General features: G+C 36.6%; 4 protein-coding genes across 5 annotated transcripts; 2 read left to right on the top strand and 2 right to left on the bottom strand.

Annotated features, from left to right (window-relative positions):
* Positions 1 to 1,130: 1,130 nt before the first annotated feature.
* On the top strand, positions 1,131 to 52,963 carry erbb2 (erb-b2 receptor tyrosine kinase 2). The gene is made up of 27 exons (XM_055175722.2): positions 1,131 to 1,408; positions 22,600 to 22,751; positions 24,641 to 24,830; positions 25,322 to 25,450; positions 25,547 to 25,615; positions 26,431 to 26,546; positions 26,795 to 26,936; positions 27,021 to 27,149; positions 27,458 to 27,584; positions 28,166 to 28,239; positions 28,377 to 28,467; positions 31,118 to 31,320; positions 34,562 to 34,694; positions 34,862 to 34,952; positions 35,359 to 35,513; positions 35,602 to 35,646; positions 37,220 to 37,358; positions 38,045 to 38,167; positions 41,208 to 41,306; positions 41,719 to 41,904; positions 43,752 to 43,907; positions 45,217 to 45,292; positions 45,385 to 45,531; positions 47,369 to 47,466; positions 50,539 to 50,724; positions 50,985 to 51,336; positions 52,147 to 52,963. The coding sequence occupies exons 1-27, from the start codon at positions 1,330 to 1,332 to the stop codon at positions 52,464 to 52,466; spliced, it is 3,807 nt and encodes a 1,268-aa protein (XP_055031697.2). The 5' UTR covers positions 1,131 to 1,329; the 3' UTR covers positions 52,467 to 52,963.
* Positions 52,964 to 58,246: 5,283 nt separating this feature from the next.
* On the bottom strand, positions 58,247 to 76,565 carry kcnh6b (potassium voltage-gated channel, subfamily H (eag-related), member 6b). The gene is made up of 12 exons (XM_073866660.1): positions 76,308 to 76,565; positions 74,400 to 74,578; positions 70,738 to 71,163; positions 70,167 to 70,563; positions 69,678 to 69,877; positions 68,579 to 68,831; positions 68,302 to 68,495; positions 68,034 to 68,130; positions 65,782 to 66,033; positions 63,078 to 63,249; positions 60,775 to 60,976; positions 58,247 to 59,268 (listed from the first exon to the last, which is right to left on the bottom strand). The coding sequence occupies exons 1-12, from the start codon at positions 76,321 to 76,323 to the stop codon at positions 58,999 to 59,001; spliced, it is 2,658 nt and encodes an 885-aa protein (XP_073722761.1). The 5' UTR covers positions 76,324 to 76,565; the 3' UTR covers positions 58,247 to 58,998.
* Positions 76,566 to 79,002: 2,437 nt separating this feature from the next.
* Positions 79,003 to 84,590, bottom strand: taco1 (translational activator of mitochondrially encoded cytochrome c oxidase I). 2 transcript variants are annotated; one of them, XM_055176735.2, is made up of 6 exons: positions 84,360 to 84,590; positions 84,037 to 84,274; positions 83,630 to 83,736; positions 80,302 to 80,432; positions 79,985 to 80,147; positions 79,003 to 79,513 (listed from the first exon to the last, which is right to left on the bottom strand). In XM_055176735.2, exons 2-6 carry the CDS (start codon positions 84,257 to 84,259, stop codon positions 79,304 to 79,306), a joined length of 834 nt encoding a protein of 277 aa, XP_055032710.2. In that variant the 5' UTR covers positions 84,260 to 84,274; positions 84,360 to 84,590; the 3' UTR covers positions 79,003 to 79,303. The 2 variants fall into 2 exon arrangements, with proteins under 2 accessions (XP_055032710.2, XP_073722759.1); XM_073866658.1 differs by having other exon boundaries at positions 84,037 to 84,589.
* Positions 84,591 to 85,119: 529 nt separating this feature from the next.
* pth3r (parathyroid hormone 3 receptor) lies at positions 85,120 to 112,046 on the top strand. The gene is made up of 13 exons (XM_055176876.2): positions 85,120 to 86,113; positions 91,540 to 91,645; positions 96,987 to 97,097; positions 97,296 to 97,417; positions 97,866 to 97,960; positions 99,554 to 99,707; positions 100,399 to 100,552; positions 100,658 to 100,718; positions 102,283 to 102,349; positions 103,675 to 103,769; positions 103,846 to 103,987; positions 108,994 to 109,035; positions 109,657 to 112,046. Exons 1-13 carry the CDS (start codon positions 86,048 to 86,050, stop codon positions 110,080 to 110,082), a joined length of 1,641 nt encoding a protein of 546 aa, XP_055032851.2. The 5' UTR covers positions 85,120 to 86,047; the 3' UTR covers positions 110,083 to 112,046.
* Positions 112,047 to 114,832: the final 2,786 nt, after the last annotated feature.

Here is a 114,832-nt window from a genome sequence, read left to right as displayed (position 1 = left end):
TATTTTTGTAATAGCTGTTGGTATACAAATAGCCTAAATAATACGATCAATGAAATTGTTCTTATTAAGTTATGAGTAATTATGCAGATTGTAGCTAATAGGTTGAGATTCTTAATGTCAAGTTGGGGCAGGTTGTCATTGGTGCATGTATTTTAAATATAAATAACTATAATATTATAAATTACAATTTATGTATGTTTAATCTAATGGTTGCATATTTTGGTGCTAGCTATTTTCACTTGATGTGTTTCATCATTGTTTACTTTTTAAATTTTGTTGTTCAGCTGCTTGCTCAATACAACAAGAACAACAACAACAATACAATGTTTGCTCTACTTAAAGGTGCAGTGTGTAAATTTTAGTGGCATCTAGTAGTGAGGTTGCGAATTGCAACCAATGGCTCAGTCCACTGCTCACCCCTCGCTTTTGAAACGCATAGAGAAGCTACGGTAGCCACCGCCAGACAAACATGTCATCTTCGGAGACAGATTCATAAAAAAGTTTATCCGTTAAGGTCTTCTGTAGAAACATGGCTGCACAAAATGGCGACTTCCATGTTAGGGGACCCTCGGTATGTAGATAAAAATGTCTCATTCTAAGGTAATAAAAACATATGGGTTCATTATAAAAGGTCTTTATACACCTCTGATAATATAGTTTTGTATATTATTTTGCATGTCTGTCAAGAGATCCTTCTAAAAATTACACACTGCACCTTTAAAAAACGTTCTTCAATTGGTAAAAGCTAAAAAAAAAACGTTTTATAGACCTACAATTTCTCTCTTTAAGTGAAAAATTTAAGGTGAATAATCTTTTAAAAAATACTTTTAATGGTAACACCTAAAATATTTAGGCATTTTCAACTTACATGTTTTACCTAAAGTGAAAAAATTTGATATGGGCAAATTAAATGTTACAATTATAATAGTATACTTTTTATACAATTTTTATTGCATTAAAATGAACAAAATCCCTGTGTTAAATAAATCAATACCAATTTTGTTAAGGCATGTGGCAAATACAGAAACTGACCTACAACTCCTGGGAAATATCAGCCCCTCTAAATGTTGCGCGCGTGTGGATCTGCTAAAGTCAATCTGTACTGCCACTCCTCCGCGGGAGCGCGCGTATTATGACACACGCGCACACATACACACACATAATACTGAAGAGTTAGGCGCACTCGTTCCTGCCAGGAAGTTGATAGTTTTCGGGAAAAGGAAAAAGACAAAACAGCCATAGTAAAGGTATCTCGAATCGACTAGTTTGTTGAACGTGAAGGGATCCGGGCAGTAAATGCAGGATTATGGACTAATGGAGGATTAGTCGATGGAGACTCACAGAAGTTTTGGGCTCGTCCGGGTCCTGCTGCTGCTGTCGGGCATTACACGCGCTACGGGCAGAGAAGGTGGGTCATCCTGACACATTCCCAAACTCTTCCCGAACATTCTCTTATTACAGTATTACACGTCTATTATATTGATTCATAGTTAGCTATTTGAAGTGATTTAATGCGTTTGGATACGTTCAGAGAATTCCCGTCGTTGTTTCCACACTGTTGGCGCATTAGCCGTGGGCGAAGTATGTCACGCAAACTTGATCTGCAACTTTTGCTGGACAATAAGCGCTTAAACATGACAACCCGACGGTTTAAATCACTGGGGTTTCATTGTAAAACAACATACCATCAGCTTTACAGATTAATAATAGTCAAATAATTGATGTCAAGAGCGATTTTCCCATGGAAATAAAGCAAACTAGCCTACTCTTTTCAAGAGTCTGATGCATAAATACAGTCTCATTTACATCTATGTTTTGGCGTCTCACAGTGTCGTAATATAAAGTTTACATTTTATCAGTAGCTTATGTGCGTTCCTTGGGGTTCGAACCCATGACCTTTGCGCTGCCAACAACGCATCTATAGGAACTGTAGTACAAGATACGTAAAAGCATGGTATTGTCCAAAACACCACCATGGTATTACAATAGTTTTGGTATTTTTGTTGATACATTTCTGTTATCATATTAGCTACAACCCCAAACATTTGATATGTCAGGAAAGTTGTTTTGATGAGATATAACAGGGCTTAAAATATTGACATTGTCAAAAGCTATTAAGAAAAATCTATATCTATAATATAAGTTGCTGTCTCTGGAGGTTTTATACTAGTTTGTGAATAATTATGCTTTGCACAAAATTGTACAGAAATCTCTTCTTAATGCGTTTTGTGTATGTTGTGAACATGGTGGTGTATAAGTAAAGAGACGTGGTGTTGTAAGGAAATCACTCCTATTGTAACTGCTCACCGAATGCAAGCTATTCCAAAGGTCATGCATAACTGTGTCAGGGTTTCTGATTAAAACTAAACAAACAAACATAACTGCATATGACAGAGTGTTTGTTTGCAAAGATATTTCCAGCGCGTAGCCTCGTGTTTTCACTCGGGATGCTGAGATTGTTGACAACCTGGATGAAACATTTCTTGCTGACAATCTAATAGTGTCACCAGTTTTTGCATTAGTGGCGTGCATCCTTAATCTGTGCTGATCTGTCATACATAAAACTAAGCATGATTGGTTACGCTCAGGCTGTTTTTGTTGTTAGTCACAATATGCACAAATCACTGATACTTCTGATACATCATAAAATGACGTAGGAAGTATTGTGTCTGGTTACTCAACTGTAAGACAAAGTTTAGTGCTTCACTTGACATGCCACTGATTATCTTAAGATGTCTCTGATATGCCTTAACAGTGTTTCTCATACTGTGGATCATTAAGTGATCTGCAAATTGAGTGCGAGATATTTTAGATAGACAGTATATGCAAACCTGGAGGAGGAGATGTATACATCATCTGTAAACTTAAATAAATAAGCTTTCCATTGATGTATGGTTTGTTAGGATAGGACAATATTTGGAGAAAATCTGGAATCTGAGGGTGCAAAATATCGAAAATATCGCTTTTGAAGTTGTACAGTGAAGTCTTTAGGTACACATATTACCAATGATATTTTTTATATGGGTGATTCTCACGGAAACTTGGTTTTAAAAATGTCAAGCATGAAAATGTAAAAATTGCTTAAATTTACTTTTTTCCCACCAGACATTGAAAAACAAAGTCTGGAGTAAATGGGAACATTAATTTAAAAACGTTTACTTATCATTTAACACTTTTTGTAACATAATTTTAAAAATTAGTCCTAAGAAAATCTCATTACCGCAACAGTCAGAAAACATCAACACTGACATATTTTCAAAATGACATGACAAACCTGAAAGAACATAATTTGGAGATTCTGCACATGCATTTAAAATCAAAGTATTATGCTTCTATTAATTAAATTAACATTTAATAAGCATCTGTTGCGGTAATGATAATCAAAATGTCGTGTAAGCATTCTGACAAGACAATATTTCAAATTAACTGTAAAAAAATGATCTTACCTGGTAGCCATCTTGAAGTACCTGGTCCATGTGCTTGGTCACTCAAAATCAAACTTTATTAAAATTCTGTATGTGTGCGTAAACTGTTCTCAAAAAGTGTTGCGGAAGATGAGAACATCAGGCATGGACACATAATTTTCCTAATTTTTCTTAATTATTATTATACATGAATATTCAGTAAATATTTTTCTGTCATCTAAAGTAGTCTAGCAAAACATCCATTTATTTTGTTTCTTAATATTTTTGTGTTAATTTGATTAAATTACAACATAAAGCATTTTCAAACACAGCCGGACACATTGCGGTAATGAGAATTTCAGCAGAAAATGAGATAAAATTTACAATTATAAATTCTTATGTTGAAATCACACATTGTGCAAGGTAGAACACACTATTGTGTTAATTCTGATGCTTTTTAATGTTACTATATTACACATTTTAAAGCTAAAATCATTAGTGCTGTGGTGTTTCAATGGTTTCGTGAGAATCACCCATATATTTACAGTAGGAAATAAAAAAAAATACTTCAAGAATATGATCTTTACTAGTTAATATCCTAATTGCTAACTCAAAATTTGTATAACTTCTAAACGAAGTCATTTCAATACTTAATATATTGCTTAATACGAAATATAAACTTTTAACTTTGGATTAAAGGTAGGGTATCACATTTGATCCTGAAACCTTTTAGTTATGCTGGTTAAAAGTCTCCTCACATCCTGATCACTATGTTAAGTTGTTTAAATGTATTTGTAGAAATTTATGTCATCTGTGAAAGGCATAGGACCAAAACATTTTCAACCAATCATAGATCTCGGTCCGAACGGACGTTGCGTTTTTTGTCTCTCAACCTTAAGCGTAATTTGAATGCCCACCGCGCAGCCTGTTCACACAGACACCATACGTCATCGGCGCGTTCACGTGCGCTCACCTCTTGTCTGTAAACAGCGAGAATGGCAGACTTTTCTGCTAAATTAACAACCTGCACAGGAGGCACAAAACAAAAGACATCTTTTATAACAACAACAGCAAAAACTGCCTGGATCAGCAAAGAACAAAAATCCAAATTAACATTGATAACTTTACTGCTTTACCATGAGATGCAAACAGCTGCAGGAGGCAAAGGGTCTGAAAGGGTCATTGCACTGTTTATTTTGGTAAGGTAGATACAGTACGCAATATGTTTGTATTGAGATGGATTTAGATATTCTACTTTGATAAAACATTGTGTTGCTTATGAAATTTGTGTTTGTTTACGGATTAGCGTAACGATATAGTTACTACATCTACACAACCGAAAGTGTGCTTTAACTAATTCTGATGTAAACCAGTTGTTTATGTTGGTTATTTTGGTAATGTTTTTCACTACTACAAAGTTTTTTCACTGGTGAATGAGACATGAGATGTGACAGTCTGATGATGACCTGTGCATGTTCATGTGCTTTGAAAGAGGCGTGACTTTGGATGGCGATTTGACTGGAGGGTGGGATCATGATTTCATTTCTAGGCGGCTACCATTAGCATTTTTCAAAATGTGATACCCTACCTTTAATTGTAATTTATAAATAATCTTTACTTGGTGAGTTGGTTTACTTGAATCTTTTTAGGTAATCGGTTTCAACAAAAGTTTTGAGTGATTTAAAACTTGTTGGGTTTTACAGTGCATTTTTTTTATCATTTGAGTCCTATCAGCTTTGTATTTATGTGTTGACTAGGACTTTACAGTCTTTTCTGTATAATATAGTCTGTACATATTACTACCCTTTAAAAGAACACAAACATAACATAATATTAAGTGTTTTCTTAAATATGGCTAAATGTGTAATTTATGTACCATTAGCAGCATCAAATGGAATTCCATAAATAATTTGCAAACAGGTTTCCAAAACTCCTCCTATCTGTTATTTGTTTGACACTGTGTCAGTGATTGACATGTTGTTCGGCTCAAACAATGATTTGATTGCAGTCACTGTGTTTACGCTGAAGTCAACCTTGACAAATACCATTTTGTAAGACTGGAGTTTACATTATCAAGCAATATTTCCATCCACAGCTACAGCCAAATGTTACACAACATATTTTGTATGCTGAAACTAAGACTATGCTAAAGTTTTAGATCTTACAAGTTAAGATCCAGTTCATTAGTTCTTGCAGTAGGTTTCAATAGATATCTCTTCATCTCTGTTGTGAGGTATCTAGAGTTCGATAGCTTTCACATACCTGGTACCAGTCAGAGCCGATCCTAGACTTGGGGGCACAAAGCAACTTTGTGAGGGGGACCTGTCGGCCCTTTCATAAAAACACATGCATTATCTCTGCTTAAATGTAGCTATAAAGAAACTGCTAGGGCTGCTACTAATGATTATTTTCATATTTGATTAATCGACTAATCAGATAAAAACATAAATATTTACTCACTTATAAGATTTTTCACTTTTGGCTAAATAAGGCACTAAATTAGGGTATTCACATTTAGAAGTGTACTTTTAAAAGTGCAAAAGCCACACACTATACAGAGGTTAACTAGTATATATTTTTGATTTTCACATGTTTAGCCTTAAATAAAAAAAAGTTTGTGCAGCTTTTAAATAGTAAAGCATATTTAAATGTCAAAATATAAAGGTGCTGAGGACATTTTGCCACAGATTAATAAACTACTTTTATTCTTTAACATTAGACCTTGATAAGAATTAACATTATTCATGATTAACAAAATAAACAAGTCATTATGAAATGAAAGTGATATACATGCGTTGTTACAGTAATAAAAACCTGGATTTCCCCCTTACTTTAAAACAGATTATTAGTTGGTGGTTTATTACTATTTTTATGAAAATACAGCAACAATTAAAAAAAATACAAACTCACTTATATTCAACCTTTATAAACCAGTGTTTTAATCCAAAGAAAAACACCACCCTGCAGAAACAGTTTTAAAAGTAGTCCAATTCACAACTCCGTCGAAAGGCAGAGGACCTGACAACGCTGCCTTGCTTTTAACCAAGCTGGTCGCGTGGTGAGAATAAGCTCTTGATAAATGTGCAGCTCGCGTTGTATTTAGAAAAAGTGCCTGACTTTGAGCAGATAGCACGCGGTGTATAAAGCGGACATGTGTCCGTGCCAGAGGTGGAAAGAGTAATAAAATATTGTACTCAAGTAAAAGTAAAGTTACTTTAATAATATTTTACTTAAGTAAAAGTAAAGTTACTGGTCTAAAAATCTACTCAAGTAAAAGTAAAAAGTAAGTAATTTTTACAGCGTGGAGAGGTTACTCAATTACAGTAACGCAGTGGTTCTCAAACTTTTTCAGCGTGCGACCCCCTTTGTGTAAAGTGCATTCCTTCGCGGCCCCCCCAAAGAAAATTTATGACAAAAAACAGTTCTAAAACTTTACATTTTAATTAAACAAAACATTAAATTATACAAAGTAGTGTATTTTATAAAAATGTCATAAAACTGGGGCCCCCCTGGCACCATCTCGCGGACCCCCCTGGGGGCCCCGGACCCCAGTTTGAGAACCACTGCAGTAACGTGAGTAAATGTAATTCGTTACTTTCCACCTCTGGTCCGTGTTTTCCGAATGTAACGCCACAGACCAACTAATTGATGATAAAATTTGCTAACAACAATTGCTATTATTGATTTTTTTATTGAGATTTTACCAAATATAAAAAAAACCTTTACCCCGGCAGGATTTAAAAATAAGATAAGTAAATTAAATAAAACACATCAATATTAAATAGAATAAAATACACCACATCTTATTATTCTATAATTTCACACATCCAGAGCTTCTTCAATATCTCCATTTCTAACAAAGTCTAGGAACATCCTCTAGATATCAAAAAATTCAGAGGGCTTCTTTGCCATTATCGATTTTTAATGATTTTATCGATTAGTTGTTGCAGCCCTACAAACAGCACTGTTAAAAGTTATGCGCTGGATTTACTTAAAATATATACACACCATTTTTGCATCATGCTTTTTAAGTAAATTCAACTTGATGAGATTTTAAGTCAAAATAACAAGAAAAACTTCATTATTTTTACTTAAATAAATGTCATTTATTATTTACAACAAATTATTAACAAATGTCTCAAATTGTTAAATATTGTTCATTTAACTTGGTGTTCATGTTATAAGAAAGAGTATTAAAAAAGTTAATGGATCACAAAATAAACAGCAAAGTGCATTTTTGATGTGGGACTTCATTATTGTGGAAATATAATGTGTCGAATAGAGTCCATGTTTACAAAAACAAACAATGATCGACTGTACGGTAACTTCACAGAAAACTATCATTTACAACAAAACATCAATAATGCTAAACGGAGCCTTAACATATTTCTACCTCTTATTAAACGACCCATCAGTTCTTATTGTTTTATAATATAAATAATCAAATTTTCAGGTGCTAGGGCTTATGGGTAATCCTCAGCGTGTTTTAACTGATCATTTTAAATTCATTACACTTGAAATTTATGTTATGTTAACTTAATTTTAATTTTATTTAAAACGACTCAGATTTTTCAATTCACTTAATGTATACCTTTAAGTTTTTTGTGTTGCATGAACAATGCATTTTAAGTAAAATGTTGTAAATATGTATGTTTTTAAATAAAAGTTACTTATTATAAGATGTCATAGTTGAGACAACAAATCACTTTTATCATCAGGTTTATACTATACACAAAACTCATCAAACCACACGTGAATGGTTATTTGATATCAGTTATGTATCTTCTTGTGCTTAAATATGTAAATTGCCAATGCATAAAAGCATGTGAAAATGATAAACATTTGTGACAATGCTTTTTTGTTGTTGTGTCTGAACAAGTTGCAGGGGTGACATCATGTCACAGGGTCACTCTCTCTGTTTCTCTACCTACCTTTTGTTGCTCACTCTGGCATGGTGCCCAGATGCATTCTCAGGTGCCAAAATTGAGTACAGATTGATTTATTGTCTGCACAGATTACATACAAACATGTTTCTTTAAGAGACATGAACTTGGACAAATACAGCCATGAACAATTAATCTGTACATTTTCAGATTCTGCCATCATGCCGCTCCATCACGTACATTATTATATGACTGTGTCGATGTTACCCCTGCACGTTCTGTACGTAATTATCAGACGATCTCCGCAAAGACGCGTGACAGAACAATATATGTCAGTAATGAAAAATTTAAGTTTCTGATCTAAAAAAAAGAAGATGCTGCTGCACTCAGTCACTGCATTGCTAAAAGGCATTGCGGAGGACAAACAGCGTAATGTAACGTTTTGTCGTGCTACACCGCTACTTGCTAAAAGTAACTACTGTTAAAGCTACACTGTTTTAAAAGTAACTGAACTACTGTCAAGCTACAGAAAAATATAGTTAAGTTAGTTGTTAAAGTGCACCTATTTCATTGCAAAAAACAACATTATTTTGTGTATTTGGTACAATGTGCTCGAGTTTTCCACATACCGTAAATTTTTGTAGCTCCAGATATATTGCTTTCCTCAAACGCTCTGATTTTGTACAAAACGCATCGATCTGAAAAGCACCGTGTCCCTGATTGGCCAGGTAATCTGTACGTTGTGATTGGCCTGAATACCTCTGACGTCAGCCGGAAAAGTGACACTCCTTACCATGTTTCAAAGATTTGCTCACAATGCAATTCTAACAGGAGTTAATTTACAGGCTGAGAGTCTGAAGCGCGAGGAATTGTGATAATGTCGGTCTCATCACCAATCCTAGGAAGAAAACTGTTGCCTACAATCCGTGTGTTTGTTGTAGTCCAAGAAAAGAGATTTACATTGGAGACGATAACTCGTGTCATCGTTTACTTTGGGGTTTGTACCTTTTTCATATCATTAACATGTACTAATACACACTTACACACCAAAGGAAATGTAAAAATGTGAATCGGACGATAGTTGCTCTTTAAAATGTAGTTAACTACTCCCAAACACTGTTCATTCATCAATATACGTTAGGAGTGTGCATTGGCACTGCCTTCACAATTCGATTCAATTACGATTCACCAGGTAACAATTCAATTCGATTCTACTATGCGTTGCGATGCATCAAAATTCTGTACACGACAAGGCAAATTTTTAATCAGTCAAGTGCAACTATTCTTAACAAAAACGGAAGCTTAGCAGCTTTAAGACATTGACAATTATATACCTGAGATGAGAATTTTACACACAGCGTAAGTCTAGTTTCCCATTAACTTCATAGAATCCGAAATGTGCCCATATGTCCACTTTCCATGGAAAAGGGTGCGTTTTTATTTACCCGTCTATCACGGTCATCTCTCTCCGCCTCAACCGTCTTGATTGTTGTTGTTATGCCCCCGGAATTAATTGAAACGTCACAACTTTATTGTCCACTCGAGGCCAGAAAATAAACAGTGACATAATCAATTACCGATGCTGAATCGTGCATGCCTGCATTGCGATGCATTGCCGAATCGATTATTGTTAACACCCCTAATATACGTGACCCTGGATTACAAAAAAGTTGCACAGGTATATTTGTAGCAATAGCATGCAATACATTGCATTGGGAAATTAAGTAAAGATCATGTTCCCTGTAGATATTTTGTAAATTTCCTACTGTAAATATATCAAAAAAGTGTCTATCATTAGTAATATGTGTTGCGATTTCTCAATATCAAATCTTTTTTCACCCTCAGATTCCAAATTTTCAAATAGTTGTATCTGGGCCAAACAAACCATAAATCAATGGCAAACATATTAATTCAGAAGATGTATAAATCTCAATTTCAAAAAATTGACCCAGGGTCACATATCGTTTAATATATAGATATGAGATTTTCTAAAGGAGTTTACAATAGAAAGAGAAACCAAACAACTGAGCGCTGGTTGCGTCTGTGAATGGTTGCATGTTTACGAAGAAATGGCCACACTTGCATGACAATACTGTTGATTGATAGACGCACACAAAATTCTGCAGAAACCTCAGCAGATTTCTGTTGAATTTAATCACTTGTCATTCATAAACATACTGGTTCCAGTATATGATTGGCTTCAATCGCTGTCTTTTAACTTATTTAAATCCATACTGCAGAATATCCTCAAATCTGCACAAGTCGGATAACAAATGAATCTCAATATTTGTTGAGACCTAAATGTTTTGCAGCTTTATCAATGGCTATAAGGGCGTTTTTGTTGACAAGCGTTTGGTTACCTATAGGATGCCTTCTATATGTATAGTGTGTGCAAGGTCTACTCTTAAGGAATGCCTGCATGTACTGGTTATGGTTCAGTGTATGCGTGCATCCCATCATTATTTTGGTATGCGTGTAGCAGTGTGTCAGAACAGAGTAATACATGCTTCACACGATGGCTCACAAGGTCTGGTCCCGATCCGGTTCTTCTAGTCGGTTGAGTAATTCTTGTTTGTTCTGTGCCTCTGTGCAAGAACAAGAATAGAATGTGTGTGGAAAAAATGTTTTTTCGAAGCCCTGTTGTGTTTGTGCTCGAATCAACATAATGATTATAAAATGATGGCTTTCTACACAATAATGTGCATTCTTATTGGTGAATAATAATTTTGTTTACGGCCTGTGGTCGAATCATTATGTGTAGTCTGCTTAAACGCTTCTTGTAATTGAATACTTTTGTCACTGCTGCTGTGTTACTGAAAGTTTTATTGATTTTGTTTCATTAGCTTGTTGAGTGAATTTGAGGTCAGTACTCAGGAGGACGCAACTAAAATTATAACACATGCAGGGCTCAACAGTAAGTATGGCCCACTTGCTTGGGGCAATTGTGAGATTTGGGCCACTTCAGGGTTGTTACTCAATCTTGCTTTCCATGATCATGTTTATGCTTTGCAAACAATAATTGTTTTTATGTTGATGTATTACTATGTTATTGTGATTGATTTGTTTTTAACAAGTCAGCATATAGCAGATGAGATTTTGTTGTAGGTGCGAAAATGATTTGATGAATCCTTTTTCACAGACAGATTATGGAAAAGACATGGTAATGTGTACAGGGATTTTTCCAGGGTTTTGTGCATTCACACGGAATCTGTACGTGCATTCACACACATCCCATAAAGATCCGGTAAAGACATGTGACGTGTTGCGTGCCTTGTTTTTGGATTTTTTCCGCAGTCTCATGAATTAGCTTACTATCCATTATTTCTCTCTCCAGAAATTCACAAACTAGCGCATGACTGTTTTATTATGCTGGTGAACTAACTCAGTTTTAGCGAAGATAGTGATGAGTTTCCTGATCTCTGCTTCATTCCAGTTTGCAGATATTTTAGTCCTGAATGTTGATCTGCATTTAAAATCTCTGTGTCAAAGAGATGAACAATAACTTCACACAGGACATGTTTGCCAATACTAGGTCCTCTTTACGGGACGATCCCAGAAACAAAGGGATTGTATATTGACCGATTGTGAATTTTATCGATACCGATAACCAGGTTGGTCCGTACTTGCTGTCAACCGATTAATCCATTTCAAATGGATACTGGATAAAAGCACAACACATAACACTCAAAGGGAATTTATTACAAAAGTAGCCTAATAAAACAACAGTACTGAACCATGAAAATGCGCTAAATTAAATAAATGTATTAAGAAAAATATATGAATTATATTGATGTATTGCAGTTAACTTTTATTTGTTGTATAAATTAATGTAGCCAACAGCCTAATATTGTTTGCATAACTTAAAATATGCAGCTTAGTCGGCTAAATTACGGATAAAAGTAACCAGCTGGATATAAACAAATGCAAATGGATGGTAATAATTATGACATTAAACATTTGGGTTGGATTTATTTGTGTGTATTTCTGTGTAACTGTTTGGGGTACTACTAATATTAGCATCCTGTCAGCCTTGACGACAAACAACGGTTCCTGCTGTTGTTTTTCTGCTAATGCAGCATCTAGTAAGCAAATTAATCACTTTATAATGATATGAAGCAATAGGTCTGGGTATTGTTTAAAATCTTTCGATCCGGTGCCAATTTCGATACATCAGTTTCGATACCGTTTCCTAACGATACTTTTTTGGATACCATGTGTTTTAAAATCCATTTAAACATTAACAAAAATACATTAAACACACAACTTTTATTTTTCACCTTATTTCAAACAAATTCTAGTAACACTTCTCACTCATGGGGTAACATTGTTAATAAAACTGTTTGTTCTTTTTGGATAGGGGTGCACCAGCAGACACCCTTATCAGTTTTTTTATGAAAATAAGGAAAGAAATATAAAGAAATTAAGAATATAATTAACACTACTTTATTTTATGAAATGTAAAATGGTATTTAGCTTGGACAAACAGTATTTAAATAAGTGGGTTCATTATAACTGCAACTTTGACAAAAAGTTAAAATATTTAAATGGGTGACTGAGTTTTACTGGGAAGATTTGTATGCATGTTTGTCTTTTGTAAACAATACTCAACTTCATAATTATCAAAATATTAAATACATTTGGGATTTTTAAAATGAGTAGAAAATGCGTTCAATGTCATTTCATTCAAGTGAAATGAGCAAACCAGTAAAATGGAATTTTAGTTTGTTTTAAATAACGAGTCAGGCTTGTAAGACGTGTTGGGCTGCGCGTATGGGTCAAGTTTAAACCATAGACTGTAAAGAAATTGTTTTAAACGCATCATCCATTTTGGGAGATGAGGGCATGAAGTCTTTGCGATGCGGAGAGACAGGCGCGAGTATTTCATAAGCATTGAGAGACACAAGCTGCGCGCGTGGGTCAAGTTTAAACACCTTGTCGAGACTGTTGTGGGAGACGTGCGAGAAAATTTGCCATGCAGAACAAGGCGCGAGTAAAACAAGCAGAGACACAGGCTGCGCGCGTGCTTTAAATTGAAACCCCTCGTCACTTTAGGAAAAGCGCCGTTTTGGTTGACGTGCCTTTCACGGAGACAACACGGCCATACTTGCGCTAACTCTATTGGCAAGACAACTGTCACAAAGCCTTTCTGTTTATTTCTCATATTGCATCCGTTCTACACTTATGTTGGGTGACTGCGAGTTTGACTGGGAGTATTCAGCCAATCGCCGACGCTTTAGGTCCTTACACGCAAGTACAGGCTCACACAGACACAGCCGCTTGGCTTTTGGAATCGAAATTTGGCACTGAAAGATAAATCATTTTTTGATACCCAAAGTATCGGCGTTTTCGATACCATAAAAGTATCAACGTTATGTACCCAGCCCTATGAAGCAATGGACGCAACTCTGTAAAACTATTAGCATGGATTTTTGCTAATAGCCGATTGTTTCACCAATATCGGTTCCGGCACCGATAGTTCATTGGTAAGACTGCAAATCGTTGAGGTCCAATAAAGTCTATTAAATTGAGAAAAATCCTGGAATGTTTTCTTCAAAAAACAAAAAAATTCTTCTTAACTAAACAAAAATGACATGTGGGTGAGTAAATTATCAGGATTTTTTATGAAAGTGGAATTTTACCTTTAAGACAGGTAGTTTTTTGCTCATTACACCGATTTCCCGTTGCACATAAGCCTTACCCAGCTTTTTCGCAGTTTTGTTTATGTGCGCATGTCTCCGCGTTTAAAGGATAAACGTCACCAACAATAGCAAATGTAAAGTAATGCATAAAAAGTCAACTGTCGACAGAGAAACTGCAAAGAAGAGATACAACAGTAGGGTTGGGTAAAAATATCGATTCATCAATGCATTGCAATTATTTGTTTCTAAATTCAGTATCGATTCATCAAATCCTATGAATCGATTCAGCCCACCGGTCAGTGGCGGCGCTGTGGGCAACACTCTAGTGAGAGCGTTCAGCATTGTACAAGACGCGCTTTACCAAAACAGCATTCCCATTTACATTTTTATTTTGCTATTTAAAACGGCATAATTCATTGTAGCGAGCGCTTAAGTACGCCTCCCTCCCTATAGGCGGTGACGTCACTGCCTGCTAAAAACCTGACGAATCGCTGAAACCCGTGTGTATTTTCAACATTTAAAGTGTTCACATATTTTAAGGGTCTGGTTAAAGGCTGCCTCTTTACTCTGAGGGTAGTCTTTCTCTCGTATTATAACTAACGTGAGGATCTGTAAGGCAGCAGATAATCTCTGATCGCTGTTAAAGATCAGATTGTACTCTCTTGTTTGTGTTGTTGTTGTCTGAGCGCTCAGTCTCCGTGACAGCAGCAGTTAACAGAAGTTGGCACTGGCAGCTATGAACCTATTAAACATGCACACGAATGAAGTACACAAAGTACTACCTCTCTGGCTGCACACCAAGAGAGGTGAAACAGGTTTCTTATGGCACAGGTGGAAAGCACTGATTAATATTTAATCTCAGAGTCTCAGAGCTGGTCTCTTGGGTTAGATTATAGACATTTTCTTGAAATTTAACTCTTTACTAATGTGTAATTTGTATGCAAATTGTAGATTTGTCCATTTTATGCAGCGGTGCTTGGGTGTTGTGGTTGCAAAGGTTTTTTCTTTCTTCTTTTCTTTTTAAAATATATACTGTATTTTATAGGGGTGTTACGAGACACTTCACAAGATGAGACGAGATCTAATTGAGTTAATATTTATGTTTTTATCCGATTAGTCAATTAATCGAAAAACAATTGGCCGATTAATCGATTATGAAAATTATCTTTAGTTGCAGTCCACGTCTTTTATTCAACTGAAATCACATAATTTTTAAATGTTTATACTAGGAGTGTCTCTAACAATTATCATGGGAATTGATAAGGGATGCACCGATATGGAAATTTTGGCCGATACCGATAACCGATAACTCTTTATATTTGGGGGCCGATAACCGATATATATATAGGCCGATAAATATTCATATTAATTTAACAATGAAAAACTCCCAGACCGCGGACATCTTGTCTTTGCGCTAGACTAGCATACTCTTCTTGTGGTTAAACAAACCAAAATAATCCATCATTTATGGGCTTTCATTTAACGGCCTAATTTTGCTATCAGACCGATAATATTAAAAAATAAGCAGTTATCGGCCGATAACGATATGTCGGCCGATATATTGTGCATCCCTAGAATTGATAATGAAGTAATTTGATATTTTAATATAATATTTTAAAATAAAATCCTAATTTCCAATTCTAATTTAAATGACTTGTTAAATTCTCCTAAGATGTGTTTAGTGCGAAAAGAGGTCCAACTAAATACTGACTTTTACCTTAAAGAGCCATTTTGTTATGAAAATTATGTTTTTTTTTGTGCACATATTTTCTATTATTTCTGTTTGTATCTTAAAGAGCCATGTTTTCCTTTTCATTATTTGACATTTCTTTTGGTATGTAAGTGTGTGTTAGTACGTTAACAATCTGCAAAGTTACAAATCTACGATGATGTGAGTTAACGTCTCCAACTGAAATCTCTTTTTTTGGTACTTCAATGAATCAAAGGATTGTGGGCATCAGTTTACTTTCCTTGACATGGACATGATGCACATTATCATAATAAACATTATAAAATCATGTGTTTTATGAACCATAAACCACACAAACACATTGCGTTAAACCAAATACACAAAATAACGTTCTTTATTAGCAACGTCATAATAAAGAGAGCGAAATATACATGGATGGTCTGGTCATTAAAACTTTGCTAAAACAACAAAGTGGTTGGTGGCCTTTTGCACAATTCTGTATATAGCCAATATTTTGAATGAAGAAGTATGATAAATGCAAAAAAAGGAAGCATTTTAAGCTGAAACTGTCTGGAGAAACTGACAAAAAGGATAAGACAGAGAGAGAGACTGAGAGCGAGAAGGAGGGGTCCCCAAAGAAAAAAGCTTTGATTTCTTGGATAATTCCAGGGGACCAAAGAATTCAGGGGCCCTTAACAATCACATCAACGTAATATCCATTATAATTAATTCAGCATGTTAATAATACACACCAAAAATGAATCCACAAATCTCACTTTGTTTGTGTGATGCCCAGGATTTCCAACTAAATGGCCCTGCAGAGGAGTAGAGTTTCTCTCCAGGGCCGGAATGAAGTTGTTTTCTATTCAAGGCCACCAGCCGGCTCTACGTACGCACACGCACGCACGCACGCACGCACGCACACACACACACGCGCTCTCTCACGAACGCGTGCGCGCACACGCACGCACACACACACACACACACACACACACACACACACACACACACACACACACACACACACACACACACGTGCAGTCAAGGGAATGCTATAAGGATGAAAAGAGGAGGAAGAGAATCTGGAAAGGAAGTGTGAACTTGGAGAAGCACAGTGACTTATTATTCAATCTAAATCCCATCAGTGTACACACATGACAATTGTGATTACAACAAAAATGGCTTTTCATAAATCTCTCACACTATAGCACATAAAGGTGTTAGCAGGACCAGACATATAAACTCTTTCATCATTTACTGACTCACATGTTATTGAACTTTAAATGTTTCTCCTTCATCCCTGGAACCCAAAAACTCCAAAAATGACATAAAACTATAAGTGCAAAACTGTGAGCTTTATTTCTTGTAAACTTTTGATGTATGAGGATAACACTAGGAATGGGCATTTTCCAGTAATTTAATATTCAAATATATAAGCTCATAAAGAACGAATATTCGAATATTCGTTTATTTAAATTAAGTTAATTAAGACATGTCACAATTTTACAGAAGGCTTATAATTAGGAAATATCCACAACAAACTAAGCTTATATTCTGTATATATTTATGTATGTATTTTTAAGTTGAAAACATTGTTAAAAAATATATTTTTATAATTCTTCTTAAAAAAATAGCTCACAGAAAAATGGTGTTAAAACCCGCACGGAGCGAAGTCTGAGTCAAATAGTTTCAAGTCGGTCGTTAGTACGAATTCAGTACTGTTTGATCTTACAGAAATTAAATTATACCAAATATAATACCCAAACCCAAGTGAAGTTTAAAGTTTGAGGACTTAAAGTACGCTATCAAACAGACTCAAAGCAAGGAAGAACACGGAGCGAACGAAAAAACAGACTACATAACAGACTGCTCGGTCGGCATATGAATATCTTCTCTGTTTAGTTGGACATGTTTTTGTGAAGAAAGACAACCAAATTGAGTCTATCTGCTCCGGTGAAAGCCTGTTCTTCTGACTACAATAATGCCGGGCTGCGGAGAAAACTCTGCTCTGCGGTGGTTATCCGGTAAAAACAACAGACGGATCTAACAAGAATATCTGAATTTAACATTATTTTACAAATAACATAAGCTGGCTCGATACCTTTTTGCTGACTGTGCAAAGTTACGAGCTTAATTTAACAACACAAAGACGGGCTATTATTGTTTGCTTTTAAACAGCCATGTGCAGTTATCTGGTTTATTTTCGAAAGAGCACCACATATAATAAATGTTCTCCTTTTCATTTCGTTGTCTGTTTCTGTCTCGTTATTAACAAAATAAATTAGACTATATAGCAGGAAGTTTACAAATCTCTCATGATGCGCTGATGCGGGCGGCAGAGAAGCACGTCTAAGGGCCTGTTTACACGAGAACGCTTGAGTGTGAAAACGTAAAAATATTTTATCGGATTTGCCTTTCGTTTACACGGCGACAGCATTTTGGGGGCTTAAAAACGCAAAAATGTGAAACCACCCTTCAGAGTGGAAATCTTAAAAACGATCTACCGTCGCGTTCTAAAGAGTAAAAATGCAAAAGTCTGCTCACGGTGGCTCTCGTCGCGTACGCGTTTACGTCACAGGCATGCGCCAGTTCAGGAAAATAACAACAAACATGTCAGATTATTTCCATACGTCGGACCTTGCCATAGCAGCTCTGATAAATATACAAGTCTTTCCAGCAGTTGTACGAATTATTCACAGCAAGTATTACTGATCAGAGAAGGCGCATTAATTACCTCAGTGAAACTGTTGATGCACCAATTCGTCGGAGGCAAACCAGACGGCTTTGGACGAGAGTGAGACCTGGGAGAACCAGGAAGAAGGTTGTACGCAGGCACACGGACTTGGTGTTGTTGTGTGTCAGTGCTTCACATTGCCACCTAGCCACCTGGAGTGCATACTACATCGAATATTACACACTTTTGCGTCACCACATGCATGCAGATTTCCCCCTCAAAATGCTCGTATAAATGCGGAATAAAAAGTGATAACGCAACGCCACTTTTGCGGTTTCTTTTCAGATCGTTTCCATGTAATCGTAGCCTAACTTACACGTGAGCTGGTGGCGGCCAAAACGGAAAACCCGGAGTTAAAACTAAATACTTAAATTCATCTCCAATCTGAATTGCCAAACAATCAGAAATACATACAAATAAATTTACATGTATATTTTACATTAAAGTCTGTAAAAGACAGTATAGATGAAGTAAAAAAGCATTAAATAGGTCGTAACCCTTCGGCGGCACATTAAAAACAAAATTTCGAAAAATTCGAATATTCATGCCCATCCCTAGATAACACCAATTTGCTATTTTCTGAAAATATTTTTCTCTATACCAGTATTTCTCAATCGGGGGCCGGGGCCCAAAACAGTGTTAAGGGGGGGCCTAAACAGATTTTCAAGGGAGCCTTAAGATGACAAAATGATTCAAAATAAGAAAAATCAGGCATTCAGAATACTTTTCTTAATTTGTCTACTCAATTATGTTGTGTTAAAAAATTTACATTTTTTTACAGACCCTGGACACATTTCTCAATAATTAGGTCACTTTTGCAAAACTCTTCACACAGTTCTCCTAACCAACTTTTAGCTTGGCAAAGCAGTTTATTTTACATTCAAAATGCAATACAACAAGTGAGAAAAGAATTCATTAAATTTGAGAGATGTAGTTATTGAATGCATTTTGTGCCAAAGCAATGATAATTCATCCTCAGTTTAGCCCACATAGCCTTTTGTTGTGCTTAACGTCTGTAAAAAAACTGTAAAATGTTATGTCTTCATTTCATTGGGTTTATCTTAACTCTTTTCCCGCCATTGACAAGTTAACTTTTGTCCAAAAGTCCAGAAAAAAACCTGTGCAATACTTTCAGGTCAGTTCACAAGTCTGTGAAAAACTTGATGTCAGCACGTCAAAACATGTATTTGACATGACGCATAGGTTCACATGGCTCATCGAACACATTTTGAATTTGCGCCCTTCGGAAGAGAAGTCACCGGCCACCATTGGCGCTCATTATGATCTCTTTTGTGTGCAAATTGCCCCTCCAAATCCACCAAGTAAATTGACTACGTGTTTAGGTCTGCCGCCTTGTTACACGTCACGCGAGTGACAGTGGAACGTCGCAAATGAGGAAGAGAGAGGAGAGAAACAATGGGGTCTGATTGGCGAATTAATAGGGTTTTGCTTTTACACTGTGTAAGCGTGACCAAGTTTGACATATATAGCATCTAAAGCATCTTTTAAACTGTTTTATCTAAAAGGCTGTTTACACTTGGCATTAACATGTGTTTTCGTCGATCGGATCACAAGTGGACGACGTTAATGCCAGGTGTAAACGGTGTTCAAAACGTTTTGACCTCGTCCACTTTCGACCACTTTCAACCACAAACAGAGGTGGTCGAAACCACTTTCGATCGGATCGCTATGGAGTTGCGGAACGCACATGTGGTTGAATGCGTTCGAACAGCCACACGCGACCGCCTTCTCTCCGCCCATTTATCTAATCTGAGGTATTAAACACAAGTTTTACGTCTTTTTTGACTTCTGGCATGAACATTCGGTGAACAGCGCTATTTTTAGCCTTTCATTGATAAAACTAAGCGGCTGATCTCCGTAGTTTCTTTTTGAAAGCGTGTGAAAGTTGCGCGATCCTATTTCATCAATTGCGCTGAAAATTCAAAGAAAGCTCTTACATACTCATGTACAAAACACTGTGCAGCATGTTTACTTGCTAAACAAGCAGTGCACTCCGACATAATATTAGTTTGCGTCCATATAATCTCATAATTACTCCCGCTCGGGTTTGAATGACAGCAGAGAGACTCGCCCACCGTCTAACAGACCATCCCCTCATAAAGTGGACAAAAGAGACGGATTTAAATACCAGGTGTAAACGTAATGTGTCTCTCTCGTCCACTTGTGATCCGATCGATGAAAACACATCTTAATACCAAGTGTAAACAGCCCCTAAGAAGTAATTTTAAATTTGAGAATTAAATTTACAAATTAATGTTATTGTTTTTTTGACCGTACCTGATGCACATTATCAGAACATGTGATCTTCGGTATTTAAAATCAAAGATGTTGTTTAAATCATCCGAATATGGCTATTGACTGAACTATCAGCTGTCTATACTACTGTTTGAAGAAGAATTCAGACAAAGCTAATCTTATTTAGGCTACCAAACATCAAGCATACCTTGACCCACTTCAAATATGTGGCTTCAGAATTTCACAGAACGCCCAAAGATTGCATTTCTACGAATGCATTGCATATCCTTCTACATTATCAGCTCTGAAAATCAGTGTTGGGCAAGTTACTGAAAATTAGTAATTAGTTACAGTTACTAGTTACTTTTCTAAAAAGTAACTGAATTACTCTCCCCGTTACTGTGTATCAAAAGTAATTAGTTACTAGGGAAAGTAACTTTTAAGTTACTTTTATGTCTGCTTTTTAAATGTAAATATGAACAGTACTGAACAGTCAAACACAACATTTTTAGACTTAGATTTATTGTTATCAACAGGTAGTAAGTCCAGTCTAATACTTAAAACGAAATAACTGTATTTACAACTTATTTTAGTAAAGTTTCTTATTATTAATTTCTAACAAAAATATTCAATGTAAGCTTACTTTTTATGTATATCATTTAGACCATTTAGACAAATATTCTGTATGTTTACATTGAAAATATATAATGTGTTAAAATTGTGTAGTGTCTCTTTAAGAATTTGGGAGCTGTGTGAAGCTAGCAGCTTTTGCGCTCTCTGGAATGCAGTTTTCCACGCATCCGTGATATTTTAGATTTAAGATTATGTTTGTATATGTTTTATGTTTGAATCAAACGAGATACAAGATTAGAGGAAGATATTTAATCAGAAAACGGAGTACGGTGATTGTTTTGTCAGACACGGAGTGAGTGAAACCGAAACCAAAACTGAAACTTGCGCAATTGCGGATTGATCTCTTCCATGAAAGCCGATGTAAACGTCTGAAAACATATCAACATTTCTCAGATTTATTACTTTTGTGGACTACAAATTCAAGTTGATATCAGACCGGATGGACTTATGACTGGCGCACAATTTTTAAACAAAGGTATGTCGTCCGGTTTTGATTTTTCATGTTCATTCTGTACGCACTGTCAGAACTGATGAAGTTTAATGATCCATTGCGCCGCCCACCATGGTCCTGCGACGTTAGATCGGAAATGTCTTGTCTGCAAGTGTTAATTCATCACAAAATAGAGTAACGCGAGTAACGAACTCATTTAAATTTCAGTAATTGTAACTGCGTTACTTGATTTAAAAAAATACTTCGTTACTTGCTCGTTACTGCTAAAAGTAGTGGAATTACAGTTACTTTGTAACGCGTTAGTCCCATCACTGCTGAAAATACATAAATTGTAATTCTGCGTCGTTCAAGGCAACTTTATCTAATCAAAGGGATTTTTCTTATGTTTACACTGCAAAAAATGGATTTTCAAGAAAACAAATTCTTAGTATTTTTGTGTTGTTTTCAGTAAAAATATCAAAAAAAATTCTTAAATTTTGATGCTTTTTCTTTATGAGCAAAACAGCCCAAAAAAATGAGTTTAGTTTTTAGACCAAAAATATCAAATTTAAGTGATTTTGTGCATAAAACAAGCAAAAAAATCTGCCAATGGGGTAAGCAAAAAAATCTTGAACATTTTTCTTCAACACTAAATTCAAGAAAAATTCAAGAAAAATGTTATTACCCCATTGGCAGATTTTTTGCTTGTCTATTTTTAGATATTTTTACTAAAAACAAGACAAAAGTACTAAGATTTTTTTTCTTAAATAATTTTTTGCAGTGTACATGAGTAGTTGTTATATATTTAACTGTTGTCAAGGCTTAAGCTGAAATTTTTGTCAGGTGCAAATTCTTATCAGTGCATATGGTTACCCCTGCATTTGTATATGCTAATGTTGATGCATTTGTGTGTGTGTTTCTGTTTCTCAGTATGTCTCGGGACGGATATGAAGTTGGCATTACCCTTCAGTTATGAGAATCACTATGAGATGCTCAAACTTCTGTACGACGGGTGCCAGGTGGTTCATGGTAACCTGGAGATCACACACCTGCATGGCAACCCAGATCTCTCCTTCCTGCAGGTATGTGCCTGTTGCTTATGTCTTTGTGTGTTTTTACATAGTACTGTGTGCTATAATGGAGATATGGACATTTCTGTGCTGCACATATATAAAATAATGTACCTTATGACAGAACATTGTTGAGGGAAACTTTAATTACATTTTTAAAATTCACAGATTTAACATACACTTTACATGCGCAACCCAGACACATCATCAGTGATGAAACCTGGGGTCATTGGGTGCTTGGGGTCTTTCAACATCATACACCCTCACCCAGGTGACCGCGCCAAGGATAATCAGTCCCCGACTTGGTAGCTTGTATAGTCCACTGATCACCCCTTTTGATCCACAGCCACTTAGATGCCTTTTCAGTGGCCTCCATGATGTTCCTAATGGCCTTTTTCTTGTGCAGTCCCCTGATTCCCATTTCCTTGAGGGCCCTGTAGAGTGACTAGCCTAAAAAACCCTGGAATCCAACCTCGAAAGGGATGTAGTAGGTCTTCCATCCCCTGCTTCGGCATCCACCTGCCAACTCTTCATACCTGGCCCTCTTCCGATCAAACGCCTCTTCCATTCTGTCTTCCCAGGGCATGGTCAATTCCAAAAGGAACACCTGCTTAGATAAGTGTGACATTAAGTGTGGTCATGGTGTTGGTTTCTGTGAATTTTAGCTGCGTTCCCGGGTGACCTTCAACTGCCAGTAACGAGCTGTTGCTAAAAGTTGCTGGATTCCTGCTTCGTGGTGGTTTCTCTCCAGCCTTGACAAAAGGGATCAAGCACTGTGCTGGCTGCTGATGCCTAGTGACAGAGGTCCCTGCACTGATGTCTTCTGCAATGACTCTTAACACCTGGTCGTTGCGCCATTGATAACATCCTTCTCCCAGGGCTTTACAGCAGCAACTTAATACGTGCTCCAGGGATCCTCTTCTTTGGCAAAGGGGTGTCTATCGCCCCCAGGAGAAGATGTTGGATAGACTGAGGAAGACATCGTAGACTGATTGGATAAGGAGCTGCTGGATCCAATATGGCTCTGCTTTGCGCAACTAAAGCCATGAGATCCTTTGGTCCGTCACCTGTTCCCATCAAGTCCATGACCCTTGCTGGATCTCCATCATTTTGCTGATGCGTCTTTTCTCCACCCCTGCTTGGATTTCTTCTTGGACCAGTTGCGTCTGTCCTTTCCCAGGGCCTTGTTGTATTGGGTTCTTGGGATACAGGCAAGCCCTGCACGTCCTGATGCCACTGTCTCCACCAGCACACTGTGCCATAAGTGTGCTTCAGCTTGATCAAACCCGTGGGCCCTCCACTTCCTACCCGTCTTTATCTCTATGCCAGCTGAGAAGACTTTGGTATTAGTGGACTCTCTTTACAACAGCACTTCTCTTGCTCGGGAGACCATAAACTCCTTAGACAGGCTACTAAAGGGGAGTTGTAGCTCAAGGCTATGCTGCTAATGCTGTGAGAGAGGCCCAATTACCTACGCAATGAGTGGCTGATCTTTCTCTCTAAATCCTTGACAGTGGTTAGGGGGACATCGTAAACCAGCAGTGGCCAGAGGAGTCGTGACAAAATGCCATTTTGGTAAATCCAGGATTTTAATTTCTCTGGTAGCTGTGATTTATCCACTGCAGCAATCCAGGCCTCCAATTATTTTCCAGTTTCATGAAGTGTGGGCGTATCCCTGAGTGTGCTGTTAATTACCTTTCCCAGGCTCTTAACTGGCTTCTCAGTAATTGATGGAATTTGGAATCACAAAAATATTTGAGAATAAAAATGTATGTTATCTTTTGAAATCTGCTTCTGTTGGACATGTTTAATTTAAACCTTAAAATATTGGCCATCTGTCACTTAAGAAAGTAGCAGGGTTTTCAAAGTTAATGTTTTATGCATTTTTTGTTGGTCTGTAGGGTATAGTGGAGGTGCAGGGTTATGTGCTGATAGCTCATGTCTCAGTGCCTTTGGTTCCTCTGGACAGTCTACGGATCATTCGAGGAAGTCAGCTCTATAACTCCAGCTACGCTCTCGCGGTGCAAGACAACATTCATCGTAGTCAGACGAATTTGGGTTTGAGAGAACTTCGCCTCAGCAGTTTAACCGGTAAGGGCTTCAGTTTTGTAGGTATGTTGTGCTGGGGTGCTTCCTAATGAAGTTGATACAAATCCTCTATGCCTCTAAGTGATAGTCCAGCCAAAAATCTAAATAATACCATGATTTACTCACCCTCCATTCAAGACTATCATCTTTCAGACAAACACAATCAAAGTTATTTCAGTAAATATCCTTACTGTTCCAAGGTTTATAATGGTAGTAAACCAGGGCCAGGTAACAACTACTGAATTTAAAGGCCAAAAAAGTGCATCCATCCTTCAAAGACATAATCCACTCGGCATCAGTTGGTTAATTCATTTAGTGGTAATATGTTACCAAACCATTTAAAAGTGGTATTATTTTCGTAATGACATGACTGTTCTCATAACTTTATTCTTGTAGTGCTGCAACTTTAGGCTCATTGTTTTGTTATTTTTGCCATAAAATGATGAGACACTGAAACTTAGTCATGTAAAGGACTTCATTGCTGTCCTTCACCGAAATCCTGCTTGGTGGGGTTTATATTTCGCAAAACCCTCAACTTTGCTTCCCTCAGAATATTAACTGGATAGACACTGTTTATAATGGTCAGAGCAAACCACTTCTCCTGCAAAGTCTCCCAAAGCATTGTAAGTGTACAACCTCTGCCTTTATACATCACACCTTATAATACATCAATACATTTATGTGCTGTTATTTTGTTAAATTAAATTTCTCCTTTTCAGGTCCTCGTTGTTCCTCAGCTTGTCTGCCTGGTGGATGTTGGGGAGAAACGGATAAAGACTGCCAAACATGTAAGTATCATTGACATGTTGTCATGTTTGGGTTTGTTAATAAAAATAGCCAATTTTCAATACTGTTTATCTGTAAATGTAGTGTTCCTCTAGCACAGTTAATTTGAGTGTGGCACTAGCAGATGAGTTATAAATAAATTAATCAAATGAATAAAACCTTATAAACACACTGTAAGTCACTGCCGTGTCTAAGGGGCCGGTTACACTTACGTTTAAAACTGAAAACGGGAACGTTTTTAGCATTTTGACTAGGGCTGCATAACAACTAATCGCAACTAATTGTTTGCAGAATAAAAGTTTTTGTTTACATCATAAGGGAGTACTTCGACTCGGCGCAGTAACACCCTCCCTCTCCCATTATGAGAGTGAGAAGGGGAGCGGACTTTTCAGGCGAGTCGAAGTACTCCCAAAAGTGCCATTACGCCATAAAATATAGTTCCTCCTCCAAATCCGCCCAGAAAAGCGCCACGCTTCACCCTGTACCACCAAACTTGCTCATACAACCACTCGTCCCAAACAGGAAAAACGTTGATGTGCTTGGTCACCTCTAACCTCATCTCCGTTTGGCACCATTGAATGAATGGGGCTAAGCTAAATGCTATCGAAGCGTCGCAGCGCGCTCCAGCGCTTACGTGCACGCACACAGATGATAGAGGGATGTATCAACAATTCTTAGTTAAGGTAATAACATATTTTAATATTGAAAATGAGTAGACTATTCCTTTAAGATGTCTTTTAAATGTAAAATTGCTTGCTGGGAACCTTAGACGTCACACTTTTATTAAACCTGTCTCTTTATTTCTGTCTGTCTCTAGTGACCTTTGTTAATTGTTCATCTGGCTGTTTGCGCTGTAAGGGTCAGAAGCCCAGTGATTGCTGTCATGGGCAGTGTGCTGCTGGGTGCACGGGGCCAAAAGACTCTGACTGTCTGGTAAATGAACACAGACACACATCAGAAATGTCACATTTAACATTTTTCAGTTAAAGGACATATCATGTCTATTTTTCAAGATGTAAAATAAGTCAAAATACCCCACATATCATTTATTATAGCATGTCCAAAATGCCCCTATTTGGGTGGGAGCAAAAAAAACCCCCACTTTTCATTTGTGTATCTTTAAATGCAAATGAGCTCCAGCTCCTCACTCTTTTAATGCCGTTTTGTTTTTGAATCTGCAGGCCTGTCGACACTTTAATGACAGTGGGATATGTAAAGAAAATTGCCCACTACCCACCATCTACGACCCGATCACTTTCCAGTCCAAACCTAACAAGGACAAAAGGTTCAGCTTTGGAGCCTCATGTGTAAAACAGTGCCCACGTACGTCAGACCCCTTATTAACCACTTTAATATCTTGAATTTAAAATGTCGTCGTATAAACATTCTGTACCTTCTCCGATTTAGGTAACTACTTGGCCATGGAGGTGGCGTGTACCATGGTTTGTCCCAAAGCTAATCAGGAGGTCATCACTGTCCAACCAGACGGTCAAGAAACACAGAAATGTGAAAAGTGTGAAGGAGAGTGTCCTAAAGGTCTGTCTGCGTGTATTTGTATGTTTCAGACCTAAAACTCTTCACAAGTATTTAAATGCAAAAAAGCAAGCTTTATACAGATTCGTTTTGTTCTTAAATCGGTCAGGAACGTGACATTAAGGTAGCTCTATCAAAAACTTGTGTACTGAGATTCATCACAGCCAATTGCAGTGTTTGCCATGTGCTGGCCATGCATTGGCATCTGCATACTTGTGTACAGTATACTTATGATCAAACCTTGTACGTGTTAAGACTGAATTATGTATAAATGTGATTGGATTAATCGTAGCATGTCTGTATGTGTGCAGTGTGTTATGGTCTAGGCATGGGAGACCTGCAGAACGTTTCAGTGGTGAACGTCACCAACATTGACGTTTTCAGTGGCTGTAAGAAGATCTATGGCAGTTTGGTTTTTCTCGCAGATTCCTTTAAAGTGTAAGTATGCACAGTTAGGGTAGGGGAAAGCAGGGAAGCCCTACAGTAGCCCTAAACGGACAAACGCGCGTGTTTCATCACTACGTTGTCTCAGACGACGACATGTTTGTCCTGTGATGGCTACCGTAGCTTCACTATGCATTTCGATAGGCGGGGTGAGCTGTGTACTGAGCGGTTGGTTGCAATTCGCAATCTTACAGCTAGATGACGGTAAACACACAGCAACTTTTAAAGCAACACCAAAGAGTTTTTTTTACCGTAAAATAACGTTTCTAAAAAGTTTCAGTCGTTCATCTACTCGAAACAGGGTGAACGGCACTTTCACATTCGCTTTGCAGCCCTCTATCCGCCAAAACCGCACTAAAGAAGTTTCCAACCGTCGGGTCGCGCTCCTGTAGTTCGAGTGAAAACTACAAAAACTTGCTTTACGGCAGACCTACAATCCAAATTATTTAGGACAGTGGTAATGGACAATTCCGCATCCGATCTCTAGGGGGAGCAAAGAGCAAAAACTCTTTAGTGTTGCTTTAAGTTGTTCATGATGGTGGTATATTAAGACATCTGTTGTCATGTCCATGTAGGAATCCTGTAACCAATTCATCCGGACTGCAGCAGAGTGACCTGGAACGTTTGAAGACGATAGAAGAGATCACAGGTTGCAATCAGTTATCATCAGATGCATCACAAATAAAGATCCAAGATCAGTGAATGAGTGTATCATAACAATGCCACATATGAAGCAGTGATCATTATTATAAGATGCATTTCAGTAACATTATATTTAAATTTTAGGTTATCTGTACATTGACGCCTGGCCTGAATATTTGCCTGATCTGAGTGTTTTTGAGAACTTAAGGGTGATCAGAGGAAAGATGCTTTACAAGTATGTATTTGTGTGACACTCCTTCTGTCTTTTTAAATTTTCTGAAATCGCTCTTATGTTTTACACTGTCCACAGTTGGTACTGAGTGCTGCAGTAATAATGTTTTTTATAGGCCAACCTGAAATTTAGTATGACACTTGTTCCTTCAATGAATGAAAGCCAATAGGATTTATGTTACATATAAGACTTGATTTCAACAAATCAGCAACTTCTTTATATTTTATGAAAAAACATTTCCAGATTAACCCCTCGACGCGCACTAGCTTGGGGGCGGAAAGACGTCATTTTTTTTTACGCAGCTAACAATATATATATAGCCTATTGTCTACAAACATTAATAATATTAACATTACTATACATTGTTTAAAAGGTCTACGGGTTTAGCATCAGTGTATGGTCCCTGTTTTGAGATACAGATGCTCTAGCATCATAAATATAATATTTTGTTACAGAATTCCAGATGACAACATGCAAAATATAAACGGGACTTCTTACCTTTGTGTTGATATAACGATCGCAAATCGAATCCAGTCTGTTTCAGATGTGTGAATAACCCATAAAAACTCTCCAATAAAATACATCCAATGACCATTTTTGTCCACAAATGCGTATAATCCGTGAAATATAGATAAATTGTCTGTTGTTTACATCAGATTTCACATGAACGTCTTGTAATAGATTTTAATATACAATCTGAGGACTATTTACATCGTAACACTTGTATATAAGATTACACTCACGTTCAAAACCAGCGGTCAAACTTGTTTCTAAAAGTAGGCGGGAGTATAATACATAATATCCAAACAGTGCTGTCAAATATCGTGACGTCATCTGACTTGCTTGTTCCTCCAATGACTTCATGAAAAATAATGATAGACAAAACGTGTAGCCAATTAGATAACGAATCCAACAATCTTTGTGTGACGTTTTATTTCCTGGTGTGGAAACGGCATTTTATACGCTTACATAAGGATAAATAATAATAAGAACGAACGTGCATGCATGTTAACAAAAGACTTTTATTTTGGGGCTGACTGGCACTTAGAAAAGGAACTAGTCTTACAAAAACTCTTGCAAGAACCTCATTTTTGGGCCTGTTGACCTCAAACATGAAATATAACTTCTTTAGACTTGTGGCTTTGGCATCATTGCATTTTTTTAGGTTCCACACACATATTTTTCATTAAGATTTTTAGTATAAAAAAATATGTTATGCAAAAAAAATTGTATTCCAATGTACTTTAATTTTTATCTTAAAATAATTTTGAAACCTGGAAAATGAAGCTCAAAGTGTGTTCTTTCTAATGATACCACAGTTATGCTTATACTCTAAATGGTTTAGTAAAAACAGCCCTTTTAGTGAAATTAGGTCTTTTCATGGTTTGGGCGAGAGTGGGGGTGCTTTTCAAGAGGTTAAGATTTATCTCCATCCAGTTTTTCTGGAAAAATCTCCCAGTGTTGCTTTATGTTTGAGATTTGTATTCATGATTATGTTTAATGTCACAGAGAACATCTGTAGACCCATCTAGCAACTTGTTGGCAATGGCCTTTAAAAATGATGAGTGTGTTTCATGTCATAGATCTTAAGCTTGTGTTAACCACCGACCTTTTATGCATTTAAGCAAAAACCCATTGGGAGTGAGAAGTGCTAAAATGCTAACTTGTTTCCGGGTTTTGGCCTACGCAACAACATCATGACTGCAGCACTCGATTGAGTTTTCACACACATTTTATGTGCTAGACTGTTTACACACCTTACGGCTCGTCTGGCTGCTAGCTGCACTTATCAGACCTTCAGTTTTCTGTTAGTTATAAAGGTTAATGATTATCTTCTACACCTGCTGTGTGATTCAAACATTTCTTCCTCTTGCTGTTAGTCTTTTAAGTCAGTTTTAGCCAAACAGTCCGTAAAACTAGTTTATTAGTTAATACGTAAACTTTTTCCGTACAGGGCTTATCCTAGTCCCAGACTAAAATGCATGTTTGATCTGCCTTAACTTAAAAACATCTTGCATTGACACGTCTTATCATATATCAGTGCCAATGTTCCTAGGTTGCTCACCAGTATTGTTTTTTGTAAGGTATGTTTGTTAAAACAACTTAAATGTCCTAATATACAGTAACTAAGGCCTAGTCCTGGATTAATCTAAAACTTTTCCGGGAAACCACACCTAAGTGTCGATAATTTTTATTTAACCATCAAAAAAACAGAAACAGATGTTGTCTGATATATAAGGCCGTTATGCAGATATACATGATACTTTGTGTTGCGGTATTACTTTAACCTGGTTAGGGTTAGGTAAAAAAAACTCTTAATTTATAGTTAAGGAAGAACCCAGGTCATATCTAGAGATCCGCACATTTGAGAGAGTGCTCTTTTGACTTTTTGTAAAAAATGTAGCAACGTCCTAGCAACCTCTTGAAAAACCTAGCAACATATTAGCAACCAGTAGCAACACCCTAGCAACTTTCTCACTACATCTTAGCAACCGCATACCTGGACCACCTTAACAGCAGTCACCACACCATAGGAAGTGCCAAGAAACACTGTTTCAATCATCCAGAACATTGAATAAATTGCTTTTAAATGTCCTAGAAACCACACACAGCATCATCGTCTTTGCTCATTGCACTTTTTGTCTCTTTTTAGGGGTGTTCTGTCTTTGGGAATTCAATCGTTGCAGATCGAGTCTCTCGGGCTGCGTTCCCTGCGCAGCGTCAGCGGAGGTTTAGTTCTGATTCATAATAACTCCAGACTGTGCTACAACTCCTCCAAGGCCTTGTCCTCGCTGCTCGTTCCAACACAGGAACCCAATTTCATCATTAACAACAACCGAGACCTAGAAGCATGTGGTAAGAGACCAGTTTTATTTTTTGGTGTTTGCATGTTGTTACTGTAGATGTAATGTGCCGTGAACTGACTATATTTACAATGTTGCACAATATTGCTTTAAAAATACTTAATGTTACTACAGTATAAAAGCATTAAGACAGTCAATATTATCTTTATTGGGAAGGATGGGCTTGCTTTGCATTAAACAGCAAATTTTGTTTTGGTTTGATGGAAGAAAGGCAAACTTATTGCATTGTCCAGTTGTTTTGATTTGTTTGCTGTCATTGCGGAAAATGATTCCTCACATATATAGATTGTATTTTCTGCACTGAGTTTATTTATTACATCACACATCTTACCGTCAGCTGCAGGTCAAATGAACTTTGTGATGAGGTTTTACCCTGTGCTATGCAAAGAGCTGCCAAAAATGAAGCATTGTGAGTTTTTCTGGAATTGTAAGCTTATTCAAGTCTTTTGTTAGTTGTAGTCATCCTTCACGTGCAGGAAATATTTTGTTTTATCAATACATTTTTTTATCAGTTGTTTTAAAGTGCGTTTCATAGATAACAAGACTGCTTGTGTTCCCTGTCTCTGCTTTCAGCATCTATTTGAATTCCATGTAGCTTTCATAATATTTTTGTATTTTTATTTTATTTGTATGGGATTATCCACATCACTTTATCTATTCTAAACTTGGTTTTGAAAATGATTTTTTTTACGTTAGTTTGGTTCATCTCAGTTCCAGATTTAATTTGTAATTAAGTATACAGTATATGTATGCATATTTCAGAAAAACCTTTTAGCAACAATGTAGGGATGTTAAAAAGTCGCTCAATAGCTGCGTTTACATGGACATTTGTAATCCGTTTAAATGATCAATCTGAATAAAAATGCTCCATGTAAACACCTCAATCGGACTAAAAAGTGCCAATCTGATTAAAAATCTAATCCGCTTGTTAGGGGTGGTTTATACCTTTTGTAATCCGCTCATAAGGACATGTATACACTTGATCGGATGGATAACTGAAACTGGGATGCTCTGCGCATGTGCTATCTTTTTTTTTTTTAATGGCATTTGGCAAACCCACTGAAAGGCGCATTTCCGCCACCTACAGGACGGGAGTGTGGAGCATATGCACACGTGCAATGACGTAGAATTGCCGTAATGACATGTGACGCAAATAACTCGAGTTTGTTTTGTTGAAGGAAGTCACAAGAAGTGATTGTCTTGTTAATCTTGTTCCTATTATCCTTCCAATTCCCCATAAAGTGATACAAGACAGCGTTGTCCGGTCAGTCCATGATTTATTCTTTGATCCACAAACGTGTGCGTTTGGACTCGCTCTCGCGAACGGTCTCTGCAGCACTGCGTGAAGTAAAATACGCTTTTTGGGCACACGTGAATGGGTGTTTTTGCTGCTGCTTTGAGGCACAAAGCAAATCTCAAAACAGCGTGAAACTATATTTGTGCTATGTGCGCATGTCAAATGATCAAATCTGATTTAAATCTTGTGTCATATAAACACGCACATCAATCCGATCACATTATTAAGTGTTCATGTAAACGCTGTGATAGGATTTATTAATCGGAAGGATTTTAATCCGATGGAGGCAAAATGTGTCCATGTAAACGTAGCTATTGTTAAATTTGTACAAAATGTTATTCTATTAAAATTAAAATGACTTTAAAGGGACACTCCACTTTTTTTGAAAATAAGCTCATTTTCCAGCTCCCCTAGAGTAAAACATTTGATTCTTACCGTTTTGGAATCCATTCAGCTGATCTCCGGGTCTGGCGCTAGCACTTTTAGCATAGCTTGGCACAATCCATTTGCTGTGTCCGAAACTGAACCGAATCGCATTCATACTACTAGGATTCATACTATACAGTACCTACTGTTTTAACAGTCAGTAAGTAAGTACTTCATCTAATTTAGTACCTACTGAACAGTATGCAGTTTCGGACGAAGCCATTGAGTCTGATTAGACCATTAGCGTCTTGCTAAAAAAATAACCAAAGACTTTCAATATTTTTTCTATTTAAAACATGACTCTTCTGTAGTTACACTGTGTACTAAGACCGACAGAAAATTAAAAGTTGCGATTTTGTTAGGCAGATATGGCTATGAACTATTGCTGATGTAACATGGCTGCAGCAGGCGCAATGATATTACACACACTGCCCGAAGACAGTCCCCTGCCATTAAAAGTAACCAAGGGGACTATTTTCGGGCAGTGCGTTATATCACTACCCCAGTTTGAGAGTATAGTCCTAATCCTATCTGCCTAGAAAATCGCAGCTTTTAATTTTCTGTCGGTCTTAGTACACAATGTATATACAAAAGAAAGTTTTAAATAGGAAAAATATCCAAACTCTTTGGTTATTTTTTAGCGCAATGCTAATGGTCTAATCAGATTCAATGGATTATGCTAAGCTAAAAGTGGTAGCGCCAGACCCGGAGATCAGCTGAATGAATTCCAAAACGGTAAAAATCAAATGTTTAACTCTAGGGGAGCTGGAAAACGAGCATATTTTCAAAAAAAGAGGAATGTCCCTTTAAAGTGTTGTGGTTGTGTATAGGTTTGGAGGAGTTGCACACCACATGGCACTTGCCTGTTGCTGTAATGATTTTTTCTTGGTTACACTTTATAATAAGAGTCCATGAATCATAATAAACTAAGACATACATTTTTTTTGAATTAATGCTAAGTTAATGCATCATAATCTAATGAAGTACAACATGACATGTTTTTTCGTGTTATTTAATGTATTTATTAACAATAAATTCATGTAGTCATGTAGTAGTTAATGGTGACTTTTCATTAGTTTATGATTAGTACATGACTTAACTCAGCATTTCTTCATTTTAAAGTAAGAATAAATTTAGGTATTAGTTCATTATGGTTTATGGACCCTTATTATAAAGTGTCACAATTTTGTCTTCCAGTGCTTACTCAGTAAACGTAATTATAAATAATTCAAATTAAATTGGAAAATATATATTTTTTATTTATGGATCAATCTTGAATTGTTCTATTTAGTGAAATGATTTTCCCCCACATGCCTGGTAGGATGTAACTTTTTCAGCTGAGCAAAATACTCTTACATATTCACTGTCAAATGCATGATTTTAAGTATTTTCAATGTAATTTCATGTCATACATTACTTGTATTTCAAACATGACTTGTTATATTTTTCTTCCCAGATGTTTGTTTCAGTTTTTAATAGCCTTTAATGAAATTCTTTCGTCTCTGTCTAGTTGTGGAGGGGAATGTGTGTGACCCCCTGTGTGCGGATACAGGCTGCTGGGGTCCGGGACCCAGTCAATGTGTGTCTTGTGTGAACTACAAGCGTGGTACAGAGTGTGTGGAGCAGTGTAACGTCTATCAGGGGTGAGTACTGTATGGATACGCCAATCTTTCATTTCAAATATAGTTGATTTAAATGTTGATTCTTTAGTGTACTGTTGTTTATGGCAAGACTGGATATAATTTCATATGTTGTTATTATAAAGTGTAACTGTAAAAGTCTTACTGTGTAATAAATGCATTTTTCACAGGTCAATGCGGGAGTTCGTGGACGGTACAAACTGTATCTCTTGCCACCCAGAGTGTCGACCAATCAATGGCTCTGACTCCTGTATAGGCCCAGTAAGAAATTCACGCAAAAACCTTTACTAAATAAACCTTTTAATAAACATTTACTACCTTTTCTAAATTTACTTTAAAGGAAGACTTCAACAGTGACAGAATATTTCCTTATGTTGTTCAAATCCATTACGGCTTTATTTCTTTTGTACAACATTTACCGCAATGTTCACGCTGCTACCTTCTTATAATATAATATACAGAAAAAATAATAAAATGTCAGTGAGAAACAAATGGACATTACATTTGTTACACATATAACATGCTGTTACAACAAACACAAGAATGTGCAATAAAGATGAGAATCATTTCAATAAGCAAGTGTGCGAGTACAAAAAAAATCTAAATTTTGGTTTGTTTTGGTTTCTTTTTACATGAAAGTGTACACTGTGTGTATGTGTGTTTCCAGGGTGCGGATCAGTGTAGGGAGTGTGCGCATTATCAGGACGGTGATTTGTGTGTCGAGCGTTGTCCCAGCGGGGTGAAAGAAGACCAGCACACCATCTGGAAATACTTCAACGCCACAAAACACTGTCTTCCCTGTGAAACCAACTGCACCGTCTCGTGAGTCGCTCGCTGTGCTTTTGAACGGTTCCTACTTCATGTCATGTCAACATTTTGTGATTTCATGTCTGTTTTGGGTTTACTGCAGATGTCCACTGGATGAACGGGGCTGTCCCATCCAACAAAAAGCTGGGTAAGACTTAGACCTGAAATGTGCATATGAGAAACATCTATTTCCTACATATTAAAGGACAAGTTTGGTATTTTACACTTAAACCCCTTTTGTCAGATTGTTTATGATGAAATAGAACGGTTTTGATTGAAATTTCGACATATGCGGCTGCCCTGAGAATTTTTGGGTGTTTGTGTTTCACCTCACACCTCTACAATGGGTTTATAGGTGCACTGGAACAATCCTTCCTAAAATGCATTCAACTTTCGTTTACAAAGACGTGAAACTCATCGAGTGGCCAGGGGTGTTCACTGATATGCTCACACAAAAATCGCTGCAAAATACGCTTTCCAACAGCTGTTTTAGCTTTGTTGTTAACTTGTGGACCTATTTTTCCAAACGCCTCACACCGGTACATTCTTCCGCTTAGAGCTTGAATAATAGACACTCCAGCCCAGGTGGTGGCGCTAATCCGCCATTGCCAATTGCAAGAATAGAAACAAAGTTCCCGGCGGCGGAGTAATACTGTACCTCACAGCACATCTAATACAAGTCAATGGAGTTGGACAAAAACTACGATAAAACCTGTTGGAATGCGTATTTTGCAGCGATTTTTGTGTGAGCATATCAGTGAAACACCCCTGACCACTCGGTGAGTTTCACGAAAGTTTAATGCATTTTAGGAAGGATTGTTCCAGTGCACCATTAAACCCATTGTAAAGGTGGGAGGTGAAACACAAACACCCGAAAATTCTTGGGGCAGCCGCATATGTCGAAATTTCAGTCAAAACAGTTCTACTTCATCACAAACAATCTGAAAACAGGGCTTCAAGTGCAAAACACCGAACTTGTCCTTTAAATGTTTGTGTTTGGATCAACTGTTTGTGCTACAGATGCTGTAAATGTAAAAATATGTGACCCTGTTTGTGAAATCCAGTCTCACATCTAATGATGAGATTTGGGGAATCAAAGTTTGATTTCACCCTTTGGTTTTAATCTTTAACATGATCTTACTCTGTCAATGTTAAAAACATCAAGGTTATATTTTCACAGAATGTTCGTTACATTATAACCCCATTCACACAGCACTTTGATCCCAGAAAAGTTTTGTAAAATTGGCAGAGAGCAATCTGTGTGTCCCGTAAGTGGGACCTAGTAACATTGCCGTAACATTTACGGAAAGCGTCCTGTGTGAACAAAAGGCAGATACAATGGCATAAGAGGCGGGCTGTAGTGAGGATGCAAGTGTCATCGCAATGAGAAGTTATGGTTAAGCTCTTTGACACAGGATTTAAATGCAGATCAGCATTCACGACGAGAAATGTCTGCAAACTGCACTATCCGTGCTGAAGCTGAGATTATTTACCAGCATAATAGAACAGAGCGTCCTCTATGATCTTATAATAAACGAAAAGGCACGTGTGTGGTTTCTCGAGAGATATATCACAGATAATTTGCAAATTTTAGACGCTGCGGAATAAAACTACCCAGAGCAGGACTTTAAATACGTCACATCATTGGCAGTGTGAATGAACCAAAATCATAAAATAGGATGATTTAATGTAGAAATGTTAATGTTATGGAATCCCTGCAGGCCTGGAACAACAATTGCCATCACCATCGGTGGATTGTTTCTCTTCTTTATTCTGGTGGCGCTGCTTGTGTTTTACCTGCGACGGCAGAAACAGCAGAAGAGGAAAGAAACAATGAGGAGAATTCTGCAGGAGCACGAGGTGAGATGTTTTACTCTCTCGTCTTTGTGTAGTTTGGTTTTCAGAGTTCATATTTCGGGAACGGAAATTTTCTTCGAACTTTGGATTTGATTTCACTCCACATCTCGGCCACAGCTCCTCATCAGTTCATTTCAATACAGTTTAATGATAACATGACATGCCAATGACACAATACTTTGTACAAAATATTGTTATCTAATATATTATGAATATATTTAGCATTTTTATTCCTTTAGTTTGCCACAATGCATTGTGGGATTGCCTTCTCCACCAGAAAAAAATTCAGTCCTGACTTTGAATCTGGCCAAAAGTAGAATGTTAGAAGGCAGCATAATTTGGAAATCTGTTTAAAGGGCACTTATTATGTTTTACAAGATGTAATATAAGTCTCAGGTGTGCCCAGAATGCATCCGTGAAGCTTCAGCTAATTTATTACAGATCATTTATTATAGCACCAAAGTGCCCTTGTTTGGGTGGGAGCAAAAACGCGCCGAGGGAAACTATGGTAATGCAGGACTGTCAGTCAGTGGCCGTGGGCGGGGCTTTATCAGTGTGATGTCACATTAACAACACACACTGCCAACACACATTTATATCCATATGGATTTTCATGATATATGCCCTTATGTTTGACAACATCACACGCTGGTTATTGTAGCGTAATGGCTTTTCAATGTTCCCTGTAGCTGGTGGAGCCACTGACCCCGAGTGGAGCGATGCCCAATCAGGCTCAGATGCGCATCCTTAAAGAAACAGAACTGAAAAAACTCAGAGTGCTGGGATCTGGAGCCTTCGGCACGGTCTACAAGGTTATACACTACACGCACAACATTCACAACACATTCATCTGTCCATTGCCCCTTTGAAATAGACGGTTTGAATGCTGGCATCTTTGCTAATGGGCCACTTACTTCCACACAAAATGAAGATTTTTACAGCCAGTGCACTGAGCTGTATGTGTCATGTGACTGATCACTGTTTAGACTGCAGTTTTTTGCCTAACGAGAACATGCACACACCTTTACTAGTAGTGACTATCCTGAGCTGTCATATGCTTTTACACTTTTAAAGGGATAGTTCACCCGAAAAGAAAAAATCTGTCATAATTTCTCACTTTGATGTTGTTTCAAATGTGAATGAGTTTCTTTATTTTGTTGAACACAAAAGGTGATGTTTTGATCATAGATAGCAGAGCCGGCGCCAGACCATAACTATCAGGGGGGCACTCGGCTTCCAACGGGGGGCACGCAATAGCAACAATTACTTGCGAAAACAAGACATTAAAACAACAAATACAGCAAGCACACACTCATACAACTAGTACAGACTGTCAGCTCATTTCCCGTATAAAGTGCAAAAGACCACAAACTATGCGCAAAACTATTGAACTTCGACCGCGGCATGAGCGCAAGCTGAGCTCCGCTGCGCTCGCGCTTGGCTCGACGCAACAACAAACCACCCTCGCGCGGCGCAAGCCATTGAAATGAATGGGTTTCATAGGGCAGCGCACACCACGTCCTAGCTTTAAAAAAGCCGCTTTACCATAATCACGTCGTAATAGTGTTGGGCGATATGCCCTATTTTCAGATCGTCCTATCGTCAGCCTGTGAGATCGGCGATACACGATATTATCGGGGGGGCGGGGCAGTAGTTTACTCTTTTTTTTATTTGTTAATTTTTTACTCATTATAACAAGTCACTTGATGGGTGGACAAAAAAAACAAGAGCAACATCGTCATGACCGCAACCTTCTTAAACCTGATGCCATTAATGCGAGCGCGTCATTAAAACCCTATCATGATTACTTAATAACTGTAAAAACATGCATCTGCGCACGCACACACACGTGCGCGCACATACAAACAATTCCGTGCATTTGTTTAGTGCTGTTGCAGAAGGCTACATGTGTCAAGCAGTGGTGCTCTCAGAGGAGCCTTTTTAAACGCATCGGTCCAGCGGAACGCGATCATATTTTAAACACAATCATATATTAAACACGAGGGACGTGTTTCTACAACTCCTTGAAATGCATATCATAAACAGGATTAATACCTAGTGATCTGACTTCGGACCGAGCACAGCTCTCTGCAAGTCCGCGAGAGTGAGAGAGGCGCCAATATGCAGCGGGTCATATTTTAAACAAAAAGTAAAGTTTGCCTCAGCTCGCATGAAACGCATTAAACTGAACAAATAAGGATTACTACTTTAGTTTATGTTTAGACTTCGGACAGACGCGAGAGCGCGTGCACGTGACACAGAGAGAAGCGCAGCTGCTCATGACGCGGCGCGCTGGATTTAGTGGTAGAAGGAGACCAAGACGCGCGCATTAAGTCCAGGTACGTGCAAGAAGGAATTCTCTCTTTACAAGCTCTCCGCGTAAAGTGAAGCCCACAAACCCTCATGTGAGGAAAAGCATGCATTGTGGATGTTAATGTAAAACTATGATGATAATAATAATAATAATAACCATTCGCCAACTATCGTCATAACTATCGCCATGAAAGCCTGCCATTGGCGATATGTCTGAAGATCGTCGATACACGATACTATCGTCTATCGGCACAACCCTACGTCGTAATGCTGTTAACGTTCTATAGCCACACTTCACATTTAAACTTACGTAATTTAAAACAACGCTAACTTACCTTTAAAATAGCTGAAGACGGCGTGTAAGAACATTAAACTTCCTTAAAACAGTGTCCTGTAGATTTGTAAATTCCATCTCAACCTCTAATCTCTGAGTTTGAGCCAGTCTGTGTTTGCATGAAGATGAAGCAGGCGGTGCTGGTTCGTTCTAAATGTTCTAATATCTATTTTACACGATCCATAAAATGCCGTGAAAAAACACGCTGCTAGTATCAAGTCACAAATATGCTAAAGACGTGAGACGGGGCAATACATCCAATCAAAGAAACTGGTCTATTTTAATTAAAGAAAACATATATCAACTATATTTTCCTCATTTGATTACATTACAAGTCATGAAACATTCAATGTTTAATTTATTTTAATTATTTTTGATATATATTAAAGTAATAAAAAACTTTGTAGGGGGGGCACAACAACCTGTTCGGGAGGGCACTCCCCGCGAATGCCCCCCCTTGACGCCGGCGCTGATAGATAGTAAGCACACATTTGAGGGTACCCATTGACTTCCATAGTATTTTTTCCTACGTCAATGAGTACCATCAACTATGTGATTACCATCACTTATCAAAATATCTTCTTTTGTGTTCAACATTATAAAGAACAGGTTTTAAACAACATTAGAGTGAGTAAATTATGAAATGTTCATTTTTGGGGAGATCTCTATGAAAATGGTACATAAAGTTGTTTTTTAATCAATATGTGTATTCTATGGGATTTTAACACAGGACCTTGATAGCAAGCAACTGATTAAATCTAAAGGTCACAAACTTGACAATCACTTTCACTTTCATTTATGAGTGTGTTTATACCCTATAACCCACATTACTGGAACAACAACACTTAATGTTTTGGTAGTCTATGTGAGGAAAAATCATTGTTATTAAAGCTGTTTGGGAATCATTTAAAATGCATTTAATTATTATTATTGTGATTTGGACCTCAATCATATATCAGTGTCATGTCGTGTAATATATAGCATTGCGCTATTAATAATAAAAGCATGATTAATATTTTGATTGTAGTTTATATTATTGATGTTATATCAGCAATAAGTTGTGTAATCTAGAAAGTTCAACTGTGTGTTTAAGTGTTCAACTATGTTCATCATGTTTAAAAACTATTTTTGTAACAGAAATGTCATTTTACTACATTATTATCTTAAATTAAATTTATTCATAGAGTTTTTCTAATTTTTAACAGGGCATCTGGGCTCCTGATGGGGAGAATGTAAAGATCCCCGTGGCCATTAAAGTTTTGCGCGAGAACACGTCGCCCAAAGCCAACAAAGAAATCCTGGACGTGAGTGTTGAATTATTTTATTTCTTTTAGTAACATCATTGGGAAGCATCAATAATCACATTTATTACAGGGTACATGCATTATGTCATTCTTGATCTCTATCATACATGAACACACTTAAATTTGTTTTTACATTTTCTGCATGCGTTAAATTGCAGTTCAGTATAGGTGTTAAAATGCTTAAGCGCACTTTTACACCAGAGGTTATGATGGGCACCCAAGTTTATTCGATATCAGAGATGTCACCATGTAGATAGAAACGCATTTTAGCGTTCCGGCTCTGTCTCGGTCTGGTTTAAAAAAAAAAGCGTCTTCATGCAAAATATAATTTCCAAAAATGTATGTGTTCAGCTATTTATTTTGTTCGTCTAAAGTGCACATCGATATGAATATGAACATTTTGTGTCCACAGGAGGCGTATGTGATGGCAGGTGTTGCCAGCCCGCATGTGTGCCGTTTGTTGGGTATCTGTCTCACCTCGACGGTTCAGCTGGTTACTCAGCTCATGCCATACGGATGCTTGCTGGATTACGTCAGAGAGAACAAAGACCACATTGGCTCTCAGTATCTCCTCAACTGGTGTGTTCAGATTGCTAAGGTAAGACATCTACAGCATCACATCAGTACAAATTATACAAGTCCCTGTATGTAAAAATTGAGACTAAAATCTCATAATCTGATTATGGGCAGGCATCAAAGTTTGATTTCACATTGATTATTGACTCACATATATTTTCACATATTTTCTTTATCAGTCCTTCCAGAAAAATGGAAGCTTAATAAAAAATTGAATTTTTGTGATCGTTGTGGGCAAAAATACTTGATCTTGCGGCATGTTTTCTTAAAAAATGCGATGGAATATGCAGAATATTTATGCAATGAAACTGCTGGAACTGCAAAAACTGAGGTTGGGGTTTGCAGTTTTTCAATGATCACTTCACTTCATAACATTCCCATAGCAACAGGGGGCATGGCTGCGATTGTGTAAAGTAAATGCAACATTTTCAACTCTCTGCTAAGATATATGTGACTTTTTGCTACAAAAATGCGGGGATTATGAGGGTGATTCTCACGAAAACTTGGTTTTAAAAATGTCAAGCATGAAAATGTAAAAATTGCTTAAATTTACTTTTTTTCCCACCAGACATTGAAAAACAAAGTCTGGAGTAAATGGGAACATTAATTTAAAAAATTTTACTTATCATTTAACACTTTTTGTAACATAATTTAAAAAATTAGTCCTAAAAATCTCATTACCCCAACAGTCAGAAAACATCAACACTGACATATTTTCAAAATGACATGACAAACCTGAAAGAACATAATTTGGAGATTTGCATTTAAAATCAAAGTATTATGCTTCTATTAATTAAATTACTTTTAATAAGCATCTGTTGCGGTAATGATAATCAAAATGTCGTGTAAGCATTCTGACAAGACAATATTTCAAATTAACTGTAAAAAAATGATCTTACCTGGTAGCCATCTTGAAGTAACTGGTCCATGTGCTTGGTCACTCAAAATCAAACTTTATTAAAATTCTGTATGTGTGCTTAAACTGTTCTCAAAAAGTGTTGCGGAGGATGAGAACATCAGGCATGGACACATCATTTTCCTAATTTTTCTTCATTATTATTATACATGAATATTCAGTAAATATTTTTTCTGTCATCTAAAGTAGTCTAGCAAAACATCCATTTATTTTTTTTCTTAATATTTTTGTGTTAATTTGATTAAATTACAACATAACGCATGTTCAAACACAGCCGGACACATTGCGGTAATGAGAATTTCAGCAGAAAATGAGATAAAATTTACAATTATAAATTCTTATGTTGAAATCACACATTGTGCAAGGTAGAACACAGTATTGTGTTAATTCTGATGCTTTTTAATGTTACTATATTACACATTTTAAAGCTAAAATCATTAGTGCCGTGGTGTTTCAATGGTTTCGTGAGAATCACCCATGAAATCATGGAAATTTGCTATTTATGCGGCAAAAGTGCGGTGTATTTGAAAAAATGTACGCCCCCGCATAAATATGCGGACTTTGGCTGATTATGCCAATGTTGAAAAAATATTTTATGTTGAAAAAAGTAAATCACAAAACTGACTTTAACTATGACTATGTCACTTATCTCAGAATAGTGAATATTCTTTCATCATGTACTGTATTTTTCCAGATCCGTTAAACTTTTTTTCTTCTGTGGCACACAAAAGGGGATATTTAACAGGAGGTTTATATTGCTCTTTTAAAAGTATGCTGTGACCAGGAGCTTTCTGGTTCCAAAAAAATAAAAAACATAGTTTGAATAGTCTAAATAGTTTACTTTGTGTGAGACCGGTCAAAAATAATGAACTCACAATCTGCCGACATCTCCTTTCAAATCCATTGTGTGAACCGTGATATCTGACATGTCATGTCTGTGTTTGTGTACTCAGGGCATGAGTTACCTTGAAGATGTGAGGCTGGTGCACCGAGACCTTGCAGCTCGAAATGTTCTTGTAAAAAACCCAAACCATGTGAAGATTACAGACTTTGGTTTGGCCAGACTGCTAGACATAGATGAGACGGAATACCACGCGGACGGGGGAAAGGTGTGTGTTTGATGTTGAAATGCCATACTGAGTCTATTTGTCTAGTGTCTAGGCAGCTTTTTAATTTATTTGCATCTTTTTAACACTATTCACAATTTACATTTATTCTCAACAAAACGAACAGTGTCAGTAAATCTAATATTCTATTTTTTTTTAATATACAGTGAGATAATGCTTAATTCATAATATTCATAAAATTATAAGCTAAAGTGTTGAGTGTTTAGTGTGACCTGCCCCTTTAGGGGGTTGCACACAGGAAGCGCAGCTCAGCGCTGCGCCGTTCTAAAAATCGAACACATTGTTTTCTATGAGTATACGCACACCGGCGCCAACAGGTGGTGCCTGTCCGCGCCGCCCAGCTTTGACTCAGGAAGTTGCTCAAATCCCTGTCGTGCCACACAGCGCCACTCACATAGTTTAACATTAAATAACATCATATTTGTCCCTAATCATTAACGATTAACAGTGGCTGCTAATGTAGAGTTTGCATTTTGAAGTAGACGCTAACTGACGAAGCTCACGCTATTTAATGTGAACTTCCGGTTTACGATACCTCCGAGTTGTCCTAGACGCTGAGCTGCGCGGCCGGTGTGCGACCCCTTTTACACTTGACCGATAGCAAGAACTTACAGGAACTCTTAAAGTGAAATGAAATCCAAATTTTTTAATTCTTATCGAATGACTTTAGGGCTTTAGTGACCTTAAAAGAGTTCAAGATGTGTTTAATGCATGGGTCTTCAACAGGAGGTCCGTGGTGGGATTACTGGAGGTCCTCCAAATATTGTTTAAAATCAAAATATTTTATTTTTGAAAAATGAAATTAAGCATAAAAGAAAAATGCATTACTAAGGCCAATAAAAAAAAATAAACTTGACTAAAATGAAGAGCATAACATTCCCACCATAAAATATATTTAGTTAATTTGCATATATATATTTTTTTTTAATTAACATAAATTGTTATGAAGTATGCCAAAATTTTTTATTTTAATATTTTTGTAACGTAATCATTATAAAATTTGTAAATCCAGTCTTAATTTATGTTCTGGAGTCCCTGCTCCTTCTCCCTATCTATTTAAGGGGTTCAAAGTTGAAGAGCTCTGGTTTAATGCCAAAAGAGATCACACTAAAATTGACTTTTACCTGAAAAATTATATTTTGTTCTAAAAATTGTTTTTTATTTTTTACATTTTGTGCACAGTTCCTGTATTTTTAAAAAGAGAGGGAAAATAAACATGGCTGGTTATTAAAACTTTGCTGACATTGAAGCTGGCTTTGGCACAATACTTTATCTGTGTGTTTATGTGTAGGTGCCAATCAAATGGATGGCGCTGGAGTCCATATTACACAGAAAGTTCACTCACCAAAGTGACGTATGGAGTTACGGTTAGTATTAACATGGGGTTACAGTTACTCTCCTGTAATTGTCAATCCTCTGGTTTAAAATAGCTTTTGAGTTGTGACTCTGTTCGTCTCAGGGGTGACTGTATGGGAACTGATGACCTTTGGCATGAAACCATATGACCACATACCGGCACGGGACATTCCAGAACTGCTGGAAGGGGGGGAGAGACTCCCCCAGCCCTTCATCTGTACCATAGATGTCTACATGATCATGGTCAAATGTTAGTGATTTTATGTGATGAAGATTTAACAAAGAGAAATGTGTTTTTATTTGTCAAAATTTTAAGGAATATTCCAGATAGATGGCATCTGTCGATTACCACAAAATTGTTTAATTTTTAGCTTGGAATAACAGACAAAAAGGTGTTTATGTTAATGCAGTTACAATGGAAGTCTATGTAATGGATGGTGTATAGGCAGCCGGTTGTTATCGCAGAAATAAGCCCAAGCAGAGGGTCTTGTATCACACTGAAGGGGCATATTTCGTGATAACAAATGGCTTCTTCTACATTATCTCGCTTATTATGGCTATTTACTTCATAAGTAAGGTAAGAAACATTAAATATTGATTTGAAATGCAGACCTGTAGAGAGGAAAACCCATTTACTTTCGGTTTTAAAGGGACACTCCACTTTTTTTTGAAAATATGCTCATTTTCCAGTTCCTTCAGAGTTAAACAATTATTTTTTACCATTTTGGAATCCATTCAGCCGATCTCCGGGTCTGGTGGTTCTACTTTTAGCATAGCTTAGCATAATCCATTGAATCTGATTGGACCGTTGGCATCGTGCTCGGAGGTGACCAAAGAGTTTTGATATTTTTGCAATGATATTACGTTGTGCCCGCGAATAGTCCCCTGCTATTGAAAGTTAACAAGGGGACTATTTTCGGGCGCTGCGTAATATCATTGCGCCTGCTGCAGCCATGTTACGGAAGCCAAATCCTTGATTATTACGCAAGAATGAGAGTATAGTTACTAGCCATATCTGCCAGATTTCTGTCGGTCTTAGTATACAATGTAACTAGAGAAGAGTCAAGTTTTAAATAAGAAAAATATCGAAACTTTTTGGTCATTTTTGAGCGCGATGCTAACGGTCTTACCAGATTCAATGGATTATGCTAAGCTATGCTAAAAGTGGTAGCGCCAGACCTGAAGATCAGCTGAATGGATTCCAAAATGGTAAAAATCTAATGTTTAACTCTTGGGGAGCTGGAAAATGAGCATATTTTCAAAATAAAGTGGAGTGTCCCTTTAAGATAAGATGTTCAAATGTCAGAAACATACTATTTGATATAATCATTTGTATTTATAATGTCAAATATGTTATTAAAAGACATTTATATCTAATTTTATTGTAATATTAAACTGAAAATGTATTAGATGTCTAACTCATAGCCCAAAAATAATTGAAATAAATAAATCTAATCAAAGACCTTGTAATCACTGATGGAATATCATTAATCTCGCAAGTTATTTTGGCAAAAACTACATGTAACCAAAATACCAAATTCAAGGTTATTTTGGCTAGAAGTGGGTTACTCATATTGGGTTTATATTTAGTAACCTAGACGGTGAACTGACGGCTGTTCCTTGCTGGAAAGGGTTTACAAGCAGAAGGGTTAATGTTGAGTTTATTTTGTAAAGTTGTCTAAATTGTCCTATTGATGTGAGACTAAATTTCTAGGTGGATGAACTTCTGGTTATAAACTGACTAAATGTCATGCAAGTTAAATCAAGCAGGCTTACAAGCTTATACATTTGTTATGACTTCACAAAGACAAGCAATTCTGTTCCTCCATTCTCATACCATGCATAATGTTTAAGCATTATTGGTTTATTATCAAAACTTAATAACATGTATTTATCCCAGAAACATTGTTTCTGTTGCTGTATGGATGCCTTGTACAAGATTCCATTGTAATTACATTACTACACAAACCTTTCGTCTGTGTTAACCGACCACATGTCACAGATGTGTCCATAGAGTTTAACTTTGAACCTGGAGCATTTGTTAAAGCATTACTGTATTTTGGTGACCGTTTAATGATTTTTCCCAGGCTGGATGATTGATCCGGACAGTCGACCACGATTCAAGGAGCTTGTGACCGAGTTCGCCAATATGGCACGTGATCCTCCACGTTACGTCGTCATTCAAGTAAGTGTATGAATTTTCATGGCCTTATGGTCATAACATCTCTAGATCTGAGCTTGTAACCCTAAGTTCACTGGTTCAATTTTCACACTTGTCAGTAAGCAACTAAGACGCCCTTGAGCAAGGCACCTTTCCCCCAGTTGCTCCCACTGCCACTGGATGTGTGTGCTCACTACTTTTTGAGTTTTTGAGTATGACTTACTATTCTTGACAATCACTTTCACAGTTTATTGGTAGAATAATATAGACCATTTCATTGGACACATGTGCATTGTCGCCAGGTACGTAGTGGACATTTTAAAAGTGTGGGGGAAAGGTACTTGTATATGTATACACTCTCAAAAAGGATGTGTTCCTTTTTACACATCTTTTTGTGTTAAGTTTTAAACACATTATGTGTCATTTTGTGTTAAAATAAAACACAAAATGTGTTGTTTCAATAATAACACAGAGATGGGTGAATCAACACTTATGTGTTGTTTTTAACACATTCGTTCTAAGATTGTATAGTAAAGCAAAATAAAGTAAACTGTGGCATATTAGACCAAACAAATTCTTTATATAGTAGTCTACCAGTAAAATTGATAAAAAAATTGGGACCAAAAATTATTTAGACACGTTGACCCGACCAGACCAAGCGGTTTTTTCTTTTTGTAATTTGTTCTTAAAAACGAGTAAATGTTCAGTAATAGAAAACAAAAAACAAAAGAAAATATTATAACAAATTATGAACAATAGCACACATAATTATAAAATAAGAAGCATACAAATAAAGAGTGCTTTTTATGTTTTTCATGTTGGTCTGTAAAAACGTAATCAAATGTAAAAAAATTCTGCATGCATAGTCTTATACTGCATACCCTAAATTCACCATAGATTCGTCCTTCTTGCGGTTTCAAAAGTTAATCAGTCAAGTCAAATAAATGATTTTTTCTTGGTCCGTTGTTATCTGAACATTAGAAACAGCATACTTTCACTTAAAGAATAAGTGCACGCCCATACGGCAAAAAATATATTTTTAAATATACAAAAAAATGGCCAAAAAATATATGTGCTGAAATATATTTTGGAATGTGTTTAGAAAAATACAATTTTCACCAATATATTTATGGCCATTTTTTAAAAATATATTTTAAAAGTAATACATTTTAAAGCTTTAAAAAATGTTTAGCCGTCCATATAGAAAATATATTCACGTCGCATTTGAAGAAAAACTTTGTTACGAACCTGTAAACATAACAGTTTTAAAAAGGTTAAAATTAAATATATTTTCATCTTCAAAAATATACTTTATAAATTCACTTGTATTTAGCATAAATTTAAATATATTTAGGCAAAACATTTTTTTTTTGCCATATGGGATGTAAAATTTGAAATGTATTTGCTTCCCCTTGAAATACATTTTGAAATATATGTTGACATATGAAGGTTAAAACTAAATGTATTTCCAAATTAAAATATATTCAATTGAGCATAACATTCTACAAAATGTATTTAGCATATATTTAAAATATATTAATTGTGCGGATCCAATAGCCTACTATGCGTTTAATTTTTTAACGCTTTTATTCACCTTAAGACATAAGCACTATTCGGACAGGATTAGTTTTCCAAACGACGTTTGAGTTTCAACATGTCCCCCACGACGTCTGTGAATTTATGTACCGATTTGGACGGGATAAAAATTTTCAGGCTATTCCAGAGATGGGAGTGTCTGTTTCATGCATTTGGCCGTTGTAGAAGATCATGTGCTCTGGATACGCGTGTTTGTAATGTTTGATATTTTGCTTTAAATGTAAAATTATTACAGAACATGTAATTTATTAATTTAAAGTTTACCAAATCAAAAGAACTTATACAAATTCTACTAAAGTAGCCTACATATTTTAAATAACTGGCTGCTTATAATAAACCCAAATGAAGAAATAATGATTAATAACAATTTATTATCTTAATTAACATTACCATTTCCCTAGTTAAACAAAATAAGGTTGAGTTTACCTTATACTGATATTACAGTGGCCAGTCTTAACAGTGTTTAATATTCAGCTCGTGTTGATTTAATTATTTTATTTTGCCGAATGGAAAAAAAAACATCCATATCTGAATGAATGGGACTTAGGAAGTACAATATAAGCGCGTTAGTAAGACCTTACGGCAGATCACGTTGGCCAAAACATGACAAGAACCGCATTTTCAAAAGATATTGCGGGCAAACACCGACATTTGCATCCGGTTGGGATTAAATTTCTCAGAGGACCTCTTGAGTCCAGCGAAAAACAGTAGGTAAATTGCTCTGGAATTCTTATGGAGGTCGTCAGAGACAAACACAGACATGCCCGATTCGTACGGGTTTAAAAACACAGAGGACCTCTGAGAAGCACGATTTTCTCAAAGGTCCCCTGTAAAACTAATCCCCGTCCGAATAGGGCTATAGACTGTGTTTACGTAGATAATTACGGCATTTTAGATAGTTTTGTGTAAATATGTACGTTTAAGCGCAAGATAACATGAACTTGGTGTTTGGGCACTGTCTGAAGAATTAAGATGCGGGTGTCAAACAAACAAAAATACATGGGTGGAATGGTGATGGAGTTGAAAACTGCGGGGGATATGTCCTCCGTGCCCCCCTCATGGTTACGCGAAATAAATTGATCTTCCAGTCTGTATTTATTTATTGTTCTGGCTAGTGGTTAGCTGATCTCTGAAACAAATATCTTGTCCAATATGTTTTGGTTTGCTAAAGACGAGGGGAGACGACGAGCATGGATCACAACTGTGTGGAGAGGTTTGGCAGCCAGGCAAGAATTCAGTGATCTGTAGCTAACATTGTATACATTCATTTTACACAGTAACGTTAGCTCAGTGTAATAGTTGATATGCGTAAGATATGATATATGAACAAGAGTTATTTATTAGTCATCTATTTCCCTAAATAAGTACTGTATTGTTATTATTGACTCTTTGTGGAAGTTTACCAGAAGTTGCGTTCGTCTATAATCCTGTTCTCTTTTTTTTCGATGAACACAAACATACCCATGTGATAGAGTTTTACAGTTTTTTTGTGTCTTGCAGAACGACGAGCAAATGAGTTTGTCGAGTCCAGTAGACAGCGCCTTCTTCAGGGCGTTATTGGCAGAAGAGGGGGGGAACGTGAAGGAGTTCCTGGACGCAGAGGAATATCTGGTGCCCCAGCCTGGTCTCTTTAATATACAAGGAGAAAGCAGACCCAATGGACCCAGCAGACGTCAATCACACCGGGTCAGGGAGAGCTTCATTCTTTGTTTGTTAGAGATCAGATTCAGAGCAATGATCAAAACATATAGAGTTTTTACAGTTTTTGGATCAGTGTATGCTTTAGTGTTTTATAAGTTTGATAAGAGCACCACCTAGTGGATAATAGCGTAAATATGGATTGCCGTAAAAACTCGTCAATGGCAGGGAAGCGTTTTCTCTTAATTGACGAGATAACACGTCAATGGCAGGGAATTATTACAAATTGCTTTGTTTATCTTCTTCAGAGTACAGATCAGATCTTAGAGACAGACGGTATGCCAAGCGGCAGGGGTTTGTACTCCTCTGTCAGCACGCTGGGGCAGTACCCGACTCTTCCTATGGGAGCAACGGCCAATGGGATGTGGCCAGGAGCACAGTACCCCGCACTAGTACGGAGCATATCACACCGTTCAGCTGGGGGCCAATCAGACTCTGTGTTTCTGGATGGGGACATAGAGGAAGACGGTCCGCCGTCCAGTCCTGGACGCTACTCTAAAGATCCCACCATGCCCAATGGCATCGACGGAGATGTGGAGTGCGACGGCCCTGTTGATTTCTCATCATACACGCTTCCACGCGGAGCACACACACAACCCGGTGAGTGCAATATATGATCGGATGCAGTTCAGAGTTAACATTAAAAAAAAAAAATTCCAAGTGTAATGAGATTCATTTGATTATGAAAAGTGTGCTTTATATATTAAAATATAGCCAGGTGTAAAATGACGCATGACGTCATAAAAAAAGTCATTTTGGCATATGGTCTAGTGCAGTGGCGGACGGTTTTTCTTTTCAAAATATGTGTTCATATACACTCACCTAAAGGATTATTAGGAACACCTGTTCAATTTCTCATTAATGCAATGGTTGGGGGGATGTTTTCTTGGCACACTTTTGGCCCTTAGTGCCAATCAGGCATTGTTTAAATGCCACGGCCTACCTGAGCATTGTTTCTGACCATGTCCATCCCTTTATGACCACCATGTACCCATCCTCTGATGGCTACTTCCAGCAGGATAATGCACCATGTCACAAAGCTCGAATCATTTCAAATTGGTTTCTTGAACATGACAATGAGTTCACTGTACTAAAATGGTCCCCGCAGTCACCAGATCTCAACCCAATAGAGCATCTTTGGGATGTGGTGGAGCTTTGTGCCCTGGATGTGCATCCCACAAATCTCCATCAACTGCAAGATGCCATCCTATCAATATGGGCCAACATTTCTAAAGAATGCTTTCAGCACCTTGTTGAATCAATGCAATGTAAAATTAAGGCAGTTCTGAAGGCGAAAGGGGGTCAAACACAGTATTAGTATGGTGTTCCTAATAATCCTTTAGGTGAGTGTATGTGTTAAATGCCATTTCACAATGACAATTTTAATGCTAATATTTTTTTTGTTCGCAGAGTATGTGAACCAGGATGTGCCATCAGAGCGTCCCAGCACCCTTCCACGCAAAGCAAGAGAGAGACGGCTTATGAACGGTCTGTGTACAGGGCACAGCGTGGAGAACCCAGAGTATCTGGTGCCTATAAACAACATCACGCCCATGTCGCCAGCCTTCGACAACCCCTACTATCATGATATTGCAGCTAAAGCGGTGACTGGAGCGTCAATAAATGGCGGCACAGCTCACAGGCAGCCCAACGGCTATATGACCCCGACAGCAGAAAACCCAGAATACCTGGGTTTAGCCGAGACTTGGACTCAAATCGATTATGCTTGAGAGGAGTAATACAGAGATGAATGTGTTGAGTGAATGAATGTGACTTTTTTAAATCTCCACAAAACCCATGTAGCATTCTGTTGTATTTTTGAACTTGAAGATGGATGCACTTCCGGTCTTTGCCAAAAGAAAAATCTACGTCGGAAATGTATCTGATGAAAACCATGGTACAGATGATGAACAACACTGGAGCGAACGAAATGTCTCGGATTCTTTTTGTATTTCTATTTTCGGTCATCTCACGAAAACATTGTCACACCTCTTACTGGAGTTTCGATTCTGAGCACGGACCGTACACACGTTGGTTTACAGACGGTTGGACGGAGTGAAAGCAGATCTGTTGTGTGTGTAAAGGCCCTGGGTGAGCAGCTAGGCTTAAATGCCAATTATAGCCACTGGAAATGGTGCATTGTGTGTGCAACTATGAAGATTTAACATTTCTTCTCTGTGATATATATAAATATACATATACTTTGTGTTTTCACACTATAAAATTTCTTACGTTTGATTAATAATAAAAATAAATCATCTTTATGGGCTTTGAAGCAGATGTACAGAAAAATGAACCTACATGTATAGTAAGGGCAAAATTTGCCAAAGAAATGACCTGGTCTTATTTTACCCCAAAATCTTATCATCCTAAAATTATGTTTTTTAATTCATATTGAAAAGGAAATCCCAAAATGTATATTTTGCAAATGGAAAAGAAAACAAAGCCATTTTTGTGTTATTATTTTGTTATTTGTGACATTAGTTTCATTCTCATTTTGCATCAGCTGTTTTACGTTACGTTTTATGTTCTTACCTCAACTTAGACAAATTAATACGTACCTACCTTTTTCAATGCGTGCACTTAATGTCGTAAACGTGTTAGCATTTAGCCTAGCCCCATTCATTCCTTAGGATCCAAACAGGGATGAATTTAGAAGCCACCAAACACTTCCATGTTTTCTTTATTTAAAGATTGTTAGTAGTTACATGAGTAAATATGGTGGCACAAAATAAAACGCGGCGATTCGCAACATTAAAGGTGCAGTATGTAGATTTTAGCGACATCTAACAGTGAGATTGCTCAATCTACTTTTCACTGAAATGCACAAACATGTCGTCTAAGACAAAATACAGTAGTGACAAAACGCGCCCTGTAGAGCAGTTTGTCCTTGTAGGGCTACTGTAGAAACATGGCGGCGCAAAATGCCATAAGAGGACGTAGATAAAAATAGCTCATTTTGAGGTAATAAACGCATAATAGTTCATTATGTGAGGTCTTTATACACCACTAATAATATAGTTATGTATATTATATTGCATTTCTGTTATTAGGTCCTTCTAGAAGTTACACACTGCACCTTTAAGTGAACGCATTGAAAAAAGATAGTTCAGGTAAGAACATAGTAAAATATTGAAAAATGGTGGTGTTTTCCTTTAAAGGAATAGTCTACTCATTTTTAATATTAAAATATGTTTTTACCTTAACTAAAAATTGTTGATACATCCCTCTATCATCTGTGTGCGTGCACGTTAGCGCTGGAGCGCGCTGCGACGCTTCGATAGCATTTAGCTTAGCCCCATTCATTCAATGGTACCATTTAGAGATAAAGTTAGAAGTGACCAAACACATCAACGTTTTTCCTATTTAAGACGAGTAGTTATTCGATACAAAATAAAACGTAGCGCTTTTCTAAGCGGATTTAAAAGAGGAACTATATTTTATGGCGTAATAGCACTTTTGGGAGTACTTCGACTCGCCTGAAAAGTCCGCTTCCCCTTCTCACTCTCATAATGGGAGAGGGAGGGTGTTACTGCGCCGAGTCGAAGTACTCCTAAAAGTGCTATTACGCCATAAAATATAGTTCCTCTTTTAAATCCGCTTAGAAAAGCGATACGTTTTATTTTGTATCGAATAACTACTCGTCTTAAATAGGAAAAACGTTGATGTGTTTGGTCACTTCTAACTTTATCTCTAAATGGTACCATTGAATGAATGGGGCTAAGCTAAATGCTATCGAAGCGTCGCAGCGCGCTCCAGCGCTTACGTGCGCGCGCACAGATGATGGAGGGATGTGTCAACGGTTCTTGGTTGGGGTAGTAACATATTTTGGTGTTGAAAATGAGTAGACTATTCCTTTAAGGAGTGATTTTCTTTAGATTTTCTTACTGATAAAAACAATTTCTACTGTGCAAAAATGTATTGTAATAATTTTTATTCAAATTGGCACAAATTAAAAGCTGTACCAAAAATACTACATCATGTTTAAATACTTGACAGAAATGAGATTTTAATTAAGAATGTAATAAAAATAATGTCACAACCGAGACAGCAGAAAATGTTGGGCCGGATCCGTACCGGATCTGCACCAAAGTCGGCAGCTCAGGTGTGTATTTGGCCTAGAGTCATTTGCTGGGAATGCAAAAATCATATAGCTGTCCAAAAATAGGCTGCTTTTTCTTATTATTTTTATAAGAAATCCGGTTTTGGGGTAAAATACAACCTGGAAATTTCATTTTTTTTAGATTCACCTGACGATGTTATCGCCTCATGTGTTGTATATTTGTATTCTTTATAATGTTAAAAATCTTTCAAGGGAATCTAGAGACGTTTTAGTCTAAGTGGGTTTCTTATTTGCAGTAATGTATACAACATGGTATTAATTGATGTACAGGGGTGCTTTTAGACTAATTTCTAATGTTGCAACAAGGAGGATCAATTTAAACTTTTTTTTTTTTTTGATCATTTACTATGTCTGTTTTTATAATTTAATGAAGCACCTCCTACTTATTTAAATTGTGTCACATATAGGGTGATATGGCATAAACTACCAGTCATTCAGCGCACACTTTTAAAGCAAGTTTTGTAAGAAACAAATCAGCAACATAGCTGCCATGTCTTTGTCCCTTCAAAGTGCATCATTTATGCTGTTTGGAGCGCACTGAGAGACTCCTAAAACTGAAGCCAGTGTTGTGGAGTAAAGACTTCACATTTAAGAATGCGATCTGATTTCCATATATTAGCAGCTGTGGCCTCTGGGTGGATGAACGGCCCTTCAATGCCTCCATTGTTCCAAATTACAACGTGATCTCTTTGTTAACTGCAGCGTCCAGTTAATGTGTCACTTCTTTAAAGCGTGTGTATGTGTTATTTGATACGTCATTACACATGGGGGAATTTTTATACATTATTCAGTCATCATAACAACTAGATTATAGCATCTTGATGTTTTTTTATCCGCATTTTTTTGGTTACACAGCACTAACTTGAATATGAATATTTAAATATTGCATTGAGAATGTTTGAAATTGCGAGTCACTGATGAATGTTAATGAAATTGTGACGTGAAAAAATGAAATGCACGCTAATGGTACTCCAGAGTATTTTGATGTTAGCCCAAACAATGACATGATTGTATTTCACAATAAGGAATGGGGGAAAACTGGGAATTTTTGCTTTGTTGCTATCCATAACCAACCTTTCGAATGTCCATGCTGTTAGTTCAGTTTGATAAATTCATCAGAATGAATAGAAAATCACAGTTTACTTTAAATACAGTGTGTCTTTTCTGTACTGCTTGAGGAATCAAATGAAATTCCAGTTTGTTGGAATGAACTGAGACGCCAACATTGCCTCAAATAGTAGTGTGATTTTGTGATGGGACTTTTAAAACAATCATTATTATTTTAGCAATTTCATTTAGTGATGCAGAAATCTTTGTTACCTGTTTTGGTATGCAATTCTCTGCTCGCAGGAGGTGTAAGATAAATGTTTTTCATAATACTATTTTTGTACTTCAGTTTCAGGACCCAATGTCATAAACCAGTGCAGTGATGCCAGCAGTATCCAATACTAGAAGTCTATGCAAGCACATTGAAGGAATTGTAAAATCTGTCATGACCATGATTTGAACAGTAATTGTACATTTGGAATGTTTTATATGTACTTTTTATATGCAAATTGTCCAGATCTATCATTATATTGTAGACTCGAGTTAATGTAATATTGCTATTCTTCCTGTGAGCCATTAAAGTGTAAATATACTTTATGAAATCTTTATGAATGAATTTTGCGTTGTATTTACAGGATCACATAAATATTGGAGACTTTTGAATACGTTGCTTCTGTATATGGGTGATTCTCACGAAACCATTGAAACACCACGGCACTAATGATTTTAGCTTTAAAATGTGTAATATAGTAACATTAAAAAGCATCAGAATTAACACAATACTGTGTTCTACCTTGCACAATGTGTGATTTCAACATAAGAATTTATAATTGGAAATTTTATCTCATTTTCTGCTGAAATTCTCATTACCGCAATGTGTCCGGCTGTGTTTGAACATGCGTTATGTTGTAATTTAATCAAATTAACACAAAAATATTAAGAAAAAAAAATAAATGGATGTTTTGCTAGACTACTTTAGATGACAGAAAAAATATTTACTGAATATTCATGTATAATAATAATGAAGAAAAATTAGGAAAATGATGTGTCCATGCCTGATGTTCTCATCCTCCGCAACACTTTTTGAGAACAGTTTAAGCACACATACAGAATTTTAATAAAGTTTGATTTTGAGTGACCAAGCACATGGACCAGTTACTTCAAGATGGCTACCAGGTAAGATCATTTTTTTTACAGTTAATTCGAAATATTGTCTTGTCAGAATGCTTACACGACATTTTGATTATCATTACCGCAACATATGCTTATTAAATGTTAATTTAATTAAAAGAAGCATAATACTTTGATTTTAAATGCATGTGCAGAATCTCCAAATTATGTTCTTTCAGGTTTGTCATGTCATTTTGAAAATATGTCAGTGTTGATGTTTTCTGACTGTTGCGGTAATGAGATTTTTTAGGACTAATTTTTTAAATTATGTTACAAAAAGTGTTAAATGATAAGTAAAAGTTTTTAAATTAATGTTCCCATTTACTCCAGACTTTGTTTTTCAATGTCTGGTGGGAAAAAAGTAAATTTAAGCAATTTTTACATTTTCATGCTTGACATTTTTAAAACCAAGTTTTCGTGAGAATCACCCACATCAACCTTTCATTCAGACTAGTGTGAAGAGGTTTGTTTGATCTGTTTTCTATTACTGATTAACTTTTTGCACTTTCCCGTCATCTTGTTGTGAAACTCTTAAAACGGGCCAGCTGGCACAGTTTGTGTTTTCTTTATCTACTGTAGTGCTAGTAAATCAGGATTGTAGGATGTCTGTTATCAATAAGTGCAGATATTTTCATATATTTTCTATTGAGAGACAAATCTGTAACTATGGCAACTGAAAAGTGACCAATCATTACTGACCACATTACTACAGGTGTTCTACCAGCATCATACATTTTGTTTATAAATAATGTGTGGATCACAGGGTAGAGCGCACGTTTCTAAAGCCCTTTTCACACAGATTAGATTTTTTGTTCATTCACACTGCCAATGATTTTACGGAATTTGTGTGTGTGTTCACACACATACCGTAAAGATCCGTAAAGACGTGACATGTCTTGCACCACATGCATGCATTTTAGTTTATGACAAGATCATAAGGAGTGCCTGATGCACTATTTTGTCATGCTGGTGAAGAATCTTGCGTATATCTACTGTAGGTCAATCGAACTGTCGTGGGCCTTGTGGTAAGAGGGGGCATCCCCCATGATTTGTCCTGGGCCCCATAAACTTTTGCCCTGGTTACATTTGCCCTGTTATTATTTAAAGGGCAATCAATCATGAACCTTATCACACTTTAAGTCACAAAACAAATCCTTTTAGGATGCTTTTCACACCTTTATTAATTTTGAATACTTTATAGTGAATACTTCCAAGTAATTTTCTCAATAGACGATACCTTTTAGTCGTGACCACAAAACACTGAACAGTTTTTTGCATACAAAAAATGCAAGTATACTAACATACTTTGTGAATACAGCACATACATCATTCTCACCAGACATTAAACAAGTATTAAATGTCCTGAAGGTTGATGTGCAGAAGTGATCATGAGATCAGCTCTATAGAGTCTTTGCTACGTTTTATCATTTTGACTCTTTTTAAGCATCTGACTTACAGAATAATTTGTTGATGTCCACATACAATGACAAGAGTTTTAAAGGAGCATTTCACCCATAGAAACATTAATCTTTATTGAAAGTGCGTCATATTTGTAGTCGAAATGTAATGTACATCTTCAGGTTAAGATGTCTTCAGTGCATTTGGGGTTTCTAGATCACTAACATGCATGCAAAGAAGCACTTAGATGTCTGGCCATTGGTCTGCTGTTCTTGCTGTAAAACAGATACTGGTCCCACTTTATAGTAGGTGTGTACTATTGCACTATGTCGTACTTACACCTGTATTTGCATGTAATTACACTTTTAATCCCAAAGGCCTAAACCTAAATCTACAGTACCCAGGACAACACATATGTACATAATAAACACAATGTATTAAATGGTTTTATTGTATGTAAGTACACAGCACTTAAAGACACCCAAGTGAGAGTCGGAGGCTTGTAAATGGTTTGTTTGTAGCTTTCAGCTGACTGGAAAAGCAGGATCAGACATGTGTTTTTGAATTTCTCCCGGGTGCAAGAGGTTTAGGCTGCCAGGCAGAGAGGGAAATAATCGAAGGGGTGCACAGAATTGTGGTGCATCAATCAAACTGGGCTGAAGAATTGGGACTGTAATAGGTTTTGTTTCTAGTTTAGCAGGAACACAGTCATCTGATGCCGCACCCATTTGAATACCACTGGACAGAGATCCTTGAGAGTTTGACTTGAATATGGAATCTTGCTGGATCGGACTCTGTGGAAACATAATGATGGTTGCTTTGGTTTATTGTTAAATAAAAAAGACAAAAACAAACATCTCCAGGTATGTTTAAAACTTTGAATGTGTTTAAATGGCCTAGCCAGAAAAATCAGGACTAATCAGGACTCAGAATTTCGAGTTCAAGTGGCTCCCCCTGATGGATCTCAGATGTTACAGCAGAATATTGATATTTTTGACAAGATGTTTAAGGGCGGTTTTCCGGACAGGGATTAGACTAGTCCTAGACTAAAATAAATGCAAGAGCTGTCCAAAATAAAAACAACTTCCACTGACATATCTTAAAATACATCAGTGGTCTTTGTTTTGCCTCAAAATGCAGACAAGTAATGTTTGTTAAAACTAGTTATATTTCCTAATTAATCTAAGGTCTAGTACTGGCTTAAACTAATCCATGTCCGGGAAACGACCCCTAAATGTTTTATCTTTAAAGAATAGTTCAGCTTCATGCATGGCCGTGGAAAGTGGGGGTGCTGCGGGTGCTGCAGCACCCCCTATTGGCGAGAGAGAGATTTTAAATTTTTTAAGTAAAAATATTTTGCACAATTTATATATTACTTATGAATATTTTAGGAAATTATTTTTGACACATGTAGGTTATTACGTGTATTTTGGATTTTAATTTCATTACTGTCTTTGCCTACCCATTTCCGTGGCCTCATCCGAGCGCGCCTTGCGTCTTTTGAAGACATTTCTAAATAAAGCCAATGTTTTCTGTTTTTCAAAAAGAATTTTGGATTCACTGTAAATCTTTGAGTAAAATAAAAAAATAGGAAGAATTTTATTTTACCTGTTGAAGGACTTTAAACGTTTAAAAGTTTTTATTTGAACGTTTTGCTTATTTTATGTATTTATTTATATATAATTTCGGTTTACTCGTTCCTTAAAGCTAGCAAAATTGTTATAGTTGTTCGTTGCGACTGCTATTTTACTTTTAAGAGCAACTACTATCCGCTTCGGACTCACAGTCTGTAAGTTAACTCCTGTTAGCATTGCATTGTGAGCGAATCTTTCAAACATGGTAGGGGGCGTCACATTTTCGGGTGACATCAGAGGTATTCAGGCAGTTTACAACGTACAGATTAGCTGGCGAATCAGGGACACAGAGCTTTTCAGATGGATGAGCTTTGTACAAAATCAATGCATTTGAGGAAGGCAGGATATCTGGAGCTACAAAAATGTACAATATGTGGAAAATAATGTTTTATTATATAAATAATTGTTTTTAGCAATGGAATAGGTGCACTTTAAATTATGTTTTTGCCTTATTGTAATTGCCTGTTAAAGTGCAATAATAAACACAATGGTTCTTGCATATTTAACATAACCAAATGCGACAAACTAGCTAAAATATAAAAGACTGAGAATTGAGAGCTGAGAAGATTTTTTGTTTTTGGATTTAGACCTTTTACTTTGATTCTATTGCTTGATTGGTGCTCAGCAATGATAACATCTTTCCCTCATAACTGTAGGTGTTTTTACCTGAATGGTTTTATTGTCCAGTTGAATATTTGGGGTAGGGTATATGGTGTTAAGTATGGGCGCACTGTTTGTATACAGTGTGGTTGGGTCAGGAGTGCGGGTGTCAGGCAGTACAGTGCTATACGCTGGAGGAACAGAAGCAATCTGTCGCTGAAGAAGCTGAAGAATCACACTGATGTCTGTAATCATTCTTGTCTCAAGCCTGGAAGAAATGCAGTGGAAAGGTGCATTATTGTTATGATCATTTGTGCATGTGAATTAATTAAATAAACACATTTAAAGGAATGTGACCCTGTCTGTGAAAGTGCATTATCTAATGATGAGGATATCAAAGTTTGATTTCACTCATTGATTTTAATCTTTGACATGACCTAAGTCAATATGAACAATATCAAGGTTATATTTGCACAGAATGTTTTTTATTATGTAGTATGAGTTTATGTACAAAACAGTACCGTAAAACCCAAAAACATGGCTTAGTCCGAAACCGCCTACTTCCATACTATATAGTAGGCGAGGCGAGTAGTATGTCCGAATTTATAGACTGTATCAGAATCCAATGTTTGCTTTACTTCCAGACTCCTGACATACCTTCATCGTTTTGTCCCACAATTTTATGTGTGTGTGCAGGCGGGGAATGTGAGGTTGAGCCTGGTCGAGTTCGAAAAAATAAAATGGCGGCCAACAAAGCAGCTGAATCACAAACTAAGGTTAGGTTAGATTTTTTTACTTTTTACACCTGTCAATTGCATTTCTAGTGATACATTTGTATTACAGTTTTCAAATATGTGATTAGTTATCACAAAGCCATTTTCTGTTTTTATTTCAAACAGAATTCCATTACGCTGCCTATGAAGGCTGTCCGAATGTGTTTCCCGAAGCTGCCTTCATGCCGCCGAAGTCATTGCCTCCTGAGGCAGCGAGGCAACAAGTCAGCAGATTCGGACGCAGCCATAATATTCCAAAAACAGTAGACGAAAAGTACCCAGATGGCCATCAACTTCCGGCAAGATCCCGAAGTGTTTATTCAATTAACCCTTTACTACCCCGTGAGCCTTCTGGGAGATGAATTATCCAACGAAGAAGATGGAGGGGCGTTGTTTTATTCAAAAATGTCCAAAAGGGGTAACGTGGCTCTATTCAAATCTAAATATATTAAATCATTGTCCCTTGTGGTTAAATTCCGCTTGTTTAAAGGGGCCATGGCATGAAAGTCAGACTTTTTCCATGTTTAAGTGTTATGATTGGGTCCCCACTGCTTCTATCAACCTAGAAAATATGAAAAAGATCAACTCAATAACTTGGTTTTGGTACACCATTCTCTACAAGCACATAAAAAGATAGGTCGTTGAAATTTGGCTCTCCTTATGTCATAAATACTTATTATAATAATACCACCACTTAATCTGCACTATCCAACCACAGCACTGACATTTAATTCATAGCACAATTGAGTTCAATTGCATCGAACCACCATCATTGCAATCATCAGTTTGAATTTCATCAGCTCATTTGCATTTTAAAGGATACACCCAAAACAGCACATTTTTGCTCACACCTACAAAGTGGCAATTTCTACATGCTATAATAAATGATCTATATGATAGTTTGAGCTAAAACTTCATATATGTGCTCTGGGGGCACCAACGATTTATTTGACATCTTAAAAAAGTGCCATGGCCCCTTTAACGTTATTCCAGGTAAAGACTAACTTGTTGTTAAGATGATGTATGTCACGTGATGTTTTAACATGGCGGATAGTACATCCGAATTCATTCATACTTTTAATATTCATACTATATAGTATCTATGTTTTAATGCTCAATAAGTACTTCATCTTATTCAGTACCTACTTTTACAGTATGCGATTTCGGACACAGTCACATGAAATGAAATATGCTGTCACTTTTTTTACCTCGCAGGCATGTTAATAACTTCAAATCAGGTTCTTGTGTGTCTTGTAACAAAATTTCATACTGTATTTCATCGAGACAGTAGAATAAATGAGATTTGAGGTTTATGTTGCCATATTTAATTTTAGCACTAACATGTATGTGTTTGTTTTAGTTTCAATTTTGCTAAATAAATTCAAAATATAGATTTCTCACAAAACATATAATTTAGCCTGAGAAGACATTTATTAATGCACATGTTTGGATGTGCTTTTTCTACCTTTAACATGTTTTGGACAAAACGTTATGGCAATTCTTAATTTGTGTTCAACTGAAGAACAGAAGTCATATATATCTGTAATGGCATGAGAGTGAGTAAAATATAATTTTTCTTTAAGGGTCATGTCAAACCTGTTAAGCTGGCTCTGCAGGAGCTCCAGTCTGGACTCAACCTCACCATGTTGATCTGCAAACGGTGGTGTTAGGAATGAAACTGGGACAGAAGAGACACGCCGAGACTCTTCAGCGTATGAAGCTGACTGATGATCAGGCCAGAAATGAAACAATCCAGACGCAGAAGGAGCTTGTGTTAGGAAGAAATAATGAATCAGAAGCATTCAACAACTCAAAACATTTACATCAGCAACATTTCAATTAAAACCTGAGATTTTTAAAGGTACAGTATACATATTATTTTCCCATAAAAAATGAAGATTTTTTTAATGTGCTATTAGGCCCTGCATTCTATATTTAAAAGTTGATGCTGTAAAAAAAAATCCGTAGAAATTGCAGCTGGGTTGCCGGTAATTTACCGTAGATTTAAATTTATGTTATTTACTGGCAACAGTTTGTTCAAAGTTAAATGAACATTAAACATTTACACGTCTTTGTCTTTACAGAGTAAAACTAAAAAAACAGCATCAAGCAAAACATTCTGGGAAACAAAATCTGAAGCAAAAAACAGAAAAAGGTTAATGATTGTTTCTGGTTCCCAGAATGCTTTGCATGAGGCTGTTATTGTATAGTTTTATTCTGTAAATATAAAGACTTGTTAATATTTAAAATTTATTTAACTTTGAACAAACTCTTGCCAGTAAATAATATCAATTTAAATCTACGGTAAATTACCGGCAACCCAGCTGCAATAACTTTGTAATTTCTACGGATTTTTTTACAGTGTGTTTTATTTTTGTAAAGCTGTTTGGAACATTACATTGTAAAAAAGCACTATATAAATACATTTGAATAAAATAATGTTTACTCAAATGAAATAACGAATAGGCATTTCACACTATAGCTATAAGCATTGTTCATTTGTTTAAACATTTTTTTTGTGCTATCCTATTTAACACATCATGGGCCAGATTTACTAACAAGTACCGCCTGTGCAAACCAATATTTTGATGTTAAATAATGACAGCATGATTTACTAAAGACGCGCAGTGGATAGTTAGCAATGAAAAGGTGTGGTCTAGTTATTTTTCTGACTGACATTATTGCATATGCATTTGTAGGAGTTTCCTTTTCAGAAGCAAAATTTATAAGAGATAATTTAAATGATTCATGCAACACAATTTGGAAGGTTTGCGCTTGTGATATTACTGGTATTTGAGCCATTATTTAATGCCGAAAAAACATGTCTTAAACAATTTTACCCTTGAAATGGCTGCAATTGCACACAAATCAATATAGAATGTCAGGGTAACATAGTATTCAAAAATATATTTGCCAAGTCACGTTATTTTTATTTTGCTAGGAGAAGTTACACAATACCAGGTGTCAGGCACGTGCACAGGTAGGGCTTAAAGGATTAGTCCATTTTCTTAAAAGAAAAATCCAGACAATCCACTCACCACCATGTCATCCGAAACGCCGATGTCTTTCTTCGCTCAGGCGAGAAGAAACTATGTTTTTCGAGGAAAACATTGCAGGACCCTTCCCACTTCAATGGACTTCAACAGAGCCCAACATCCAACACCCAACTCAACACTCAACAGCCCCCTTCAACGGAGTTTCAAAGGACTACAAACAATCCCAAACGAGGCATAAGTGTCTTATCTAGCAAAACGATTTTCATTTTTGACAATAAAAATAACAAATGTACACTTTGGAGCCACAATTTCTCGTCTAGATCCGGTCGTGATGCGCCAGCGTGACCTCACGCAATACGTCATGACGTCAAGAGGTCACAGAGGACGAACGCGAAACTCCGCCCCAGTGTTTACAAGTGTTGACAAAGAGGACCGTTCCTACATTGTTGTATGTCAACTGATACTAATTAATGTCTTTGTGGCAGTTTATTGTTTAAAATAGTCCGCAAATGTGCGTTTTATATATGTAACACGTGACCTCCCTACGTCACTACGCATTTACGTTAGGTCGCGCTGGACCGGACCTAGACGAAAAGTTGTGGTTTAAAAGAGCAAATTTGTTATTTTTCTTGTCAAAAATGACAATCGTTTCACTAGATAAGACACTTATGCCTCGTTTGGGATAGTTTATAGTCCTTTGAAACTCCATTGAAAAAAACTGTTAAGTGTTGAGTTAAGTATTAAATGTTGGGCTCTATTAAAGTCCATTAAAATGAGAAAAATCCTGCAATGTTTTCCTCAAAAAACATAATTTCTTTTCGACTGAACAAAGAAAGACATCAACATTTTGGATGACATGGTGGTGAGTAAATTATCTGGATTTTTCTTTTAAGAAAACGGACTAATCCATAACCTGTACAGAGCACATGCCCTTTTTGTCCTTACTCGCCAAAGTACCCTTTTCTGGAGGTGTTTTCTTTTTTCTTCAATATATCAATGCTATTGGTCACCTTTTACGTCTGTCTTTCTGTTTACAAATATATTTAGCCTATTAAAAAGCTTTTTGGATCCGCTCAAACTGTCAGTCAAACCTCTTAACTCCACCCCCTGAGTGGAGTGAATAAAGCAAGGCACCATAAAACATGCAAAGTCCCAGCTGTGACATCATGATGACCTGTATGATTGTGGTGTAAAAAAGCATTTCAGAATGTACGTGTTTCCCCTTGAGACGGAGAGGCTACACCTATTGATATAGTTTGTACCTTTAATATTTGCAGAGCTATTGTGAAATAACGTATACCAACCCAAATGTTCCCTTTCCATGACGGATTCTGTGCTGATCCCTGAAGCACCACTTGGTGGTATCAGTCTAACAGCAGGAGAAGGAGAGTCCAGATGTTCTGCTTTGTCGAGGTTTTCGCTGGACTGTGAATTGGAGCTGCCACAGCTGTATGTCTCCTCCCAGTCAATGTGATTGACTGGTAAATGATGATTAACAAGTATCGAACTGATCTCAGATGAGTACATCCTAGATGAGTCATACTGATCCATTCCATCTTAAGTAGTAGGATAGAAAAAAGGTATTTTAAGAAAAAATTGACTTTCGAAGCAAAACATTTGACAGACACTTTTATCTAAAGTGATTAACAGTGCAGGTCAATTTTCAATTTTATTGGTGTGTGTATCAATCCTATGAGTATGGTTTTGCTAATGCAGTGCTATCCCAGTTGAGCCACAGGTGTCCTTTGGTTGTATACGCGCACTAACTTTCCACAATCAGTTTACCTTTGTTTGCTACAGATGTTACAACGTTAGAGATGTTAAACGGACATTCCACTTTTTTTGAAAATATCCTCATTTTCCAGCTCCCCTAGAGTTAAAATTTTGATTCTTACCGTTATGGAATCTATTCAGCTAATCTCCGGGTCTGGCGCTAGCACTATTAGCATAGCTTAGCACAATCCATTGAATCTGATTAGACCATTAGCATCGCGCTAAAAAATAACCAAAGAGAATATTTTTCCTATTTAAAACTTGACTCTTCTGTAGTTACATCGTGTACTAAGACCGACAGAAAATTTAAAGTTGCATTTTTCTAGGCAGATATGTCTAGGAACTATACTGTCATTTTGGTGTAATAATCAAGGACTTTGCTGATGTAACATGGCTGCAGCAGGCGTAGTGATATTACGCACTGCCCGAAAATAGTCTCCAGCTATTGAAAGTAACCAGGCAGCCTGCGGACAGACTTACACTTTGTAACTACAGAAGAGTCAAGTTTTAAATAGGAAAAATATTGAAACTCTTTGGTTATTTTTAGCGCAATGCTAATGGTCTAATCAGATTCAATGGATTGTGCTAAGCTATCCTGGAAGTGCTAGTGCCAGACCCGGAGATCAGCTGTGAATGTGTTAGCATTTAGCCTAGTCCCATTCATTCCTGAATTTAGAAGCCACCAAATATTCCATGTTTTCCCTATTTTCCTAACAGTCTTTAAATAGAGAAAACATGGAAGTGTTTGGTAGCTTCTAAATTTAACCCTGTTTGGATCCTATGAATGGGGCTAGGGTTGTAACGGTATGAGATTTCCACCGTATGATAATCGTCTATCACGGTTTCACGGTTTGGCGGTATTAAAAACTTAATTTTATAATCATTAGCTATAATGACCCTTAAATTAATTAAAAACAGATAGGGGGTTTGGGTTGAACATATGGTTTATTATGTCAAACTTTTTTGAAGAAAAAAAAACACTTTTGAAAAAAAAACTTTGATTCTTAATTTATTACTATTTTGTATTTTTTTTTTAAATAAAATAATAATATACTTATTAAATTATCTCAGAGCTGCTCTGGATATATTCATGTGTTCACATCGTCATATAGTGAGTGAAATAGTGAGCGAGTAAAGTTTTTATTATATATCAACTATAATCAAGTATAATCAACTTAAATTGATATGTAATGTAAATCACTTAAATGCACTTTAGTGCCTCCTTTTGCAGCCACTCTTCGTCCCCATTTCTTGCAAACTGGATATCCATCTTAAAGAACAACCCTGCATTTGTTTTTTGGATACCCAAAGTATTTCCATACTGTAGATTTTAACTTTTTTCTGGTGGAGGATAGAGGTAGTCTCTGGCTCTGACATTTTCTCTGCTGTACATAAAATGAGTCTAGCAGTCAAGCCGAATGAAGTTGCGCGTGTGCAGTAGCGCAGGTGAGATCTGCTTTATTATTTTTACCCAAAACCGTGTATAAGCAAATGTTTATGGTATGATAACCGTGAAAGTTAATATCATGGTATACCGTCATACCGGTATACCGTTACAACCCTAAATGGGGCTAGGCTAAATGCTAACACATTCATGACGCGCTGTACAAAGATTATGTGCATGCTTTGAAAAAAGATAGGTATTTATTATTTATTATAGTGGAGGTAAGGATATAGTAAAATATTGAAAAAAGGTGTTGTTTTCCTTTAAAGTGGTATGCAACATGTTTTATTCCTCCCGTATTGCACTAATATCTTTTGTGTTTGTGAATGCTTTACTCACCTGGTCCGTTGCGTCTGTCCTGCAAGTTTTTGCGGTGTCGTATGCGGTTCGCATGGTAACCACAGGCTGAGTTTTCACTGGGCATAATCTGTTCTGACTGATTATATGAGAGTTAAAATAATAATTATTACACAGCAATCATTCAACAAATGTGGGTGAAATTAAACATGTTAGTTCTGTACTCAATAACAAAGACAAGGTTTAAATAAATTTGACCCTGATGGTGAAGATTTTTTTAGGTGGGTTTATCAAGCAGGGTTTTACGCACATCTCTAAGGTTAAAGGTGATCTGGAGGTTTCTCCAGAACCTCTCGCCAAAGGCTGGATACATATCCAGGACCTCCAGTAGGTCGTCTCTTTGTATACGGTGAAGGTCACAGTAGGTGAGTGCGGTAACATCAGCGTTGCAATGACCAGGATCCGAGTACAGATTAATTGGCTCGCCAAATACATCATTCTTTCCTGTACAAAACAAAACATGTAGTCTGTTATATTTCACCTCAAAACTAAATCAGCTGCAATTAGTGTTGACTTTTTTGTCTCACCCAGTATGGCGAGCACAATGTTATGACGTGACACCTGAATGGTTCCACGTGAGATGAAGTGAAGAGCTTTGATCATATCACCGTGATGATAGAGGGTGTCTCCGGGTGGGGAATGGGTGGTTTTAAAGCGCGTGGCCAGAGCTCTAAGGCACGCTTTACTTGCCCCACGAAACACTTTGCAGTTCTGCAGTAAACTGCGGTTGAGATGCAGGCAAATGTCAGCTTGCAAACATTCAGGAAAACCTCTCATGACCTATATGTACAAAAAAGGGTGTTTTGGATATCATACCGATTCATACTGTAACATATTGTTGAGGATTACATTTTTTATATTAAAGCAGAAATCTGCAGCATTTGCCTCTCTATCGCCATCTCTGTTTGAAACATAAAATTGCAGGCAACTTTATGTATTAAAGAGCACCTATTTCTACACTTACACACCAAAGGAAATGTAAAAACGTGAATTGGACAATAGGTGCTCTTTAAGTTTGTTTAGAAACAGCTGACATTTACCAAAAAAATCTGACCCAACAGTTCAGCTTATTAATCATTATTCTAAGCAGTGGCGGCCAACGACTTCTTTTTTCAGGGCGCTCGATGCGAAGTTCGTCACATGTATGTAGCTCGTCATGTGTTTGATTCATAATTTCAAAATATGTGTTCTGCGTGTCGAGAGATCCTATGTGCATCACGTGTCTAGTCAAAATAAGTGCCTGCTGCAGATGCATCCAAAGGGTTTAGGATAAAAGAGACGCTCACGTTTGCAGATACTCGCATAATCTCATGCATAATAATGTTAAGGAAGTGTCTTCCGTGCATTTTGTGAACGTGGGCGTCTCTTTTATCATAAACGGTTTTGACGCATCTGCAGAAAGCACTTAACAACACATGTGATGCACACAGGATCTGTCGACGCGCAGAACCCATATTTTGAAAAAAGGAATCAAACACATGACTTATTTTGAATTAGCGCCCCTTGGATGAGCAGTCACGAGCCGCCACTGATTATAAGCATATTGTTGTGAATCATGCTAAGGAGGTTACCAATAAAGTTATGAATTGTGGCTTTAAATGCTAATATGTATAAAGTAAAACTTACTGCATTCATATCAATGCCATTGGTGTAAGACCAGGCGCGCTGGAAATATTCCTCCAGTTTCTGTCGCAGATCTCCAGGTATCTGGTGGAAGCGGATGAACTCTTTGACTCGCAGCATCTGCGTGTGATAGCGGGCTGTTCCTGAATAAAGCCGCTGGATTATTGCCGACACATTCCCAAATATGCTGGCATACATCAGGGCTAATGTAAGAAAACAATATGAGAGTCAGAAAGTTAAAGTTTTACGCACTGTAGAATTAAGAAAGAAAAGGACTGCATTATCATTTTATAAATGTGGGCATTAAATAAATATTACTTTAAGCTACACTGTCAGAAAAAATGGTAAAACAAGAGCGGCACCACTGCACCTAAAGAGAACATAGTAATACCTCAGAGGTACATACTGTATTGGAAACACCAAATATAATGGACCTGCATGCCCTGGGACCATTTTTTCTGACAGTGTGCATCCATGATTATCTTCACTTACAGCCAATGAGCATGACGCAGATGGAGAAGATCTTTTCAGAGTTGGTGTTTGGTGAAACGTTCCCAAAGCCGACACTGGTAAGACTACTGAAGGTGAAATAGAGCGCAGTGATGTATTTATCCTGAGTTGAGGGTCCTGAGCTGGCATCACTGTCATTATAGTGCTTTCCCAGCTGATCGGCCAAATTATCCAGCCAGCCGGTCTTCATGTAAGGCCTCTCCACGTGACCAATGGCATACCAGATACAAGCCAGCCAATGAGCAATAAGCACAAAGGTACACATGAGCAAGAATAAAACTGCAGCTCCGTACTCAGAGTATCGATCCAATTTTCTGGCCACGCGGACCAGTCGCAGCAGCCGGGCCGTCTTTAGCAAGCCAATGAGAGTGGCTGTCGTCTACAGAACGGATGATGGGAAGACAAAACCAAAATGAGATCATTCTAAGAAACAGGTGCTTAACTTATTTGATGAGTTGAGTTTAAAAGTATATGTTCAAGTTTTTATAATAAATGCAATGTCAAATTAATGATCTACTATAAATATTTATATCCATTAGAAAACCTTGAGTACCTCATCTGATCCAGACCCGAAGATGAGCAGATCAAAGGGAACAGCGGCCACAATGTCAATGAGAAACCAACCTTTCAGATAGTGGACAGCGATACGCTTGGGCTGAGTTACGACTTCATCATTGTGATTTACGTACGTCGTTCTGAAATTAATTACAATGTCTATGATGAACAGAACGTCCACTATCACGTCCACTAAATTTAAAGGGTTACAGGTGTAACCGCAGGGCGGTCTCCTCTCCTCCTCCAGCTCATTTAGGAGAAAGGCGGCTGAATACGGTGTGAAGATGGCTGTGTAGAGCACTAACAGAAGAATGATCCAATCCCACATGGCTTTAAAGGGACTGTAATGCAACATGATCCACTTATGAATGTCTGGAGCTTGGAGCTTATACTCGGGCAAAACATCTGCACCTAAAGAAAGCACCTGTGTATGGAACGGGTCGAAACAATGAAAATCAGATTAAAAGACACATGGTCGATGTTAAGTCAGATCCTAATAATGCTGTGTTTTTAACAAATCAACGTCTGAATTCTTCAAAAGAGAAAGATTATTATATCTAAAAATGTAACTCTTAAAGTATACTTTGTATTTTTGCCATGTTTTCCAAGAAAAATGTCTAAAACTTCAAGACACATTAACTTATACTAAACGTATATTAAAGGGGACATTTCACAAAATTTTTTCAAGATGTAAAATAAATCTTTGGTGTCCCCTGAGTACGTATGTGAAGTTTTAACTGAAAATACCCCAAAATTGCCAGTTGGTGACCGTGAGCAAAAATTTGCCGTTTTGGGTGTGTTCATTTTAAATGCAAATGAGCTGCTCCCTGCACTAAATGGCAATGCTGTGGTTGGATAGTGTAGATTAAGGGGCGGTATTATTATAATAAGATCCCCTTCTGACATCTCAAGGAGAGCCAAATTTTAATGACCTATTTTTTCCACATGCTTGCAGAAAATGGTTTAGAAAAAAGTTTATCTTTTTCACATTTTCTAGATTGATAGAAGCACTGGGGCATATGGAAAAAGTCAGATTTTTATGATATGCCCCCTTTAAAAAAATCAAGTGAGTTTATGTTTAAAACAAGAAAGAAATCAGCTAATTGGGTAAGAAAACCTTAGAGCTAAGTAAAATATAATTCAACTAGATAAAACTTGTTAAAGGCGAGGTGCATGATCTATGAAAGCCAATGTTGATATTTGAAATCACCTAAAGAAACACGCCCATAGCCCAATAGAATCTAGATCAGGGGTCACCAACGTGGTGCCCGCGGGCACCAGGTAGCCCGCACAGAGTCTGTGAGTTGCCCGCCAAAGCACATTCTATTAATAGTCTCAACTGTAATATTTATTCATTATATATTTTTCTATATTAGCTTGGCTTGGTTTACGTATGTTAAAATTTTAAACAATACTAAAACATATAAACAGGTCAAATAAAATAAAATAAACAAGTAAAACAAAAACGTTTTAAGTAGACTATATCAAAAAGTAGCCCTCCAGATTGTTTTATCATTTGTGGTAGCCCTTGCTCATAAAAAGGTTGGAGACCCCTGATCTAGATCTTCTTGTACTCGGCCCGATGTTTTTCAAAAATCATGCACCCTGCCTTTAACACTAGGTAACACAAGTCTATTTTTCTTACATTATCTGCAGATTTGTTTCTTGTTTTAGCATAAACTTAATTTTTTTAGAAAACGAGAATATTTAATACTTATATAGATATTTGTTCTTTTAAACATGATGACAAGTAAGAAATCAATTTGTTTACAATTTATGTAAGCACACATTGGGAATTATAAACTGAAAAGTATCAAAGATACTATGAAAACAAATACACTCACTTAAGGATTATTAGGAACACCTGTTCAATTTCTCATTAATGCAATTATCTAATCAACCAATCACATGGCAGTTGCAATGCATTTAGGGGTGTGGTCCTGGTCAAGACAATCTCCTGAACTCCAAACTGAATGTCAGAATGGGAAAGAAAGCTGATTTAAGCCATTTTGAGTGTGGCATGGTTGTTGGTGCCAGACGGGCCGGTGAGTATTTCACAATCTGCTCAGTTAATGGGATTTTCATGCACAACCATTTCTAGGGTTAACAAAGAATGTGAAAAGGGAAAAACATCCAGTATGCGGCAGTCCTGTGGGCGAAAATGCTTTGTTGATGCTAGAGGTCAGACTGATTCAAGCTGATAGAAGAGCAACTTTGACTGAAACAACCACTCGTTACAACTGAGGTATGCAGCAAAGCATTTGTGAAGCCACAACACGCACAACCTTGTAGTAGACGTGATAGTGGACATTCTGTTCATCATAGACATTGAGCATTGTTTCTGAGCATGTCCATCCCTTTATGACCACCATGTACCCATCCTCTAATGGCTACTTCCAGCAGGATAATGCACAAAGCTTGAATTATTTCAAATTGGTTTTTTGAACATGACAATGAGTTCACTGTACTAAAATGGCCCCCACAGTCACCAGATCTCACCCCAATAGAGCATCTTTGGGATGTGGTGGAACAGCAGCCTTGTGCTCTAGATGTGCATCCCACAAATCTCCATCAACTGCAAGATGCTAACCTATCAATATGGGCCAACATTTCTAAAGAATGCTTTCAGCACCTTGTTGAATCAATGCCATGTAGAATTATAGCAGTTCTAAAGGGCGAAAGGGGGTCAAAAACAGTATTAGTATGGTGTTCCTAATAATCCTTTAGGTGAGTGTATATCCCATTTATCTTAAAACCAAATGATCGGAGTTATGCTATTTGCATATTATTTTTAGCTCCATACTATTACTCTGTGCCAGGGGTTTTTAAATGTTTTTTGTCAGCCGAACCCCCTTGACCTAAATTATTTACTTGCAGTACCCCCTGAGATTTTAAGTAAATATTTCAATACTTTAAAAAGATTGAACATTTTTCCATCCGTTTTGAATTTTCAGTAGTATCACTCCTGATCAATGCAGACAACTGGTCTCTCCATACAAGAGGCGTCTAGAAGCTGTAATCACCAACAAACCCTTTTCTACAGTAAAGTATTAAATAAAGTGTATTCAATACTTATTCCCTGTGTCATTTTACTTTATTTACCATGACTCAACCTGTATACTCAAATGTTCTGACTTCCCTGTATGAATTCAATATTTGGCTTGATGGTGTGTCCCATATGTCAGTGGACATCAGATAAAAGAGAAAACCAACGGGTCATCTGAGTGTTTCCCTTTAAAACCAAGAAAACAAGACTTGTGATTTGTGACTATAACACAACACAATGACGCTATTCCAAAGTTAAGGACCATAGGCCACAGCGGTTATGGATTTTTCTCTTTCCTAATGATCTTTCCACAAGCAGGTTTTGGCCACATTGTTATCCACGTGCCAGCTACCAAACCAAACCGTGGGGTACTATGCAATGAAAAAGCGCCATTATTTTCCGATTTGGTAACATTTCCTGGATGTGAGCGAGTCTGAGTATTTAGCACACCAGTAGTTTAAGAATTTGCATAAAAATGTACTATGGATCAAATCTAAATGTATGTGTCCCTATAAACTCAATAAAGCAATTGTTAATTAGAGTACAGAAGTTAAACAATGTGATGTACCTTTACTCTGATCATAGATCGGGATGCTCCAGGTATCATACAGTACCTGTGTGACTTTTTCTGTGACATTCTGTGTGCGTTCTTTGACCTTTGGAGTAACAAGCTCAATGTTGTTGGTCGGTGCAGTGTGATTGGAACGTCCAGCTAGATGGATGTTTAGTGATGGGAAACGGTTTATGGCACTGCACTGTATCTGATCAGAATTCCACAGACTGGACTTCAAGTCTTGATGGAAAAAGATAAAATAACATGAATTAATAGAAATAGCTACAGTATTATGTCAAATAAAAAACAAAAGTATTTTTAATTAAAATAAACTTGAATTTGTGACCCAGTTTTGACAACCCAGCTAAAGTCATTTTACTGTTTTCTACATAAAGAACATTTTGTAAAAATATAACCTTGATGTCTTTAACCTTTTAACCGTCACCCCACCCTATTATGTTAAATCTACACTCTTGGAGCTTTCAAACAATATACAGTTTGTCATGATTAGATAAGAATTCATATGCAAACATTGAAGTAAATGTAGTCGTCCTGCTGGTGGGACAGTGACATTTAGCAGAAAATAAATATTTTGAGGCACACTCTCTTCATAAATGAATCAATTACTCTCCCTACATACTTTATTTTATAAAACACTGTTGAAATGTCTATTCTGGAGTCTTAGACCTTTCCAACAATATATAGTTTGTAGTGATAGATTAAAATTTACATCAACAATATTAATGCAAACTTAAGTGTCCCATATTCGGGACGGCGACGGTTAACAGTTTTAATATTAACTGGGTAAGGCCATTTTAAAATCAAACTTTGATGCTCCAAATCTCATTATTACAATTCATAGGATAATGCATTGTACCAGGTTAATAAAAACAGAATTAACTAAGTGTCTGTACTGTTTAGATAACAGGTTTTCAAACTGTGGATCGGGACCCACTTACAGTGGGATAAGGTGAGTTAGCAAAGATGCTTGCGGCTGTAGTCGCTTAAATGACACAATAAAGAGTTTAGTTTAGTCCACCAAGCAGCAATGACATTGATTCTGATATGATATACAATAATGATATTGCAGTTAAACTTCATTAATAAAATGACAAGGAAAAAAACTACTCATTTATAAAAAAGAAAAGAGTGTTCTTCATATTTCTATTTAAAAATATGTTGGTGGGCCCCGGCATAAAATAAACCTTTAGGTGGGTCACACTGTAAAAAATACTTTGCTGCCTTAAAATATTTTGTTGAATCAACTCAGATTTACAAGTCATTTCAACTTACTAGTATTTATCTTGACTAGAGTTGTTATAACTTACAAAAGTAAGTTGACTTTTCGCAACTATATTTTATATGTTGTGACAACTCATCTCTTTTGATATGACTTGTAAATCCGAGTTGATTTAACAAAAAATTTTAAGGCACGAAAGTATTTTTTACAGTGCATGAAATGAAAAGTTTGGGAACCACTGCTTTAGATGATCATGTCTAATTGTTTATCATTGTAAGTGTAGTACAAAAATAGCTGATACAAAACAAATTTGCTGTCTTTTTTGTTTAAAGAGGCACTGTCTTTTGAATACGGACTTTTGTAGCTCAACATTTTGTATTTGACATGACATTTTTCAAAATTCAGCCACATTATTTAAACCACATATAGTTCATGATGTAATAACATCTTTATAGAAACATCTAAACTTAAGAGAGAATTATTTCATATGATCCTCCAGAAAACTCCAAAAACCAATGTTAGAGTCCAACATTAACAGTTTGTTAATATTCTGCAATATTATAAATGTTATCAATAAACACACCTACAGGCCCAATTCATCAGTAAATCCCACAAAAGCCTTTATGTGTGCCTGCTCCATACGTCACTGTTGGGGACTCCATCACTGCTCAGGATCTACTGTACATCTGCCCTTAACCACATGATGTTATATAATAAAAATGCTCTTACCATGGAAGTGTTGCATTTTGTTTCTTCTTGCTAGACCCGTCTGTTACAGACTCAGCTTCATGTGGTACATAATCCAAAAGCTGTTGCCATTTAAACGCACTGCAAATCTCTGATAGGGTTGTCCCCTAGTTACCCTATAATGGGAACATCGACAAACTGACCTCACGTGGCTAAAACCCTGTGTGAATGTGAACCGGTCAACTGTCTGCTTCAGCACTCTGAAACCAATCAATAACATACAAACACATCACAATCAAACACATTCACAAAGGCTAAATGATTTAATGTTACATGCACACAATGCTTTTTTCACCAGAACTCTTAACAGCTCAGAGTTCTGTGAATCTGTAAAAATTAAACTTTTTTTTCCAATGAAGCTACTACACTAAAGGCCCTTGATGGGCTTTACATTTATCTATTGATGGTTCATTACATTTCTATGACAAAAGACAAGAAATTACCTTGATCATTAAAAGATGGCTTTCTGGAAATGAACTGACCTAAAGCTATGACTTTTATATTACAGAGATGCAAAGCATGTTTACCTATTCTTACACAAACACTGAGTGTGTTATATTAAATCTGATATGTGGGTGATTCTCACGAAAACTTGGTTTTAAAAATGTCAAGCATGAAAATGTAAAAATTGCTTAAATTTACTTTTTTTCCCACCAGACATTGAAAAACAAAGTCTGGAGTAAATGGGAACATTAATTTTAAAACTTTTACTTATCATTTAACACATTTTGTAACATAATTTAAAAAATTAGTCCTAAAAAATCTCATTACCGCAACAGTCAGAAAACCTCAACACTGACATACTTTCAAAACGACATGACAAACCTGAAAGAACATAATTTGGAAATTCTGCACATGTATTTAAAATCAAAGTATTATGCTTCTATTAATTAAATTAACATTTAATAAGCATCTGTTGCGATAATGATAATCAAAATGTCGTGTAAGCATTCTGACAAGACAATATTTCAAATTAACTGTAAAAAAATGATCTTACCTGGTAGCCATCTTGAAGTAACTGGTCCATGTGCTTGGTCACTCAAAATCAAACTTTATTAAAATTCTGTATGTGTGCTTAAACTGTTCTCAAAAAGTGTTGCGGAGGATGAGAACATCAGGCATGGACACATCATTTTCCTAATTTTTCTTCATTATTATTATACATGAGTATTCAGTAAATATTTTTTCTGTCATCTAAAGTTGTCTAGCAAAACATCCATTTATTTTTTTTCTTAATATTTTTGTGTTAATTTGATTAAATTACAACATAACGCATGTTCAAACACAGCCGGACACGTTGCGGTAATGAGAATTTCAGCAGAAAATGAGATAAAATTTACAATTATAAATTCTTATGTTGAAATCACACATTGTGCAAGGTAGAACACAGTATTGTGTTAATTCTGATGCTTTTTAATGTTACTATATTACACATTTTAAAGCTAAAATCATTAGTGCCGTGGTGTTTCAATGGTTTCGTGAGAATCACCCATGTTCTGAACTGTGTTCTTTTTAATATACAGTTTAATGGCCCTATTAATTTTACTCCCAGCGCAAAAGGGTACTGCAATCACAAAACTTGTGGCTAAAACTGGTACTGCAATCACACAACTGGTGGCCAATACACAACATGACAACATAAACATCAGTTGAGGGCTGCATCTCCACTTTTTAAATGACAATATCCTGGCCGGCCAACTGTTGTCAGTGATATAAGTATTTGAAATAAAAATAAAAAATTTCTTAATGTCTAGTGACATATCAGGGTCATTTTATGATTAATTGATATAAATTTTTACATACTGTTCCTTTAATATTCCAGACTGAAATAACGACTTTTAAAAAGAACCCAAGCTTTATTTACACAAATAACCATTTCAATAAATAAAACAACACAATTTTCAACATCAATCTTAAACTGGTGTTTTTCTTCCTCTGCTTACAGTTTTTCCGCTTATAAACTCTACCATGTAAATAGGGAATCAGCCTGGTGCAAGCGCAACTTGCTTTTAAAGGGGATGGGAGATGAGATTCTCATTGGTTTATTGCAAAGTACGCCCAAAACACACCCATTACGAGAATAAGAACAACCTTTTTAGACTGTGTGGCAGGCGCACATACCATTTTTCACGTGGTTAAACTAGCAAAAGTGGATTCGGACACACCCCAAGTGCACTTGCGCCATGCGCTTAGATAGTTAAAATAGGTTAAAGATTCCTCTAAAGGTTCTTTCTAGTGTCAGAAAATCTTTTTTATTTACAGGCAATATTTGAGGTCATATTTTAACCATATGCACATGCACAGTGCACCATAAAAAACTAAATACATTGAAATTTTGAATCTGAACAATTATAGCTATGGGTTTGAATAAAGAGAAACAGCCTTCTGCTCACATTTTAAATATCTGGGAGATTTCTTTTCTGATTTCTGATGTGTCCTTTTTTACCTTTTTTGGTTGGTATGAGTTTTTTAATTCTGTTGAACACAAACAAAGATATTTAGATAAATGATGGCAAGCACAGGTGTCGGTTCCCATAGACATAGTATTTGTTTCTCCTACTGTGAAAGTCAATGGGTACCATCAACTGTGTGCTTACCATCATTTATTAAAATATATTTTTGTGTGTTCAACAGAATAAAGAAACTCATACAGGTTTAGAACAACATTGTAAAGGGGTAAAAGGTGACATGTTTTTTATTTTTGTGTTAACTATCTCTTTACTTTTCAATAAACATTCAAGTAGTATTTTCATACACATCTATTAATAAAACTCCATTCAATTCAATATTCGAACTCTGCACATTTTCATATCCATGAGTAAAACGTCTTTCCTGACATGTATATTGTCAAGGTCCAGTGAGACATTATGCATTAAACAAAGACAGTTTCTGATATATTAAGGCTCTTTAAGCAGGTGGATCAATCTATCTGTGAACCCTTCTGTACCGTATATCAATCTCATCTCTTCCTGTGAGTGCTAATTCTGTGCCTGGATGTTATCCCACACTCGAACCACATCAGGGCTGTCATTGAGAGCTTCCAGCAGGGATGATGCTGTCTCCAACTGAGTCTGATTCAAGAGAGATGGCGTGTGAGAAATAAACTCCAGACCAGATGAAAGTGTGCGAACCCCCAGACTTTCTAGAGCGCTCCGAACAGCCTTCATTGACGCCATATCACAAATAAACTGAAAGAAAGATGATAATGATAAACATACTATTATCACTGAGTTAACAAAGTTCACATTATACATTCTATGTGCTAAGAAATTTCAAACAAATATGTCTTTTAATGACATTTATAACATTATACATACAAATGATTAAACCAAATAATGTGTTCTTTGCGAAAGGTCTGCATTTGTTAGAAATGAGCAAATAAAATATTTCCAATCAATATTTAATGTTCCTTACCTTACTTATGAGTTAAATAGGCATGTAATAAGCAGGATAATGTACAATGCACAAAATAAGCCATTTCAGTGTGACACAAGACTGTTGGGGCTATTTCTGTGATAACAACCTGCTGCCTATACATAACCCCTACATATATTTATAGTTGTAGTGAAATTGTAGATTTATAAATACCACTTTTGCCATGTTGTTTGAAGTGTTACCAAACCTACATCAAATAGCCCATTTGTTTCTATTCTACACACCTGTAGTATAGGTCTCTCCTCCTCATCCTCAGTCTCCTGTACATCTTCAGCACCTGCCTCAATGGCCAGCTCTAGAGCTTTCTCAAAAGTGATGTCATCTCTGGATGCTGACACAACACCTTTCCTGTCAAAGTTACGACGTCCTCCTTCACATAGCGCCCCACTGTGGACAAACAGAGAAATACAGCTGATTGAGTTTGTGCCACAACACAGCCTTTGTATACCAATGATTCCCTTCATGGGAATCAACATTCTCTACATTAGAGTGAGTCAATGTATGTGTTTATTTTATCTGCAGAGCGGTCATCAGTACTAACCCATGTTTGTTCATGATACGCTTTATTTCTTGATGGGATCGTGTGTTGTTGTCAGTCAAAATCTCGATAAGTAACGTGCAGCCACCCGGACCTGTGGCCTCATAGAGATGCTGCGTTCCTGGTTTAGACTTCTGTTACAGAAAAAAAAGACAAAAAGAGTGGCATGTTAAATTGATCCTAAATAACAATAATAGTAGCCTCAGTGAAAGAAATACACATTTCTGGAGAATCTTTTAGAAATTTTCTGTTTACCCTACAACGACAGGTTATACTGACTCAAGCTCCACAAAACAATGTTACAATTAGGGCTGTTTTCGACTACGGATTTTCATAGTCGAATCTGATTAGTTAGATTTTGCCATAGTCGACTGATAGTCAAACCTTTTTTTTTTTAGATAGCAAGCTAGGGCTGTCGCGGTGAATGAATTTAAATACAGAAGAGCAGTGTCTAAAATAAATTAAAATTAAGACAGTATTTATGCACCTGTACAGAAGGCAATGAATATTTATTTATGCCATTTTCAATAGTATATTAATAGATAAATTAATGTGTATCTATAAAGTATGAAAACAAATAAATCATTGTTTTGGCTAAATTATGCTGGATAGATCCTTTTTAGTCAGAAAGATTTGTCATCCTTTCAAAACAAGTTAAAATTAACTTACATTACAAAACAACTTACATTATATCCGAGTGTTACTTGGTCAAAAATATGTTATAGCTAAATATAGCCTATGCGAGTAAAAAATTTAAGAACAAAAATGTTTAGCTCACACGGACTGAACGAAAAGCCGTTAATTAAGCGGACTCTCTGCAACGAACATAGTGGACGTGTTGAAACAGTCGAGTCGCAGGTGATTTTCAATGTTTATAATGTTTCACACAGATACTGTTGATGAAAAACTTTCATATCTAAATGTCCAGGTAAGAGTCAAGTGTTCAGTCAGTTAAAGCAGCTCTATGCATTTTCGGCGTTTTTGTCAAACAGCGACCCCTAGAGTCGCTGGAGAATACTTGCAACTGTCGTAATTTCCCACTCTAGTACACCTCCGAAGATAATGACCAGGTAATGTTTCACAATTTCATACAAATATTAGGCTACTGCATAGTCTACTAAACTACAGATGATGATAATAGGATAATAACAAGTTTATTCCAAGTGTAAAATGCATATAATAATAAAGTACCGTGTTTGCTAGCTTATAACGTTTTTACATGACTGCAGCTAAATCACAAGTAAACAGTCTATAGTCTATGTCTACTGTATCATTTCATTTGTGTTCTTGTAAACATTACAAAATGCCATGACAAAGTTAATTGTGTACGTTGCATTATTTCATAACAGTGTTCGTTATAATGTCACTATACATGATTATTGCTATTTATCATAATAGTTTGCAAATTGTGAATGTTTACACTATTTACAACCTCTAGACTTATTTATGTCCTGATAATTATGTGAGATATTGACAACTGTTGTCATGATAATCGCATGACATACTACAAGCAAGCGCTACAACATACAACATAGACCGCAAACAAGTTTACAAGTAAGAGATTTACTTACTAGTCCATCAACAAGATCGACAGATCAGCATCCCATCCAGTGCTGTCTTTTAGCTCACGCCAACGAGTAAAAACCTGACCGAGTGGGACTCTTGTCCGGTTCCTAATGTGGTCAGATTTCTCTTTTCCTTTTCCTACTCTCTTCGAACGCGCTTTCTTTACTTTTAAATCGTTTAGCCTCACGTCTCAAATTCGCGCGTGCAGTTGTTGTTATAGGCTTGATCGACTTCATGCAGCGCTGCAAGAACCGACAGCCGGATGACGTCAAAGTGCCGTCTCGGATCATTCTCGCGGTACTTTGACGTCATCCGGCGGTCGGTTCTTGCAGCGCTGCACGAAGTTGAACAAGCTTAACGTGTGTGACGTCATTGCCGTAAAGCAAGTTGTGATTCTCGCGAGATTTGTCAGGGGCGGTTCTCTCAAGCTTGCATTGCTGGTTTTGCTAGCGGCGTCCTCCCCGAGCTTCAACAGGAGGATGATTCGCCCTACTATGACTTTAACTTTGAAGCTGTTATATTAAGGTAAAATAACTGCATAGTGTGTCTTTAATAATAAAGCCACCGGCGTTTTTGGCTGCAGCTTCGTCATCCACGGAGCGGACGCTTTATACAAAGAAAAAAAACTATAAAGGTTTTTATTTTAAGTGGTTTTAATGCCGGTAAGCAATCAGTTACATTATGGCGCTTTGTATTTGTATTGATCAGTTAAATGAAAGTAATTCAATTTACACTACAGTTATTCTGTCATCTTAGTTTCACTTTTGCATAGTATTAAATTTTGAATAGAAATGTACGAAAAACAAGTTACTCTCTTAACTCTATCTATTTTGCCTTTATTGTATATGATGTGAAAAATAAGAAGGGCATAGCTATAAATGAATTTAACGTGAAAAGCGCAGTTGTTGCGGTTACTTGTCATCCATGCGGTTAAGCTTCTCAGTGCTGCTGCTCATTGGTTACATAACACTTCCCTACTATTCGACTATGATTCGAATCAGACCTCTCCAAATCGAATCGTCGAATCCTCGACTATAAGAAGTCAGCCCTAGTTACAATAATGTATAATTATACAACTATATTGCTGTGATCATTATGAACTGCGGTTGTATGGAAAGGAGATACATGAAAAGTCCTACTAAATAATTGGTGTTTATAACTGTGTACTTACATAAGAAAAAGAATAATTGATGACGGGCCGTTGAATTATACGTAAATAATGCACACCCAAGGTGGCAATGCTATGCGGGTGTGTATTATTTTCAATTATACCACGTTTCTGTTGAATGCTTTATTTTGATTGGCTAAGAAATGTTCCATGGGTATTAATTATTTATCTGTAAAACGCACACCTAACTTGTCAAATGTCTTAAAATAGGCAACAGAGCGATGTTTGTGGTAACCGTGGTATAAGCCGAATAATTGACTTCGGTCCTTTGGATTGCGTGTGCATTACTTTCGAATAAATCAACGGCCTGTCGTTAATTATTCCTTACTTAGTATATTGCTCGTGTACTTGTTGTGTACATGCATATTGTTACATTGTATAACATTATATTTGTTACATTATATTTTCTAATGCAAGCAGCATATAGCAGATCAAGAGCATTTCTTCTAAAAATAATCAGTGTCCATCAGAAAAAATGGAGTGTAGTGTGACTTGACTGCGAATCAAAAATGGCAGAATTTTTTTATTTTTGGGGAACTAGACTTTTGCATGTAAATGTTTTTGATTTTTTTAAACGCTTTAATTTATTTTTCTTACAGCTCCTTTTATTGCTCCTTCTACAGTGGCTTTCGGTAGATTCTTGTTCCGGCACTGTTCCAAAAGCTGTGCCAAGCCAATGTTAAATTCTGGATTGGGTCCTCCCTCTGAAAACATAAGAAAATAAGGTAATCTCCGCATATGCCTACCAGCCCTCTTGATTTTGCCAAATGTCCTCAAGGCAACATCATGTTGACTCTGGGACAACATTTTAACCAACCAATCAGATTTCAGAATTAAGTTACGTTTGTTTCACTTATCATTTCCCTCTCATTTTAGGGTTCAGTTATGGTTAGGGTACCCCAAGAAACTTCACAGTATGTCATGTTTTACCATGGTACAAATGTACTTTAATTTGCCAAATGATCTGGGTCAATATTTACACCATAATCTCAGTGATATTTTACCTCTGACTGCGATCCGAATCATCATGGTGTACTTGGCGATCATCCGGGCTCGAGCAGCATCTTTAGGTATTTTAATGTCCTTTACTTTGGACCATTTGTTATGTCCAGCCCAGAGCGCATGGTCCGTGTGCAGCCATCTGGATGAATGTAGGACTGGACACTGCAGAGCTGAAGAAAATCTCACTGCCTGTGTGAAAGCTCTCTGCATTATTCCTCCTAACATTGTCCTTCAGTCACTAAACAGACAAACAACACATAAATGCACGCGAATATCCTGAGCAAATGACTTTGGTCAAACATCAAAAAGTCATGCTGTCTTCCCTCAAGCCTCATTCAGGGCTGTAACAAGGTCGTTAAAAGGCTTTAAAGCAACGATACGACCATAATTAGTTTCATCTGTGAGCATTTTTTACGAAATTAAAGTGAATGTTAATGTCAAACTCAACAAAGTTTTTATTATTTGGTTTAGTGGCAATTCGTCACCATAGTTTTTGAAACTTAACGCTGATTTATCTCGCACGAACCAAAATGACAGCGACACCATCACCGTCACTTCCTGTGAAGACCGATGCCAAAATAAAAGTTCTATAATCACTTACCGTTGGATCGTAGTGGGGTTTATTTTCATTTTCGTCTTTTTTTCTACAACAGCCACTACATTTTACAAAATGTAAAAATCGAAATAAAATAAAGTAATAATCAAACAGAAAAAAACACAGCATTAAAGATTGCCCAGACATTATTAGACATTCCATTTTCCAATTTTCCTATAAAAATGTTACTTAAAGCATTTATATAAATGTCAGAAAAGCTCTAAACAATTTGACCATTTAATAATTTTATCAACTACAGGGTTACCACTGCTTTAAACAGATTATAAAGTCTGAACTATTAAGTCTGTTCCAGAGAAAAGTGTTATCCGTGTGAATAATTAAACAGCAATCCAGACTTTTGTTCACCAATGGGTAAATGTGACCACAATTTAACATTCAATTTGTTGACGCTTTTATCCAAGCAACTGACAAATGAGAGAGCATTTAATGTTCAAGTTGTTGTTTTAAAAGGCAACAATTAACACAGTCTACAGAACCAGTTTACACAGAGGTATAAGAGTGGATCGAGTCTACAGAGAGTTGTTTTAACAATGTTAAAAATATTTAACAAAGTTAAACTAAGTTAAACAGTGGAAGGTTAGAGATTAGTCAAGTAAATTAATAATTTGTGTAAACTACAAGTATGGGTATAGGGTATAGTTATACAACAGTTAATTCTCCTATTGAACTATCTTGGAGGTTGTGATGGTCTCACACGATTGGATGGAGATTCAAAACTCATTTCACCTGAAAGGAACAGAAAGACTCAAGACTGTGGAAAGGACTAATTAATTAATATCATACTAAAATATTTGACCTCAGTCGACCATCATGTTATTTGAGAGAGAAATGCAATAAATGTGCATGGATGTGGGAGAGGTTTAAAGAATAGACATTGGGTGACAATGAAGGGTTAACATTCCTAGACCATTCCTAGTCCTAAGGTCCATCCCACATGATAAACAGTGGTGAAGCTCCACAGCCGAGGGCCAGAGATGACCTAATCCAGCAGAGCAGACCCACAGTCCACTTATACTGACACCGCTGGAGTATGACCGCAGTGAAGACTGTGCCTAACAGATCTCCAGATGATTGACAAAGCCTCATCTTCAATCAACTTTGAATGTCAACCATCAGCAATGGAAGATTATTATCTGTGATGGACAAAAACCATTCAGTGGTCATCTTTCACCTTTCCAGAGAATGTTATTTATCTACATATGGAATCATAATTGCATCTAGGTCCTCCAGAAATGAACTGATCACTGCTGGACACTACATCAAGACTGAACAACGATGGCTTTACATTTATCTTCTCTGCTTTATAATGAGACGACTGTGATCTGAGGAGAGCTTTAGAAAGTGGAGCTCTTTAGTGATCTGAAATTCTGGAAAAGGTCAAAGGTCTTGGGTTAAGCATGGTGTCAGTGGAGGTCTCTGTGGCTTTGGTGTTGTGCAGTGTGCTGATGAAAGCCAGGGCTCTGGTGAGTAGCCTACTTCACAAATAACTAACACCTTGGTTACCTGGATTATTTACAGCGTAAACATTAATATAAATAGTGCAGTGGAACCTTTCACATGTTTTTACAATAGCTATGAAAAATTTTTTTTTTGGCTTTTGAGATTTTAAAAATCCAACTGAAAGCAATAGTATTAACATTGAAATCTTTCAATTTTTTTAGAAAAGCAAACTGTATAATCTTTTCTTGCCTCTCTGAACAACCTTTGAACAAACATAATACATATCATATATACAGCAAAAAACATAATATGCACATTACGGTATTATGAGAAATGGGTTTATCAGGTATTGTGACAAAAAATATAACACCAAATTAAGTTCAACATTTATGTGAATTTGTGTAGTTAACGCAATAAATAAAATGGAATAAATTGTTTTCGATTCCCAGTTATGTGGTAAAAAATACGTCAATGTTTAGATACGAAACCATGGTCATTCAGTTGTCAACTGCTACCCAAAATAATATATTTATATTAAAATAACAAGTAAATACTCCACTTTTTATTATAGTAAAGTGTAGTGATTATTATTTGTATAAGAATACCGGTAGTTTTATTATAAAAAATATGGTTACTAGTGAGAAGTTTGCAAAGATTAAATCTGAAAAAATATTGAATTTGCTCAATTGTTTTAAGGAAAGTGGTTGCAAGCAATTCAATTATCTCAATTTTAGATATATGCATTTAGTTGAACTTACTCAATTGTTTTTAGGTCTCTTAGCACAATTACATTGAGTTGATCTGAGAAAAAATAGTTAAATTCAGCAATGCTACTATAACCTATAACTAATATTAGCTTAAATTTAGAAATATAAAGTTATTATGCAACAACACACATTAGCAAGCTAAAAATGCTGAACTCTACCAAAAAATTATGTCCACACAACATATGAGAACATTGTGTATATGCTTTACATTTTAGATTTATTAATGGATGTATTTTTGTTTATTTTATTATTTATTTTTGGTTTTATCTTATTGTCTGTATAGAACAACACTGTAGCACCTTTGCCCAAGACAAATTTCCCTTCGGGGACAAATAAAGTTTAACCTAACCTTAAGCTAACCATAACTAACAGAAGCTGATTATGGCATAAACATTTCCAATGTTAATGCTTTTAAATCAAGGCATTTATACTTACATTGTAATGCTTTCTGATCAAAACAACACTTAACTGACACATGTCAATGAGACTGTTCGCATTCTAAGCAAATAATACTCGTTTGCGCAATGGTAACCATTAAAAACCCAACAAAACAAAAACTCTTTCAAATACTAATATAACAACATACTAAACATTAATAAGCCCCCCCCTCTTTTCTTACATTAATTAAAAATGCATAAAATAACCCTTTATTTTGATATTATTCAGTGTCATGCAAAGCATGCTGGGAACTGAAAATACCTGCACAGTTTTAGCAATTTGCTTTTATACAACACAAATTATTCATGTCATCCCACATGTGATATGCCTAGAAATCACTAAATATTTTTAATTAAAACCAACATTTATATTTTAATGAATTAAATGAGCACATTTTAATGAAATTTTGTCAGAATTATTTAAACTATGGTTACTGTAATCTAAACAATGTTAAATTTTATTAGAACTGCTTGAATTAAATGAGACACCAAATTGTAAACGCTGAGGTCACACACAGGCCCATTTACTTAATTCAGGCTATGTGAACTAAAAAAAAAAAACTAATGTTAATACAAAGATCTTTGAATAAACTGTTACAGTGAAAAGGGATGATAACCTGATAATAATAATAATAATGATGATGATAAACTATATGGTGGTTTCCCAGACAGGGTTAAGCCAGAACTGGCCTTTGTTAAATTAGGATATTTAAGTAATTTTTAAAACATAATTTATAAATAAACATTACTGGTGTGCACCTTGAGACACAACACTCGCACTGATATGTTTTAATTCTATTTCATTATTTTACTTAAACGAGTCAAGGTGAAACAAACAATAACACTGTTACTTTACACTACTGGTGTGAAGAATGCAATTAATGCTCAGATGAGAATGACTGACAGATTGATGGAGCTCAAAACAAATTTATGGCTTGAGGATTGATAGGAGTTATATACTGTATGGTTAATACCATAGGGTTTGTTTCAACAAGTTAAAAAAAGTAAGATTATCTTTCACGCTCTTAATAATAGCTGATAAGTTTTAACCAACCTGGATATAAACATATGGGATTTTTCCTGTTGCTTTTCAGATTTCCAATCATTTCACATGTGTCTCCAGAGCTTCAGATAAAATCTAAACTAAGTCACACACTCAGGTTTGAAAACAGATTTCTGTGATTTTATTCTGTCAAAACAAGTCAGAGGTTTTGATATGAACTCAAACACCCACCTTTCCCAAATTCAAATGATCTGGGTTATGATATCTGCATTGATTTAAAAATACTACACAATTAAGTCTAATTAGATTACATTTCTCCAGTGTTTTTTTTTTAGAAGAAACATCTCAGACACTACTGATTTATTGGTATTAGGAATCTAAAAATGAGAAAAGAAAAGCTAAATTATAATTTTTTTTCAACACGATCTCATAGAAAGTCGTGTTATAGTCAAGAAATTTTTGATTAATTTATTCTTGTCCATGGCACGAAATTCAGCTTTTTTCGTGCTTGAGAACAATTGTCTTTTTCTTGTCACTCGCACATATTTCTATAAATAATTTTTTGTGTCCATTGCACAGACTTTCTTTTTCGTGTAATTTTATGCTATTGTTTTTTCTTTTATTTACCTATTTTTAAATCATTGTCGCTTGGGGTTGGGGTTAGATTTGGGGTTTGGGTTTGGATGTAATTTTATGTATTGGTTTTTTGTATTTGTTTTTTTTTTTTTGTTTTTAAAACTATTCTCGCCTGGTTTGGGTTAGGATGTCTAATATTTAACAGAATGTGATTCTAACCGCAACCCCAATTGACAATGGTAAGAAAATAGGAAAAAACTATGAGAAAACAATACATAAAATGACACGAAAAAGAAAATCGTGCCACGGACATGAAAAACTATTTATAGAAATTTGTGCGATTGACACGAAAAAGACATTCATGCTCAAGACACGAAAAAAGCTGAATTTCGTGCCATGGACACAAATAAATTAATGTTATTTTTTGTGGTCAAGCATGAGACTATAGTTCATGTGAATGTTAAAAGCATGCTAGGCTTTTGGTGCTGTCAGCCTCACAATGACTTACTGACCATCACACAGACACATGATCAATGAAGCAGAAAATTAGGTTGTGTGAAAGAGGCAACATTTGATAAACAGCTAATTTAGAGATGACATTATTTGTGAACCCTGCAGCTGATTTTCAAGAGCATTGCCATTTCACTCAGCTGAAGTTGACTGGTAAATTTGAAAGACTATATCCAATAATATTAGCCTCTATATAGTAAATGCACAGCCCTATAAATTCAGTAGAAGTAACAATACACATTTTGTAACAATATGATGTAGAAATTCAGTGACTGGATAGCAGCATGGTGCAATTCAATAATTACATCAGTTTGAGCTCTCCATCGATACCTGTGTAGAGTTTGCATGTCATCCCTGTATTGGCGTGGGTACTGGTGTCGCCCACAGCACAAAAACATGCAGGTCAGGTGAATTAAAGAGACTAAAATGCCCATATGTGTAATTTGTTCGATCTGTTTTGCTTTGTGTGTTAGTCCTGTGATGGACTGACCATCGATTCCCTACACTCTCAGAAAAAGATATAAAAGCAAAAGACTGGTGTGGTACCCTTTCAAAAAGTACCTTTGTTAGTACCTCAAAGATAAATTTTTGTATCAAATGAATATATATCTAAAAAATAAATGCATTTTTTAACATTTTAACATTTTTCAACGGTTTCAATGATTCTTCTAATCTATAGCATCATGAAGCATTTTTATTTTTAGAAGCGTAACACACTTCTTTCTTCATCTCTCTCTCACTCCTCCTCTCTCCAGATCTTACGTTTGGTCAGTGTTAGGTGTGCTGGTTTTGTTTGGTGGTTGCGAAATGTATTCAGGGCACAAATGCTCCTGTGTTTCTTAACTGTGAGGGCTCATAATGTGGGGTGGGTGGTGGGGATGCCCATGGGTGTGGGGCGTTTAGGGTTGGATGTGCTCTCTGGTCCAAAAGTTGAGGAACCCGTCACATACCACAGGACAGTGCAAATATTTCACAACACTGAAAGACGGCACATCAGCTTACATGAAGGTGTGCCAGATTTGATGATAGATGGTTGCTTCTTCAATGGCTTTAGCCGAGACAGTGGAAAATGAAAAGCCGACATATTCAAAAAAATTACGGTTTAGTCTGTACATAGCATAAGAAGATAACAAACTATTGTCAATACTATTTCTCTTTTAATTATAAATGTTCAAGTCCCAATTGTAATTGAGACAAAAAGCTCAAAATAATTTATTGTAGGCCACAAAAATGGCAAAAAGTACAAAGAGTGATTTTTTCAGTGCCGTGTTTTCAAGCATCCATAATAAATGCATATATATTCATTATGCTACTCTGAAAAGAGTAATATCTTCTACTGTATACATGCCGCACACCACAGACGAGGGAAAAAACAATGTCCTTACTTATGCGTCCCTCAGGACTAGTCTTAATGAAAGTATTGGATTTGACCATGTTTCTAGGGTAAAAACATAAGAGATTGTTTGGTGAAATCCAATACTTTCATTAAGATTATAGTCCTGAGGGATGCATAAGTAAGAACATTGTTGTTTTCTTTGTCTTAAGTGTGCGGCATACAGTAGATGCTTTTCTTTTTGCAGTAACATAATTTTTTAGAGTGTAATACTCAGTGTTGCGCAGTAACTCGTTACTAGTAACGAGTTACAGTAATAATATTACTTTCCCTGATAACTAGTAGTCTAACTTATTACTAATACGATTTTTGTAATAACATTACAGTTACCATTTAAAATAAATTGTCTACTCGTTACTTTTTATTGCTCCAATGATCCCCATCTATTTTCATAATCTGTACGCACATCGTCATCAACACAGAAAGCTCTTTTTTCATTCTGCAAACATGTTTGGTTTGCTCCATGCTTGCATATTTACTATGATACTGCTTTATTAAATTACAAAAGTAAAAAATAGTTGTACTTTTTATTTATCTGTATCTTTCATGGATTCATGGACCCAATTATTAATGTTTTGGGGTGTAATGGATAAGTAATATAAATAGTAGTGTAACTAATTACTGTTGGCTGGGAGAAATAAGTAATGTAATAATATAACTTATAAAAAGAGTAATAAGTAATACATTAATTTATTTGAGTAGCTCAACACTGTTGATGGTTTTAAGGCCTAAATTAATTTAACCGCTACTTTTCCTCTCACAGATTGATTCTGATGATGTCATCACCAGGGATGAACAGATCTTTCTTCTGATTGGTGCACGGGCGAAGTGTGAGAAAAGCATTCATGCTCAACTAGATGTAGTTGAAGGTGATGTATTGCTGAATGATATTTGTTGTTATGGGGGAAATGTGAATGTCATGTTTATAAGTGAGGTATAAAGAAAGTTTTTACAGTAGTTGTCATGCTAATAAATGTAATTTGTAACCCTAAGTATTACGTTTAGGCATAAATATGGCCACTGGTTTTTGCTACAGATGTGATATACTACACTCACCTAAAGGATTATTAGGAACACCATACTAAAACTGTGTTTGACTCCCTTTCGCCTTCAAAACTGCCTTAATTCTACATGGCATTGATTTAACAAGGTGCTGAAAGCATTCTTTAGAAATGTTGGCCCATATTGAGAGGATAGCATCAGTTGATGGAGATTTGTGGGATGTACATCCAGGGCATGAAGCTCCCGTTCCACCACATCCCAAAGATGCTCTATTGGGTTCAGATCTGGTGACTGTGGGGGCCATTTTAGTACAGTGAACTCATTGTCATGTTCAGGAAACCAATTTGAAATGATTCGAGCTTTGTGACATGGTGCATTAGCCTGCTGGAAGTAGCCATCAGAGGATGGGTACATGGTGGTCATAAAGGGATGGACATGGTCAGAAACAATGCTCAGGTAGGCCGTGGCATTTAAACGATGCCCAACTGGCACTAAGGGGCCTAAAGTGTGCCAAGAAAACATCCCCCACACCATTACACCACCACCAGCAGCCTGCACAGTGGTAACAAGGCATGAGGGATCCATGTTCTCATTCTGTTTACGCCAAATTCTGACTCTACCATCTGAATGTCTCAACAGAAATCGAGACTCATCAGACCAGGCAACATTTTTCCAGTCTTCAACTGTCCATTTTTGGTGAATTTGTGCAAATTGTAGCCTCTTTTTTTCTATTTGTAGTGTAAATGAGTGGTACCCGGTGGGGTCTTCTGCTGTTGTAGCCCATCCGCCTCAAGGTTGTGCGTGTTGTGGCTTCACAAATGCTTTGCTGCATACCTCGGTTGTAACAAGAGGTTATTTCAGTCAAAGTTGCTCTTCTATCAGCTTGAATCAGTCGGCCCATTCTCCTCTGACCTCTACCATCAACAAGGCATTTTTCCCCACAGGACTGACGCATACTGGATGTTTTTCCCTTTTCACACCATTCTTTGTAAACCCTAAAAATGGTTGTGCATGAAAATCCCAGTAACTGAGCAGATTGTGAAATACTCAGACGGCCCGTCTGGCACCAACAACCATGCCATGCTCAAAATTGCTTAAATCACCTTTTGTTCAGAAGATTGTCTTGACCAGGACCACACTCCTAAATGCATCGAAGCAACTGCCATGTGATTGTGTTGATTAGATAGTTGAATTAATGAGAAATTGAACATGTGTTCCTAATAATCCTTTAGGTGAGTGTAGATTGCAATTACTTAAGTTTTCAAAAATGGGTCAAAATAACCATCGTAGTCTTACCGTGAAGGACAGACTTAATATATGTCCAGAGACCAGAATGTTGTAAACATCTGGGTGAACCCTTTTAGATCCAAACCCATTAGGATTCTAAATGTATGCTATGCAAGGCAAGTAGCACTGTTCTAAATAGTACAGATTGTGCCATTAGTTAGTAAATAACCTCTTGAACTGAAATAACTTTTTTTTGTCTTTGAAATTTTACTGTCTCATCACTCATATGTGACACTGGACCAAAAAAAAAACAGTCATAAAGGTTGCTTTTTTAAATTGAGATTTATACGAAAGCTGAACAAAATAACATTCCATTGATGTATGGTTTCTTAGGACAGTGGTTCTAAAACTGGGGTCCGGGGCCGCGAGATGGTGCCAGGGGGGCCCCAGTTTTATGACATTTTATAAAATGCATTAATTTACCATGAATTCTGTGAAATTAAACCTAAAAAGAAATAAGGCTACTAACCAACAGCACTACTTTGTATAACTTAATATGTTTTGTTTAATTAAAATTACATTTAAGAACAGTTTTTTTCATAAATTTTCTTTGGGGGGGCTGCAAAGGAATGCACCGTACACAAGGGCGGCCACAAGCGGGAAAAGTTTGAGAACCACTGTCTTAGGATATAGGACAATATTTGGCTGAGATACAACAATTTGAATTTGAGGGTGCAAAAAATCTAAATATTGAGAAAATTGCTTTAAAATTTGTCTAAATGAAGACCTTAGCAACAGATATTACTAATGATAAATGTTTTTTTATATATATTTACGGTAGGCAATTTACAAAATATCTTCATTGTACATTATCTTTACTTAACATCTTAATGATTTTTTGCATAAAACGGTGATAAATTTGACACGTACAATGTATTGTTGTACTTTGGCATAATATGAGGCTCACAAAAATAGATCAACTAAACAATTGAAATGAATCGTTCTACTCCTGCAGATCCAATTTCCTGAGGACAGCAGTGTGCATTGTTATGAAAAAATTAAACTGCAGGCCCAGTTTGAAGATTTCATGATAAGAAATGGCCTCAGGTTTCTTTTGTGTTAATATTGATGAGTCACTCTTTATCAGGATGCAGGAGTGGACAGCTTTCATACACTAATGAATGCTGTGTTTTGAATAAAAGGACACTTAGGAATTGTACTTCTGGTTTGTCTTCAAACTGCTTTCATTGTACAAGGACTGCCCAAAAGACCTCCTGATTGACATTTAAAGCAACCAATCGCAGTTCGGGTTTGTTTCCTGGCAGACCGCTAAAGAATGTTTTTTTTACAATTTACAATCCAATGACGACTTTGAAACACTTAAAAATTTTAAATTTTGCTTGCCTTATGCATTAGACCCAACCCAAGGTGTTTCTCAATGTCAAGGATACTTCTTTGGCAGGACTGTTCCTTCTAAGTCACTTCCTTCAGAGGCTAGGTGAGGCTCCTCTTTAGCATTTAAATGGAACAGGCTAGCAAGTGCATGTCATTGCGTTATTACGTCAGTGAAAAGGTGTGCTTTTGGTGCTGCGCGCATAGGATTGTGGGTAAGTTCAGAGCGTGAAGAGCGCGAAGGCTACACATATGCATCCTTTTCTGTATATGGGATATTTTTTGAACGAAGGACTCAGTCCTTGGTTGAAAATCCGAGGATCCTCGACATTGGAACAGTCCTTCGATGGACTTTGATGACGTAGCATCCTCAAAATTCTGGCTTCCGCGGATCCTTCCTTGACATTGAGAAACACCTTCGGTCCTACGTTGCAGATCTCTTTTTCTATGAAACACCTGATTCAGCTCATCAGCTTCCTCCCAGAATATTGGAGATGCCAATGCCAATGATACCGCAGACTATTAATTGGTACTTTTTGTATTTAGGAGTCTTTTCAAATGCACCTTCAAAAATGTTGTGGGTATTCTAGTTTCCATACTCTGAGGCTATGTTTACAACTTTACATTAATGCGTTTATGCTTTAAAACGCGTTACTTTTGCTACGTTTACGCCTTTCATCTACACTACATCACCGTTTTCGACCCTCATAAACGGATTCGTTCGCAAACGCCGAAGACCCTGTTTTAGTTTGAGAACTCAGACGTTGCTCTGAGTGTAAATGAACGTAGACGGAGTCTTATGTAAACGAACAGCTGATATTAACGTGACAGCGCATCATTTTCAAAGTAAAAATTATTTTATTGATGTAAATGTTGGTTTGCAACGGAGGTTTTGCCAAAAATAATAATCTACCAACCAGCTATTATAAACGCTATATCGGATTGTTTTAACATGTATCCTTATAGATAATGCCTGTTTTATATTAATGTTTGAGTATTGTTGGGTTTAATGTGTTTATGTTTTGTTTAAATTTAAAGATAGACTGTAATTTTATACGCCATATAGGCGTTGCAAAGGCCAATATGAAGGGAGAATTGTAATGGGTCAGACATTATTTTCCAGTTTAATGTAAGTTTTGTTTGCTACTTTAAAATGAATTTCGTTTCAGATAATTGGTCTCTTAATTTTAATCGATGTTTTGTTGACAAGTTTTGTGAATATAAATTAATAAAAACAATAAACTCAACGTCATTAATATAATGCTCCTTTAGGCGCTTGCGCTTTTAGCTATTTGTGTGTTGCTAGCGGAGGACGTGCACGGACCTCGCACACTTTTAAAAATTAATGCAATAAGCATTTCTGGTAGGCTAAAGCAATACTTCACCTCTTACTATATGTTTGATTGAAGTTTGCATTTGCTGAAATTTATTTTTGCTTCAAGCTGGCTACTGTTTAGAATGCTTTCTTTTTAAATCATAAAGACCTTTCTGTTTAGTTATAAAATCTAAATTAACCTATTAATCATATTAATATGTTGTAGGGGGAGCTAGAACAGTATAAGTGTTTATGTTTTGTTTAAATTTAGTTAGCTTACGAAAGATAGACTGTAATTTTAAATGCAATATAGGCGTTGTAAAGGCCAATATGAAGGGAGAATTGTAATGGGTCAGACATTATTTTCCAGTTTAATGTAAGTTTTGTTTGCTACTTTAAAATGAATTTCGTTTCAGATAATTTGTCTCTTAATTTTAATCGATGTTTTGTTGATAAGTTTTGTGAATATAAATTAATAAAAACAATAAACTCAACGTCATTAATATAATGCTCGTTTAGGCGCTTGCTTTTAGCTATTTGTGTGTTGCTAGCGGAGGACGTGCACGGACCTCGCACACTTTTAAAAATTAATGCAATAAGCATTTCTGGTAGGCTAAAGCAATACTTCACCTCTTACTATGTTTGATTAAAGTTTGCATTTGCTGAAATTTATTTTTGCTTCAAATTTGCTACTGTTTAGTACTGTTCACTTGAATGCTTTCTTTTTAAATCATAAAGACCTTTCTGTTGGGTTATAAAATCAAAATTAACCTATTAATCATATGAATATGTTGTAGGGGAGAAATAGAACAGTAAAAGACTTTCCCAAACACATTTTTATAGGTTCAAAAATAATGTCTGTTATAGTTGCCAGCAAAGGACCCATGTATGACTTTTTGTCAATATGGCACACCCCTAGGCTGCGTAAACGTGCAAAGGTAAGCTATTATTAGAGTAATAAGTTATTTTACACTTATATGCGCATGCCCAGTTACCTGATTGGTCATGTTTCATGCGTTTAAGGTGGTGTATAGTGTGGATGAAGATTCTTTTAAAAATGCCAGTATAAACGAGGATCGTTTTCATTTTAAAATGCCGTTTTAAAACGCAAATGCTCTAATGTAAACATGGCCTGAGTTTCAAATAATATTCATGTATCTCATTAAAAGTTAATCTTATTGGTTACAGAAGTGTTTAAACCTATTCCCCAGTATAATTATGCTTAAACATGAATATGTGTATGTGTGTGTGTGTGTGTGTGTGTGTATTGTCAGAGGGTTACTGTGTTCCTGAGTGGGATGGGATCATTTGCTGGCCTGCAGGAAAACCCAACCAGCTGGTTACAGTCCTGTGTCCTGAGTACATCTACGATTTCAACCACAGAGGTCTGCACAACCCAAACAAAAACATAATTTTACAGAAATGTCCTCAATTTATACATGCTATGTATTCTTAAATGTTTTTAAAAGCTTTTAAACAAGCTCATAACTATGGTCTATTTTCCATGTTCGTAGTAATTTAGGGTAAATGTGTCATAAGGCCATCCTGATTCTCGTCCTCGTCTTCTTTTTAAATCCGCTTAGGACATGCATATCGCCAGTGTGAGGCTTCAGGCAAATGGGAGCAGGTGCATGCTCTGAACCGGACGTGGGCCAACTACACTGAATGCACTACTTACCTACATACAAACCACAGTGATCAGGAGGTGAGGGAAAATATATAGCAATCGTAATGCATACTTTTGCCAGAATATCTTGCGAGATTTTGTATGATATTTCAAAGTCAACAGTGATACAAGGTGTTTGATTTAATGAATTAATTTATATTTTTATTATTTATTTATTTTCATTTCATATGGTTAGATAGCTATAAATACATACATTTAGACGTCTGGGCTGTGTTTGGATGGCCAATGTACGTCTTTTAAACACTAAATTGTTTGCTGGGTGGGTACCTACATACCGCTAATGTAATGCTCTGCCACCTGACCAACAAAAACATATACCTCTTACAGATACAGGATCAGTAACACGCTAAAACAAAGTAAAATTGCACTTGCAGCAAGGCTATCTGTGGTATTCAACAGTTTATTTGCATTAAACACATTAAACATTTCTTTATACGGTTTATAGTTTCTTTTATTCTGTTCTTAGGTGGTCTTCGAGCGTCTTTACCTGATGTACACTATTGGATATTCAATATCACTGGCAGCATTACTGGTGGCTGTCTTTACCCTCTGCTATTTCAAGTAAGTGAACAATTAAAATTTAATCATCACCATAAGTCTCTGAAAGTCTGACCTGAAAACATTTTTATACTACACTGCAAAAAATGACTTTCTTACTTGTTTTGTTTTCAGTACAAATATAAAAAAAACTCTTAATTGTATAGATGTATTTTCTAGATGATCAAAATGACCTAAAAAAATAAGTCTAGTTTTAAGAAAGTGAACAAGCAAACAAATCTGCCAATTTAGTGTAAATTGAGTGGCGGCACAGTGGCAGTGGCAGCTGGTGACTTCTTTTATTGAAGCGCACGATGCGAAGTTCGTCACAACATATATGTAGCTTGTCATGTGTGTGGTTCGCAATTTCAATATATGTGTTTTGCGCTTTGAGAAAATGTATGTGTATCACATATCTTGTCAAAATAAGTGTCTGCTGCAGACGCGTCTAAAGGGTTTATGATCAAAGAGAAGCTCGCATTTGCCAGATACTCGCATAATCTCATGCATAATCAGAGTTTACTGTTAAGGGAGTGTCTTGCGTGTATTTTGTTAACGTGAGCTTCTCTTTTATCATAAACGGTTTTGACGCGTGTGCAGCAGGAGCTTATTTTGACAAAACACGTGATGCACACAGGATCTCTCCACACGCATGACACATAGTTTGAAAAAGGGAACAACATACGTGATAATCCGTACACTTATTTTGAATTAGCGCATCCTCGGATGAGCAGTCACGAGCCGCCACTGCTCAGTGGGTAGCACGGTTTGCAGGCCAAAAACATGCAAGTTAAGCCAGGGACACACCACAAAATAATCGGGCTGAATTTGCGCTGATTTTTCCCCTTACGACAATCCTAGGTAAAGTCCTGATCGTCTTTGTGGTTGCATCGATTATCAGATTTTCCTGTGGTGTGTTAATATTTAACATGTTGAATATTTACGGTCAGAAATCTTGTTGTGTTGGGGAAACCAGAAATCAGAAAGCGAGCGGATGAAAGACGAAACTATAACAATTACATGGCGCAGCAGGCACAGTCCAAAGTGAGATGGACATCAGAGATGTAAAAAAGCAGTCCATTGTATTAATGCCATTTCTTTATTACCGTTGTTCGCCATGTTTGTTTACTGTGAAGTCACGTTTGGCCGCAAGAGACATTTGCAAGATCCCTGTAAGATTTTCTGTGTTCTCAGTTGAGACTCGCGTTGTTGTGAAGTTAATCTGATGGTGCGTGGTGTGCTGTCATGGCCAGCAGCACTCCACAAACACTATAGGAACAAACGTGTTATTTTTTTCATCATGTATGTGGTCTCTCACATTTTGAAAATCTGATCAATTTATAAAATATTTTGGTGTGGGCCTAGCTTTGCAAGAACCATTGAATCCATACACCAAATTGTCCCTGCCCAACCTGTATATGGATTCACTTGTGTGGTTCAACTTGGTGTATGGATTCAATGGTTCTCGCCATGATAGCCATAGACGCTGAAATAGCATAAAGAATAAATAAAGAAGAAGAAGAAGAAGTGTAAATCAACACTCCGGGCAAATAATTGCAGACTTGCTTCATAATTTGACAAATAAAAAAGTAAAGATTCTTTCTCATTTTTTTGCAGGCGTCTTCACTGCACTCGTAACTACATCCACATCCACCTCTTCACCTCATTCATATGCCGAGCAGTCAGTATATTTGTGAAAGATGCTGTTCTGTATCGTGTAACAGATGATAGCAAAATTGAGGATGGGGCAGTAGGACAACAATCTTTTATGGTACTCACACTTACACTTGTGCAGAAAACGAAATGCATATGATAGAACTGCTTTAAAGAATAGGTCAACATTCATTCATTGAAACATTCATTATTAACTCATGTCGTTCTGAACCTCTTTGCTGTTTTTGTGTAACAACAATAGGTCATAGTGACCACAGCCATTAAACTCGAAAAATTAGAGTCTGTGCTGAACCACGAATAAGTCACAGCTAGCTGAAGGGCGTCATAAGACATGATACAAAGCAAAGTCAATGCAAACTATTCAGCAAAAGCCTCGATTATCTTATTGCGGTTATGAAAACGGTTACCACACAGTACAAATATTACGACAAAAACATATATATCAACGCTACTTTTTATGGAGTGAAATCACTGAAAGCCTTTCTTGTGCTGGAAACAGTAGTCCCTGACCGACTGTGATCATCAACATATGTTTACATTGCTAAGCGTTCTGCGCAGTGATACACAAAATCATTGGGTTATCATAAATAAAACTTTTGACCAGAATCAAGGACCGGAAACAGTTTAGTAAATATTTGTCTTTAGGTCACATAGGATTAACCATGTTTGACCATCGCTTTTGTATCTAGAACAGACACAGACCAAAAATAATTGTTTACACAAATCTACTGCATCTCAAATCTCATTTAACATTTGTATGAGCTGTTATTGGTCTTTCATGCTATCAGGTGGGTTGCAAGGTTGCTGTGACGCTCTTCCTGTATCTCTTGGCAACCAATCATTATTGGATCCTGGTGGAGGGTCTTTACCTGCACAGCCTAATCTTCATGGCCTTCCTGTCTGATAAGAACTGTCTGTGGGCTTTAACAATCATCGGCTGGGGTGAGTTTCCACTTGACCCCTCCTCATCTTGTGATAAGTTGTATGATAAAATTTACGATTTTCCAGCAACTTCCTGTTTCCCTATCTCTCATTTTCTCTTTGTAGGGATACCCGCTGTGTTTGTATCCATATGGGTCAGTGCTCGGGCGTCTCTGGCAGACACACAGTAGGTTTACACACACAAACAGAATATTCAACCCTAATGCATTTTTTGACGGGCTACCGTTAACCCTCCAAATGTTAATGCATTGGAAAAATGACACATAACCACAAGTGAATTTGACTTCGCAAACATAACACTTTCCTTGTTGACCACACAGCTTAATTTTAGTTCCACCAGACCATAACATTTTCTTCCAAAAGGTTTCAGGTTTTGTCACTTGCCTTCTAGAAAATTTGAGGCATGACTTAATGTCTTTTTTGAAATGGTCTCCCTCTCATAACGAGGCCCAATCTGTGAAGTGCTTACGAAACTGCTTACAGTTTTAGCTCTGAAACTGTCAGTCTTTGGCAGGGATGCAACTATGCATTTGTTAAGGAGTATGCAACGCTAACAGTTATGGCTGTGTCTTCTGCCTGGTGAAACACCATAAAGTCACATATTTATTATACCATCACACAGTTGAACTATGATCCCTCAAGATATTGAATATTGCAACATGCAAAACCGTAAAATAGCCCTTTTGCGAGTAGACGTCACAGTTACGTCACTGCAAGCTGCATTCGCGCGCAATGTGGTGGTAGAAAAACAGTGGAAATGAATTAGAAACGAGTGAAACGAACAATATAACTCACTAGAAAATGTCTTGTTGTGCTGTTGAGTGTCAGAATAGGAATGGCAAAAAAGATGACCTTCATTTTTATAGTATACCGTCGACAAAGACACCATTTGAAGATAAACGTAAATGGTTTATGGTTGCAATAAGCCCTCAACCGGACAGACTGGAGTGATGAAATCATCTGAAAATCTATTAATAATTAGAATAGAAAATAATTAGTGAAGATGTTCTGTCGAAGGCTGTTCCCTCTATGTGTTTAGCGTTTTCATCACATTATGTTTATAATTTATTTAGAAAAATTAAATATTTGAATGAGTTCATGATATCAATAATATCACCATTTTTTAAATATTTCATAATTTTTCAGTTTACTATTACAGCTAGCACACACACACAAGATGTAAAGTTTTATTAATATATAAATATATATTAATAATATATAAAAAATTAATCTGTAAATAAACATAATAATTTTATAATAGTTTTAGAGCAAACACATAGGCTATAAATAAGAAAGAATTAATAAAAAACAGGAAAATTATGAAATATTTAATAAATTATATTATATAGAATACATGATAGTATTGCTTTTATATGTACTTTAGCGATTCATACTGTAAAAATAATTGATTTACCAATAAAGAACAAAACATATACATAACATACATGCACACATATCAGTAGCCGAGCCATTTAAACTTTTAATTTATCTAAAAAATAAACGTAACTTTGTGAAAGCGCTATAAGAAACTTTACACTAAAGAGAAACATATGGGAAACAGACTTCTACAGAACACCGGATCCATAAAAATCACAGTTTAACGCTAAAACACTTCACACCGCTGTTGCAGAGCTGTCACTTTCTGCCACCAGAAACGTCATCTCTGTTTGCAAACACGCAAAAGGTCTATACAAACGAATAAGCTGAATATTTTATATTTTTACTTTTAGGTGCTGGGATATAAGTGCAGGCAACCTGAAGTGGATCTATCAAGTACCAATCTTGGCAGCCATTGTTGTAAGAGAATCAGTTTTTTTTTTAATAAATCATCATAATAAGTTTGAAAAAAATTATTCATTCAATTTATAAAGTTTTTTTTTTTTAAATGTAGCTTAAATTAATCGATTGCAACCACGTACCTTTAAAATTTTTTGTAAATTGAATGAATAATTTTTACATACAGATGGTATCTTAAAATAGTCCTGATAATTGATAATAATCTTAAAAAATCTAACAATGCTAAATACATTTTTATAAACACTTGTCAATATAATAGAGTGCTGCAGGAATGAGTTTTTTTGTAGGCCAACCTGGAAGTTAGCGGAACACATGTTACCCTTGCAAAAACGCCCATTCATTTTTCCCATAGACATTTGGATTATCGAAAAAAGCTCTGTGTTTAGCAAAAGTTTATGACACACATTTTGTCCAACAAGTTAGTTTTCATGGATGAATGCATCTACAACTTCAACATTCCTAACATTTGAACTCATCTGTAAAAATTATCTTTTTGGATATAACGTCCAACAAGATAATCGTCCAACAAAACTGTATACCTGGTAATATGCTATAAGTTGCTTTGGATGAAAGTGGATAATAGTCTGCCAAAAGTTTGGATAAAAGTGTCTCTGCTTTTAGCTACATCTTTCTCCACAAGCAGGAATGACCGTGCACTCTATAGGTCATGTACAGTGGAGGCCGGTGACTTCTTTTTCAAGGGTGCACAATGCAAAGGTCGTAAAAACATGTATTTAGCCCATCATTTGTGTGGGCATTGTAAACCCTTTCGACGCGTGTGCAACAGACACTTATTTTGACATGAAGCATGATGCACATGGGTTCACATGATGTACCGAACACATATTTTAAATTCCCGCCCCTCGGACGAGAAGTCAGCAGTTACCATTGGTTACATAATAGGTTTGATTATTTATGTGGAAAATGGGAAATTTTTGTGTCTTTTTGTACACATTTTAGATGAAAATAAATGATTGAATATTCATTCTGATTGGCTGGTTTACCAACGAGGGAAGACTATTATCTCCTCAGGCATTCAAACTGTGATTAAAAATCACCAGGGCTACAGAGCAAAAAAATAAATAAATAAAATTGAGAGATTTAATCTCAAGTAATATGGTAAATGCATTTAGTAAACTGCTGAATTTAATCCAGAGTCCAGCATGAATATTGCACTAAACCATCTTGCATGTTTGGTGAAGTTGGCCTCTATTTGTTATCCAGTCATGTATTTATTTATTTTGAGCAGAGAATTTAGCACAGAGCATTGAAAAGTGTGATGTGCCTACTTTGAGTCACTTATGTTCCTCAAACTCTTCATCTAGGTAAACTTCTTCCTCTTCCTCAATATCATCAGGGTTTTGGCATCTAAGTTGTGGGAAACAAACACAGGAAAACTGGACCCTAGACAGCAATACAGGTTATAATTCACTTCACACATAAGCACAAGCTCATATGTATGCGCCTTGTAGTGATTTATTTAATGTGATCTTTAGAAAGCTCCTGAAATCAACCCTGGTGCTGATGCCGCTGTTTGGAGTTCATTATATGTTGTTCATGGCTCTTCCATACACTGACGTCACAGGTCTGCTATGGCAGATTCAGATGCATTATGAGATGCTGTTCAACTCTTCACAGGTAAAGCATGTCCGGATAATCCTAATTTGGGATAGTTTATCCGTAATAAACCAGGACTGTTATATTTTTCAGTATATAGTCACCCTTTCCCCAGAATAAATGTGAATGAAATGCCAAAATGTTCACTCGTGATTTTGTCAACAAGTCTCACCCTGGGATGCTTTCACAAGAGTATTGAAAGAATTCACATCTGTTCTAGACTCTTTCTGGCAGCTGCTGCTTTATTATTTGGTCCAAGATATCTTTAAAAAATGTTTTAAAATAAAATTATAGGGCCCTATTTTAATGATCTAAGCACATGGTCTAAAGCGGTCAGCGCAAGTTCACTTCAGGTGTTCACTTGCTAGTTTAACGACGCAAAAAATAGTAGTGGCTAATCACACCAAAAGTGTTTATGGCAGTTGTAGGCGCCTTTTTTGAATGATATTCTATGGGCAGGGAGCGTTTGCGTGCTGTTTATGCACGCCGAGCGCCTTGCGCCAGCCGCAGCACGTGCTTTTGAAGGAGCGACGTCATTCGCGTCTTTCTATGGTCCAATCGAATGAGGGGAGAGATGGGCCTTACTTTGTGGTAAGGGAAGTTTATAGTTGCTTTGAAGAACCGCCCTGCATTGCAGTTCGTTTTTTGTGGCCTTCCCTCGCTAACTTCCCTCAGTCTCATTCACTAGGAAGTACGTCATTGCTTACGTTGTACAAGTGACCATTTCCGCTAGAACACTTGAAGAAGGTTACAGGCTGCGTTGCATTCCGGTTTTGGACGCGCGCTCGCGAACTTCCCTAGGCGCTTCCCCTCGGGGGAGTCCCTGTCGCCGTTTTGAGGTGCGCCCTAAGCCCTTGATCACATGGAAAGTGGAGACCGCCCCCTCAATCATTTGAACTGTGCAAAGCGCGAGCTACTGAAGTGACGTCACAATTGTGTTGCATTGTGGTTTATGAAGGTGCCGAAGTGTACATATGAAGTAGACTCGCTCCCCTGGTCAAAATCAAAGGAGCAAGGGTCTGTCCATAAAAACTTCCCTTATTCACTTGACGAAGTGGAACGCACCTCAAAATGGCGACAGGGATTCCCCGAGGGGAAGTGTTTAGGGAAGTTCGCGAGTGCGTGTCTAAAACTGGATTGGAACGCAGCCCCGGACTCCACTTGCTCACTCTCTCCTGTGTGTTTGTGCACCTCTCACCCTCAAATAAGGTCAGAGCAAGCGCCCTCTTTTTAAAGTTTCTGCTAATATGACTGTTAACAGCAAAAAAACGCTTCAATATTTGATTGACAAGACAGCTGACTCGGTGGTTGCTTAGCAATATAAAAAGCCAGATGTGCATAAAGTTATTTTTTAAATACCCGATCCAAGACAAACCTGATAAAATTAGACCTGAGGCCAACTTGAACCAATCTTTGAACCCGCTGGACCCGAATGTAAACGGCACCGAGGTGTGTGCACTCTGCATCCCCGCACCAGTCAGACAGAAAGACACCCCCATTGGCCTTGCATCAAATTTGACCCGCTGCTCCATTTATTTGTCAAGCCAACATATTTTTATAGCTTTTAAACTTTTTCTTCATACTGAAACTGTTGACTGTAACTTCTCCTAAAGCTTTTAAGCCACATCCACCAAACTTTCCACAAGTCTACAGACTGATCTGAATTTGGTTACTATATCTTTTCTAAGACTTCTCAGACTTACAACATTTGTAAAACGAACGATCAAACTGGCAAAATTCCGACTGACTTTGCCGGGTCTGAGGATTCCATAGAAACATGTGGGTTACCATATTTGAAAAGGGTGGCAGGCTCTGTAATAACATACCTCGAAATGAGGTGTAACTTGTACCCGGGGGTGCAAATGCTGCCCGAAATCGCCCTATAGAGATACTACGGTGAAGGGAATGCCCATGAAATAATGTGTTTATCCTACTATGGTAATTGTATATAATTATATAATTCATACTGACCATCGGCCTATGGAGTATTATCATTGGCAAGGGATTAGATTACGGAATTCGTAAAACGGATGATCAAACTGTCAAAATTCCCACAGACTTTGCCAGGTCTGATGAGAGAGACCAACACTGATGAGTCAGATTATGGTCAGATGTGCACATTTAGCTAGGGCCTTTGTCAAGCCAAAATCAAAGTGTGTTCACAAATTTTAACCTCTAATTTTGTTATCTGGTGACGACACCAAGGTTACCGCTAAAATGTGCAATGTCGCGCTTTTGGCAAACAGGGGGGGGTAGTTGGAAAAGAGATAGTTCGGGTTGTCTTGAGTCTCTTCAGCAAAAACACATTCATTTAAAATTACCCAAAACCCGATACCGCTATTATAATACCCGGCCCGTGTCTGAGGCACACATGAAACATTTAGACCCAGATCTGCTCAGGTCTCGGGTCGACCCTTTGGTTTTTGGATCTAAGTGGATCTCTAGCGTAACGTCATGGCGGATTCCCTATTTACATATTATATTTACAAGCTGAAACACTGTTAGAGGACCACTAGTTTGAGATCGATGTTAAAAAATTGCATTGTTTTATTCATTGAAATGGTTATTTTTGTAATTAAATCTTTGGTTCTCTTTAAAAATCGTTATTTCAGATATGAAGTAATAAGTTAAATACGCTGATAAAGTATGCATGGTCACTGTAATCTCAAAATGTTTTTATAAGAATAATTTGCAAATATGCAAAAAAAGGCATAAGTAAGTAAAAATACTTTATATTTGTAACAAACAGGAGATAAAGAATTTACAAACGTGTGGAGAGTTCAGCACTGGGACAGCACCCTGAGTGTTTCGAAAAATATTACTTAAAAATGTTTCTCATCTCACCATACCCAGAGGTACAAAGTCATCATATACAATAAATCCGTGGGGTGAAATTTAAAGAACATTTTTTTTAAAGGAAAAATTCAGCTTACCGGTCCCGTTTATACGTGCATATTACTAACAAGCTTTTTAAATAACAAAAACAACACACCTTGTTTTCAGACCAGCACGCCCCTGGGCGCAAATGCATTTGCTATTTAAACAACATAGCGCAATGTTGCTATTTACATAATGTTGGCACACTATTCTTACATTTTCTCCACTCATTTCAAACTCATTTCAAAAATACAGTATTGTTCAAAATAATAGCAGTACAATGTGACTAACCAGAATAATCAAGGTTTTTAGTATATTTTTTTATTGCTACGTGGCAAACAAGTTACCAGTAGGTTCAGTAGATTCTCAGAAAACAAATGAGACCCAGCATTCATGATATGCACGCTCTTAAGGCTGTGCAATTGGGCAATTAGTTGAATTAGTTGAAAGGGGTGTGTTCAAAAAAATAGCAGTGTGGCATTCAATCACTGAGGTCATCAATTTTGTGAAGAAACAGGTGTGAATCAGGTGGCCCCTATTTAAGGATGAAGCCAACACTTGTTGAACATGCATTTGAAAGCTGAGGAAAATGGGTCGTTCAAGACATTGTTCAGAAGAACAGCGTACTTTGATTAAAAAGTTGATTGGAGAGGGGAAAACCTATAAAGAGGTGCAAAAAACGATAGGCTGTTCAGCTAAAATGATCTCCAATGCCTTAAAATGGAGAGCAAAACCAGAGAGACATGGAAGAAAACGGAAGACAACCATCAAAATGGATAGAAGAATAACCAGAATGGCAAAGGCTCAGCCAATGATCACCTCCAGGATGATCAAAGACAGTCTGGAGTTACCTGTAAGTACTGTGACAGTTAGAAGACGTCTGTGTGAAGCTAATCTATTTTCAAGAATCCCCCGCAAAGTCCCTCTGTTAAAAAAAAGGCATGTGCAGAAGAGGTTACAATTTGCCAAAGAACACATAAACTGGCCTAAAGAGAAATGGAGGAACATTTTGTGGACTGATGAGAGTAAAATTGTTCTTTTTGGGCCCAAGGGCCACAGGCAGTTTGTGAGACGACCCCCAAACTCTGAATTCAAGCCACAGTACACAGTGAAGACAGTGAAGCATGGAGGTGCAAGCATCATGATATGGGCATGTTTCTCCTACTATGGTGTTGGGCCTATTTATCGCATACCAGGGATCATGGATCAGTTTGCATATGTTAAAATACTTGAAGAGGTCATGTTGCCCTATGCTGAAGAGGACATGCCCTTGAAATGGTTGTTTCAACAAGACAATGACCAAAAACACACTAGTAAACGGGCAAAGTCTTGGTTCCAAACCAACAAAATTAATGTTATGGAGTGGCCAGCCCAATCTCCAGACCTTAATCCAATTGAGAACTTGTGGGGTGAAATCAAAAATGCTGTTTCTAAAGCAAAACCAAGAAATGTGAATGAATTGTGGAATGTTGTTAAAGAATCATGGAGTGGAATAACAGCTGAGAGGTGCCACAAGTTGGTTGACTCCATGCCACACAGATGTCAAGCAGTTTTAAAAAACTGTGGTCATACAACTAAATATTACTTTAGTGATTCACAGGATTGCTAAATCCCAGAAAAAAAAAATGTTTGTACAAAATAGTTTTGAGTTTGTACAGTCAAAGGTAGACACTGCTGTTTTTTTTGAACACACCCCTTTCAACTCATTGCCCAATTGCACAGCCTTGGGAGCGTGCATGTCGTGGGTGCTGGGTCTTGTTTGTTTTCTGGGGGTCTGCTGAGCCTACTGGTGGCTTGTTTGCCACGTAGCAATAAAAAATATACTAAAAACCTTGATTATTCTGGTTAGTCACATTGTACTGCTATTATTTTGAACAATACTGTATGTTCAGATATATGTTTCCAGATCCAAAGATTTCTAAGGTCATGAAATGCATTTAATTAAAGTGACCCTAAACTGTGGAACACTTGTAGATGTACAATACACATCAAATATGTTCTGTGATATCAGGCAACATTTTTGTTTAATCGTGACGTGGACAGAAACATATTAACTGCTTGTCCAAACATGTCTCCAAAAGTCATTGGTTTAATAAAGAACTTGCACTTACAAATGTCTAACATCAAATGCGTAAATGTCATTTTTACAGGGTTTCTTTGTGGCCTTTATTTACTGCTTCTGCAATGGGGAGGTGAGTATTTGACACTCTTTTATTAATATGTGTTTGTATTTATGGTCACAGAGCCACAGCATTTAGACTTTTCAATCAAATTAACCTACAAATTGCTTATTTGTAGATGTGTCTAACTATTAAGCTTGAATATCTGTTAATAGCTGATATCTTTACCTAAATGGTGCATTAAGGACCCCTTTAAAGGGCACATATTGTGACAATTTTTACAAGATGTAATATAAGTCTTAGGTGTGTCTGTGTCTGTGACGTTTCAGCTTCCATACCAACAGACAGAGAACGCTTTTGTTTCAAAATACATCTGATTTCTGTGAATACAGTCTGAGACTAGTATATTTAGCCACATTAGCCACATTTAGAAAATCTTGTAAGTAAAATTCAACAGTTAGTCAGTGGCTGTGGGTGGGGCTTTGTTTTGTGTGACATCACATTAACAAGAGAATCAAAACGGCGCGTCTAATAAAACTGCTTTGGTTTAATGGGGAATAAAATAGAAGTAGAGGGTGAATTTTTATCATTGTTTTACAAACACCTTGTAAAAGTGGATTTTGCATAATATGTGTCCTTTAAATGATACTGCCCCAGTACTGCTTTTAACTCTGTTTTTCATTGTCATAAAAGGTACAGGCTGAGGTTAAGAAAGCTTGGCTTAGGCGAAGTCTGGCATTAGATCTGAAGCAGAAGGCTCGTGTCACCAGTAGCGCCTGTGGTGGAAGCGGCTACTACGGAGGCATGATGTCCCACACCACCACGCAGAGTGTTTGCCTTAGTGTCAGTGGTACTAAAGGGACACCTTTGGGGAGCACGGGTCTGGGTTGCAAAGGACTAAAGTGCCCCCCTTCAGGAAATGCACCCGGCTATATGTTCAGTGACACAGATGCTGGGTTTCTTCCAGTGCAGCAACATGAGCTGGTACTGAGGCAGGCTGATGGAAAAGTGATGTGCGGGAATGGAAAGGAAAGTGACAATGATCTTGAGCCATATTTTGTAGCAGATGAGGAATATTCGGGGTCTGTGTCTTGGAAAGAGTTGGAAACAATGCTTTGACTCTTGGACTATTCATCCGATGTAAATAACGTAAATACTGACTGGATCATATTGTTGGAAAGGCAGGCATTACAATCACTATTGCATAGCATACATGTAGTAACTCCCTGGTAACCGCACATCGTCATGACTGACACTTTTGCATGGGCAGGCACCACTAATATTAGTCACTATTCATAATAGCTTTGAAAAACAAAGCTTTTAAAGACGGATGTAATTTGTTTCATAAGTAATAAATCTCAAACAATTCCTGTAATCTGTCAGCTCTTTCTCTATCTGCTTATCATTTTTCAGATATATGGCCCAATTATTTTACATACACTGTGTTGTGGTTAACCTGTAGATACAGGCATACAATTAAATGGTGCAGAGTTTCTTTAGCTCATTCATTCAGAACATTGTGATTTCCACAAACTTCTGATGTCATTTGTTTTTACCTGATGTTTGTCAGTAACTGTGTCTAGACTAGCCCTGCAATTTTTAAGTTAATGTGCAAAATAACACACTTACAGTATAAGCTACTAGCCAGCAAGCAATAGCTAATTTCACCGTCTATAGACCCGAGGCAACGAGTAACCCAAAATATGACCCCAAAATTTCGTTTTAGCCAAAATAACTTGGGATGTGTATGATTTCCATCATGTAAGCAAAGTCAACAATGAGGTGTTTGGTTTCATTTATTTATTTATTTAATTTCATTTATTTTTGGGCTATAGTTTGACTCCTTTCAGCCAACGGTAGATGTCTGTGCTGTGGTTGGGTGGCTATTAAATGTCTTTTAATCCCAAAATTGCTTGCTGGGTATCTGTTATCACCTGGTCCTGATAAATCTGTTATAGGAATAGTTTAATCAAAAATGTATGACCTCAAGCTTTTTCTGTGTTTTTCTACACAAAGCTATCTGACATAATAAGAACTTAAATATAGTGCTCAAGTCATGGATTGTAAATGCAATGGTGTATATTTCTATTATGATGCTTCTTTAAAAGTTGCCATTGTTTAAAGATTCTTTTTTTGCTTTCTATAGAAAAGCATCACCATGCAGGTTTAGGAAAGCAAAAGTGAAAATGTAAAATGTCTTAACTATAATCCTTACTATTTTTAGGATTAGCTGATAAATAATAAATGGTGCGTTTTTTTGTACAAATTGTACAAATATATTGTACAAATTCTTCAGTATAAGACACCTCTCTTTTTGCTGGTTTCAACCATGATCCACTGCTCTAAACCTTTAGGTGCGCTTTTCCAGAGAGGGTTTAAGTGAAGTCCCAAACTAAAATGCATGTTTGAGCTGTCTGAACTCAAAACAGCATGCATTGACAATATCTTAAAGGTGCAGTGTGTAAATTTGAGCAGCATCTAGTGGTGAGGTTGCGAATTGCAACCAACGGCTCAGTCCACACCCCTCGCTTTTGAAACGCTTTTGAGGTAGCCGCCACCAGAAAAACATGTCATCAACGGAGACAACTTAGTGAAAAAAGTTTGTCCATTAAGAGCTTCTGTAGAAACATGACGGCACAAAATCGACTTCCACGTAAGGGGACCCTCTGTATATGTAGATAAAACGTCTCATTCTAAGGTAATAAAAACATAACGGTTCATTATAAAAAGGTCTTTATACACCCCTGATAATATAGTTTTGTATATTATTTTGCATTTCTGTCAAGAGATCCTTTTAAAAATCACACACTGCACCTTTAAACTATAGCATTGTTTTGCATTCAAGATGCACACCAGTAATGTTTTTGTAAGGTATGTTTGTAAAAACGACTTTCCTAATTTCCTAATACAACTAAGGCCTTGTCCTGGATTAATTAAGAAAACCACCATTTATCATTTATCTGACTGAAAAAACTGCATTGATATATGTACTGTATGCCAGTTTGTACTGTGCTTTCTTTACTGTAAATGTGCATTGAATAAAACTTGTAATTGGTTTATGTATTATTTACTTATTAAATGGCTTTTTTCACTGGAATTTGTACTCCGTTTGCCAATATGATGCCTGTAATAGATATTTTAAACCATTTCACAAAGACCTCAGGTTACAGTGAAACGCAAGTGGAGCACAACTACGCTGACAGACCACTACCATATAGTGAGGCCCATTACATTGGTTTAAAAGGTGAATAAGTGAACATCTAAAAGAGTGCTCGATACAACTAAAAATGAAGTTTGGATTTTTTGGGGTATTTTGCTTCATATGCCACCTGCTAAAGGAATAGAAGCTGCTCTGCCTAAGAGTATTAAACATTGTCTTTGATTATTTGTCCGATGTCCAGCAAGCTGATGGAGAACAGTCTGCACTCATTTCATGAAATCTCTTTTTTTTCTCGGTTCTTTTAACTCCCTCTCCGCTCTCATTGCAGTTAGGAATTTCACATCAGTGCTTCAGGTGCAAACTCAGACCAGGAAATACACAGTCTCAGTCTGCCTTATACAAAAGTGTAAGCACACATAAGCTTAAATGTATGCATGCTTAAATATGCTTATTTGCAATGCACATCCAGTCCAATTTTTTGCCACTTTGTTTGACAACTGCAATTTACTTCTTACAACAAAAAAGTGTAATCTGTCTAGGCAGTTACTGCATTACTCTGTAAGAGTAAATCTAACCACCCATAACTATTTGTCTAAAGCTGCTTTGGAAAATTCACATCAAGAGATCAAGATCTAAAAGACCTTACAGGTTCTCAGTGCAGATGAGGCTATGAATATAATTGTGTTATGTAGATTGTAATCATGTTTTTATTGGGGAATAGATCCTGTAAACCACAAATACTGTCCAGAGATTTAAATGATAAGGAACACCTAGTATCACAGGAGGTTTATTTTCAAAACACTGCACATTACTGGCTTAACCAATAGCAGGAGTTTGGCGGCGGACTACCTGTTTGTCTGACCAATGGAAGACGGAACTGTTTGGAAAACCATGACTCATTTATAATGTTGCAGATGGCAAACATAGCATCTTAAAAAGTAGACCATAGTGTACATGACTGCAGTCAGGAGAGAAATTAAGTAATTTTTGAAAGAGTTTTGCTTTTTGTGATGAGTTGGCAACTTGGCAATCTGCGAAATCAAAGGACCGCCCCCCAAAAAGATCTGCCTATTCAGTGCACTTAAATCATATATTTTAGAAATATAACAACAATCAAATATCTCATACAGACATCCCATTGTTTGGAAATGTTTAATATGTACAATTTATTCAATACAATATCACAAAAATAAAGTCTAACGTTTTAGAAGGGAACAGTTTATTTAAAACAATGAGCATTAAGCTGCATTGTCAATTCCCACCATGCTTTTATTTTGTATAGTAGAGGGCAAGCAACTGTCTAAATGTGCCATCTGGTATGGTACATTTCTGTCACATCAGCCTTTTGGCATATGTCAGAATGACATCAGAACATAGCTGTGTCCCATTTAGAAGGCTTCATGCTCCAGAGGTCGTACTTGTCAGCTGCATACGTCATAGAGGCTATTTCAATTCACAAAAACAAGTTGGTCATACTCCGAATACACACTTTGAATTGATCTTCTTTCACAGAAAATTATCATTTGTTGGTACAGATAACCCACAAGTCTTTGTGTCATATTTAACAAATATAATTTATTTAAAAACACGTTAACAGCAATGTAATCAAAGGTGTAGTGGTCTTACAAAGATTAATTCTGGTGTGCATCTTATGACAAAACAATGAAACTGATATGTGTTAAGATATGTCAGTACAAGATTTTTTTTAAATAAGGCTGTTCACACATGCATTTTAGTCTGGGACTAGGATAAGCCTCGTCCAGGAAACCACGCCATATGTTTAAAAGTACATGCATATTTTTGTGAATCATACATAAAAAAAGAGCCGTCAAAGGCAAGTTAAAACATTTAGAGTTATCACAGTTAAAGAGCACCTGTTGTCCGATTCACGATTTAAAATTTCCTTTGGTGTGTAAGTGTGTATTAGTTGCATGTTAACGATATGCAAAAGGTACAAACCACAAAGTAAACTAGGACTACAACAAACACACGAATTGTAGGCAACAGTTTACTTCCTGGGATTGGTGATGTAGACAAGACCGACATTATCATAATTCCTCCCGCTTGGACTCACAGCCTATAAATTAACTCCTCAGCATTGCAATGTGAGCCAATCTTTCAAACATGGTAAGGAGCGTCACATTTCCGGCTGAGGTCAGAGGTATTCAGACCAATCACAACGTACAGATTAGCTGGCCAATCATGGACACAGAGCTTTTCAGGACAAGAGTGAAATCTGAAGCTACAAAAGTGTACGGTATCTGGAAAATAATGTGTTTTTTAAAGCATAAACCACGCGAACACATTGTATTATACCAAATACACAAAATAACCTTGTTTTTAGCAACAACAACAAAAAAGGTGCACTTTAATGCATTATTTAATTTGACCTGAAAATTTTCTATTTTTACCTACTGGTCAGAATAAAACAATACATATTTATTTAAATATGGGACATTCAACAACAAGCATTATTTTTAAGTAGAATTTGATTCTTGTTAAAGATCAATGGGTGAAGTGTCACCAATAAAGGCTGGCAACTATTTCAGCATATATTTTATATTGAGAAGTTAAGTACACATTTCAAACAAGTTAAAATATATTAAGAGGTTAATGTGATGCATTACAGTTTGGTCATTCTGCAGAACAATTTTTTTATACAGGATTTGAGAGTTAGTAGATGATGACAAAAAATTTATTATTGGGTGA

This window comes from Misgurnus anguillicaudatus, chromosome 4 (genome assembly GCF_027580225.2).
Source record: "Misgurnus anguillicaudatus chromosome 4, ASM2758022v2, whole genome shotgun sequence".
Taxonomy (NCBI): Eukaryota; Metazoa; Chordata; class Actinopteri; order Cypriniformes; family Cobitidae; genus Misgurnus; species Misgurnus anguillicaudatus.
Note: the sequence above shows the minus strand (reverse complement) of the source record. Positions and strands in the feature narration are given on the sequence as shown.

Bases quoted from the DNA above. Each gene is read 5' to 3' on its own strand.
- kcnh6b (XM_073866660.1), bottom strand. The intron at 69,878-70,166 runs GTAAGTGAAGAT...TTCTTACATTAG, and splicing joins CTGCGTCATGCTCATTGGCT to CCCTGATGTATGCCAGCATA. The intron at 68,496-68,578 runs GTGAGACAAAAA...TGTTTTGTACAG, and splicing joins CATTGTGCTCGCCATACTGG to GAAAGAATGATGTATTTGGC.
- erbb2 (XM_055175722.2), top strand. From the start codon at position 1,330: ATGGAGACTCACAGAAGTTTTGGGCTCGTCCGGGTCCTGCTGCTGCTG. The intron at 25,616-26,430 runs GTAAGTATCATT...GTCTGTCTCTAG, and splicing joins GGATAAAGACTGCCAAACAT to TGACCTTTGTTAATTGTTCA. The intron at 28,240-28,376 runs GTTGCAATCAGT...TTTAAATTTTAG, and splicing joins GACGATAGAAGAGATCACAG to GTTATCTGTACATTGACGCC.
- pth3r (XM_055176876.2), top strand. From the start codon at position 86,048: ATGGTGTCAGTGGAGGTCTCTGTGGCTTTGGTGTTGTGCAGTGTGCTG. The intron at 97,961-99,553 runs GTAAGTGAACAA...ATTTTTTTGCAG, and splicing joins TTTACCCTCTGCTATTTCAA to GCGTCTTCACTGCACTCGTA. The intron at 100,719-102,282 runs GTAGGTTTACAC...TTTTACTTTTAG, and splicing joins GCGTCTCTGGCAGACACACA to GTGCTGGGATATAAGTGCAG.
- taco1 (XM_055176735.2), bottom strand. From the start codon at position 84,259: ATGTTAGGAGGAATAATGCAGAGAGCTTTCACACAGGCAGTGAGATTT. The intron at 83,737-84,036 runs GTAAAATATCAC...TTATGTTTTCAG, and splicing joins GATTCGGATCGCAGTCAGAG to AGGGAGGACCCAATCCAGAA. The intron at 80,433-83,629 runs GTAAGAAAAATA...TTTCTGTAACAG, and splicing joins AAGGAGCAATAAAAGGAGCT to AAGTCTAAACCAGGAACGCA.